A 122,286-nucleotide genomic window follows, 5' to 3' on the forward strand; every position below is an offset into this window, starting at 1 on the left:
TCATCCGAATACAAATAATCAAATAATTAATTTTACATCAAATTAAAAAAAAAAAAAAAAAAAAAAAAAAAAAAAAGAGAGAGAGTAAATCAATGAAAAAAAGGTACAGTAAGATTTTGGGATAAAAAGGTAAAACTGCTAACCCTTAATACCACTACTGATTTTGGTTTTACCTTTATAGACGAAAGACATCAAATTCTGATTTCTTTTTACCCCAAATCTTCAGATTTTGATTTCCTAATTCATCAAAGAGATCAACTAGGGTTCCATCAATAAAAACTCAAATATTTCGAAATTTTTGCACAAAAATTAAAAAAAAAAAAAGTCGAAGCAACTGCATCAAATTCCCAGCTTCAACAAAAGTATGGGAGAAATTGCAGATGTTACGAACACAGTTGAAGAACAACGACACCTTCCTGACGATCTAATTACCCAGCACATTCTTACAAAATTGCCCGTCAAATCTCTTCTTCGATTCAAATCTGTTTCCAAACAATGGTATGAAACTATTTCTTCTTCCCAATTTGCTAATACCCACCTCAAATTTTCCCTCTTTTCCCCTCCCCATTTCATATTTATCCAATATAGGAATAAATTTTACCTCTTTACTTGTAATTCTGATGATTCTTATGATATTGGTGATATTTCCGACAAGAATTTGATCAAATTAGGGTTTGATTTTCGAAGTGGTGAGGACCTTGTTTTGATTGGAACATGTAATGGGTTGGTTTGTTTAGCTTCTTTTTCTGGGTTTTTCTTCATTTTATGGAACCCAATTACTGAGAAATTTAAGAAATATATGGCCCCTGATTTGTCACTTGATTCTCCTTGCCGGGTTTCGTGGGGATTTGGGTATGTTTCGAGTATTGATGATTATAAGATTGTTCGAATTCTTGAATTGAATGATTCTCGAGAGATTTGGGTGCATGTTTTTTCATTGAAATCGAATAAATGGACAAGAATTTCTGATGAGTTGTATAAAGATATTGTATCATTGAGGACTGATGAGTATGAAGAGATTGGATTTAATCGTGGCGAGGAGCCTATTCGAAACCCCTATGCATTCCATTCAAGGCAAGGAGTTTTGGTTGATGAGACTCTGTATTGGATTGTGTCTGAAGTGGATGATTTCGGTCGGAAGATTTTTGCCTTTGATTTAGCCCTTGAGACGTTTAATTCATGCGTCGAGTTGGATTTGGTTTCGAATACTGAGTATCGCGATAAGTTTCTATGTGTCATGGGAGGATGTTTGTCTAAATGTGGGATGAATATACGTGATGATGTAAGTATAAGTATGTTGAAGGGTCCTGGGAAGATAGAATCTATTCGGCTTTCGAGATACTTGAGGTTAAGATCATGCCAAGGCATTGTTGGATTCACAGGGACCAGCAAGTTTTATGTCCTGCTGGAAGATTCAACAATAGGAGTTATCAACCCGAGCTCTAAGCCAATGAAGTACACACCAATTTTAACTTGGAAAAAGTTGGGGAAATCTCGCGTTGCAAGTTTTGTTCCAAGTCTAATTTTTCCATCCACCAATGTGTAGCTGTCAGGTATGTGTATGTACTAACTGCCATTTATATATTATTTGGCTCCATAACTTATGACCTTGTACTATGCATATAGCTAATAAGGATAGTTTTGGGAACTAAGGAGATTTAAACGAAGTATTTTCAGTTGTCATCCTCAACAAATAACCTGAATAAGACCTACCAGGAGATCCTAGCTCAAAATTATGTTATGTCTTAGATCAAAATCAGCTGATTTGAGACGTTTGAGTCACAAGTCTTTCGAATCTCAATCAAAACGACCATACAAATCGTAAAATAGTAAAATAACATAAATGTGTGTCTTGTATGCTATTGTAAAAGATTTAATGCATAATATTTGCTGGATGACATTGTGAAGTAGAAAAAAATTGGAGGAGCATTAATTATTTAATTGTGTAAGTTGGAATAGCTTGAGGATTATTCAAATAATCACCTATGATTTCCACCTAGTAATTAATATGTATATATGAAGTAACTAAGTTTTGACAAATGCAAAGATCTCCTGTGATGCAATGACTAAGCATAAGACTTAAAGTAGTCAACTTTATCCAGGTATTTTCTTATTTGATTTTACACATCCCCGTTTGAGCAAGGGCCTTTCCTCAAACAAACAGATCTCCAATTGAGGTCTGCTTTGCATGGTGCGGCACCAATTGTTGGGCTTTCGGCACTTGGCAATATCAAACTACAACAATGCCAAAGGAGTAACAAAAAGAAGTCAGAATGATTGATTAGAAAAAGTGGAAATATGATTTTCTTTTCAACATTTTCTTATTTGATTCGAACCAATGATAAATGATCATGCTAGATAGTTGAAAATGAAAGATACCTTATAAATATTGAAGGGGCAGACTTGTAAAGTGAAGTGCTACTATATGAAGTAGAACTGCCAAATTATTGTAACTAAAAATAGAAACTAACTTGATGCAAGAATTTAAAGGAGTAGAATGATAGAAATTTTATTGAGGATATGTTCAATATTTGGTTGATTGCATGTATATGCTTAGCCTAGTTGATATGTTAATAATTGTCTAGTTCTTGCCCATCCCTCCATTTTATTTACTTGACTAACATTCCTGAACAATCAAGTTTTATGGAATTTAGCTTTAACATTCCTGAAAAATGTCATATAAATAGGGCAGGATAGAGGATTTAGAAGGGAGGGGGTGGGGGGAGAAAAAAAAAAGGCAAGGCAAATGGTGGAAATGTGGCATTTCTTCCTTAAAGAAGGAAACATCTTATTCCCTTTTAGAAAAATAATCTATATCCTGGAAAAAGTATTTCGGTGATTCACTTTACTGTATAGCTATTATGTTTCCAAAAGCTTTGACAAGGACTTCCAAAAAGATTCTTATTGGCATTTAGCAACTATTAACTGTTTTTACCCGCCTGCTAATGGGAGTGTATACATCCAATAGCTTCATGAGGCTGCAGGTTACAATAGTTCATTCATGATTTAAGTTCATTTCAAAATGTGTCTTGATAATATATGTATATTTAGAGAGTTAGGGACTACTCTGTTACTCTTAAGAGAAGTGAAATGTGCCTGGTCTGATCTAAAATCATTTGCATATAGTATATTTGAGGCAGCTGCAAATCATATAGCACTCAAAAGTTGTTTACATAGAATTGGTAGAAATGAAGAATGGTGAATTATTATGTTTAAACTTTAAAGAGAATGCGCGGGGAGATAGAGTTTAAAGAGAGTGAGGAGAAAATAGAGAATGAGTGTAGAAATGGAGTGAGGGATTTAATTTCCCTTATTTACTTTATAATTGAGTGATTTATCTTCATTCATCAAGAAGTTTTGGATTTGTAATGCACTCCTTTTATTCCCTCAACTTTTGTGTGATTCAAATTGGAAGTTCTTCCAAACACTGCTCTACCTGTAACTACAATTTTCCAAACTTTCAACTTTTATTTAACAAATTTTCTTTTTGTTGTATTAAATGAGTGTTTTTATTTTCCATTATTTCAAATATAAGAGCCATTTATTACATAATTTAAAGAAGTATCCCATTTGCTATGCTAACAACCCAATTGCTAACTTTATTTTACAGGAATTGTCTCCCTTGTCGAGCTGAAGCTACTCTTGACTCTTAACATAGAATGGATTCTCCTTCTTGTCCTTCCAAAGCATTTGGCAGAATCAGTGATGATACCAACTCCACAGTTATCGGTCTGCCTCATCTGTAGGAGCATATGGACAAAATTTTGATGCAGAAATATCATATTTGATAGTTTTAATGTATATTGTTAATTTGCTTAGATTAGATTTTATTTGGTAGTGAATTTTCTTTATTAATAGTAATAATTTTTACTTAATAAAAAAGGTAAGTAGAATTGTTAAACTCCATACAATCACATTGATTTCTTTCTATTTGCACCAATAAATCCAATAATGACATCTACTTTGTACCAAAAACTCCTTAACCTAATATATTGATGATGACTAGCAGAAACTTGACACGATTGTAAAAATGTTATGGCACAATTTCTCTCTAAAGAGATTTCCATAATCTTACTTCACTTTTTAAACTTAATTTCCTTTACATATTCACTTTTTCCTTACAATTGCGCATATATATGAAAATTTTCATAATTCACATAAAAGTTAAATTTAAGTAATTAAGCCATTAGTTAGTAATGAAGCCATTATCTTGTTATTTTTTGGGTTTCTTTAAAAGACATTATTTAATTCAGTTAATTATGTACATCAATCTAAAACTTTTTTCATCATGTAAGTTTTTTTTCTAATGCTTTTTAATATTAAGGCTGAAGTACGTTATATTTATCCTTTTTACGTGTGAAGAATAATTTATACACTTATATTTTCGCAGTAATCAATTTTATCACTCCTTATTTTTTTCATGTAAGAGATAAGGCACGCCCAAAGAACCAATGTAAATTTCAAACATATGTTTGATCCTCAATTAAAATAGTGAACCTAAACATAAGATTCTAGGAATTTCCCATATTAAAACACTTGAAAGTCCCTTTATAAAAGTATCATAATGCAAAATGTGCCTTGTATTACAAACTACAAGAACTTTTAAAAATGGTTTGCAACAAAGGAATTAGGCAATTAAGCCCACTTGGCATGTCTAAAAGAGATACTAGTACATAAAATGAAAGGTAACTATTAAAAGCAATATAAAACATGGGATGACGAGGAAATCGAACAAGATATTGTTAATGCATCTTATATCTTTGACTACCCCATTTATGTACAAACAGCTGGCCTTAAATAGTTAAATCTAATACTAGTTGCTTCTTTTTTCCTTTTAACCTAAGTACCTAACAAAAGCCACAGATGCTGGTTATTACCAACGGTGTACACGCACGTAGCACACCATCTTCAACGTGTATGCTCTTACATCCTCATAACCATCATCAACACCTCATTTTACAAGGGCCATTCCGGTCATGGTCGGATTGGATCTTCATTATGAACTACAGCCCACGAGTTGTATAGGTGATGAGAATCAATCCTAAGATCTCTTGAAATCGGAAAGGAAATTCTAACCACTTGAACTATCCCTCACCCTCCGTGAGTGAACAATGAATAACGACCCTAGTTGGTCCCTCACTCTCTCCGTGAGTGAACAATGAATAACGACCCTAGTTGGTCAAATTGCTCCACTATAAAACTTTTTAGAAGAAAAAAATACAAAGAACTTAGGAAAATTTTTCTTCTCAAAATTGCATCCATTTCAATGTAGAAGTCATACTAATACAATTATGGTTGCTACATCCTTTTTAGGATACCATTAAGCATCAAGTATTGCAGTACACTCGAGATATAGGCTAGAGCAGTTGGCTAGTTCTTTTATATCCAAGCTTGAGACCAAGGACTAAATCTCGCCATCGAAAAAAAAAAAAAATGGTGCATTTGCAACGATGTTTCAACACCTTCAAGGCTTCAAGTACCAGAAGGCACTTCCAACATTTTCATATAGAACTTTGCAAAAGATTTCATTCTTCTTTCTATCACTGTCATACCTAGTTGGACCTCATCCTTAGATTAAGGAATTTAAAAGAACAAAAAAGGCACAACAAAATTGTTCCCAGCCTATATTAAGGCAAAAGTATGTTTTGCCTCTTACCATTTCTCATCACATTTAAGTGAGCTCCAGGTAACAAAAAGATCCTCAAGAAGAAAAAAAAAATAAAAAATAAATAGAAAGAGGGCTAAGAAGCTTACATATCCATTAGCAAATAACTCTACATTGAAATCAAACCAATATTATATGTTTCACGGTTTCACCGGGTTGCATTAGAGGGGATAATTCCATCCATCAGAGGTCACTGGAAGGGAGATGTAGACGGGCTAACAACAATATGTCTAAGAGGGTGCTCTACGTCCCTGCCACCGGCATGCTTGACAAACTCCTTAGGAGAATGGAAGGTCCCGTGACAAACGCACATTATGCGCACTTCTTCTCCTTTCCCATACTTGTATAAGATCCCTTCCACCTTTCTACCATTTGGACCGTCCCCTATTGTGAACACACATGGCATATCTTCTATCCCACCCGATGCTGTCTCTTTCTTCTTATGGTCTGTGCTCTCAGGCTGCTTAGATGAGCTCTCCAGCTCAGGCCCGCTAGCTCGGTGGAAAGGATTGTCTTTGGTTACCGAGGGCCCCATGGTTTCTTGGCTACCTCGGTCTTGTAGGGAATGAGTACTACTAGGTGGGCTTCTTGTATCACCACAGCTGCTTGATCCTATGAACATTAGAAATAACACAAGAAGATTTGAGAAGCAATATAAACAGAACCCATTTTTATTATCAACGCTTTAGATACAATTAATGAAACCTTAATTTCAGTATTTCGAAAGTTTCAAGTCAGACAAAGTCAATAGCTTCCCATGTAGGAAAGTCGGCTCAGTGTAACCAAATGACAGAGAAAAAAGAACAGTAAGAAGAGGTATAGGTAAGAATCAAATGTATACAGATTTACTTATAACACAAAGAAGTTCCTTCCACCAATTCAAGGTCTAACCAACCCTGTTAATTCTGAAGTACCAGCTAGCTATTGGACACAACTTAAATTAGACCTGAAATTATTGAAATTAGCTACCCAGATCCTCATCTAATTAACCAAGATTTGAAATGCGTGAAAACCCTGGCAACAACACTACTAACTACGGAATAATACACAATATTAGATTCCCAACATACACATTTGCACATCCAAACAAGTGATCCTTTTTGGTTCAACAACTACTTACTCACTAGGGAGCTCAATTTGTTCATGAAAAAAAAAATAATAAAATAAAAAAAAAAAAAAAATTCAATACACAACAGAAATAAATCGGCTCACAGGCTGCCTTAGATTGGCCTTTATAGAACCTGACTCTTTCTGCATGTACTACAGGGTACAGGAAACAATATACCTACCAAATTGCCACTGTGTTATACAAATTTGAAAAATTCTGACACATAGATCAGAGGATGCTTGTAGGACATCAGGTTTATAAAGTTCTAGAAACCGCAAAATCATATTAAACCCACTTATCTTTAACTTCAATTTCTCTGAAGGTTTTCCCATCAGAACCTTATACACCTCAGCTTCAATATATGAGACACATTCCAAAAGTAGATCCTAGGGGATAAAGTCTAGAATTGAACACGAGAAAATAATATTCCTGAAGTCACACTTCCAAATCCTTGGCTTTTATAGAGGAAAAAAAAAATAGAAAGAAAAAAATCTTCTCGTCAAGTTTCTCAATTGGTATGTAATAAAATGATGTGTATTAGCCTTTTTAAGAAAAATTACAGTAGGATATAATTAATAAGATACAAATAAAAGTAGAAATGAAATGTCAGGGTTTGAGGGGAAGAAGATTCACACTTAGTGAATTATGGCCTTTAAAAAAATAAAAAAAAGGAAGGATGCAAAATCTCTCGGTCTGGTTAATAAGGATTGATGGCTTGCTGAAAAGGAGATTGAAGATCTAAAATTGAAAGATATGGTTTGCCCTAGAAAATATTAGAAAAACCTAATTCAGAGCCATAGAGAGTGATCAGAAACAAGAGGCAACTGTAATAAATGACACACGCTCAGATGATTTACTGTCGGAAAAAGAAATGGCATGTTTAGTCAATCTATACAGATTACCTGTTGTCCCTACTTCCTATCCACGAAATTACTCTTGCAATGAGCTCTTCATTCCCACTCATTAAAAAGACACCTAATATGTCCATTCTAGAAAAAGAGGCCTACTTCTGCTCACTCAGTTTGGAACCAAATGGTTTAAGATTGCAGAGAATTCCCACAGAATCTTGGCAAATAACCCAATTAGTCACGTAACCCATGTGATATTATAGTTTCATTGAAATAAAAATATATGGAATAGTCATTATATGATGACAAAAGGAGAATCAATCAAAGCCTTAATCCCATAAGTGGGTCGGCTACATAAACCAAAAGTGATTATTCGCAAATCCACAAAAATCTTCCTCCTCCATCCCTTACGATCAAATACTTCATTCTCATGCATATCCATATGCTTCATATCCTTCTTAACTCCTTCCAACCAAGTCATTTTCAGTCTCCCTCTTACCTTGTTCAATCTCTCCATGATCCCACTCTTCCACTCTCCATACGGGTACCCCTGGGTTCTCCATCTTATTTGCCCGAACCAAGGCAGCCGATTTTCCCTTAGTTTGTCATCAACGCCTACGACACCTACTTTCTTGCGAATAACTTCATGAGAAAAAGAGAATGTCGCTCACTCGCACATAAATAAAAAGAAAACCATAAGTCCATATATACCTCTTTGCCAGCGTAGTAAATCAAGCAATAATCATCGTATCATTCCCAATCCCTGACAAACCAATAAAGATCAGAAATTCATGTTGCTATGGATCCAATTTACTTCTACATCATCACCATCTATATGCTCCCAAGTGTCTTTCTTAATGGAAACAAACTATTATTAATAAGAAAAACAAAATACAATTTCTTTCTCCAAGTGCAAATGACATACCAGAGAAGACAATCTTCTCCAGTGGTAATTGAAAACGAAGACAGATAATTATGGCCTTGCAGTTAGTGATTACAGCATCACTCTCCACTGTCAAGAAATGGAAAGCTACCTACATAGCTAAGCCAATGACCAGACTAATTTGGGAGACGTGTCATCAGGAAAGTTATGGTAATCAAAATTGACTATAAATGGCGACAAATTAAGGATCACTTCATTTAAAGGAAACTACAAACAACAAAACATGAATTGGTATCACGAAAATATCTTGGAGAATTAAACTATAACGAGATGCCACAAATAGCAAGCAATAGAAGAACCAAAAACTATCGCAGTTGGCTGGAACCGCGACAAACTAAGCATCCCACTCCAACCATTGAAACAATGACGAATCATCAAGGCATGTTACCCGTGCAAACAACTATAAGAATCCAAAAATTGAAGTTTAAACAAAAAGCAACTCAATACACTCGAACAAAATTACAGCATAAAGAGAAGGTACAATAACAGAAAATCCAAAAGCAATTTTTTAACTACCAACCTAACTTTCACATACACAATACCAAATCCAACCCAATTCAATTCAATTCAAATTGCAGTACAGAAACTATAAAATCAACAAGAACACCACCATCGATCGAGGATCCAAACATAAACAATATAAAGCATTCAAGATGCACAAAATGAACATAACTAGCAGATATAACAATCAATCAATCAATCAAAGCCTTAATCCCATAAGTGGGGTCGCAACAAGAGATATAACAATACTAACCTGAAAACATACATAATCAATTAAAACAACTAGGCCTAGTTTAGTTTTTTTGAATCAATAACAGAAAATGATACCTTGATGGGTTTTACTCTCAAGCTCAGAGGCATCAGAGGAAGTACCCCCTTGTGACTCCCCTGAGCCCTGAGACGAACCCTGCTGCGGTTGAGCCTGCGCCTGTGCCTGAGCCTGAGCCTGAGCCTGAGCCTGAGCTTGATCCTGAGCAATCAAGAACCCTTGCAAACTACCAAAAGTAGTTCTTCTCCCTTTAACCTCCAAATTATTACTAGGTGGAGGTGGTTTAGATGACCCAAACAAATTCCCCATTGATGAACCAATCAACTTACTAGTTAATCCCAAACATTGTTGCTCCCTTTCTAACCTAGCCCTCAACTTCAACCCCTCAACCCCTTTTTCCTCCCCACCACTACCACTACCACCACCTCCACTACCCCCAACACCCCCAGTTTCCTTCAAAACCCTCTGCTTCTCGGACCGGCGCCGCTTCGCCTCCATCCTCCTCAATGTCTGCATCTCCTTCCTCTTCCTCCACTCCTCCTCCGTCTCAACCGGCAAGGAGGAGGTTCTAACCAGATTATTATTACTATTACTATTACTATTACTGTTATTTCCCGGGGTTGGCAGAACAGCCACCCCGGAATCATCCTCCCTAAACAAAGGCATAGTACCAGCAATTGATGATGACCTTATTAAACCCCCCAAATTTTTAGACTTATCTACCCCAAATTTACCCCCTAATGATAAACCAAGTCCTAGATTCAAACCCTCATCATCTTCTTCCTCTTCCCCTAATTTTGAATCATCTGATCTATTTCTTGCACCAGAATTTTTATTGGTATTATTTCCCAGAAATGTTTGCAAGAGATCTCTTGGATATTTGCTTATTTCTAATGATAAACTCTCCATTTCTTTGCTCCTATGTCTGCTACTATTACTACTGCTACTCATACTAAATCCTCTGCTAATATTCACTGTTTCACCCATTCCTTTTGAAGTACTACTTGAATATAGCTGAGATGAACTATCCATTCGCTAATTTCAACTAAATACCACCAAAATTCAGCAAAAACCCAGAAATAATTTCATATTTTTTTGCTGTTTTCTCATCTTTTTCTGAGTAAAGTTCTAATCTTTGGTTCAATTTTGGGTTGAAACTGAAATTTGAGAGAAACCCAGATTCAGAACAACCCAGAATTTTGATAAAAAAAATAAATTTATAAAAAAAAGTAGAAAATAAAAAAAGAATTATATTGGGTGAAATAATGAGTAGTAATACAAAGGAAAGAAGAAAGACAGGAAAAGAGACGGTTTTTGGTATTGAACTGTTAATCTTCAACACGTGGAGAACTCAACCCAGAAAACAACATAAAACGTTTTCTTGGGTTTTGTATGAAAGAAAGAAATTATCAATGGTTTTTTTTAAAAAAAAAAAAAAAAAAAAAAAAAAAAAAAAAAAAAAAAATCTCTCAAATGTTCAAAAATCAGAGAGGGAAGAGAACTGTGAAAGCATTCCTTTCTCCCTCTCTCTAGTTTTCTCTCTCTTTTCTGCTTGAGAATGATTGGGGAGAAAGGGGTGAAAAATTAAAATTCAAAAACTAAAAAATAATACTCGTAATGTTTAGTAAAATTAATAACTCTAAAATCTTGTTTTTTAAACTTAAAATTGAAATTCAAGCATGCTTAAAAAAATTTAACAATAAATAGATTATTGTATACAACGGTTTTATAGTATTTATGGACACGAAGTACTATCAATCAGTTAAAGTCAACTTTTTATAAAGAATGTACGGCTTGTTTACACTTGTTTTTATTTTTCTAACAAGTTGTCTAATTAATTTTACTTTGTTCCTTTTTTGTCGAAAGAAAAGTACTTCTCATTTACGTGTGTTTTTTTTAGTGAGTTTATAATCAATTTTACTTTATCCATTTGATGTCAATTTTTTTAATTATATTTTATTATTTCCTTTAACACATCATTGTCTAGTGTATATAAAAATGTACTCCGTAGTTGATTTTATTTAAAGAACCAAAAGGAAATGTAGGAATCATCCTTAAACATTGTTCAATGTCTCCACCAAAAAAAAATAAAAAACATTGTTCAATGTACATGAATATAATTTAATTAAAAATAATAGTACTTATTGAATTTGATTTTTGCTAATCAAAGGAAGCAATCAATAAGTGTGTTCTTCTATTCCTAATATAAAACGATGCATTATTCTAAATTGAACAAACATATATAATAAGGAAAAATAATTTAATTCTATTCCTTATATCTCAAAATAAAGAGCTAGTTTTTATGAGAAAATCATAGTCAAACATTAAATTTTTGACAAAGTATTCTCATTAATATATAAAATATACGGAGTATATATATATAATCTTGTGAGTTAATGTTATATTAATCTCAAAGTGTTGTTTTTTTATATCAATAATTTTACAATTATTATTAATGTGTTATTAAATGCATTGATGGTCATAGTATTTTTAGAATAGAGGGTGTATATAAAATTGAATTTTCAGTTAATAAACATTTTAGATGGTACTCAACTCATGAGAATCCTCCATGAAATCGAATTAGTCTACATTTGCTGAATCCCGTTTACATCATTATACTTTAGGTTTCTTGCGCCTTGATAAAAGAATTGGGAAAAAGAATGACAAAAGTAACCTTCAATTAGGTGAGGAAATTGCCAAGAAATGCCATGTGGCTACATTGATGCCATGACACGTTGAGCATCCCTGTACATCTATTACCTAATTAAATTAAATTACATCAGATAATATAATTAATTAATCCAGAACCCCATTTCCAACAATAACTAAATCGAGTAGAAATTCTCTAATTTTTTATTTCTTGCAGTAATAAATAAATAGAGTTTCAAGAAATTATTTATATTTTTTTTCTTTTTTTAATGTAAGAGAAGCAAGTAGTAGTGTGGGGCTGTCCCAGGGAAGTCGCAGATAGTATGACACGCGTCCAGAAAACATGAGAATTGGCAATAATAAACACGTGTCAAGTGGGAATGCAAAGTACCAGCATCAACCACGTGTCCTTAACCCGTCTCCTAGCCGCAGCGTTTTCTCTCTCATCATCATTGTATAATTCACTCTACTACTTTATTCTTTTGCAATGTCATCAACATATATCAGCCATTGATTTTTGATCGAGCGGTCTAGATTTCTCCTTTTGTAATCTACGTATATCTTGATAGGTTGGGTTGGTCAGCTTTATATTGGTTTTATAACATGATGTTATTATTTTATTAATGGAGTTAGGAAACATGTAATGTATCGGAAACAATAATGGTATACGAATTACTTGTATAATCTTAAGTTATGGACTGGATAGCAAATATTAGTCATTTAGTTAGTGATAGTATGGATATAATTGCTTGTAATAATTCTTCTTTATTTCCCATCCTTTCTTCCGACGCATTAGGAACTCCCCTTGTGATGAGGGTTTCCTAATGTTTTCTTTTTCATTACCATTTAAAAAAAAAAGTGATCAAGTTATATTATCCAAGGATGAAAATAAAGAAACATTGAAAAACATATACATATATAATGTATGTTTTTTTTTTGTTAGTGTTTAGAGAATCATAAGGATGAGTCATGAAAATTAATCCCTGGATGAGAGGAAAACCATAACCAATAGAGTTATAGGTAAATAGGTAATATATGCTTTGTCACACTAGTGATTTAATTTAGTTTTAGTTCAATTAATTCATTGTCTTAATAGACTAAGGGGCTGTTCAGATTTACAGAATTGAGCTGAACTGATAGAGCTGAAATGAATTGTTAATAAGAGAAGGGAATTAGAAACTGAACTAATAAGCTGAAGATAACAGACCCTAACAGAGTAATAAGTAAAAAATGTTAATTATCCAATATGTTACTTGATTCATTAAAGAAAGGATCTAATATACTACTATATGATTATCTTATGTGATTTATCTTTAAAAGAATAATAATAACTAGCATTTCTTATATTATTAACATTCTTTAACCATTACAAATAATCTAGCTAGTTTTGTAGAAATCATCGGTGTATTTATATACTATCGCATTAGGGCCTGTTCTCTTCCGTTGAAATTTAGTTCAGTTCAGTTCAGTTCAGCTCTTATGTCTAATGATATTGCTAATGATATAAAGCCAAATTTCATTCTTTTAAGCTCTTATTACAACGACGCAACAAATAATAATAATAATCATGAATAAATAATAATAATAACAATAATACTACTAATAATAATAATCAATAATTAATTATAATAATAATAATAATAATAATAATAATAACAATAATTACTATTAATATTAATAATAATAATAATAATATCGATACAATTCATTGTTCAAATGGTTCTATTTTTTTGATACACATTTCTATTGTTAATCTTATTGAGAAAATTAGAGTACTACACAACTTAAACTAATTTTCATAGTCAGTTAGTTCTTCGTCTTCTTCTTGTCCACCAAGCTCCTCCATTACCTCGGCATTCCTCTGAACTGACTCCCATATCTGATCAGTTATTTCTTGTCGGACAATAACCATAGTTGCTTTTCTGCTACATGTAAGTGTTTTGTGTTCTTTTGTCATAATACTATTTTACTTTAAAATTAAATAGTATATGTGTTTAAAATATTTAGAGGTTTCAAGTTTTTAATATATTTTCCATAAATTTATAATTATATTATAAATTTTATAATTATGTCATATGAAATAGTACATTTGTATATACACATAGGTATAGTAATATATAATCAAAGACCACTAATCCGTAGTTAAAAATCACTAATTAATAAGTTCAGTTCAGTTTAGTTCAGTTCAGTTCAGTTGATTTCAGTCAATCAGAACAGGCCCTTAATCTAAAATTTGTATGTGTATTATCTATTCAAAAGCATTAACTTTTGTACTCCATCTATCTATAAACCTATACTAAAAGCAAATAAGTAATGACACTTGTCACTACTTTATGAAAATTTTTCCCGCCGGCCTTTTTGTTTTTTTTTCCTTTTTTCTTCTCCTATCTTTTATTTAAGGAAATTAAAGGAGACAATTGGAAGGTGGAACATATTAAGTTAATAACATATTATATAAGTAATATAAATAAGTCAACCATACGATTCACAAATCTGTACAAAATATAAATATTTTAAAGTTAAATTAAAGCTTGACAACAATTGTGTTATACTAAACATTTTGCATACTACATCAATACTAGCTAAATATAACTTCGTCTTTACATATAAAATAATTAATAGTTTCAAAGATCAAATAAGAAGAAAAAAAAAAAAAAAAAAAAGGCTTTGGATATAGCTTGATATAGGGCTAATAATTTAAGATGATAAAAAAAAAAACCAAAGGGAACGAAAGAGATACAATGTGAATGCTCCAATAAAGTCCAAAATGTCGCATGTTTGAGCTTATTTATTTAAATATGTCTTAAACTGAGTAAGTTTATATATTGAACTATTGCTTTACTTTTTTTTTTTTTGAATTTTATTTGTTATATATACTACCTCCGCTTCTTATTACTCGCAACAAATTCCTTTTTTGAAGGTTCACATTACTCGCAACAACTTACTTTCTTTCCTTTTATGGTAGGTTTTTTCTTATAAATTGACAATTTTACCCTTACTCATTTTATAACTCACAACATTACTACTCCTAATCCCCACTAAAAAAGATTCCCTCCCTCACTTTCTCTCTCCTTCACATGGACCACTTTTCTTTCCCTCCCTTTTAACTCCCCTAATACTTTACCCCTCCCCTTAATTAATCCCCCTTCAATCTTTTACCTCGGCCTCCGCAATCTTGTATTTTGTTGCGAGTAATAAGAAGCGAAGGTAGTAATTAATTTTAAATGATTTTTTTAAAAATTTATAACCGTGCATGGCACGGGACTTAAAACTAGTAATAGTATATCAGCGAATTCTTTATCTTGATAATGACATAGTGTCCTAATAAAATGAAGGAAAATGAAACTTAACTTAAGACTCTCCTCAATCTTAAGCCAAATGGTGAAATAGTTGGGTGGCTTGAACACTATGAGAGAGCAAAGACGATAATCTAGAAGATATTATTGTACATATTTTCTTGTACTACGAGCTTGTTTATATTTATTGAACTAAGCTGAACTGAATTGAGCTTAATTAAATGAATATTTTATGAGAGAAGGAAATAAAATTAGAAACTAAAGTGAACTGATTAGAGCTGAACTTAACTGAAATTAAGCTGAAGTGAACAGACCACGTATATCAAAGAAAATAAAAATATATAAATAAAATCACGTCCCACTCTCTCCATATCATTTTCCTTATCTTTTTCATATTTATCTCCCTTTTTCCCTAAAGAATTTAGTTTTTCTAAAAGACCTTTATATAGTACTAGTAGCATATATAAATTGCATCATTATTAAAGCATACATTTATGAAGCATACGTACGAAACAAGGAAATTACAACAAGTTGTAGATTAAGCTGAGGTGGCTTAGCAGGAAACTTTAATTTGGTATGGGTGTATGTAGGAAGTTTAGATTGCAAGGATAGTGACTAGTGAAAGATTGAGTACGATACATACATGATATCTTTTCCGATTTACTTGTATTATTTGACTGTAATATACGCAATATTAGGTTGATCAAATCATGGAAAACTATTGTAATACACCAAACATGCTCCTATAATTATTCGAATTAGCTTATAATTTTTACCACTTTTAAATTAGTGAGGATATATAGGGTCATTAGCTACTTTTGATTAGGTAATCTATCTATTTGTTGAACTATGATAAATTGTTCACATCTATTTTTGTACTTCCATCAAAACATCCTTGTCTCATGATAATTAACGATTAGATTTAATTTTACTTTACTAGACACTCTCATTGTCTCAAATTGTTGCAATATGATTTAATCAACACATGGCTTTAATATAGATTATTACTCAGTAGTTTTTATTGATTGATTATAAAGTTATTAAATTTAAAAGTATTTCCCAGGTCACTTTTTAATCTTTATATTTGAAATCTTATTGTGAGAGAAAAATGTTTAAAACGTAAAAGTTAAATGTGACGGAGGAGTAGTAGTGAAACAGTCAAAATATATGCACATTGAAAATTGTAGGTACCAAAGTCAAGTGATTCGTTGAATTTTCATAAGCAAGAGTATCTCCGATTGTTTCTATTCTGTTTGTTTTAGTGAAAAACAACTTCTTGGTAAAAAAATGATTTTCCTTCAACTCTCCAGTTTTCTGTGTTTGTTTTGCTATAGAGTGGAAAATAATTTTACGTAGGTGAAAAGTTAATATTTTTTGAATAAAGAAAACCATTTTCCTTCTGTAGAGAAGGTATGTGTATGTCACACTTTACTCTTCTCTAATTTCTCTCCTCTTTTCTTCCCTGAGTTCCCTCCCTATTTACTTTCCTTCATTCTTTTTTTTATAAAAAGTTTTTTTTTTTTTCATTCCTTCCATGAGTCTTTGTATTGTAGGTAATATATTTGTTGAGTCCATGAAAAAACCCACATGTGAGTGGTGTGTTGTCCCACATTGATGAGTGTAGAAAGTGTATCCTACATAGAAAATTGCGTCCACTTTATAAGGCTAAGGGACTACTTCCCTTATTGTCATATGCTTTTGAGGAATTACCTCCTTGCTCGTATAAAGTGGACAGTTGTGTTGGGTGTATCCCATGCCTGTTTATCACGGTATCAAAGCCAGGTTTGGGTTGTGTTGTGATCTGAGCCGATATTATGGACAACTTACATGTGAGTGGTGTGTTGTCCCACACTGACAAGTGTAGAAAGTGTGGGGAAGTGTATCCTACATTGAAGAAATAAGAAAGTTGTGTCCACTTTATAAGGCTAAGAGACTACTCCTCTTATTGCCATATGGTTTTGAGGTGGAACTTCCTTGGTCGTATAAAGTGGACAATTGTGTCAGATGTGACCATGCCCGTTTATCAGAGGAACGATTTTTTTTGTTTTTTTGACAAAATAATAACAATATAAGTACAGAAAATGTACTAAATGTATTTAAATTTGTTAAGAACGTTGAGTGGACGAAGTACTCGATAGCTATAGTAGGTCCGTCCTGGAATCCTCGGATAATCGACAGCAAGGCAAATAAGCAAAAACTCCGATTGTCGTGTGAAAATTAAGATTCCCGACAATTACAAAAGCCACGTGTTATAACACATCTCTATTTTGATTTGCAACTTGTGTAATGCGACAATTGTCAGTGACTTAGGTGGCACACTCCACCTTCCCACACTTATTCCACCCATTTTACCATTTTTGTAACTTCTTCCAACTTGTCCTCTTAACACTCTTAGGGGTATTATACGGCCCTGTTCTTTTGAGCTGCGCTGCTCTGCTGAAATCTGTTTTGATGACTCAATTTGTTCTGTTGAAATCTGCTTGCTGACACCTGCTCTGCTCTGGCTACTCAGAAGCTCAATAGATCAAGTCGTATATTAAAGGCATTATAAGTGAGTAAAATGGACGTGAGCTTGGTTGGCACAAGGGTCATTTGACGTTATCCCAACACACAATTAGTCCAATTTGAGATAATATGACAAGTCCAGTGTGAAATGAAAAACTTGACAATGGACCATGAATCGTGCATGAAAATCATTTTAAATTATTTTCAAGAACCATCTTTTTAAGTAACACTTTTGTTTTGAAGAAATTAAAGAAATCTTTTGAGAATTATGATAGATTTTGACAATTATGGTCAATTTTGATAGATCATCTAATAGGGGCTAATCCAACCACACTATCTTTTGAAGCCCATATAATCTTATGTAATAAGCCCAAGCCCTTATTGGAGATGATCTAAATAAATTACACATTTACTGAATGTACTGGAAGTTGGAACAATATTTATTTATTTATTTATTTATTTATTTATTATTTTTTTTAACAAAGATAAGTAACAAATAAAACAACCCCCTAAAAGGACCATGTAATTAAAGTACGATGGCGAGCTTGACTTGCAAGCCAGTGAGCCGGCGAAACCCAAAGACGAGGAACCTTCCTAATCTTGCAGGGTGAAAGATCCTGAATATCTTCACGGATAGACTTCAATAACCAGATACAGGAAATATCATCTGCGGTAGCTTGAGTAAGGAGAGAGACCACTTGAGCGCAATCTGTAAATAAATGTAAACGAACTAACCCTCGATGCTTGGCAGAACGAATTGCCCACAAACAAGCATGAAGTTCTGCTTGAAGAGCTAAAGCTGTTCTAAGTGCCCGGAGACCACCCCCTAAAAACTGATCCGAGTGAAGATCCCGAAAAACCCAACCTATACCAGCAGTATTATCCCGGGCATCCCAGGCTCCTTCCGAAAGAAGGCAACAATCCAGATTATCAGAGGCGGAACCCCGGCCCGAAAACAACCTAATCGCAAAGGAGTAGAGTTAAGCACATGAACTTGGTTGGTTGAATGCAAATGCTGAAAACAATCCAAAGCCTCCATTCCTCTAAAAACCCAGTCTGCAGCTAAAGTAAAAACTGAGGTCGGAGAAAAAACTGCATGGCGAAAGACCTTATGATTTCGGGATAACCAGACATCCCACATATATGAAATAAAATATGACAAGTCACCCCATTGCCTAGCATCTTTGTAGGCTGCAACTGTGTCCGTAAACCAAACGTTAAAAGGTTTATCCTGCAAATTAGCACGAGTAAAAACCAACGGACTCTTCGCCAACAATTCCGAAATAAAGTCGCAATCCCGAAATAAGTGAGAAGTCGTTTCACAATTCTGATGACAAAAACCAAAGACAGAAATTACGGGAATGCCACGCTGATAGAGGTGATCAGTTAAAGGAAGAGCGTCATGCAACAGCTTCCAAACAAAGACTTTCAATTTTAAGGTTATGAAATGTAGGTCTTACCAATGCACTATGCCAAGCATGACTGGCTTTAACTCTTCTTTCCACTATCAAATTTCTCCTTTTTAGTTTTGAAGTATCTATTTACTAAAGAGTTACAAATGCCATGAGAGAATTGAATAGGGCCTCAATGTCATGACTCTCACCTCCTAATTATGAAATTGGAGGCATGGTTCCTGTACTCCCATCTTATTAGCTATTGATCTATTGTGGTAATTGTTTCATTTAGATTGAAGTTACATATAAGTGTAAATAACTAAGATTTCATCACGCCCAGCCATGTACACATTAGACTATATATATTTTAAGTTACGCCTATATACATTAAAAATTAAAATAGATAAATTGATATTTTATTCTTTGTTACGAGTGAAATAAGTTCATTTTGTCATACATTATTGAGTTTATAGGAATCTAAATTGTTGGCAGATGTAGCTCCATTATGATGGATTATCATAGCCATATCCGACTTCTAAAACTCCAAATCTGGACCTCAATTGTCAAATTTGACCATGCAGACCAAAATTCATACCAGTATTAGACTACTAGTAATTGATAGTTTGGTCACTCGATGGTAATTGTAGTTGTTAGGTTAAAAACTTACAAATTTAGGGCTTGATGCTCAAGTGTTGTTTTGGCAGTGGTGGTTGTGGACTTGTGGCCCACTTGTTAAGAATTTGACATAGTTGTCAATGGCTGACTGGCTCGAGTTGCCACGGATGGTGGTGGAAGCCTGGGTTGCTACGACAAATAAGTGGTGAGGTTATTATATGGGTCATAAGCTAATAACCCTATGAAATTGCAACTCCTCTTCACTCTGCGGCTATTCTCTTCAGCTTAAAGTTCAGTATTCAATTTCCTTCTCTCATAAACAATCCAGTTCAGCTCAATTCAATAAATCAGAACAAACCCTTATTGTCTCAAAACTGTGTTGCAGCATTGAGTAACAAACAAAATCTAAACTTAAGAATTGTACAAAGTAGCACAATAAATCAAATACGAGTAACAAACTAAAGAGAAAAATAATACAGATTACATAAAGACGAACAAGAATGCTGACAATATAGAATTTCACATAAGATCAAACTCAGACAATTGCCCATCAACGTTTTCTACGAGCAGAAAGATCCCTACCTATCCTCTGAAAAAATAGTGTTATAATAATAGTAATAAAGATATTAGTAATAACAATTGATTTTTCTAGCTTTCCCTCTAAAACTCCAGAGAAACTTTTGCCTATTTGAAAACGTAGTAGATCTAATGAAGGAAAGAGAACCAAGAGGAGACTCGTCCTACTCACTACAAAAATCTCTCTATGTATCACCAACTCCGAAAGGGGATATGGTACAAAAAACACTCCTACTTGGGTGCTGGTGCGGCCCCTTGGCGTCCGCCTCTTCCACCACCATTCTGGTAAACAAATCCATCCCCATTACGGTTGCCTCGAGAAGGAACTTCCCCGTTGCGCCTGCCATTGTCACTTCTTACATATCCACGACCACCATTTGAAAAGTTGCCACGGCCCCTGAAACCATCATTCCTGTAGCCGTTTCGCCCAGAGGGATACGTGCTCACACCATTGACAACTACAGAAAACAATAGAACATCACATCAACAAAACTTTGGTAAGTTCCCCAACAGCAAAAATTGTACAATATCAAAATGTAGCATGACGTGCTTACCTTTAGTACTAGTTTTTTTCTCTTCAATAAAAGCTTCTTTCCCACCAATATTAATGTAGCCTGCCTGAAAAATTATATCAATACACCAGAATTAGACAATACCCAACTAAGTTCAATTGCTCATTTAATTGTACAAGGAAAGTTATCCGTAGAGAAGATAATTAGATGCCAAGGAGAACATAACTAAAATAATCAAAAACAGAAAATTTCTGGCATTCAATCGAGCAGTAGGGGTTGCATGGGTATACAAGCTTGTAAGTATTCATGCAGGTATCCAATCTGTATGAGTATTTCATTAAGGAAATTTTGAAAATCCAAAGGAGTCCAATAGCTAGTTCATGAATACCCCAAAAGATATTTATTTATTTATAAGCAAAGAGGGGGGAAAGCAATGGGAAAAAAACCAAGTATTAGGTTTAATAAAAGACTTAACATGGGAAGCTATTAGAGAAGCAGGGGTAAACAAGCTGGTAAGTAATGCTGGAAATTTCAATATTCCAAAGAAATCCAACAGCTAGTCATGAATACCCCAACAGTTATTTTTTTTATAAGCAAAGAGGGGCAGTGCAAAAAGAAACAAGGAAAAACATAGTCAAGAGCTGAGAACATACTTCTATTGCCTTCTGTTTTGCAGAGGCATCTTCGTACTCAACAAATCCAAAACAATAACCCTGTAGCAACCAGACACACGAAGGAAAGAGATTTCATCAATAACGTGCTTAAAATAGCTAGATAAAAAAAGAATAAAAAAAATAAAAAGTACATATTGATTACGATAAGGTGCTTATAGGCAACAAGATACGCCTTCATGATTACATACCTTACTTGATCGTACTTGAATGCCATTACGTTTGATGCGTCCAAATATTTTGAATTCCTGCTCAATTAGAGCCGGAGTTGCATCGAAGGGCAAATCTCCAATATATACAGAATGTCCCTTTTCTGCACAATATTCAAGGAAGATTATAATTACAGATTGTTAAAAGGATTAATGATATCATAATTACTATTTTATATTATACTATTAGACAATGAAGGAAAAATATAGTAACGTTTAAATAATTAACACTTTGACGGTAGTACCTTCGGCTTGGACAGTGGCACTACCATTGCTGCCATTAGGAGCAGACGATTCAGATACAGCTGCAGACACTGGAGCAGAAGGACGAGTTGGTTGTACCGCAGGAGAGGGGGCTGCATTCTTCTGTGGTGCCTTTGAAGTTGGAGCCTTAGCAGCAATAGTAGGTCTGTGCACAGGTGTCTTAGCTGCACCCTCGTTCCCATTCTTAAGCTGGATTTAATTGAAAAAATAACAAGCGATCAGCATCATTAATAAAGTTCCAACATAATCACATAGAAACAAAAACTTACAAGTGATGCATATGACTTCTTAGGAGCATCCACATGACCATTAGACAAAGTCTCGGCCACTGGTTGGACTTTGTGACCAGATTCAACAGAGACCAGAGGAACAGCCTTCTCAGTGACAGTCAATTTAGGTTCATCTGTGGATATGCTGATTGCTTTTGACACATCCTCTGCAACTGGAGCATGATTTACAGTAACGTTTGAGGTTTCGGTAGTGTCTGTAATGAAGCACAACATTTAGCATTGCAGAAACCAGAAAGAACCGCTCCACAGGGGCAAAAAGACAATAATATCATGACAGCGATGAAATAAAAGCTTACCTTCAACGGGAACAGGAGATGCTGGTGCACTTTTATCAACATCCTTCTCTTCCACTGAATTAACCTCTGGCGTGCTGTCTTCCTCAATAAACCTAAAAGTGTCATTGAGTACGAAAAAACCACCTTTGTTTTGAGGAGCTAGAAAGAATGATTCGGTGAAGTTCCTCCTCACATTGTCCTTTCCCGTCAAACATCCAGTCACTAATACGATCACCCCATTCATGTAAGAGGCTTGTGCGTCAGCTGTTAATATCTCTACTTTGTAATCGGTGCAATCTAAGGAGAGGATAAGACCCTTAATTCCCTGTAACATAAAGTGAATTAAATCACACTACCCAATAAAAATATAAACAAAATTATAACCCCAAACACCCCCAAGTTTTATTGGAACAATAATCAAAACCCAAAGATAGTACATGGAAAAAAGTGCAAAAACAACAGAACACAAAATTTCTACACCACCATTAGATGATTCTACATCATAAGTATTAGTTCAATGAATTTTCTCCATTAATATACAATATAAGCCATTACAAGACCAATAATTTATGCATTATGATAAGTGGTTGATCCTATCTAATAGTCCAATGTACCACTCCAGGCAAGGAGATATAATAAGAGAGGCTTACTTCCATCGCAGTCACAGTCGCCAATGTTCCATCGGGGCCTGGTCGACTCATTGTGCTTGAATCTTGATAAAACCGGTAGACAAGCTCCGGTGACTGATGCAAAATTTTGTAAAACTGACCAACAAAAGCATTCCCCACCGTTTCAGCACTGAAATCCGAGGAAGGAGCATCCGTTTGTGCAGCCATCTCTGAAAAATCCAATTCAAATATACAAAATCAATCACAAAACTACATTACATACAGAAAACCCAATATCGGAATCGTCAATCAAAACCCGATATCATATTCATGAATCAAAATCATACAACTTGATGAATTAGGGTTTTAGCACTCAAGTATGGTAGTATAACATCAATTGCATATGTATTTCAAACAGAAAACACGAGATCTATAAACAAGACAATAAGCAACACCTACACGAAGTATTTAACTTTCATCTACTTACATTGTAAACTAAAGAACACAAACTATAACTAAACCCTAGATTCAATCAAGCAGAACTCTAAACCAGGATCACTATCAAAGTTCCGTTCTAAAATAAATAAATTAGGGTTCTAAATCACATTAACAACCAAATTCGACTCAATTACCAAATTAAAATCTTCTCGCTTAAAGATTTGAATTTGAACATCAAAAATCAAAATTACAAACAATCAATCAATCCAACTAAGAAGAACCCTAAAATTAAAGATAAACCCTAGATAGAGAAATTGATATTCGAAAAGATAAATCTAACCTGAAGAAGCTGCTGAGGATTTCAGAGAAGAAGGGTAGATTCAAGAACACAATGAAGCGACGAGAAAACGTTGTTTCCGTATTTTGGGAGTGTATTGCCTAGCGACTTGTCACGAGACGAGGCTGCTTGATATATATATACAAGAGCTACTAGGTTAAAGCCGAACTTAACTTAGGAAACTAAGCTTAACAAGGTAACTTAATACCAAGTAGGAAGTACAAAAGATATAACTCGTACCAAAGATCCTAATAGTACGAGAGTGAGGGTTAGCTCAAGTGGTTAGAGCTTCCCTCCCGGTTTCAGGAGATTTTATCTTTTAAGTTTAAATATTAAATATTATCTTTTAATATTAGGAATTTTATCTAAATATATAACAAATTTTAAATTGATGACAAACAGATCGGGTTGGGTTGGGTTGGGTTGGGTTGAGTCATAAAATTGTTTGCCAAAAACATGTTAAATAGTGTCGGGTTCGTTGGGCCAAAGTGAACTTTTCGAACTGGACTTGAATTTTGAACTAAGATTGTGGTTTACCCTTTTAGCTTTGTTCAAATATGCACTTTTATAGATCAAGGTGAGCTGAAATATTGTTGATCACCTCTAGATTCTAGATTGAGTGTTAAGAATTTTGATTTAAAAAGAATCTTGGTAATGTGTTCATTAATTGATCAACCATTTTATGATAGGATGTACGAGTATCAATGTTGTCGAATTTGATCGTATCTTGAACTAAGTAGCAATTAACCATTGTTGGTTTTGTATGTTCGTGAAACATTGCATTACACCTCATAAGATGGTCATGTCTTACATTAAGATATACACAAATATATTTGGCCCTTAACTATTGTAATTCACAATTAGTATTCATTGATTCAACAATGAAGGGAGAAAATTATGGTTTTTTTCCCTTTTCTTCCAATATACTAGAGAGAATTCTAAAACGATATATTAAAGATGATTTAGCTCAATAAATCAAGGCGTATTTTTAAAATATTTAGCCACTGAGAAAAGTGATTTATAACTTATTTAGCCAACGATGAAAGAAATTTACAGTTTATTTTTAGAGTAAGTTCTGTGTATATATCATCCTCCAAGTCTCAATGAAGAAATGTGGCGTGCACCATTTGATGATGTTTTTAATTACGAGGTTCTTTGTTTATAGAAGAAAATGCTTCATTAGTAAATGTCAATAACAAGAATTGTCAATTGCCAAAGCCGACGAGTCTCCCCTTCAACTAAGGGTTGTTTGGTTTTGACTAGCGATTTGATATTTTGGGATATCCGGATTCTCAAATCTTTACGGAAATATTTTAATCCATATTCAAAAAACCGATTTTTTTTTTTTCCAAAATATTCAAAAAATCTTAAACTCAAATCGAATTATCGGATTTGCAAATTGAATATATTTGAACACCCGTACCTTCAAGGTTTCGGTTTAACCATTATATAGATTCATCTTGCCTAAGTACTCCCAAGAGCAACAGTACTTTATCTTGAGGCAACTCCTCCAAAATCCAGGTACCTTGTCGTTCAAGAGCATCAAGTTCTTTTCAAAACATGAAAAAAAAAATTTAAACAAATTATATACTCCAAAAACAGAGCCCCCAGCGAGGATCGAACTCGCGACCTCTCGCTTACGAAGCGAACGCACTACCACTATGCTATGGAGGCATTTGTTGACACCTTTTCTTCAATTATTTAATATATCAATATCATTATTATTATTATTATTATTATTTTTTTTTTTAAAAAAGCGTGTTTTCTGCTCACTGCGCCTAGCGAAGCAAGTAGAAAGGAGAAGGCGGAAGAGGACTAGAGGAGAGAGAGAAGAAAGGAAGAGAAATGTGTGGAATTTCATTGATAATTGATGGCATTTGCTTCGATCTATCCTCCATTAATACCATTCAACAATCATCTTCAGATGTTACTTTTGAACCAGTTAAGCTATTTATACTCCTTTTTTTTCTTTATGTTTTATTGGTGGGTAATTTTGAACTGTATTATTTCTACTTAAATTTGCACTATTTATTCTGGAAATCATAGAAAAACCCCATTTAGTTAAGAAAATTTGATGGGGTTGTTGTAACTTTTCAAAATATAATTATTTCTGGTTGTTCTTGACAAATTTGCTGAATTGGGGTTTTAAATTTGTAATTGTGAATTTAATTTAGTACGGAGTATGGTTTTTGGTGGAATATGTATTTTGTTGATTGAGTAGAGGTGATCATGGGCCGGGTTGGGTCGGGGCACAATTTGTTTATGGTAATGCTATATGAATGAACAGTATGGTAGATTGCTGCCCTTGTTATGTGGAAAAGTATTGTACTAATGGGAGGACTACTTGCTGAACTGGATGCAGTATACATTTGCAATTGATGACTTGAAAGCCGGTTTACGAAGACGAGGTCCTGATAGTTTGGGGACCAAAAAGGTTATCCTTGAAGTGAAGGATGCAGAAGTACATTCTTATGTTGCTAGGGACGAGGAAACTGAAAGGGAAGTCTCTTGTTTGCGCGTTATGCGTGATTGTAAACCTTTTTCTGATGGAGAGAGTGGGAGTGGAATGCAGCAGTCTGTTGCAGAGATGTACTTTGTTGGTGCTGTATTACAGTTGAGGGGAACAAAGCCAGTTGTGCAGCCGTTAGTCAGTGCGGCAGGGAATGTCCTCATTTATAATGGTAATCTCAATTTTATGTATCGTTGATGTAGATTGAAAGGGCTCGAGCAATGATAGACTAAGTCTTTATTAGTGTAGACAAGTGAACATCCATGATTAAGCAATGCAATCATGGATGTTCACTTGTCTAAACTAATATTGAGTAGATATTGGATGTTTGGTGTGTAGCTTATTGGAAAATTTCAAGTCTTGCCATATGTCTTGTAGGTCTTAAGTCATTTTGATGATAAGATTGAGTTGTGAAGACCTTACTGAGGATGAACTATTTAATTTTGGATGAGAAAGTGAAGACCTTTTCCTTTTATCTTCTTTTTCAAACTTGCTTGTACCCTTCTCTTGTTCACTGACCTATGTGTGCTTCTATTTGTTGTTCTTGATAGCAAAATAAGTGGTCTTGCAGCAGTGTTCTGAGTTTTCTATATTGATTTTGAAAAAAAAATCAATTACATAATTAAATTGTTATAATTTTGGTAAATTCATCTTTTGGTGAGAGAGGATAGCCATAAGATGCTTGCATTGTGTGAACTTAAAGTTGTTCATAGGGCAAAACATTCTATTTCAATTGAACGATATATTGCTTTGTTTTCCTATTATATGCAGTGAATATGTGTGTTCTGACTTATGCGTGTATCCATTTTGAAGGTGAAATATTTGATGGGCTTTATGTGAGCTGTGACAGCAATGATACTAATGTCCTGCTGCAGTCTTTGGAAAACTGTTGCTGTTGCCAATCCCATGAAAATGTGAGCAGCTGTAGCGGACAACCAATCCCCGAACTTCTTTCATCTATTAAGGGGCCATGGGCCGCAATATATTGGCAGGTATCCTCTTGGACTGGTAAGTTCCTTTTGGCAGTTTCCTAGAGTCGTGCGGCTTTTTTTCCTTTTTGAATGTTACATTTTTTAATCATGCCCATCGGTCTTAGGATGCCTCCAGGACTTTGTGGTTTGGCAGGGATGCATTAGGGAGGAGGAGTCTTCTTGTTCATTGGCCCACTTCAGAGGATTCTCGGCTTGTTTTGTCTTCTGTATCACCAGCATCCACTTCCCAGGAGCCTGGTAATGTTGCTTCTTAATTCTCTTTTCTGTTACCTCCTTGGAAGAAATTACGACATTGCCACTTGATTAGGATTGTTTTAAGCACAAACTGTAATAGCTGTGCCATTTAAGCATTTTTTTTCCTCCTTGGAGTAGATTATCAATTTTGAGTGGTGTCTGCATAACTACTGTTGTGTGGATTGAGGGTGCAATTTATGTCCAAGACACGGATTATAAATGATACCATTAATTCTTATATCCTATGTGACCTTGCTTAAATCTAATTAAAAACCTATTTATATCTTTACATGTTGAGCACAAATGTGTAATTACTTTTTTAATCCTCTTTTGTTTCTTGAATGTCATTAGAATTCACGTGTTTCTGAATTCAAATCCACAGTAATCTATTTAATTGTGGTCCTCTGAATTCATCTACTATTCTATTAATGAATTGTTTGATGATCCATCTGATGTTATGTCAAAAAATAATCTGATGTAAAGGATAGAGCCATTTTATGCCTTAGTTACAGGGTTTTCTTGGGACAACCAATGTTCCAATGGTGTAATAATTCATTTAATACTTAAAGGAAGAAAAGGGGCGTAAATGCTCTAGGATCATGGGATTTTTAAATTAGAAGGAAAATGATGTTTTTACAAATAAGACTGTTAAGATATTATCACCAGATAATCAAAAGAGATGGTGGGAGACTATGCTATGAGTGATTGTCTATTGTAAATGGGGCTTTAAATCTAAGGGCTTGTTTGGTATTGTTTTTTGTGACAAAAAACAGGAAACAAAAAAAAAGGTGTTTCCACTTTTCTGTTGTCAGTTTTCAAAATTATCATGATTTTAATAAGTTTGTCTAATTTTTGTTTCATTGTATGACATATATCATATGACTTTGAAAAAAAAAAACCAAAAAACTGAAAACCACATTGATGCCAAACGAACCCTAAGTTTTCCAACTTTGTCTGTCATTTGGATTGTCGCTTATTGGTCAATTGTAATGGGCGGACATACTATGGATGGTTCCAAAAAGATGAAAATGATGATTTTGATTTATTAAGCTTTGAATTGGAAATTTAAGAAGAATTTCAAAGAAAGAAGAAGATGAAATTTGCATTAATATCTGTACATAAGAAAGATAGTAGAAGCTTTTGAGAGGCTTGTTCTCTCCCTAACCAACATTCGAGAGTTTGGAGCTCTCCACTTTTTATCAATATTCAGTATGCCTTTTCCCTATCGCTACTTGCCTTTATACTAAATCTGATGACTATTAACAGAATACTATTAGACTACCCTAAATGCCCCTCCTTTAGGTCTGTTCATTACATCAATCTACATAATTTCTACTCCTTAATAATGTATTCCGTACTAGTTGTTTTTCACACGTGGCATTTGGTTGATTCTGCTGAGTAGCTCTTCCATCCTCTACATCTCCACTTGTGCAGCACTATGCTGATATAATCTGTTTTCTAGATCCTGAAGTTGAAGGTAGAGCTAGTAACATTACATACTGGGAAGAGCTCCCCTGTGGGGTGTACAGTATTGCTATTGATGCAACAGGAGCTGGTGCTTGTCTGGCTGGAAAAATCAGAAAACATGAATGGATGAACTATATGCTAAAAGATCTGATCAAGTGGGAGAGAAAGCTGATTGAACCTAAGCTTATGGAGTTTAATTTTTCTAATTGCTCACTGCTTTCAGGGAACTCAGACATCCTTTCAGTATCTTGCAATGGTATGTAATTACTATGGTTTTCAGGACAAAGTGTTCAAGCTTGCCTGTGAAAACTGATAAATGACATCAAAACTAAAACTTAATGAATTTTGTTCTTTTTATGCTTGATTTTTCGTGTTGTTGTTTAGATACTGACTCTTAACGGTGTTGGTTTTTTATACTGTTTGTGGATCACTATAGGAACATTACACTCTTCAACTATTTCACCAGCTGACAGGGTCTTGGCTGCCCTGAGAAAATCCATCACACGTCGTACTACCCAAAATACAATTTATAAGGTGCTAAACTGTTAGATTTCTAGTCCTTTGCCTTTAAGATATTTCTCTTTGACATTGTCTATTTACTTATCTGTGAAATCTTTCGCTCTCGATGTGCTATGGATGTATATGTGGCTTGGTGACTGTTAATCAGAACATTAAATTCAGTTACTAGAAGACAAGAATCATTTGAGAAGTGGCATCTTTTGCTGATGGAATATAGATGTCTTACTTTGAAGTGTGGTGGATTTTTGCTCATTCATTCTTAGTGGCCATTCTGGTGACAATTCCTGTTCACTCAACCTGTGCCAAACAATAAATAAACTGTGGCACTGTTGGTGTAATTTGTGGCAGATAGGAAGACTTGGATTATACTATAGTCGCTATTGGCGCTATATGCTCCAGAGTATCAAGTGAAGCATTGGCAGCTAGTTTATTTTAAATCATTAATGCCTTAAGTGGGCTGTTATCAGTCATGGCTCTGCAGACAGGCCAGCTAATAAGAATAGTTGAATATATACGCTGTTTCACACTTGTTGTCCTAGTTGGTCTTTTACAATGAATAAGAAAAGGGGAATCAAACTAATATCAGTAATTTATAATGAATATCAGAGGAATAAGTTCTTGGATTGAGAGTTGATTGATAATTAGAATTGTTGAAAGTTGTCAAACAAAGAGGAGGGAAATCACAGTCAAATGAAGGGAGTATGTAGATAGCTACGATGAAGGAAGTTGGTAGCAACTGACCTTAAATACTTTTGTACGCAGTGCGTACTTGCAGAGATGAATAGATGATGGCCTTTACTTTTCTGGTGCAGCATTATTTTTCCTTTTTTTGCTTTTGGGGACAGCAGTGTTTAACTCACTTGAATTAACTCTAGCTGTTTTTTGATTGAATTTTAATTAGCAGGAAGCTTTGCATGACGGACGAGAGAACCCTGTTCCTGTGGCTATCCTCTTTTCAGGAGGGTTAGATTCCATGATACTGGCTGCTATACTGCATGAATGCCTAGATGCCGGATGTAAGTGGCTAGTCTATCTTAGAAGGCGTCATTAAACTACAATGCCTTTATTGTAATTATGATCTGTGGATTTTAGTTTGGACGTCTGATTGATTATCTAGAGCTTTGATGGCAGATGACATTGATTTGCTAAATGTCAGCTTCAATGGTGAAGCAGCTCCTGATCGAATTACTTCTAGAGCAGGACTGAAAGAACTGAAAAGAATTGCACCTTCGAGAAGGTATAATGATAGCCTGATAGAAAATGAAGATACCATCGTTTCTGTTTTTTCTTTTCGTCCTATTAGCTTCTCTAGAATGCATCTTTTTATCTTTTAGCTAATTTGTAGTATTAAAAAAAAAGGAAATCTGTTCAAAAGGACCACTTAAGTGGTCTCTTTTGTTCAGAAGGACCTACTAAGGAAAAAGTTGTTTAAAAGGACCCCAAAAGACAGTTTGGGTTGTTGAGGGAGACCAAGGCCAATTTTTAGGCAAGTCAACGCCGGTATTGATGTAGGATTTATTCTTGAATATTGCTTAAGCACAATAAACTATTAAGCATGTCCGGCATTGATGTAGGATTTATTCTTTCTCACCTGTGTTGACAGATTAGGATCTGCTAATTCTCTTCTTATACCTTTTTCAAGAAGTAATAATCATAGAGTTGAATGCACATTTATAAGTAGATTAAGAGAAACAAAGAAAAGTAAGATGAAGGCCCATGGCTAGAAAACCTTCATTGTAGAAAAGCTGACATGGTAAATTTATTTTGTTTGACAAAATTCAATAATTACATCGTGTTTTTTTTTTTTTTAATTTTTTTTATTAACTTTATTTTTTATTTTTTATTGTATAAAATAAGGTTTAGAGCATGATGATCTTAATACATGGCTTTTCTATTTCCCCACCTTGAGATATGATCTTTATTGAATAACATTATGGTGTTCGTGTATGTTTATTCCTTAGAAATTATGTAAAAGCTACAACAGCCATTCTCAAGGTAGATTCTTCTTCTAGGATCCTCTGTAAATTTTATTATTCCGTACGAATCATTAAAGGGGGGGGGGGGGGGGGGTATTCCTGTTAATTCTGATGGGTTGGGTCATCTTATAAGATTAGCAAAATAATTGATTTATTTGCATGATCATTCATTAAAGTTGTACGTTCCTGACATCAAATAAAGCCACATTGCGCACATAGTTGACTTTTGGAGTTCACTAGTTACTTGATTCTTCTTTCTCTTTACTGGTTTAACTTTCCTAATTTTACTCTGAGAGAAATGTTCGTAATATTCAATTGTTTGGAGAATACAGGTGGAGACTTGTGGAGATTGATGCTGATCTCTCAAATCTAACCATGGAGATGAAGCAAGTTATGGCTCTAATCAACCCTGCAAAAACTTACATGGTACTCCATTTTTATCAGTTTTATCTTTATATAGAGCTTTTAAAGCCTATTTTTGTTCTGAATCTGCATTTTATATATTTATGGCCTATTCTGTTCACCTAAGTTCAATTTACATCTATAATAAGTTATGATAAGATTTGATAAGTTCAATTAGATGATATAATTTTAGATAAGTCCAGCTCCAGCATGCAAACAGTCAAACAATTAAGGCTGGGTCTCAGTGTCTTTTTATTTTTTATTATTTTTTTTTAATCCCCCTGTCTGGCTAAATGATCAGGACCTGAATATTGGTATAGCACTATGGTTGGCTTCTGGTGGTGATGGTTGGGTGCATGAAGTAGATAATTCTGCTCCGCATGAAAGCTATCAGCGCTTCAGATACAAGTCTGAAGCAAGAATACTACTAGTTGGTTCTGGTGCTGATGAGCAATGTGCTGGATATGGTAGGCATAGAACAAAATACAGAAATAGCAGGTAGTCTTATTTTCCTGTCTTTTTCATACATCAACATGTATATGGCTCTTACTCTTCTTAGCAACTCCCCCCCCCCCCCCCCCCCCCTTCTACCAAGAAAATACCCTCGTATTAGGAGTGGTGCAAATATTTTCGTGGTATTTTCTTTCGGTGATATTTGATTAATTGGAGTAATAAGTAAGAAACCCAAGAGGAGTGCAGGAAGAAATGATGCTCTATTGGCTTCTACTTTTGAACATCTGCATAAATCTCCCCAATTGCTTAAAAGCGAGTAAAGTGCAATGGCTCCTCTACTTAAAGGTTTATTGTCCCCAAGTATTTTTAGTTTGATTGAAAATAAAACAAGATAAAAGCTAGAATCTAGATCTCTTCATCTCCAATCTCCTTCCTCTTCCTTAAGTACGTGAATTATAGAAGCAGACTCTATGCTTTTCCTTTTTTTTCCAATTGTCTTATTGTTTCATTACTTAATTTTATGCTATGATCAGTTGGCTTGGCCTACATGAAGAAATGAAGTTGGACATGCATAGAATCTGGAAAAGAAATCTTGGGAGAGATGATAGGTGTATTGCTGACAATGGAAAAGAGGTAATGCTAGTCTGCTTCCGACTTCTCAGTTTTCATGTGAAATATTTGTCGTGTGATAATTATCCACCAGCATTTTCTTTTCTATTCTCCTCAGGCAAGATTTCCGTTCTTGGATGAGGAAGTCATAAGGATATTACTTGACTTTCCGCTATGGGAGATCGCTGACCTCAATCAGCCAAGTGGCAAGGGTGATAAAAAAATTCTGAGAGAGGTGCATGCCTTTTTTTTGTGCTGAACTTATCCCTAGTGCCGTCTTTTAATATGCTTTTTTGTATCAATTTGTATTCCAATTGCTTGGACTTTTCACGTATTGTTAACATGATGTAGCCTTTCACAATCTTGGTGAATCTAAGTATTATCCTACTGAACCATCTTTTTTTCCGTGTTAAGGTTGCTAGGTTGCTTGGGTTACATGAAGCAGCAATTCAGCCAAAACGAGCTATTCAGGTAATGCAAGTATACTACTGACTGCATAAATCTTCCTAGTTTCAAAGGTGGAACTATGTATTTTCAGCACTGGTAGATTAACTAATATCTTTCTGTGCTGCTTCAGTTTGGCTCCAGAATAGCACAAGAATCAAATCGTAAGAATTTTGGCAGCAACCGTGCAGCAAATCAAGCATCTGCTGGCAGTGTAGTCTTTCACAAGTCATCAAGTTAAAATCTCGTGTTACCTGGTGAGCGTGCTGATGGCATTGGTAAATGATTGGCAGCAGATGTTTTCAGTTTGGTTCCAATGAGGATTTGCGTATGGAGTGTAGATTCATAGTGATTTTCCAACAGTCGAAGTCTGTTGTGCATGACAAAATTTTGCTTCAAAGGTTTTAATAGCACTTGAATTTTGTATTTTCAAAGGTTCCAACCTCCAAGTATTTAGTTGAACAATGTAACCTTATTCAAGTAATATCAAAATCATTTTGGGAAATTCTGCATGCTGGCCTTATATTATTGCAGTTCCACTTGGTGGAATATTTTTTTTGCCATATTCTCAAGTGATCGTTAAGTGACAAGCATATGCTTATGCTTGTGCATAAACATGGGCACGGGCCGTGCCTGGGTGGGGGCCGTGCCGTGCCGTGCCGTGCCGTGCCTGAAATTGGCGCACCTCAGCCCACGGCACGGCACGGCCCACGTGCCTAGCGGGCCGGGCCGTGCCGGGCCGCGGGCCAAACCGTGCCACCCTTTTTTTTTTTTAAAAAAAAAAAAATAAATAAATGATAAAAAAAACGAATTAAAAACAACGAACAATGCATATAATAAAAAAAAATACGAGTGCGATAATCCGAAAACACAAAAAATTGAAGAATAACTTATTTTATTATATGACGGTAGCCGGTACGAATGTACGATAATTCAATAATACAAAATTACAAAATAAGTAATGATAATTAAAAATCGTACAATAGTGTATGAATATTGAATAACTTCATTTATTATACGGAATACGAAGTTCGATAATACAAAAAGAATACAATAGTGTATAATGTAAATATGTAATCATGTAATTATTATTGGTCGTCTTCGTCTTCGTCTTCGCCTTCGTCTTCGTCTTCGCCTTCGTCTTCGTCTTCGTCTTCGTCTCCTAGAGGTTCAAGTTCATCCGCCAATTGAGTGGATTGAGAAGTATGAGAACTAAAAGAAGTCGACGTTCCTTCATCGTCGTCGTTTTGTGCATAAGTACGATCTTGAGAACGAGTTTCGGCATCCAACCAATCCTTGAAGCAAACACACATTTCAAGTGTTTCGGGTTTTAGTCTTGTTCTTCTATCGTCTAAAACTCTTCCCGACGCACTAAAAGCTCTTTCGGAGGCAACGGAGGAGACTTGGATAGCAAAAATATCACGAGCCATTGCCGACAAAATTGGATGTTTCACGGCTTGTGATTTCCACCAATCGAGGATGTCGAGGCCAAACTTCTCTTCATCGTCCATGCCTTTCATGAAGTCGTAACTTAAGTACATTTGCAACTCCGAAACATCGCTTTGTGTTCTCTTACTTGATGATGATTCCGTACCTGAAAACTTGGACATCATGTTAGCAGCTTGTGCAAATAAACCTTTGTCCCGTTTACTTACATTTTTGGATGTATGAGAAGGGGCAAATCGAGACACGGTTCCATATTTACTTTCATAAACTCTATATAAAGAAAAAAACTCATCCATCACCTTATTTTTAAAAGTTTCAACAGCATCTTCAAAATTCATGTTACTATAATAAATATCAATTAATAAAAAGGTGCCATCATATTTTTGTCTAGGATCTAAAATAGAAGCAAAAATATAAATCATAGGAATATCGGTGTTGGAAAACGGGGGGGAAAACTAGCCGTTTTAGAGCTGTTGGAAAACGGCTAGTTTTCCAACGGTCAAGGCACGTGCCTGGCCGTGCCACGTGCCGTGCCGGCGGGTCGTGCCAGCGTGCCGGCCCACGTGCCGGCCACCGTGCCACCCGCCGTGCCACGGGCCGTGCCCGTGCCAAAATCCAAAAAATTGTTCACGGCACAGCCCACGGCCCACAGGTGGGCCGCCGTGCCGCCACCCGTGCCGTGCCGGAGTCATGCCGCCCGCGTGCCGGCACGGCCCGTGCCCATGTTTACTTGTGCATATACACAGATAAACAAATTACTTAAATTAAATATAGTAAAAGATTAAGATACAAAGCTTAGGTATAAAGATATCAAATCCCCTTGATCTATGGTTGAATTCAAGGTGAGGGCTTGAAGATTTATAAAAATTTCCTGTCCAACTCATGGCTACCCAAACAAGAATTGAATCTTTTTATTAAAAACAGAACCAGAATTGTATATTTACTCCCTTCGTCTCGTAATAATTGCAACAGTTTGACTTTTGCACTATTCATATGCTTAATTTGGTTATACCCTTTTACCAATATTCTCATATTAAAAAAACATATGTTGTCACGAAAAATAATATTGGATTAGTTTATATATAGTGTTGGTTAAAATTTTACGATTATTATGAAACGGGTTTAAGAACCAATTAGCCAAAGTAACAAAGACCATTGTCATTTATCAGTGTGGCTCTTAAACCCTTAAACCCCTGCGCCAAAACTTCAAACGTTTCTCTCACTCTCTCCTCTGAAGAAAATCAATGGAGGAGAGTACCAAATCCAGCAATGAATCAATCAAAAATGAAGCTTGGAAAGCAGAACAATCAATCGCTGGAAATTCTGAAGCACTTCAAGCTCTTCGTGAACTCATCGCTTTTCCTCTTCTCTACTCTTCTCATGCTCAACTCCTTGGTCTCAAAGTATTTCTCTTTCTTTCTTTCTCAATTATATTTCAGATGATTTTGTATATTTTTGCAATTTTTTAATTTTAATTTTTGATTTTTGTAGTGGCGTCGCGGCTTGTTGCTCTACGGTCCTCCCGGTACTGGTAAAGTGAGTTAATTTAACCCCCTTTTCCCCCATTTGATTGAATTCTTTTTCAGGGTTTCGCTCGAATTTTGATTTTGGTGTGTGATTTTTATGAATTAGGAAAGTTTGATTATTGTGAAAGTTGTGTGTATCATTTTCTTGGTAATGGGAGTTGTAAATTAAGATTGATATGGAAAGAGGGCATAGAATTATTTGTATGTATTGATGGAATTACGTAGAAAGTTTGTTTTGAGAGGATTTTTAAATGAATTGTGGGTAGTTGATGTATTCATTGGTATTGTCACCTAAGCAAATGGCGTTGTTCTAATTTTGGAATTGAGGAACCCAAGTGCATGATTCTAGCAGAAATGAAGAAATGTTGCTTAGGCTCCATTTGTTAGGATGGATAACATTTTTTGGGGGAAATGATTTTCCATAGAAAAAAAAATTCAAGGAAAAACATGATTGTAAAAATAGTTTTCCTTCCTTAAATGAAAATTAATAGAGGAAGAGGAAGATGGGAGTGTAAGGGTGAGAGATGGATGAGAGGAAAGGAAACGGATGTTAGGAGTAGGGAGGAAAATGTAGCATTACTTCCTTTCATAAGAAAAATGTTTTCCGTTTGTGGAAAAATTATTTTCTACCTTTGGATAAAGTGTTTTCCATTTGTAAGAAAATTGTTTTCTACCTTTGGAAAAATTGTTTTCCAACCTTTATAAACAAACTATAAAAAATGAGAAAATTATTTTCTAGATTGCTATCCGTTGAAAAAAGCAGAGCCTTAGCCTTAGTGAAAGATAAATGAAAAAGATTTGAAATAATTGAGTTTGACCAACTGGTAGGGAAAGGTTTATGCTAAGAGATTTTGATGTAGCTGCATCCATAGATGTTCTTGCTTAAGTGATCTAGCAAGTATTTTTCAAAAACTTCTGAAGCTCTAAACAAGCAATCTACTTCATTGATATATTTGGCTACTGATGTGTTTCGTTTGTATTGCCAGACAAGCTTGGTACGTGCAGTGGTCAAGGAATGTGATGCCAAGCTAATCGTTATAAGGTTTTGTTTCTTTGGATCTTTACTCAGTGTTGACTGTTGAGGATATAAATATTTTTATTTCCCATATCCTTGGTAGTGAAAGTGTGTTCTTTTGTGTATATTTTATTGTTTATTCAATGGGTTCTAATTTGCTCTTGTTTTTGTTGCAGTCCACATACTGTTCATAGAGCTCATGTTGGAGAAAGTGAGAAAGTCCTTCGTGAGGCTTTCTCAGAAGCGTCATCTCATGCAAAGTCAGGCAAGCCTTCTGTCATTTTTATTGATGAGATTGATGCGCTCTGTCCTCGTCGTGCTTCCAGGTATGTGAAACAAAAGAATACAATAACAATAAACTTAAATCTAGCTTGTAGCATTTCAGCTAGTATAAATACTTATTACATCTATTTTCCCTAAATCAGTTCTCTTTTGATAAATATAATAGAGGAACAAAATGAGAGACATGTGAGCCTCTAAGTCCTCTATCTATAAGCTACTTATTTTCAATGTGAGTAATTATTTTAATTCTGGAAAGCTGGATAACAATATGCAAATGAAAATCCTACTTTGGTTTATGTCACCAAAAAAGTAGTCTTTCTTCATCCACAATCGAGAACGTCATGTAGCTGTGTAGCAGGAATATCTGTTTGTATTATGCTATTCTGGGATAATTGAAAGGTTTATTGATATGACATGCAGTGGTATAATAGAATGCTGATGTGATGTGATTAATAGACTGAGTTTAAAGATAGCATTTAGCATTTAAACTTTAAAGTCATGTCTGTCCTGTGGTTGCTCAGAGTGATATTTTTATTTTGCTGCACACTTTTGATTATTATTATCCAATAAATAACTTAATGCAGAAGAGAGCAAGATACTCGATTGGCCTCCCAACTATTTACGCTTATGGATTCAAATGGACCTACATCAACTGCTCCTCAGTTTGTCGTTGTAGCATCAACTAACAGGTTGTTCCTTACTCTGATATCTATACTATCATGCTGTGTATTTACATCTTCCTATATGCTAATTTTTATTTCCTTGCTCCACCATTTCAGTCTCCTTCCTGGCATGTAGCTAAAAACTGTCCAAAATATTGATTGTAAAGGTGTTGGGATCATAGCTTAAGATTATATTGGTGGGTGGAGATTATATACTGAATAATATCACAATAATTACAATTTCTTTTTTCAAGGGATACTATATGTTCAGAGCATTGGTTCATCTTACAAACTGGAGTGCAGTAAAAACAAGTATATTTGTCCAATCTCTTGCACATATTCTAAATTCTCTTCTTACTAGCTAAATCTCTCTTGGCTTGGGTCATAGTCGTTGTACCGTCATATGGTCTAGCAAATTTTGGGATATTTTCTCCTATCATATATTAGCTCAAGTGCTCAACCAATATGGTGCATTTGTTTTAACTCTAGTTTGTTTGAACTCTATGAAACATAATATTATGCTGTATGTTGCAACATATATAGCTCAGTATGGACTATGGATGTTGTTCATCTATCTTATAGCTGGCTACATATTGTTATCCCCTCCATGTGGAGTTGAATTGTAGTTTGCACCTTCTATTTGTCAGGCAACTATTTTTGGAAACACAAAATAAGCTGATAAGAACCTTACGATGGATATGTTGGCTTGGATTTTTTTTTCTTTTTCTTGTGTCTGTATAGATTACATGCTCTATTGATATTGGAAATTGGTATTTACTGATGTGGTTTATAACTTGATACATATTGCTATTTCATGATGGAGCTGTAGTAAGATGAACACCATTATCACCAGGGTCTTTTTTACTTTAGCAGTTCAGTTAATTCACATATACTTACTAATACTAAGTTGCTAATATCTAAAGGATTGATGCTATTGATCCAGCACTGAGAAGATCGGGACGATTTGATGCTGAAATTGAGGTGACAACCCCTAATGAGTATGAGCGCCTTCAAATTTTGATGGTAAGCACTGATAAGAACTTCAATCCTTCCTATCTACATTTGCTAGATCAATAGACAGTTCACTTTCTATAGCGACCACTTCTTTGGATGCTTTGGCCACAGCTATTGTTTACGTAGTTTTATGTTTTTTTCTTTTTTTTTTTGGTAGTTGTATACCAGGAAGCTTCCACTTGATCCCAGTACTGACTTACAAGCAATAGCTGCGTCATGTAATGGATATGTTGGGGCTGATTTGGAAGCTTTATGTCGTGAGGCAGCCATGTCTGCTGTGCAGAGATCAAAAGCTATCGTGGAAAATCATGATATGTGGTGCATCACAATGGATGATTGGAAGCTTGCAAGATCCATAGTTGGTCCAAGCATAACAAGAGGTGTCACGGTAGAAATCCCTAAGGTATCCTGGGATGATATCGGGGGACTAAATGAGCTGAAGGTTGGTATACTTGATGAACTTCTACTTTCTGCTTGGCAGGAAAATTTCATTATGTTTAGAGGTGGATTGGATATAACACAGCACGGGGAAGCAAGGGATGTAGAAGAAGCACAAATTCAGTTTAAGCTAATTTAATTGCGAAGTTGGAACAGATTTTGCTGAGGGAATAAAACATGGAACAAATTAACTTAAGCTAAAGGCAATCTAATAGATCTTAATATTTCTTGTAGCTAATGCTCTTAATGACCCTCAGCGTATTTGTTTAGGCAATTTGGATCATAATTGAGGATGCTACTCTTAGGAAAATACCTTACGATTATACAAAATCCATTGATCAAACAAATAGCAAGTTACGAAGGTCTTTTGCTTAAATCTGGTGTTTATATCTTGAATCAACATTTTGTGATAGAATACTAATCTAAGATGAGAATTGTAAATTAAAGCTATATGCGTCATAAAGGGCCTTAGAATGGTGGATAGACAAGATAAAGTTCCCCTTTTAAACTAAATGATGGTTTAAGACTTCAAGTTACTTTGCATGATAATATCTGGATTCTGGATAGTTTATTAGGCTTGATGACTTTTCAGAATATGCTGGCATCAAAAGAGATTTTCATAGTGCTAGGATCAGTAACTGCTAGCTTGACTTTAATATTGGGATGGATGCTATCAGGATATTATTAAGTTAGATTTTGTTGGATTTTCTTGTATCTCTTACTCTCTTTTGGTGATGCTGTATTGCAGAAAAAGCTTCGGCAGGCAGTGGAGTGGCCTATTAAACATGCTGATGCTTTTTCAAGGATGGGTGTATCTCCCATTCGAGGGATTCTTTTGCATGGACCTCCTGGATGCTCGAAAACCACCCTTGCTAAAGCTGCAGCTCATGCAGCACAAGCTTCTTTTTTCTCCTTGAGGTATGGTTATCTTCAATATGCCAATCTCACATTTGTAAATTGTTATGCGATACCGTTTATCAGACAGCAACCTACAGCATTTCTCCTTTGTATAATTTCACATTTCTTGAGTACTAATTGCAAACTTCTAAATTGATGTTGAATCTTTATACCAAAACAGGTTCTCATTTATATAATTGTTTCACATAGTGGTGCAGAGTTATATTCAATGTATGTTGGTGAAGGTGAGGCTTTGTTGCGGAACACATTTCGGAGAGCACGGCTAGCAGCACCTAGCATTTTATTCTTTGATGAAGCTGATGTCATTGCTGCAAGGAGGTTGTTATACTGTCTCAATTTGTCTGAGGGTTTGCTTGAAATTTTTGTCTACTTATTGCATTGTCAGCATCCACTATATACCATTATTTCTGCCTACCATACGTGCCATAGGTTCCTTTCTGTTTTAGGGTCAATCTTTTTAATGAACTACAAGTGTAAAACAATGCAGGTCCGTAGATGATAGGATTTTATGGTTAACTTCTGGGGCCATCTTCTATCTCTCTCTCTCTCTCTTTTTTTTTTTTTTTTGGAGGAAATTGACTGTGTTGCCTAATGCAAACTAGAGAAAAATTATTATATACTGTAATTCTTAAAGAAGGAACAGCTAAGTTCTGGACTCTTTCTGCTTTGATGGATAGCTTTTATTCTCCCCTGACAATAATCGCCTTTTAAAATGTGATTTGGCCCTTAAAAAATCTGTTTGGTACATGTGTTTGTGGCATTATATCGGCTTATTAAGAACTTCAGTGTGGTTTAATATTAACCTTTAGAAATTTTTGATGATGATTCATTTCCAGAGGCGGGGGTTCAAGTGGCAACATATCCGTTGGAGAGAGGCTTCTGTCAACATTGCTGACTGAAATGGATGGTTTGGAGCTGGCAAAAGTATGATAGTCTTGAATTATTTCAATATGTGCATTAACTGCTTACAATTCCGCAAAGCTCATTCCAGCCTTCATTTCCTTCAAGCATTTTCACTTGATGTTTTCTTGTATATTGTTTCATATTTTCTGAGCTTTTGACTTGATGAACTTTCCATTTTATCTTTTTCAGGGAATACTTGTATTAGCTGCCACAAATCGACCTCATGCGATTGATCCTGCACTTATGCGTCCAGGGCGATTTGATTTGGTAAATATATTTTGTCAGACAGTTCCATAAAAAGCTAAACTCTTGACAGTTGATACCACTTGAGTGATTCATTTATAATATAATAAGTCCTACAAAATTAAAAGGGTTAGTATGGATCAGACTTTTTACTGAGATGAAGAGATTCGCATGGGAAGGAGGAGGAGGAGGGGGGGGGGGGGACTTATGTAAAAACGAATAAACCGGAGTTGCAAGAAATCATATCTTCTACTGGTTCAGGTTGTGCAATATGTTCCTTTCAAGCTTTTGGTCGAATTTTTTATTTCCATCTCCCCTTCTCAACTGAACCAAGTCTTGGCTATATCCATGAATTTGTGCGGAGGGTTTTACTTGTATGGGAAAACATTGCCTGCTTTAAGTATATATATCAATTTTGGGTGTGTCACTGTGTCAGAGCTTGTCTTACGATGGGAATACACTAGTCACTACTAGGTAAGTGACTGGAAAATGATGTAGTCAAGTGGCATATTACAGGTGTCGGCAAAGTGGCTTTGAATAAGCTGTATAATGTTGTTGAGTACCTCATGGGAGTGTACAAAACTACAAACTGTGGGGCATGGGTGGTGTATAAGCAATTGCAGAATTTGTGAGCTAATATTTTTTCCAGAAGCCTGAAACAAATTGGTAGATATGTGTATTAAAATCAGCTTTACATTGCATCAATTCTTTCTTCAGCTTTACTCCAAAAAAAAAAAAAAGTTCTTTCTTCAGCCCATTACTCAATTAGCCAAACTTTCAGATGACCTAATTGATAGACTTGAGAAGGCCCGAATTAGGCCCTCTGAACAAAGTTAAATGTCCCGTTCAATTTGATATACATTTGCAGTTGTCTCCAAATTGGATATGTAATTGTAGACAGGACATCTTTCACTTAGCAATTGGATTATAAATTTATTTCTCTACTGTAGAATTTTATGTTCGTTTTTGCTGAATTTTTCTGCTCTGCAGGTACTCTATGTACCACCTCCAGATTTGGAAGGTCGATATGAGATACTACGTGTGCATACAAGAAATATGAAACTAGGAGCTGATGTCAATCTTCAACAAATAGCAGATGGCACTGATCTATTTACAGGTGCTGAGCTGGAGGGCCTTTGTAGAGAAGCTGGAATTGTAGCTTTGAGGGAGGATATATCTGCAACCATTGTGAGTGATCGACATTTTCAGACAGTGAAGAATTCCCTAAAACCTGCATTAACAAGGAAAGAAATTGATTCATACTCCAGATTCACGAAAAGTTCAGCTTTGCAATTGCATCAAGTTCAGTCCAGGACTGAAAAAACCAGTCAAAGCTCAGGAAAAAGCTATGTTCCTGTGTCTATTAGTACAATCACAATTAGTGTTGTAAGCTTGTTGGTAGTTGCTGCTGCAAAGTATTTTCCCTGGAGTACAGACCAAAATCTGCCTAAAACAGTAGCTTCTTGAAAACTATAGCATCATACCTGGTATCTTACACCATTACCCTGTTAACTTTGTTCGAGTGAAAACCTGAAGGCTGATATAATCTTCAAATCTATTTGCAGCCTTTTTTGCCCTGTTATCTTCCTAACTCATAAAAATTTCATTAGTAATACATGTGTTTTATTGTTTATAAAAGGATCAAAATACATTGGAAGATGTCGATTTTATCAGTTGTTAGCTTGTTACCCGATCTAGCACACTCACGAGCTTATAGATAAGCTTATTAGTAATTACCTACCTATACTCCTATAGCAATCTTCTTTCCTCTATACTACTCTCTAAACTCCAATGTTAAAAACTCATTTAATGAACGCATTCTAAAATCTACAATGTGCTTTTGTCTACAACATTCAGTTGTAAACCTGAACTACATGCCTTTCTTTTTAAAACAAAACGATGTCTTGTAATAGCAATAGCGACAGTAGTTTCAAAAAGCTTCAATGTTTTCTCTTTCTCTTCATTTGTGACTTGTGAGGTTTTGTTACAGGTAAAATCTAAACTATAACTTTTTTTTCTTATAACATTTTTTTGTTCATTATTATTTTGTTCTTATACCTCAATAGCTGATGATGATGAGAGGAAACAACTCGTTTTTCTCTAATTAGATCATTAGTAGAGACAAGAAGCTTTTATAGCTAAGTTGTCTAGTATACAATTGACATAAAAATGTCGGTTAATTTAATCATAAAATATAAATTACGGAACCCCTTAATCCTCCAAAAAATATTTCATTTGGTTTCTTAAAGTTTTTAAGACAAACCAAAATCTGATGTCTTTCGATTACATTTGGGTTCAATTGATGCCTTACGTTTTTCCATTGACAATAGTTGAGATCACTTTTATTAATAATTTTTTTTTTTAAATTTTCAACACAAAATAAGGAGATATTGGTATTTACATTAGGCACTAAATTTTGCTTATATCATTATGTGAATGTCAACTAGTTTAGTCGGTTAAAATCTTGTGAATAGTATTCAAGTACTATAATCTTAGCAACGTGTTTATTAAGTTTTCTTTATATCATGTGGTTTCCAGTGTAGTTTATTTATGAGTGTAAGTATAACGTAGACACAAACTCGAATCTCAATCACGTCTTTCATACTTTGTACTCCGTAATAAGTTGTACTCCGTATAACTCTAACACGGAGTACTAAGTTCTATCTAGGCCCAAACCTCCCTAAAACCTCATTTATCAGTCCACTGTCTAAATTAATTCAATTCTTATTTCCTCTACAAAATTAAAAGAGGCGCTACTCCTGCTGTTCTCGCTGCCTGTAACACACCGTAACACTCGCACATCAACGCCCGTCTTAAGCGGCAATTGCGGCGGCGGTGGTCGGAAATGCCGTCAATGGCTAATTCAAACTACAAACAAGCCAACGCCACTATTTATAACAATGATTCCAGGTTCTTCTTCTTCATCTTCCCCTTTTTTCACTCTTTTTCTAATTTTGATTTCTGGAAAATTTGAGTTCTAATTGAATAGTATGCAGGAGGCAAAAGATTTTGGAGCAGAGAAAATCCCTTCCCATTGCTGCTGGTACCCTTTTAATGTTTAATTTGTTTTGATTTTTTTTTGAATTTGTTGGGTAAAGATTGAAAATTTACTGAGAAATTGATTAATTTGTGATTGTAGTTGAGAAACAGCTAGTGGAGGAAGTTCGTAATAATCATACTTTGATTATTGTTGGTGAAACTGGAAGCGGCAAAACTACCCGTATGTTTTTTGTTTACCCCCTATTCCTGTCTTTAATTGCGAAGAATGACAGTTTCCATTCTACACTCGGGTGTAAAATTACCGTGTTAAAAGCTCACATGCTCGTGTAACACGAGCATGTGAGCTTGAGGATGTGAGAGGGTGTAATTTTACATGCGGTTTAAGATGGAAACAATGACTAAACAAGGAATTTAAAATGTATGTTAGGTTTTCATGATTTAGGCCATTATTATCTATTAAGATGAATTTGTGAAAAATTACGTACTTTTTGCTGAAATAGTTGTATAGTGTAAGTGGCAATATCGAAAGTTATAATTGTGTTTGGAGAATGGAGTGTATAGAGTTATACATTGTGATTGTTTGTAGATGAATTTGTGTTGTTTTTGTAGAATTGCCACAATATTTGTTCAAAGCTGGATTCTGCCGTGATGGAAAGTTGGTTGGGGTTACTCAACCTAGGCGTGTTGCTTCTGTTACTGTGGCGAAAAGAGTGGCTGAGGAGTCTGGTGTGCAATTAGGACAAAGAGTTGGATATTCAGTTAGATTTGATGACATGACTTGTGGATCAACGAGGATCAAGTACATGACGGATGGGTTATTATTAAGGTAGTTTTATTTTTCTACCTAATTAACTTACTTGTTTGTCATTTGTGTGTGCTATTTAGATCCTATTGTGTTCGACTTATCTTAACTTACTTTAGACTGAATAAGTTGAGTTAGGTAATTATAGACAAAACAGTCAATTTGAACATAGCCTTAATGTGCCGACTATTGAGAAGGACTTTAGGGAGCATTTGGTTCATGAAAGGGAAAGAGAAAGAGAAAATTTTTGAGAAAGAGATACAAGGAGTATGGAAAGGAACTCCCTATAGTTTGCCTTTCCCTATCAGAATATCAAGAGCAAGCTATACCTCACTTTTACCAATTGCCCCCATTGAAGCTCATGCCTTGGCTACAAAGTTGCCTCTAGATTATGTTTCAATTCCATGCAACTTCACAAAGAAGTGATATGCACATGTAGGGAGATGCCTAATATAGTCTGTTGTAATCCAACATTGTATAAATTTGCCAATAGTGACTCTCGGAGTAGTCTCAATTATGTTCAAATTGGAGGAGCCTTCATAGTGAATGTTAATGTAAAAAGCCACTTTCTAGCCTCTGGGTTAAGGTTGCAGATGTTAAATGTTGATCTCTCTTATCCTTAAAGTTGTCTCCCTTGAAAAATTGGATAATAATTGCTCTAATTTAATTTCTCTCTTAAGGATAATAAGATATTCACACATTTTATGAAGTTATTCGTTATTGTTTCAAAAAAATAAATCATTATTGCGTTAATATTCAAATCTAATTAGTTACAATACAATAAGGACTAATAATATGGAATGAGAAAGTTAAACTGATGATATAATTGGAGGGAATAGTTTGATATGATATGAGTGTAGTTGCACATGTATTAAAGTAATAAAGCTAAGATTTTTTTTTAAAAAAAGGAGGGAAAAAAAAATCAATTGAAAATCAGGGGCTGAATATGGGTTCAATACTTCAATGTCTATATTTAACAAGTCAGACTGAGATTTGAATTTAAGGTGCTGTACGTTTAAAGTCCTATTGATGGCAACACCTCTGCCAAAAAGTTTAAAAAATCTCCTGCTAATCAAAGATTAAAGAAAAAGAAATAGATGGTCTAGTAAATGTGTAAATTTCTTTGTGCAGTCTAGCATTGAGATGTCATGTAATCACTTTTTTGAGATAGCTTCGAATGGTCCATCTGCTTATAGATTCTGCAAAATTGTTGCCCAGATTTGTCTTCCTATTAGATGATGTGATCCTTGCTTACGTTCAGGGAAGCATTATTGGATCCTCGTCTATCTAGGTATTCAGTCATTGTTGTTGATGAAGCTCATGAGAGAACAGTTCACACTGATGTGTTACTGGGCTTGCTAAAAAATGTTCAGAAAGCTAGATCTCAATCTGCAAATGAGTCAGTTGGTAGAGCAAACTCAAATAATGACACCAATTTGGAAAAAGACAATGGGGTTCAAATGGCTAGCCCACTCAAGCAAGGCCAAGTTGCAAAACTTCCTCCTCTAAGGCTGATAATTATGTCTGCCAGTTTAGACGCACGTATATTCTCTGAGTACTTTGGTGGTGCAAAGGCTGTTCATGTTCAGGGAAGACAGTTCCCTGTTGATGTATTTTATACACTACATGCTGAGACGGATTATGTTGAGGCCGCAATGGTGACAATATTTCAGGTAGCGTATATACTGATAATTTGTTTAGCAGTTTTTTTTTTCTCACTATTTTATTAGTGTGCCTCAATTCAATGAGGCGCACTGAGGCGTGCCTAAGGTGCAGGGAAATCCTTTTTGCCTTGGTGCGCCTTGAACCTTTTTATACATTTTGGCCAACTTTGAGCTTGCCACACTCTACTTATTTCTGCTCATTGAAGTATTTTAACCCCATATGTTTCTTTGTTGCTATGTATTTCATGGGATCATGTCTTTTACATATTTAGATTCATTTAGAAGAGGCTCCTGGTGATATACTTGTATTTTTGACTGGTCAAGAAGAGATTGAATCTGTAGAAGGACTTGTGAGGGACAAATTGCCACAATTACCTGAAGGCAATCGAAATATGGTAACTGTTCCTATATATGCGTCTCTTCCCTCAGAACAGCAAATGAAAGCTTTTATGCCTGCGCCAGATGGGTTTCGCAAGGTACATTAAGCTGACTTCTAGATTTCCCTCTACAATTTCATTCATCGAACCATTTATAACTTTAATGTAGAGAATTCAAAGGAATTTGTGCTGGATTTAATTAAAGCATGTCTATTGAAATGTGTGTTAGTAAACTGATAAAGCTTTTCAAAGCTCTTATAGTTGCAGTGTGGTTTTAATCTTGTGCTGCACAGTTTTTGTTGTAGGCTGTGTTACTTGGCTCTGTTAGGACTGTCAGATACAGCCACTTACGATTGGTTTGAGTAATATATGTGGCCCGAAATGAAGTGTCTAGGTGCTATACCCATGTCTGAGTGTCTTGTATTGGCACAGGTATGCAGATAAAAGAAGAGTCCAAGTAACATTGGTTGTAACTTGTAAGGCATTCAATTTAATTTAATTTAATTTAATTGTTATGCAGCATTCTGCTGTTTAAGGCTTAGGTGATGAAGTATTCCTGAGAAAACTATAACAAAAGAGATTTTGCTGCTTACTTACGTAGTTACGTAACTTAAGGAATACACTTTGCTGTAATTCTCATGGATCTGCTGCAGAATGTATCACAATTCTTTGATGTTTTGGACTTAAAAGCCACTATGATTCAGTCCAACATCAGTTTCTGTTACTGTTTAAATCACTATTATTGCATATATTGCTGTAGGATGATCTGGTCAGGCTGCAAAGTTAGCCCATATATTTAGTCCTTAGAGGTGTAGACTCTAGCTTCAATACTTTATATATAATGAATAGTGAAGTGGTCATGTTTGTATCTTAATTATGCATAGTTTGTGCTGATTGTGCAACTCCTGTTTAAACCAACATGACACCTGGTGTTCAAAATCCTAATTTACTTTCTCTTATCAAGGTGATACTAGCAACAAACATTGCTGAGACGTCAGTCACAATACCGGGAATTAAGTATGTTGTAGACCCTGGAGTGGTCAAAGCCCGGAACTATAATCCACGTACAGGGATAGAATCATTAAGCATTATTCCTACTTCAAAAGCACAAGCTCTTCAAAGGAGGTAAGGCCACCAAGATGATTGTTGCCTTGGTCAAGCAGTTACTGTGATTTTGACAGTGAAATTGTGTTTTTAGTTCCATCGTCAGAGATGATTGCTTCTCAGAACCCTAATGTTGTTACTCTCTTATCTATTGCAGTAAGACTAATTGTAATTATCATCATTTTTGTCATTCTGGCTTCTGAATAAATTCCACTTGCTAATATCCTCCCTCCCTTAAATAAAGTTCTCATTTCTCACAAAATGTTTGTCTCCAAATCTTGGGTCCACAATCTTTCCTAAATACTTGTGCCCGGAATCTAATCTATTCCAAGCATCATATTCTAGTATGCATATAGTATTTTTGGGCACTTGGATACATGCTGGATAGCAGTGCTGCATGGCAGTGGACTCTGTCAGGCCTTTGTGTCTGGAGGTTGGTCAGACGTGGGCCACAACGCACAGCCTACACCATGCTGTGCTCAGGTGGGCTGTGCGTTGTCCAAATCAGTTTACCTGTTCTTGCTAAGTTTGGGGCTTTGGGTTATGTCATGCCTCCTACAGTCCTACCCGAAACCCTGGCCTAGGCACAGCCTACACTGGTGGGCCTCATATCAGGGTATCCCCAAATGCCCACACCTTACCAAGACCAAACCATGCCATCACAGCTAAGCCTGATCAGGACCAACCTATATTAGTTTCCTTTTCTATTAAAAAAAAAAATAAAAAAAATTTGATTTCTTTCATTACTAAGCAGCTAAGCTCTTAGTTTCCATGGGCTGTAATGCGTTTATTGGTGACTAAATGTCAGTATCTAGCCATCTGGCCTTTTTCCGGGGGTGGGGTTGTAACAAACTAGCAAATATTAACTTGTAATAAAATCGAATTATGCAATAAAGATTCAATCTTGGGGAAGATGGGCAGCTTTTTGATTAATTTGAAATGGAAATTGCAACAAGAGTAGCTTGAGGCTACTAGTCTCTAATTAGCACCTTTAGGGCACCACTCTCTAGCCTAGAAATTACTATGATCTTGCCTAACTAGCAATTCCTACCCTCCCTTTCTTATATATACAAGTGCTGACAAAAGAAGGACAAAACAAAGGTGCAGCAGCTGTCATGATCTCAGGGGCTGCTTCACTGATTTGGTGGTGACTGCCCTGCTGTCACATTCTTTGACAGACCTCCCCTCATTGGCTCCTCATTACTTGGCTGACCCCTCCTCCTTCGCACATAAGTAATCAAGCCACGGTCCTTAGGAATTAGTGCACTCGTCACATTCCCTCCCCCTAGAAGACTCACCTTGTCCTCAAGGTGAAAGGAAGGAAAACGCTCATTAATCAGAGAAGCTTCCTCCCAAGTGGCCTCCAAAGTAGGCAGCCCTGCCCACTTAATTAGCACCTCCCTGACTCGCTGCGAGTCCTGTGACACCTTGACATCCAAGGCTTGCTCGGGTTCCACCACCAATTCCAATTCCTCTGTAATCTGAGTGGGTATTGTGGGGTTGGCTGCTTGATTGCCAAGCGCACGCTTCAACTGAGACACGTGGAAAATTGGGTGCACCTTGCAAGAGCTTGGTAAGTTCAGCTTATAGGCTACCAGTCCTACACGTTCCACCACCAAGAAGGGACCATAGAAGCGCGGGGATAATTTCTCATTGGGGCGTTTTGCTAGAGATTTCTGTCGGTAGGGTTGCAGCTTCAAATACACATAATCTCCCACACGAAATTCCTCCTCTCTCCTCTTTGAATCGGCATAAGCCTTCATTCGCTGCTGGGCTCTGAGCAAGTTCATGTAGAGATCATCGAGCACCCAATCTCGCTCTTGCAGCCACTCATCCAAACTATCCACGGGTGTTTGTCCCTTGCCCACCTTAATTAATTTTGGAGGATCTCTTCCATAGACCACTCGAAAAGGAGTGAACCCAATTGACTCGTGATGAGCCGTATTATAAGCATATTCCGCCCAATGTAGCCACCTCCCCCACGATTTAGGTTGCCCATTCACAAAACATCGCAAGTATGTCTCCAATGTCTTATTGACTATTTCGGTTTGGCCATCGGTTTGGGGATGGTAAGCCGTGCTCCTCTTGAGGTCCGTTCCTTGCAATTTGAACAACTCACGCCAAAATTTACTCATGAATACACGATCTCTATCCGAAACAATGGAGGAAGGAAATCCGTGCAACTTGACAATGTCCCTCACAAAAATGGCAGCCACTGTTGCTGCACTATACGGGTGTTTTAACCCCACAAAATGTGCATACTTGGAGAGGCGGTCTACTACCACCAAGATGGAGTCCATTCCCTTCGATGTTGGAAGTCCTTCTACAAAGTCCATCGAAATGTCCTCCCAAATAGCCTTAGGTATCGGAAGAGGTTGTAGTAGACCCGAGGGATGCAATTGAGAGTACTTAGCTTGTTGACAAATAGAGCATTGCCGCACATGATCCCCTATGTCCTTTCTCATCCCAATCCAATACCACTCCGCCGCCACTCTTAGATAGGTCTTGGTTTCACCTTGATGTCCTCCAATGGGGCTATCATGATACTCCTTCAACAATTTGGGAATTAAGGTAGAGGTCTTGGGAATTGCCACTCTACCTTTGAACATGAGCCTCTCTCCCTCCCAGGTATAACCCGCATATGTGCCTTGTCCTTGCCTCACTGCTGCTGCAATTTTGCCCAACAAAGGGTCGGTGCTCACCTCCTTCTCAATCTCCCCCCACTCGATCCCTTGCACCGAGACCATGGTGGCTAACTCCCCCATCTTGCCGCCCCTCCTAGAAAGGGCATCGGCCACCCTATTGCTTGCCCCGGGTTTAAATTGTATCTCAAAGTCAAATCCCAAGAGCTTGCGCAACCACTTTTGGTAATCACCACCAACCTCCCGTTGCTCCATTATATACTTCAAGCTTTGTTGGTCCGTCCTTACTACAAAGTGGCGGCCTAGCAAGTAGTGGCGCCACTTCTCTACGGCTAAGCAAATGGCCATCAACTCCTTCTCATAAGTTGCCTTAGCTTGGGATTTTGGTCCCAAAAGCTTGCTATAATAAGCTATTGGCCTTGAATCTTGCATGAGAACCGCCCCTAATCCATAGCCCGAGGCGTCGGCTTCTACTACAAAGAGCTAGTCAAAGTTTGGCATTGTGAGGACCGGAGCTTCGATCATGGCTGCCTTGAGTGTCTCAAAGGCCCTTGTGGCTTCAATGGACCACCCAAAATTATCCCTCTTCAATTGCTCGGTCAATGGCTTGGCCACTTGAGCATAACCTTTGATAAACTTGCGGTAGTAACCGGTTAGCCCCAAGAAACCACGCAATTCCTTCAAGGTCTTGGGAGTTGGCCACTCCATCATGGCCTTGACCTTCTCCAAGTCCACGGCCACCCCTTCCTTGGACACCACATGCCCCAAATACGCCACTTGTGGCTGCCCAAACTCGCACTTTTTGAAGTTAACCACTAGGCTATTCTCCTTGAGGACGGTTAGTACTATCCTCATGTGTTCAAGGTGTGCATCCATGTTGGGGCTATAAATTAGTATGTCATCAAAGAACACTAACACGAATCTCCTCAAATAGGGCCGAAACACATCATTCATTAATGCTTGAAAGGTAGCGGGTGCATTAGTGAGCCCAAAGGGCATCACTAAAAACTCGTAATGGCCCTCGTGGGTACGAAAAGCCGTCTTGTGAGTGTCCTCATCTCTCACCAATATTTGATGATACCCCGATTTGAGGTCTAACTTTGAAAAAATGGCCGCTCCATGTAGTTCATCCAAGAGTTCATCGATGATAGGAATGGGATATTTATCCGGGATGGTCTCACGGTTCAAGGCACGGTAATCCACACAAACCTCCACGAGCCATCTTTTTTTCTAACCAACAAGACCGGGCTAGAAAAAGGACTCACCGATGGCTTAATAATTCCGGCCACCAACATTTCCTTAATCATTTTTTCGATCTCATCTTTTTGAAATTGAGGATACCGGTAGGGTCTAACGCTCACCGGATTACTCCCCTCTTTCATCACAATGGCGTGCTCATGCCCTCTCCGCGGTGGCAGCCATTGGGGGCCGTGAACACACTACCAAACTGCCCCAAAATGCCCTCCATCCACGGTGGGACAGCAGCCCCGTGGCCTCCTTCATCACCCTCCCTCGTGGCAGCAACTTCCACTTGGTTTATTTCCACCCAAAGACTGCCACCCTCATGTTGCAACGCCCTAATCATTGCCCTTAAAGACACCTTCGAACGCTCCAACGCCGGGTTACCCACCAAGGTTACCAACTCTCCTCCCACCATGAAGCTCATCACATGTGTCTTCCAATTGTGAGTAACGGAGCCAAGTTTTTCCAGCCACTCGATGCCCAAGATTAAGTCGGCACTCCCTAGCTTAAGTGGCAAAAAATTGTCCACCACCACAAAGCCTCCCTTGAGCACCACCCGAACTCCGGTACACCTCCCTTTTCCCAAAATAACGTCGCCATTCCCAAGTGAAACCCCAAATTCGCGTTCTCCGATCACCGGAACTCCCACCTCCGCCACCAGCAGCTCGGAGATGAAGTTGTGGGTGGCGCCGGGGTCCACCAGGATCACCACCGCCTTAGGGCCAACCCTCCCCTCTAGCTTCATTGTTCTCGGACTCGAGATTCCCACCAAGGAGCAGAGAGATGCCCCGACCGCCGCCTCTTCATCGCTGGACTCTGCCTCCGGTGGTTTAGACGGTCCGGCGGCCGCGTCTTCCTCTTCTTCGAGCAAAAGAACACTCAGCTCTTTGTTTTTGCATCGATGTCCGACGCTCCAACGTTCGTCGCACCGGAAGCAGAGGCCTCGAGCCTTGCGCTCCTGGTGCTCAAAGTCGGAGAGGCGCCGCGGCTCTCCAGATCTGGCCGTCGACGCCACCGCGGTGGTTCTGGGTGCGTTCACCGACGCCTGCGACTCAGTGGGTGCTCTTGGCCACCCCTTGAAGGTGGAGGCTTGTTGGATCGGGGTCCCATAGGTCTGAACAAGTCCGGATCCGGTCACGGATCTGGATCCTGAAGACCCGGATCCACTGGTTGCGGGTTTACCCGTACCAAAGAAATTGGGCACGACCCGTTTCGACCTACTAACCAAATTGCGCTCCTCGACCCGACCCGCAATCTCCATTGCTTGCTCCAGATTAAATGGGTTCATTAACCTAACATCAGCCTTAATTTCGTCTTTTAGTCCATTAATAAAGTGACCCATCATTATCGTCTCTGGTATGTCTTCAAGAGGAGCTGAAAGCTCGATGAAGCGTTTGCGATACTCACTCACGGTGGTCTCCTGACTCGCCGCCAGCCATTGTTCGTGGAGGCTGCCGGCGTGAGTTGGCCGGAACTGGCGCAAGATCCTTGCTTTAAGGCTTTCCCAGCTCCGAATTGGTCGCCGCCTATTTTCCCATTGAAACCACCTCAGCGCATCACCTTCGATAGCCGACACCGCCGCTTGAAGCTTTTGCTCCTCCGTGAGATGGTAGTGCGTGAAGTACTTTTCACCTTTCAATATCCACCCGTCTGGATCCGCCCCCTCAAATAGAGGCATATCCAATTTTCTTGGTCTCCAATATTGGTCGCCTCCTCCGTTTTGGTTGTGGTTCCCCAGAGTATAGCCTTGCTCTTGGTTTCTCTGATTGACCAAACCCCGCAACTCCTCGAAGAATTGGGCCTGGGTCGTGGCATTCGCCTCCGTCTGAGCTTCCTGCTGCTGCCGAAGCAACTCAAACTGATTGTCGAGTTTCTGACTGGTCTCGTTCAATGACTTCTTGAGACTTTCTTCCTGAGTTTTCATCGCCGCCTCTAAGGCCTCCAGCCGCGCTTGTACTCCGGCCATCTGCTCATCCAGATTATCACACCGTTGGTTTGTCGAGGTCACCATATTTCTCTCTCTCTCTTTTTTTTTTTTTTTTTTTTGAAAACAGAGTACGGAGGGTGGTTTCCCGGTGCCGGCAGGCGCAGGACCGCCGCTCTGATACCACTTGTAACAAACTAGCAAATATTAACTTGTAATAAAATCGAATTATGCAATAAAGATTCAATCTTGGGGAAGATGGGCAGCTTTTTGATTAATTTGAAATGGAAATTGCAACAAGAGTAGCTTGAGGCTACTAGTCTCTAATTAGCACCTTTAGGGCACCACTCTCTAGCCTAGAAATTACTATGATCTTGCCTAACTAGCAATTCCCTCCCTCCCTTTCTTATATATACAAGTGCTGACAAAAGAAGGACAAAACAAAGGTGCAGCAGCTGTCATGATCTCAGGGGCTGCTTCACTGATTTGGTGGTGACTGCCCTGCTGTCACATTCTTTGACAGACCTCCCCTCATTGGCTCCTCATTACTTGGCTGACCCCTCCTCCTTCGCACATAAGTAATCAAGCCACGATCCTTAGGAATTAGTGCACTCGTCACAGGGGTTCTTTTTCTTTTATCTTGTGAAATCTTCTTCTTCTTCTTAGGAAGGTAGAGATAGAGTGTTTAAAGCTAGGCCATGTCAGTAATGGAATTTTTTGAACAGTTATCTGAAAACTGGTAATTTTACTTTCCCAGTGGACGTGCAGGGCGGGAAGGACCAGGTAAATGTTTCCGCCTTTATACAGAGAGAGAATTCGAGAAACTTGCTGACTCCACGGTGCCAGAAATCAAGCGGTGCAACCTCTCAAATGTCATTTTACAGCTCAAAGCTCTAGGCATTGACGATATCATTGGCTTTGACTTCATGGAAAAACCTTCACGGTAAGGACCGGTATATATATGTGTATTATACTACCTTTTTTTTGTTCTACTCACTTTCTGTTTAGGTCCTTTTTTTTATTATTATTTTTAAATATTCTACTTGCTTCTACTTTGTCCTATTTTGGCTCACCCCCTTTACTATCTTATAATGCTTACCCCTCAATATTTACTCTTATCTGCATTGTTTCTCTTACTTTTCCATATGCCCAGCCACCTTTCAACTCTTTCTTACTTTTATGCTTTGGTATCATCAGTTAAAAGGGTTACTTTTATGAGTATCCTTGTTCTTGAGATTGTAAGTATTTTGCTATTATGTACTTCACAGAAATTTGCTGATGATTTGTTATGATTCTGTTATTGATTAACTGAATAAATGTTATTAGTTTCTTGTGGATATTGATTTGGTTGTGCATGGTTGTTAAAACTGTCACTTGGCTTTCTTGGTATTGCTTTATATTCTTCTATAACAGAACAAAAGTGATCTCTTCGAGTTTATACTCATTAGTTATCTTAGCTGGATTATTTAATTTGATATGTTTACATACATGAGGATCTTCAACTCCTAACTTTTTTTTTTCTAGCCAAAGGGGGGTAACTTGCCCGCCCCGTTAGCCTTCCTGCAGTAATTTGTAATCACCAGTTCAACACTAACTTTGGCTGGTCCTTGTAAACATATCTTATACAAAATATACTCTTAACAAAATAGTTTGGTATTAATCTTACAATGCTTATTTTTGTCTACATTATGGTTCTTTATGTATGTTAAGATGTTAGCAACCAGAATCTCTAAATTCCCCCCCCCCCCCCCCCCCCCCTCTTTTCTCCCTGGGGAAAGTCATATTGGAATGTATGACTTGTGTTCTTTGAGGAATCATGGATCCTTATGATTTTGTATGGTCCTTGTACATCTGGGCAGGATGGCGATTGTGAAGTCTTTGGAAGAATTATTCTTGCTTGGAGCTCTAACAGAGGAGTATAAGCTTTCAGATCCCATTGGGAACCAGATGGCTAAACTTCCATTGGATCCAATTTATTCTAAGGCTCTCATTTTGTCTAGCCAATTCAACTGCTTGGAAGAAATGTTGATAGCTGTCTCAATGCTCTCTGTTGAATCAATTTTTTTTACACCACGTGAAAAGCAAGAAGAGGTATGGATGTTAAACCAGTTTGGAACATTATTGTATATATTGTATTTTAATAAAGAGTATAATAATTCAAGTGTGGCATAGTGAATGGCTCTACTGTGGTGGTTGTAGAGGCTTTATGCTGATATAGTGAATTGCTGGCTTGTTCATTATTCCTTGGCAGTATATACACCAAGTTATTGTAACGTATAGCTCATATTATTATTATTGTTAGGAGTCTGGCCATCAACTACTGGAGCTTGTAACTTATAGCTTAGATAATTATTATCGTTAGGAGCCTGGCCATGAACTAATGAAGCTTAGCTCTAAGCTCAGTCAAGGCTAAGCTCAGATCTTTATTAGCCAAGCCCTACCTATCCTTGGCTCAGCTCTAAAGCTCGTGAATGGGCTCGGGTGTTTTTTTTTCTTAAATCTTTATGTCCCGCATTGGTTTAGTAAAGTGAAACGCTAGCTTATGTACTTCATAAAGAGAGAATATAGATATCAAGTTGAATCGAGCCTGCTCTGACTCGTTCTCAGTTCAGCTCATCATCACCCCTAGTTATGGTACTAAATCTTAGAAATCGTTGACAGACCGACAGCTATATTGGACATCAAATTTTTATTTTTATTTTTTTAAAAAAAGGTGTTCGCAGTGTGGCTTATTTCTGAGGTGGGGTCTGGAGTACATTATCTCTTTAGCGCTTTAAAAGATTGTATCTGAAACAAAGCATGCATGAAACTTAACAAAAATAATTGCCAAATATGTAGTTTCTTAAAAATGCTGCTTAGTAATGGAGTTTTAAAGTCAACACAAGTTCTACACATCTTCATGTTATTTTATTGGTATTAAATGTTTCCTTTTGACACATCTCTTTACGTACATAAATTTATATTAACTTTTATATCCTGATGATCTCATGGCCAGGCTAGGACTGCTATCAAACGTTTTTCAAGTCCTGAAGGAGACCACATAACCTTGATTAATGTGTATAAATCATGTGATGAGTTCTTGGAGAGTGGCAATGCTAACAGCAGCAAGGAGAAAACTTTCAAGAATATGAAGAAATGGTGCAAAGAGAACTTTGTAAATGGTCGCTCGCTTAGACATGCTCGTGATGTACACAGGTATGGCTCTTCTCTCTAAGCATTTGTGAGAGGACAGATGCATTATCTGGGTCCACTAATCTGAAAATAATCTGCTTGAGGTATTATTAGATCAGTTTATTGATGTTACTTTTCCAAACTGCCTCTCTCTGTATTTGGTCAACTGTAGAAGCTCATGCGAGCATGCTGTGAATTCGATAACGTGCATAAACCATTTACTATATACTCTTTTGCAATAAGGAGAAATCTCAACTTTACTTTTACCAAATCTTTACTAGTTAACTAATTGTGTCTATTGTCTTCAAATAACTAATTGCAGTCAATCTTTTTGTCTTAATTAATGTATAACCAATTGGTGGTCTCAGTGTCTGATATATATGGAAATCATTTCACAACCTTGTGCTCTAGATTTTATGGTTCGGCTTCTTACACTGTGTTATTGATTGCAGCCAAATTCGAGACCATGTCAAGCAAATGGGTCTTCGTATTGCTTCATGTGGAGAGGATATGCTTCTGTTTCGCAGATGCCTTGCAGCTTCCTTTTTTCTTAATGCTGCTTTGAAACAGCCTGATGGTACATATAGGTATATCTCTCGACAAGTATTTTGCCCTATTGCTTTGTCTTACTCTCTTGGAAAATTGGAAGTATATTTTACTCCCTTAGTCCCATAATATAGTGCTCATTTCTCATTTTTCACGAGAATTAAGAAAAGTGGAGTATAAAATTATAATCTATTAAATTAACCGATAATAGTGCAACAGTTGTAGTTACTTAACTCTTTAATCTGTTTCCAATCTAATTAAAGCTTTTTGAGATTAATGTACCCCGGTAAATTCTTATGCGCGAGAATTAGGAAAAGTGGAGTATAAAATTATACGGAGTAATTTATAAAATTAACTGATAATAGTGCAACAGTTTTATTTAGTTAATTCTTTAATTTGTTTCCAAGGAATATAATTAAAGCTTGTTGAGATTGATGTACCCCGGTAATGCACGTTGAACAATTAACCATGCATAAATATTGAGATTAATCAATCAATCAAAGCCTTAATCCCATAAGTGGGGTCAGCTACATGAACCAAATTTGATTATTCCGTGTAGTCATCAACAAAAATCTTCCTCCTCCATCCCTTACGATCCAATGCTTCATTCTCTTGCAAATCCATATACTTCATATTCTTTCTAACATTAGTTTAATAAAGAAAAAAAATTGTTTTCAATATATTAATAATTTGTACTTTCAAAGTAAAATGAAGACATTGTTAGGATAACATTAGTTTATGAGGGCAATTTGGTAATAAAAAAAAAGATTAAATTGAGGACATTGTTAGGATTATAGAATAACACCCAAAAAGGCACTAATTATGGGACGGAGAGGGTAGCTTTTTCAAAAAAGTTTTATAGATTGTCTTTTAAATCGTGGACTTTGTCTTCCATCATCTCGCTTTACTTATTTATACCATATAGCAATCCTGAGCATTGATAGCTTACTTCTTATATTATTTGGGTACAGGGCTTTGGCAAGCAGTCAGATGGTGCAAATCCACCCAACTTCTGTGTTGTTTCGGGCAAAACCAGACTGCATAATATTCAATGAATTGGTCAGGACGAATCAGAACTATATCCGCGATGTTACTAGAATTGACCCCATGTGGTTAACAGAGCTGGCTCCTCATTTCTATGCCAGACAAGATTAACATTTGTACAAAATTACGAAAAGGTCAGAACTATGAATATTATCGCACATTGAATACCTTTTCACCCTGCTGTCATGTTCTTATCGATTGTTTGAGCTTTGCCTGGTCTGAAATATGTTGATTTAAACTCTGGGTCTTGATCTTCGCGGTAATGGACTTACCTTTCCGGGCTTTCTCCCTATACTCAACCAAAGCTTGATGTACAACTGTCCTCTATGCTGATTAACAACTCAGTTTGATTATTGCAATAACAGGCCCATCAGCCAGGGGCCTGTTACTTCCCTTAATCAGCGCAGATGATTTATGATTGTTTATTGAATTGCTTTAAGCTTTCTTCAGATGATCTGTGATCGTTGCTTTAGTATATCCCTAGTATAAAGCTAAACTTTGCAAATATAGGTTTCTATTAATGATGATTATAACGTTGTGTCCACCTTTCTGATGTTTTCACTAGCAATAACTCAGTCCTGAAAGAGTGGCTATTCTAAAATTTTTTTAAAATTTATGGTCTATGTTAGCTCTCCCCATGCCGAAAGTGTTGGGAGTAGGGAGAGAGTAAGAGATTTATTCATTGCTGATATTTCTATATCGGTTAGTCTGCATTTTAATCTTCATCCATAGTGTATATTCAAGCTATATTTTCCATTACTCACGTACACTTGTTTCCCATTTTCCTCTCACAGAGCAGCAGTGGATTATACTGCATCAGACAACTTGAGTGACAGCAGGCGTCTTCTGCCCAAGAACTTGCCAGCTTTTGTATTTGTCGGACACTGCATGACCCATTCACTTAAAGCTCGTGAAAATCAATTTGTTAAGCGTCAATGCCCCAATGGGAGTGTGAATTCGCATGTCTCAAGCCATTTTCTGTTGCAACTTGCAAGGGGCTGAGGGCATATGGTATGTTCAATGGTGCAATTACATGAAAAAGCAGCGCAAAAGGACATTATATTGACGGTGGTTGATTTATTCACTTGGATCACTCTACGAAAGACTTCAAAATTCAAACTGCAGGGAGGATTGCACGTTCCCTTGACGAGACCATCAACGAATCGCTAACTTAGTAAGATTATCCTTGTATTGTAACTATGATGCAGTAACAATATGCAATATGGTCTAAATACATACAATTATAAGGGCGTTGTCTTTTTCCTCAGTTTTTTTTGGCGGTGTGCTAGTTGAAAGGTGCATGATTAAAGGAAAATGGGCATCTGAATATTTAAGCATTAATTTAAGTTAAAATGCATGCAATGCAAATGCAAATTGTTGAGTTGAATGGAATGGATTGTCACCATCCGGTCGTTGAGTTGAAAGGAATTGTTGCCGACACATCCAAGGTTACTTGACATGACACTATGTTGGCCAGAATGGCCACTATTATGTGGCTCAATACTTTAGATAAACTGATTTTTGAATCTTTAAATTTTAAATTTGTAAAATTTTTAATTGTCACAACTGAAGAACTTTATGTTGGAAGGGATCTTTTAAGAATGATAGTCACTTTAAAACCTTTTGATTTTACATAATATAAATTTTAAAATATGGAGGGGTTTTTTTTTTTATTTTTTATTTTTTTTTTATTTTTTATTTAAGAAGAAGAAGAATAAAATATGGAGTATCATATTCATATGAGATATTAAGATTCATATTAATCTAATATTTTCAAAATAAATTTGTTGTTATGATATTTAGTTGTTGACGATTTAAGATATTAGTGGTTGAAGTCACATTTTAGCAATTTTGGAATTTAAAATGTTTCATTTATAAAACTAAGTAAATTATCCGGTATAATATATATATATATATATATTTTTACCATGATTGTGTGACCGGAATGGTTATTGAAGATACAGAGATTGTTATTTTATGTTTTTTATTTTTTTTTTTTTGGTGAGAAAGTGGGCAGAGCCCAAACAGAACAAAAAACAAAGAACAGAACAAAAACAGAAATAAAAGGAAAACAAAAAGCAAATTAAAACAAAACAAAGGCAGCAGCTAGGCTACCCTTGACGAACACCAGCAGGCACCATCCTAGGCCTTGTAGCACCTCCCAAGTCCTCCAATAAAACCGCCTCAAGATCCTTCGGGACCGCCGAGAAAAGAGTCATTGGTTGAGACGCCTCTACCCCAAAATTGGCTAGCCAATCAGCGGCTCGATTTGTCTCGCGATAACAATGTTCGAGGGTGACATCCCAACCTTGACGGAGAATGAGAGCACGACACTTACGAACGATATGAATATATGGAGAGTTGGGGGAATTATCATCCTCCAACATTTTAAGCACCACCTCAGAGTCAACACACACCTGAACCTTCCTATGACCTCCATTCCACGCAATAGCCAAACCCCTCAACACCGCAAGCAACTCCGCTTTTGTACACGAACATAAGCCACAGTTAATAGCATACACTTCAAAGAGTTCCCCCATATGCCCTCTAATAAGTCCCCCTCCTCCAGCCTTTCCAGGATTACCCTTCGAAGCCCCATCTGAATTCAACATTACCCAACCAACTCTTGGTGCAATCCACTTCACATAGATCTCCTCCCTTTTCCTTTTACCAGGCATATGCACGCGCAAATGTCTATCTAAAGCAGCTCGAACCAATCCAACTCGAGCATAAATAAATGCAGCTTGATTAATTGGAATATTAGCATTATCCCCTTGAAAACACCTTGCATTTCGCCACTTCCACAACCACCACGCTGACAGAGCAAAAATCAGGGGCCATCCTTCCTGACCCTTATTTTGCTTAACATCCGCATTCTTTAAAAGCCAAGAATCGAAGTCCAACTCTAATCGATCCCCATCAGACACTCCTAACTTTCTCTATACTATAACCGCAGCTGGGCACACCCTTATAATATGCTCAGTTGTTTCTTCAATCGCACCACACACTTGACATCTAGGATCATCTATCAAATTTCGAATAAATCTATTCTTATTTGACATGAGACGATCTTGACTTGCTAACCACAAGAACATACGGACTCGTTGAGGCGCCTGGTTCTTCCACACCACTGCTCTATTGCAATCATTCGATCCGTCTTCTTCTCCTCTAATTATATCCAAAGCCGAACGAATAGTGAACCCTCCAGACGGATTCCCATTCCAGCTAACAACATCAACATCCTCATCATTATTGCTCAGCTCAAATGAAGCAATAGATTGTAGAGTCTCAGCAGATAAGAAAGCCGCAAATAACTCCCATTTCCACCCCACATTGGGGTCCCAAAATTCACTCACCGTAGCATCTTGTAAATCCAAAGGAGGACACGGGCTAGCCAAGTCAATAAGAGGGGTATCAGTCGCCCATCGATGATGCCAGAAAAAAGTTCTTTCGCCATTTCCAACCGCCATGTTTATACCTTTCCGAACTACATCTACACTACTCATGATCCCTCTCCAAACATTGGAGGCATTTTGCTTCGCCTTGAACATATCAATGTCACATCGATTGTTGCAGTATTTGCTGCGTAAAACTCTTGCCCAGAGAGCATTGGGTTCAGCCAACAAACGCCATCCTAGCTTGGCTAAAAAAGCCGAGTTTACTTGCCTCATCGATTTAATGCCCAAACCTCCCCTATCTCGAGGTTTATTGATCGTATCCCAAGCCACCATATGCACCTTCCTCTGGCCATCAACTTCACCCCAAAGGAACTTCCTTGACTTCCTATCCAGATCATCACAAGTTGAACGAGGCAAGAGGGTAGTTTGCATCACATGAGAAGGAACCGCACTTAAGCATGACTGAACTAAAGTCGCATGGCCTGCCATCGAGAGCATCTTTGTTTTCCATCCAGCAATTTTGCCATTCACTCGATCCACTAAATATTGATACTCTTTTTTAGAGGTCCTACCATTAATGGCCGGAACCCCTAAATATTTTCCAAAATCCTCGGTTGCTTCCATACTTAACACATTGCATATAGCATCTCTCGTATCAAAATTAGTGTTGCTAGAAAAATACACTCGAGACTTGTCTATGCTAACCTTACTCCCTGAAGCTTCACAAAACTTTCTTAGACATTCTTGCATAAGTGTCGCTTGAGCCACTGAAGCCTCACAAAAAAGGATGAGATCATCCGCAAAAGCTAAATTAGAGATGAAAGGACCATCTCTACTTGCTCTAACCGGAAGCCGAAATTTTAGTCGCACCTCCCTATCAATAATATGGGCAAGTCTCTCCATACAAATTACATAAATATACGGAGATAAAGGATTGCCTTGCCTAATGCCGCAGCTTGGGGAAAAATAAGACATAGGCTCACCATTCCAAAGTATACTAAGGCGTGCCGAAGTAATACACTGCATAATCACATCAACCATGGCTTGTGGTAACCGAAGCTCAAGAAGAGATTCTCTAATAAAACTCCATCTCAACCTATCATATGCCTTCTCAAAATCAATCTTCACCGCCATATACCCAACTCTTCCTTGTTTATGACGCATAGTGTGAAGCATTTCTTGAACAATAATGACATTGTCCGTTATTTGCCTCTTTGGAATGAAGCTACACTGAGTTGGAGAAATCAATGAAGGCAAAAGACTCTTCAACCGATTCACAATTACTTTAGTAACCAATTTGTAGACAATATTACAAAGTCCAATTGGTCGGAATTGCTTAGCATGTTGAGGCACATCAACCTTAGGAATTAAAACAAGAAAAGCATCATTCAATCCTTCTGGGAATTCTCTGCCTTCTAACACATTAATCACCAAATTGCAAACACTTGGTTTTACAACATCCCAATATTTTTGAAAAAATATGGGCTGAAAACCATCGGGTCCTGGAGCTTTAAACGGTTTCATACTCTTCAAGGCTTTAAACACTTCACACTCAGCAATCGACCTGCTAATTTTTTCCCACTGCTCAGCTTCGATCATAGGAAAATAATCAGGGAGTATGTTATCGAAACGTTCTCCCACCCTTTCTTCTTCGAAAATTTTTTGCCAGAAATCCAACACTAGAGCTTGCACCTGTTCAGACTCAGTCACCCAAACATCCTCAGCATTCTTTAAGGTCTCGATTCGATTCCTTTTTCTCCTAATAACCGTGGCTAAGTGAAAATAGCGGGTGTTTTGATCTCCGTAGACTATCGAATCCTCACGAGATTTTTGAAACCACAACATCTCTTCTTGATCTAAAATTTCCTCCATCTCTTTTTTCAACTCGACTTCCAGTTTAATGAGATGCGGCTGCCTTCCTTGAGCTAAAAGCTTTTGAATCCCTTCCAATCTAGCCCATAACTCAGCCTTCTTACGAAAAATGTTATGAAATTCCTCCTTATTCCAACACTCAAGTTTAATCGCAAATTCCTTCAAGAAAGGAACAATTGGGGCTGCTCTATTCCAAGTCGAATGCACAAAATCGTCAAATTTGCTATGATGCATCTAAGCCGCTTGAAACCTACATGGTCTATTTATCATCGAGATAGGAGCGAAACCATTCGTACTTATCAAAATTGGGCAGTGATCCGACTTAATGCGAGGCAAATTTCTCACAGCCCCTTCTTCGAACAAGATCCTCCACTCCTCATTAGCTAGCCCTCGATCCAACCTAGCTGACTTGAAAGTCTCAGACAATAGCCCACGAAACCAGGTATGTTCAGGCCCCGAACATCCTAAATCAATCAAGCCATTATTTTGCACCCAATTAGAGAACTCGGTACACCTCCTTTGCATCTCAGAATTGTTATTTCCATTCCTTTCTTCAAGGGATAAAGTCTCATTAAAATCACCACCCAAGAGCCAAGGTCCCGAGTAGTTATTACGAATATTTTCTAATTCTCTCCATAAATCCCTTCTCAAGGTACTATCGGGGCTAGCATACACTGCTGAAAAAAGCCACGGATCCTCTACCACTTTTTTAATCAAAACTGTCATATGCTGGGAGCTTTCCCCATACACCGTAATATCTACAACTTCCCTTCTCCAAAAAAGCCAAATCCCCCCACTAAACCCTTGCGCTTCAATTCGTCTTTGGCCAGAAAAGCCAATACGAGCACAAACATTATCAGCTTGCTCACCACTAAGATGAGTCTCAACAAGAGCCAACACCGTCGGATCATTAATACGAAATAACTCCCTAATCGAGTTAAGTTTATTGCCCGCACCCTGAACATTCCATATCAAGATTTTTAAAGACATATTAAAACTTGGAAAATTTGGGTACCTATCATAAATATCCAAAGGGACATTAGGCATCAAGCTTAGGTACATCTCGCTCAACGCCTTCATTGGACCATCCGTCTCGAACGGAAGTCGAAACCTTGCCAACATCTCTGCTGGGTTGAATTGCGGTGGCACGAATGTGTTCACCTCCATCTCCATCTTGTTCACTAGAGGATGAGCGCATATTAACGTCGGTCCCTCCGTCTGGTAATCAATGAAGGTCTCGTACTCCCTGGGGATCCTTGTGACCAAAGATATAGGCACTTGATACGGATTCATCATTACCCTCACTCAAAAAATCTTTGTCTCCTTTGAGAGCAGAAGGAGTCGAGGATGCAACTTCAAACCAATTCTCCTTCCCAGTACTAGTTCTCGAGTCTGCTGAAGAACTCAAGCCCCCTTGCACTATAGGAGAATCTAAATTATTTAAGGAAGTATTATTTCTTAAGGGAACTTTCTGATTTTTAATGATAAAATTATGGTCTAAAGATTTAGAAATTATATCTTTAAAACCAAAACTATCTTTATTTACCCATGAGAAATTCTCCTCAATCTTTTTATTTCCTTCAACCAATGATTTTCCCAAGTCAACTACTGACTCTTCCTCCAAATCAATTGTTCCCATATTTTCTCCTAGCTCACCTCGAATAAAAGAATCCTCTCCATTATTAGCTAATGCCATCTCATCATCACCAAGATTCACCACATTTTTTTCCAAATCAGGGGCACTAGTGTCTATACCAACTTCGACAACTTCCCTAGTATTATTTCTCTCCATACTTTGATCATCCACCTCCATGTCACCCTCTTGTTGCAACACTCCAAATCTAGACCCTTGATTATTGACCCTGGCATCCGAGTTCTTCTTCACCATTGCACTAACATTATGCACTACCTTCGTAGCAGACTTCCCATTACCCTGATTACCTGCTCCCTGCTTCGGAATTTTATTTTCCACACTCACTTTTCGAACTTGTTCAACTTTTTTAGCAGCAGTTTTTCGTTGAGGTTTCTGAACAAGCATCCATGTGCCATATTTGTCATGTTCCTCTGGGCGCACCTTATGCTTCACCCCTTCCCCAACGTTCTGGACATGTCTTCCAGGTACTTCAGCCCCCTCAATACTAGCTTCCCCTGACTTGAATAAGTTACACCCATCATCCTTATGGCCAAGGTGACCACATTTGAAACAAATCTGCCTAAGTCCTTCGTATTGAACCTTCCAAACCCTACCATTCAACCGAAATCTCGATAGTAATGGCTTAGATAAATCCACTTCAATACAGAATCTGACATATTGACCTCGATCTCTAGACTCTGTATTCCGATTAATTTTGATCACCTTTCCAATTCTCAAGCCAATCTGATGCAAGAATTGATTATCAAAATACTCAACTGACAACTGAGGGATACGCACCCAAGCATTCAATTTCTTAATAGGAGCCTCATCTGCCACAAAATTCGGTTCCCATTTTCGAATTGTCAAATAACTATCACCAATCAGCCATGGTCCTTGGGTTAAGACCCAATCATAATCATCCATATTGTTGAAACGAACCACATAATAGTCATGTCCAACATCGGTCAAAGCAATGTCTCCCTTCAATTGCCATTTCATCCTTAGCCTTTTTATCAAAACGGCATACCCCATTCTTTTATCAAAGAGTTTGATAATTAGGGTATTTCTCCAGGGAGCACGCAGCCGCCTTTTCTCCTCTTTAGTCAAGAGAATAGTTGGACAACTTTCATCATCAGAATCGCAATCTAGAGGCATATCATCATCCGAAACATCATCCTCCTCAAAAATTCTATCCTCCATATTCTGATTTTGATTACGCCCTCCACCAGACGCTGCTTGCATATAGGAAACAGGGGATCCCTGAACCGGCCTATGGTTCTCAGCAAAAGAATCCTCAACGAAAGTACCCATAACAGTATCCTGAGCGTGCTCAGGAGACGAGAAATCCCTAACATTTCTCTTGATTTTCTTATTTGACCTGCGAAGCAAATCATTTTCTTCGGACGAAAGTTCTCTCGCTTTTCTCTCGCTCTCGCTCTCCATACTAATGTTACACTATTATTATCTAAGATTATGAGTTTGTCAAATCATTTTATGTTTTTTATATGTAGCTATGAGATTGATAAACATAAGGTCATGTGTTTAGAGTTGCATCACTAATTTTCAAGAGTGGGGAGTTAAATTGGAAAGGGATGATATGTGCCAGACTGCCAGCCAAATCCAAGACGAGTTTGCCTTTTTACACTAAATTGTGAAAGGGATATTTAATTACTAAGAATAAAATTTATCTTACCTACACTTCAATGGAGGAGATAAAAGTCACAAAAAAAATAATATGGTTCAATTTGACTTTTTACACTATTTTCGCGCATTATTGTGCAAAAAAAATTATTACAGTATTCCACACCAAACAGTCTCCATTTTAATATGATTGTCCTAGTTGAAACATTGAAATTTTTTTTTTGATAGGTATGGAAAAGGTACTCTATCGGAACGGGGCTTTTCACAAGTCAACCAAGACCGAGTACAGTTTGTACAAATATCGATAATGTTACTCATGATGAAATTATTAAAGAAATGTAATACGATTAGTTGGTACGAGATAGAAAATTAACTTGATTTGACTCGACTCGACTCGCTTATTGCTTAATCCCAAATTCTTGACTAAGGTGGACTTTCATTAATTTATTTTAAGACAGCTTAAAGTTACCCTAAAAGTATCCAATAAATTTCACCTTTAAAAACACAAATCCGTATTAAATTAATCATATCAGTCTTTTTTTATTTTTATTTTTTGAAGGAAATCATATTAGCCTTCATAACATGTATCCAATAGAAATTACACGTAAAATACAATCAAATGCATTACAAATTAAACGTACTTAAAGAGATTAAAGTTATCATTAAAATTGTTCATATCGACTATTTAAGTATAAAATTAACGTAAATCTACCTTATACAAGATTTATTGTTGCCTAATTTTAAACCATCTCGTGTAATACACACTTTTATAGAAGCTAGTAGATCAAGCCTTCGATGTCTCGATGATAATGTCGATCAAACATCAAACCAACCAACTAACAACTCTTAGATTAAAAAAGAATCTGGTCAAATTTTAATAAAATTCTATTTTTAAAATAAATTAAAATATCTTTGGTGTCTTTTTTACTTTATACACCACTTTAAAATTTAGATCGACTCCAAATCCAATATCTTTCCAAATTCAGCATCTTTAATTTCTCGTTGACAACATCCGACGTGACAACAAGTTGCTATTTACCACAAAAATACATTCACAGTTACTACCATCACGTTCTTGTTGCTCATTCCACCTCAATTTTCCTCTTTTAATTATTCAAATTATTTATTTTCCCACCCACTTTTATCATTTTAAATTTAATGGACCCACCCCACCAAGATGTATACGGTGTACATTATACGTGGGTGTACCATATATTAGTATTTTATACATACTTTCTAATAAGACTAATTTTTTATCCTATTTTATTTTGGATATTGCTAGCGAATGTTCCTGGCATGTTAGTTAACCCTTTAAAATAATACTTAAAATTGTACTGTATTAATTTGGGAATGCATGTCAAAAACACAAGTCAATTGGTATAATTTATGTTTATTTAAAGTTAATATTTTTACTTTTAGTTATCTTATCCAACGCCCCGAGACGTTTGTTAGCTTTTGCTTATTTTAAATGGGACATCCAAAATATCTTTGACCGTAATTTCATTGTGACACTATACGAATATATATTCACAAACAACCTCAATCATTTTTATTTTGGTTCTTTTTAAAGGGGTACTTTAAATATCAACCGTGCAAAATAATAATAGTTTTTGTTGTTAATTATATCACTTGTATCATTGTATGTGTATTATAGTTGTTGTTTGTTTTTTTTAATTATTATTACATCATTTGAGGTACATGTTTGTTGATGGAAGGTTTATACCATTAATGTTTTCAATTATCTTACGATAAAAGTTAATCTACATGAAAAAGTTAATACTATGAAAGTACACTCACATATCAGGATAAATATAATAAAATTGGCAAATTGCACTTATTGATTATGAGAAGGAATATAAATATAATATGTTTGATAAATATAATAAATATAATATGTTTGATAAATTAAACCACGTGTAGGAATATAAAAAGTATAAATAATACAAACTCACATAAGGGCCTGTTCTCATTGACTGAACTTAGTTGAACTGAACTGAACTGAACTCAGCTGAACTAAACTGAACTGAACTGAAATGAACTGAAATGAATATTTTATAAGAGAAGGAAATTAGGAGCTGAACTGAACTGAACTGAATTGAGCTGAACTGAACTCAATTGAACTGAACTGAATTTCAACGTAAGAGAACAGGCCCTAAGTATGTTTATATAATATATTTGTGAAGGTAGAAGTAATAATCCCAACCTAATACTAATGAGTAATAACATTCCCTTTGTGTCGTATTAATAGCAATAACGACATTTATATTGTTGTTAAATTTCCACTCCGTACCTAATTACATGGGTAGTTTATTCTCGTATAGAATATTAATAAATCAAGTGATACATTCAAATAGTGCAAAAACCAAACCCGAGGCATTAATCTCAAAACGTAAATATGAATATACTAGTCAAATTGTTACAAATAATTTGAAACAGATTTTCTTTAAAATGTCATCTTTTAATTATGGATATTGCTAGCAGACGCTCTTGGGACGTTGGATAAGCATTTAAAATATCACCTAATATAGTACTGTATTAACAGACGCTCTTGGGACGTTGGATAAGCATTTAAAATATCACCTAATATAGTACTGTATTAATTTGAAAAATCATGACAAAATTACGCGTTGATCGGTGTAATTAATGTTAATTTTAATTTAATTTTTCTACTTTTAGCTAGCTTATGGGACGTTCATTAGCTTTTTCCTTTAATTATTCCGTAAATCTTTAATAAAGACAAATTCGATTCGGTGAGTTACAAAAGTTATATAAAACCCCAATTGAATATCTTTGGACTCAGGTAACCTTCTCTTTTTTTCAAAGTGCTCTCTTTCTCTTACTTCCTTCCATTTCAGATCTGCCTCAGGTATTCCATTCCTAACCCTAATTCTTCAATTTTTCCCCCTTTTTTTCCTCAGATTTGTAATACCCATTGTTGAATTTTGTTTGAAATGTTGTTAGCGTTCTTCATTTTGGATTTCCCGAGGATATATTTATCGTTTAGTATAATTGGTCGTCAGTTTGTATAATTGAATTTGTATGATTTTTTCGTTGGTTTTAACCTATAAAATTTTTCCTTGTGATCTCATATGTTGAAGTGAATTTCATGTATAATGGAATTAAAATGACATGAAATTCCCATTATTCTGTAGAATTTTAAAGAAAATGGGCAGATCTCGAATTTCATTTTAATATTTTTTTACTGATTGTTGGAGAAAATTGATTTGGTGTTAAAAAAAATCAATTTGCAATTTTAGTCAGTTGGTAAAATTTGATTGTAATTAAGTACGGAGTATAAGACTGTTCAATGAATAGTTGATTTGTTTTTGGGGTATTTTAGCTCTTGTTTGATTCATTTGGAATACATTTGTGATTTTGTGTGATCTAGAATGTAGATCCGTCATGGATGTTTGGTAAGGCATACTTTACTGCGTGCTCGAGTCGATAGCCTTAGTTAGCTAAGTGAACTAGTGATTAGTGATTACTATAGAAGTTACCGGAGAAGGTGGATGGTGCGTGCAGTGAGGTATTCGGATTGGATGAAATTTTTTATATTGAGGGTGTTTTGGACGCGATTAGGGTGTTCATGGGGAGCTGTGATGAGGAATAATGTAAACTGGATTTGCTTTTGCTTAGTCTCTTGGTATCATCCCAACAACTTCGATTTCAAACTATTAGTGTTACTTTATTACCTATGCCTCTCCTTCTAATCAAGTAGAGCCTTCACTCTTGGACAAGGGGGGATATCAACTATGATTTATTTTCCCAAATACGTGGAGTGAGTCGTTTACTGATACGATGGAATGATTCTTGAACACGCGATCTTCACAGCTTACTTTGTGCTGGATTTCTGACTTGGACTAATCTGGGCACCCACTATCACATTGCCAATATGTTCTCATAGATTGCTTATTTGAGTTGATGGGCATTGGGTTTAATTGAGGTGGAAATTTTAACAGTCATAAATTGGCAGTAATATTGAATTATTGATAGTCTTCTACTTATATGTGTTCAAGTGCTCTATAGTATTTTGGTATCGAGTCTAGTGACACCCTTTACACTCTTTGGAGAATTTGAGCATACTCGACAACCATTCAGTACAAAATTTTGATATAACAAGCTTTGGCACAATAAGTAGAGTCATCTTATTTTCAACTTTCAGGCACAATGTTAAAGGCTGATGCTTAGTGTTGAAACAAAGAATACATAGGTCTTTTGTTGCTTATGAATTTGGACTATTTCAGCCACTGCTCTTTCTATTGCTGTACTTATGCTTGTTTTGTTGTTTTCTTCTCCTATTTGTTCATGTAATATCTTGTGATATCATATTGCAGCAACTTTATTTCACGCTGATTCCTAACTCGTTAACTATTGTTCACTGTAGGAGTTAATTTCTAATGGGACGTGGTGTCAGCAGTGGAGGCGGACAGAGTTCATTGGGTTATCTGTTTGGAAATGGAGAGGCTCCTAAGGCTGCTGCTGCTAAAGCTCCAGCCAATGTTAGCGCAGAACCAGTTGTGAAAGAAGCACCAAAGCCTGTTGCTGCTGCTTCTAATCCCCAGCCTACCAATGTCAAGAAGGTTCCTGCTGGAGTTAATAGTAACATAAATAACTACCACCGTGCTGATGGACAGAATACTGGCAATTTCATCACGGTATGACTGTTACAATAGATAGCTTTTTTCTTTTTCCCTTCTTATATTCTATGCACATATAATAACCACTTGCCTTGGGATTTTACCATCAATTTACTTGTTTAACTCTTTGAATGTGATTGGTGATCCGAAAAGTTAAGGGAATACCTTATTTGTTCTTTATTGTTGAATTGTTCACATTCTGCAGAAAGTTGATGATAAGCATATATACTAGGGATATATAAATCAGGAATTATGTATAAAAAAAAACAATTTAGAAGGTGTCGGTTGTAAAAGCAATGATTGTTATATAAATAAATAATATGGCATATACTGGAGAGCTTCTCTATTGTTAAAAACGAACTTCTTAAGACTTTGAATAGTTCGAAGATTAGCTGGAAAAGACTGGAAGATACTTGTTTGTCACTAACATTGGCAATGTCCGCCTTGTGTTTTTGTGACATTTTAAAATATTATTAGCCTGAATTCTCAGTAACTTGGAAATGAACTTGTTTGGTTGTTTGTATTAAGATTGATGAATGCCAAGTACCTTCGCATTGAGTAAAACAGTCAAATTGAAATTTGCCTTTCTTGTGGTGTGTTTCTTGTTAGTTTACCATAATACTTTGCATTAGCTGTGATTAAGAAATCTTGGTTTATTGGATGCAGGACCGACCTTCAACCAAGGTTCATAACGCTCCAGGTGGTGGATCTTCTTTAGGTTATCTATTTGGTGGACCTGGTGATAGTAAACAGTAACTAAAATGACCGCCAATTCAAATATAGATATCCAAGTGTTGAGTTCGTTCCTTAAAGGATGTTGCTATTCTCTTCTGCTGTGTTGATGCTAAAAATTAAATGTGGATTATATGTAATGTAAGCTGGAGATTGCTGGTTTTCTGAGAATTTCAATTGAGAACTAAATCTGTTAATGCTTTAAAAGTAGGAATTACTGTTCCTACTCTTCATTGTAGCCAAGAATCAAAGGTTTTTACATTGCTAACTCTTGTGACTGTTGTTACTCTTGTGAGCTTATCAATTGTAGATCTTCCAAATGTTCGCACCTTAGAATTTAACTGTCAAAATGAACAATTAAAAGCCTACTTTGAAAATTCAAGATTATTAACCAAAAAATCGAACAAATTCTAACATATCTACGTTTGAAGTTACTATAATTCTCCGAAATGAGGATCTTGGTTGCACTGAGTTGGTTCTAATGGCAGAGTGCCTAACCCCTTCCCATAACTTGATGACTAGCACTAGTAAAGTGGTAAGTATTATTACAAAGATTTAAAATGGAAAAAAAAAAACACTCCCTCCGTGTTTTTTTAAGTGTTACAGTTTGACCGGCACATGGTTTTGGACAATTTAATGGACTTAAATAAAATAAAAGATAAGTGGCGTAGTTAGAGTATTAAACAATTGTAAAAAAAAGATAGTGGGGTTAATAGTTTATTGAAAAGTAATGAATGTGAGGAAAAACATAATAAAAAAAGAAATAGTGGGTTTAGGTGGGGATCATGAGAGGAAAGTGATACAATATTTCTATATATCTTTTTGCCAAAAAAGGAAGTTTAACACTTAAAAAAACATGGCCGAAAATGGGAAGTGTAACACTTAAAAAAACACGAAGTACAAAAGATAGAGCAATACGTAGTTCCTACACTTCAATAGTTCAATTTAGGGAAGTATTGGAGTACATAACAAGTAAACTTCCCTTGGTAAGTTCCACCCTTATTATGGCAGTTGGTACTTACCATCCTTCTAAGAAAAGTGGTAGTAAACCATTTTAAATTGATCCCGAAGATCTTAATTCCTCATGCTAAAGAAACTACACATGATGTTGGCCCTCCTACAAACTAAAACAGATTACCAACACATCCAGAAGCAGATATTGGGCAAAATCTACCAAGTAGGCTACTACCGTTGTACCTTTTTCCTGGCATACCTTGTTACCTTGCGTAGTTGCATCATATCGATCCTTATTGACCAGGTAACCACATGTTGAAGAATGAATAACAAATATCCTGGGCATGTCTTGCCGCTTATCATTTAGATCAAGGAACAGAAAGTTTAACCTGGCGAAGTAACATTTTTATCACTCTGAATTTAGTAGAGAACAATTGGACAAACACAATACTCAAAAATTCAATTTGATGTTTACAGCAGCACTTGTTGAAAACTTGAAATCCTAATAAAGCGCCAGCTAACCCATAATGCTGATGATATTACTGCACGTCTCCTGGACTCATAACCAAGGGCAGTAGCTGATAATACCCTGTAAAGTCGGGGAAAAAGGCCACTCCTGGACTCTCAAGTTGGGCTGTCTGCAGTATACTAAAACAAAGATTTCTAGTTGTCTTACTGTTACTACAATTCCAAAGATGAACTTTGAGCTTCAGATTCATACTCCAGGTAACACTACACTACACCTGCTTTCCGTTTCTATGTTTGCCCGGACGCAATTCATTCAGACATGGGTACACCCAAGTGTCAGAATCTGCTATTTTACAAGTTTATTCCATGATTTGGTCCTAAATTAAGTGTCAACTGTCAAGTGTCCATGTCGGCGCGAAGGATATAACATAGGTATATGAGGGGAAATCCAGAGTTGGAAACAAAAGTTACTCTTGGCCATATATTATTTCAAACCTTAGCAGCAGGAGGAGCAGGAATGATCCCCCATTTTTTCCGAACAACATCCAGATCCTCGTCAAAGTGGCGCTCATAATATATACACATCAAATCTGTGCAGTTCATTCCAGCACGCAAGGCCCAGGGTAAGTAATGCTCAAAGAAAAGTGATCTCTGTTTAGAGTTGAATCTTGCTGAACCTCCTATGACTGACATGAAGCACATTGGAAGATGCATTTGTTGGAACTCTATTACTTTCAGAGCTGACTCACCCAATAAGTTTGTGGGAAGATCAAAAAGAGTGTGCCAGAAGTCATGCACCTCTCGAGCCCGCATAGCCACATATGCTAACTCTTCGGTGTCCAAAAACCGTACAGGTGGTCTATCATCTGGTGAAAAATTCCTTGATCCCATAAACTTGGCATATGCAGCCCCAAATGTGTTTTCAGGGAGGTCCCATGCATGCCCAACATTTGCAGATATAACTCGTGGCCTTTCCAAGAGAACTGCCTGTAAATAAAAGCATATCAACAAAATTACAAAATTAAGTTCAAGTCATATACAATGCCAATAGTAATAAATAGAAACTTTCTTATTTAGCCTCCAATGAAAGCCAAGGCGTCGAAGTTTGGGAGATGAGGGATTGATTACTACAGTAATGATTTTATCATGAGCTGAAGCCTGAAGGGCCAGATATATGCAGAGTGCTCTACAGTAAAAAAATTGTCAGGTTTAATGTTCTAACACCGCCAGTACTTCAATTGCATAGTATGCACCAAACTTCAGCACACAGGAAAACAGAAACCTCCCAGACTCCTAGTAGGTTAGACACTCACAAAACACAAAGTTAGGGACTTGCCAAGTCGTCAAATATGTGTGATAACTAAATTAATACCTTCTACAATCATATTGCACAAACAACAATAAATATACGAGAAAAAGTATATAACATTCAGCAAATTGTTAGTAGATTATTGCTATAGTGGTAATTTGTCAAATTCAAACAGGGTGCTACATGGTAATTCAAAGTAGCAATAAGATAAAGAAATGCTCAAACCAGTAAAAAACATTTTGCTGTGTGTTTCATGCAGAAAATTCAGTATATTCTTACCATGATAAAGCTTGGCAATTTGTCAATTTCAAAGGAGGGTACTATTACTTGCCAATACCGCTCTAAAATAAAACCTAGAGAATATGATGCAAACCAATATACGTGAGGAGTTGTCCAAGATGGAACTGCAATAAATTCTTATTATACACTTCAACAAAGAAGAGCACATGTTTGTCATGTCCACACAAAGGCACACATGATACAGCTATAATGCAAAACTATGATCATAAATTCAAGTATTAATATTACTACTAAGGTACATACATAAATATAATTCAACAAAACTCGATAAACATAGCTAATGGTTTTTCCCATTTATAAGAAATTAAGATTTAAACAAGAGTTACTTATTTGATAGAAATAAAGAAGTTCAAAAAATGAACACAAGACTTACTTTACCCTCTTGACTTCTTTTCATTCTTTCAAGAACTCTTTCGAAAGCAGGCTTTCCAGTAGTCTCTCCCAAGGCTGCTATGAGATCAGCTCTTCGTGGATCAACTAGTGCACCAACAGCTGAACCAAGAGCAACTGCAGCCTGCTGCCAACCACTAAGCCGAACACGGGCACTTCCTATCATGGCAGCAACTCACTTAAAGCAAAGTCCAAAATGTGATCCTAGCATAAAAATGAATCCGCTGTTAGGCGACAAAAAAGGATCTGAAACACCAAAATTCATTGCTCGTCCAAATTCACAAGGGGCAAAAAAATTACATGAATAAACATAAACTCGAAATAACAATTAACTGATGCTCATTCCCAATATGCACATAGAATGCAGCAAAAAGAAATAACTGAATACAGCTACTATCCCCTACGCTAGCCACAATCAATATGAATTTGGTTTAATATGGTATCGATAGCGATAGCTGATAATCCCTTCTACGGTCCATGATCATAAGTTCTCATTGACTACATGTCATTCACAGTAATATAGTTCCACCCCAGTGGCGTATCCAGAAATTCCGAAGTGTGGGTTCGGAATCATTGAAAAAAAGCTCCCGCATGTTTCCGACTTCTATTGGAGACAACACTAGGAGACACAACATCTCGTTTGTAATTTCATAGTTGAATCCTAACATTAAAGGGTTGTGCAATACATAAGCAACCAAATTTGATTCAATTATCTTGGAAAATCACATAATTTTGGGATATTTGATTCAATAATCAAATTAGGGCTCATAATTTTGTTTTCTGGTAAAATAATCGCTGGTTATCTTAGAATTTAGGATCAATAGTTGAGATTTTCGAACCCTACACTTAATGCACTAAAAATTAAATTAGATTAAACCCTAGATTGTGAAATTGATTTGATGATAACAAAAACAAACAACTTACCTCAGAAGATGCTTCAATGGGGGATACAAGTATTAGATTCAACGGAGAACGTCAACTGCGCTTCAATGGAGAACGTTGAGTGAGGGAGTATGACCCGCCACACTTATAAATGGGTTAGATCCGTCTAATAATAAATGGGGCAGGGCGATTAGTTTTCCTTTATCCTTTGATCCTTTCCATTCTCAAATACTATACGAACTATTTTTGCGCATCAAAGCTTGCAGGGTTTGTTATCTTCAACTTAAGTTCAGTTTAGTTTAGTTTAGTTTACTTCAATTCTTAATTTCCTCCTCTAATAAATTAGATCAGATCTGGCCCGTAATATTACATTGTTTGTACGTTTTTTTGCTTTTTTTTTTTTAGAATGATTAAAATTACCTTAATTAAACTAAGTTTACAACAAACAAAAGGAAAGTAACATGAATTACTATAGGCATAAGAAGCCCTTACACAACACTAGAATTCATTGATTGTTCAGATTCACAAGGGGCAAAAAAATTACTTTAGTAACGTTATGTGCGACAAGGAAATACAAAGGCTCAAAAGGGCAATTCACGAATGCTCATTCCTGATATGCACTTATTTGATTTCTAAAAAAGTTGAATCTGAAGCTAAAAATATTTTTCTAATCATTATGACTAATCAATATTAACTCACAATTATTATCTCACAATTATTAGGGCTAGTAGGTATTACAGTACGAAATAATTTATTACAATTATTTTGTTTTGAGTACTTATTAATTACTTTGATTTGTTGCCCACTCTATTACAATAATTTGATTTGATACCTATTAGGCTATTATAGTTCCTATGGTATAAAACTATAAATTCACATTTTCTATTATAATCAGATCTTTTGATAATAAATTACATCTATTCTTTATTACGAGTACTCTATTATAGTAATTTGATTTGATACCTATTATAGTACGTAATAAATTGAATTTTATTTTAGTTACTCTATAATTTTAATATAGTAAGTCATTAATCTTTGTCGTAACTTAGGCCCTGTTCTCTTCACCTTAATTTTGCTGAACTGAAATTATTTTTACTGAACTGAAATTATTTTTGCTGAACTTAAATTATTTTTAATGAACTTAAATTAATTTTACTGAACTGAGATTATTTTTACTGATTTTCTACTATAATTCTTCTTTAAGAAAACTGAATTTTACTGAACCGAAATTATTTTTACTGAACTGAAATTAATTTTACTGAACTGAACTTATTTTTACTGAACTGAAATTATTTTTGCTTAATATTATTTTTTTAAGGTGAAGAGAACATGGCCTTATTTTTAACGAACTTATATTAAAAAGGTAATACATAAATCGCTTTTTTAAAAAAAAAGGTAGTACATAAATCAATCAATCTACTCAAAGAAAGTGTATAACTGCGTAAAGACTTATGGCCTGTTCTCATTGACTGAAATGAGCCGAACGAACTTATTAGAGCTGAACTGAATATATATTTAATAAGAGAAGAAAATAAAAAGCTGAAGTAGCGGTTTTGCTCCGTGAAAAACGAAAATTGATGATCACAAAGAGTAGCTGGTGGGGCCCTTTCAAATAAAAAAAAATAACCGATACACTCAGCTGATCTGCTCTCCCCCCCTTGTGTTACCTGTAAATCCATGGAATTTTCCCCTGGACGTGGTCGGAAACCTCCAACACCATCAATTCCGGCGAAATCCTCCGACACCACTTTCTCCACCTTCGTCGTCCACAACACCACCGACGACGAAATGGACGACGACTCTCTCCCTCCTCTTCTCAAGCGTCTTCCCAAGGACTTCGGCGGCGCCGGCTCCTTCGATTTCGACGCCGAAACTTCCGACGACATTTCCGGCACTTTCATCGTCAAGCCCGATCAACATCACTCCGAAGCTCCGCATTCTGTCAGAAAATCACGCAATCCGACATTTATGTCTCCTTCCAAACCTAAATTTGTTCCTAGAACAGTCGAATTGGATGATGATGATGAAGAAGATGATGAGGATGAAGGTGATTTTGGTACTTTTGTGGTGAAGAAAGGGAGAAATGATGATTATGATGATGATGAGGAGGAGGATGATGATGAGGAGGAGGATGGTGAGGAGGAGGATGAGGAGGAGGAAGAGTTCGGGACATTCGTGGTGCGAAAGACGGGGAAAAAGAAGAAGGAGAAGGAGAGTGAGGATGTTTCCGGGACTGTAGTGAGGAAGAGTGGTGGTGGAGGTGGTTCGGCGATGAGTAGGGCGGTTGCGAGTATGCAGGCAGCAGGGGAGTTAGGGTTTGGTGGGAGGAGTAAGCGAGGCGGTGGCGGTTCGAGTCAATCGGATGATGTTGCTGGACAAATGAGACAGTTGCAGAGTAAAATGTCATCGAGTTCGATTCCGGATTGTATTGCTAGGGAAGATCCTAGCACAAAGTATGAGTTGCTTCATGAATTAGGTGAATTCTTTAACTTTAGGTATTCAGTATTTGTTATTGATGATTATGTTTTAGTTTTGAGAACTTAGGAGATGTTGATCATATGTTAGAAAGGGAGAGTAAACTATTTGGATTGAACTTGGTTCGATTTGTTCAAACATGTGAGTGAACTTTGTAAATGATGAATGCAGTAATACATGAATATTGATTTTTGATTTGATGATTGATTAGTTTGAGTATGTTTATCAGAAGCTTTGGTGAATTGATGATAGATATAGTTGACATTATGATATGTAGATATATCTATGAAAATTATGTTAAAAAGCTATAGAATGCATTTGTAATAGAAGTTAAGAAAGATGGAATTAAGATGGAACCATCGCTGGGTACTTTGCGACAGTAGCTGAGCTTTTGTGTATTTGGAATGATTACGAATTAATAGTATGTTGGATTTATTGGTGTTTATTATGTCTTTGTGAAATCAGGGAAAGGTTCCTATGGTGCAGTTTATAAAGCTAGAGATTTAAAGACTTCAGAGTTAGTTGCAATTAAAGTTATATCATTGAGTGAAGGGGTATGTTTCCTTGTTTTTTTTTTATAATTCATTTTATTTGTTTATATTGAGATTCAGTTTATTTTGTGCTTTTGTTTTTCATTGTCCTTGTCTTTGGTGTGTAGGAGGAAGGTTATGAGGAGATTCGTGGTGAGATTGAAATGTTACAGCAGTGTAGTCATCCTAATGTTGTCCGTTACCTTGGTAGCTACCAAGGAGAAGAGTATCTTTGGGTAGGTTTTGATTTCGATTTCGATTGGTAATAACCAATAACTTTTGAATTGTATCTAATTATCTATGAACTCCCTTTTTTCGAGTTGCATATGTAGATATATATATCTGTGATTGTTGATATCGTCATCTTGTGGCAGATAGTGATGGAGTACTGCGGGGGTGGAAGTGTTGCTGACTTGATGAATGTTACTGAAGAGCCTCTAGATGAAAATCAAATTGCTTACACTTGTAGGGAGGCATTGAAGGTATTATGACATCAAAATTGGCGTGACTTTCTATTTGAAGGCTCTGTGCAAGATTTGGACTAGTGGGCATATAATTTATAGCTGAAGGCTTTGGAAAGAAGCTTAGTGGATTTTAAGAACTGTGTTATCTATTAGTGTCGTATGATCATTTCCAAGGAACTAAATGACATAACGAAAGATAATTTCAGCATTTCTAGACTTTCATATATTCTTTTGTGAACTCTATTGTTTGCGTATTGACTAAGGTTATTGCCTCATTGGTTGTAGGGTTTAGCTTATTTGCATTCAATCTTCAAGGTTCACCGAGATATTAAGGGTGGTAATATACTATTGACAGAACAAGGAGAAGTGAAGTTGGGTATAAACCTTTCCTTTCACTTAATTGTCTATTTCTTTTGTACCACCACGTTAAATGACTGCCTAGCATCCTCTGTAGCTTGCTGGCTTGATCTCTTTCCTTTTGCTCTGTTTCTTCCCTTTCTTTTCATTATTCTGTCACAAACTAGCTACTAAGCTGATACAACTATAGCAATATCTCAATGCCTCTATATGAACTCCCGGTCTTGGTCAGGGTGGGTTGGGGTTATAATTATATGCAACCTTACCTAGAAAAATAAGAGATTGTTTCCAGCTTTTCTTTAGGTTTCAGGCTGACATATTTCTGTATAATTTGGCAATTGGTCTGAAACACATACTGGAGCTATATTAGTTGGCTATAATTCATTTACTTATTGTTTGGCTCACCTATTTTTACCTTTAAGCTGCATTATTTGGATGATTCACGATTCTTTATTTTTCATATATGTTTGTTTTAACTACCTGCTGATTTGGCAGTTCTGCCAGTTTAGTTATTGTGGAGCCTTCCTCTTTTGGATGGAAAAAAAAATTGGGTGCTCATCTAGAATTAATTGATACAACTAGTGAGTAGCCCGGGCGTTTCCCCGAGTTGCTACTATTGTAGACGTGCAATCGATAAATTTTTTTAAAAGACTTTTAAAACTTGTATAATAATTATTATTGTCAAACTAAAATTGAGTTTTTTTTTTTTTAGTATATTTTATTTTAATTGAATCTTGTGGTTTGCACTTATATTTTTTTTTACATATTAAATGGCTTAGATGGTGAAATGGTTATTTTTGTTGTAAGAGATTGAGGGTTCGATCCCCCTTATCTTTATGTTTTTATATTCAATAATGTTGATTGCTTGGGTGATGTGGCACTGTTTGAGGGATGATGTGGCATCATGAGACATTGGAAAGATGACGTGGCGCAACAAAAAAGGGACTGCGTGGCACACCGACGTTCTTAGGAACGCCTTTTAATATATAGTATAGATAGATGTGGAAGCTTTGTTTCTTTTTACTCTGCTGCTTGCCCCTTCCTAAATCTTGCTTTAAGACCACACCTCTCAGCATTCTTTTTTTTTTTTGAACTTAAGGCTTAAGGTTTTATATTGCTATTTATATTTGATCTTTTGGTGATTCATTTCGAATTACCCGAACTATGCACAAGTTTTACCTGCAGTGTTTCTGCTGAGAAGAAGTCTTATTTCTTGTCCGCATAGCCTTGATAAGTGATGAATGCATCTTATGGTTATACAATGTTAGTAAATATTGAAGTTAGTTGAAATGCCTCACAAACATTTTACGAAGGAACATAATCTAGAATGTTTTAATGTAATATCTTGATATAACCTTGCTTCACTGTCCATTTCATCTTGTTGCCTCAATGAAGAGTAACTACTACATTTACCGATCCACCTCACCCCCTCCCCCCCCCCACCCCCCCCCCCCCCACCCCCCCACCCCCCCACCCCCGTTTTTTTTTTCCAACCCCTTCTAAGTAAAGGAATTGAACAGAAACAAATTGCTAGCTAGCTTACTTTTATTCTTCATATGGCATGTCGCATACCATGTTTCCGTCAGGCACTTAACTTGTATATAACTTTGTACGTGGTTTAGAATTTTGTATTTTGTGCCCCTTGAAGGGGCATGGCTGCAAAGTGGCAAGATAGGTACTTGTGATCTTGAGGGTGGGAGGGTGGGGGGTAGTCTGGTAGGAAACATGAGATGCTTGGCCCCAATTTGCTACTGAACCTTGTTAGGATTCACCCGAAAGCCTTGTTTTTGCTAAAGATATGCAGGAACCATTTGTTTCCATCACTTTTCCTAGTAGAATATGTTTTGACTAAAGCTCCCTGTGATCTTATCATAAAGGTCACCATCCTTCTCCCCTGACTCTTTAATCAATTTCTATCAACTGAATTGTTACCGGAAATGCCGGGGAATAAGATTTTCTGTCAAACACAAGCCTATGCAATTAAAGTCCTGCCACCAGCTTGTTAGGTTAAAAATAAGGCAACCACGAAAGATTTCTGGATTTATTAACGTGCTTAGAGAGTATATGCTGGAAATAAGGCATGCCCCAAATTCCCTGCTATTTAGCTATAGGAATTTATACCTGTATGTACTTAGCAGATTTTTGATGTGAATGATTTTGAAATCCTTGAAATCTTATCAGTCTGATTTAATATGTAATGAAGCAAAGTGGCCAAGGTTTAGGCTTGAAGTCCTCTCTTTTACTTTTAGGCAAGAGCTTCTTATTCAAACTTGGAATTAATTGTTCTCAGATTTACTCTCTGCTCCTTGTTCTGCTGTGACTCAAGGTTGGGACCATTGTGGACCAAGAAGAAAGTAGACTTTATTGATCCCTAAACCATATATGTGGTTCTCTGTTCCCATGATCCCATCACTTGTACATAGTATACATTTTCATGGCTTATGCATGACCTAAGAATATAGGCTGGTGTTTTCTACTATTGAATGAAATTACTTTTATGTTGATAAAGATACCTGACCTTTATGAATTTATTAGCTAATGTGTTCTCTTTATCTTGTGTAGGTGATTTTGGTGTTGCAGCACAGCTGACAAGAACCATGTCCAAGCGCAATACGGTATATCTTACATTTTTTTTCATGTCTTTAATTTCTTCCTTTTTTTATTCAACATTAATGTTTCAACTGGAGATATACGAGGAATCAAATCAAATGTAATAAAATGAGGATCTTTTCAAATTTCAAGAGGATAGGGGGTTCCAGGTTCCACATAAGCATTGCATGTCACGGCAAATGAATTAGATTAAGAAAATAATAACTTTTTTTTAATAAAAAGCTTTATGAAAAATGAAAAACAGATTTGATTTTTGTTAATCGGCCTGAGATAATTAAGTTAAATAAATTGATCACCCGTATAGTTATGGATAGACAATTCAAAATTCACTATTTTGTAATTGCTTGAAAATTAGAGTACTTAAGATCCATAGAAGTTTATAAGAATATACTTAGTAGATTCTTTCATCCCCTTAAAATGAGGACTTATAAATTATTACACGATATGTTTTGATCAGTTTATGGGTGGGGATTTCATTGTTTCTGAATACAATTATCATAATTTCTCTTTACAACATTATAAAATTTAAGTTTTATGAAATGACCCCCTTCTATAATCTCTTTATTTTTTTCACCCTGTTCATTGCATGGTTTTGAAAACTAGTGTGATTTTATAAAATAACTCCTCTATGATGATCTCTTTGTACGTATTGATTTTTTGGATGATTAGTTCTAATTTAAATTGTATGGTACAGAACAATCACCTAGGTATATGAAAAAGTCACTCTGGTTTTCGTTTTTACATTTTTGACGTGGGTGGCTGAGTTATGTATGAACAATCTCTTTATTTTGGCTGTTTATCTTATTTGTAATGTCATGATTCTTTTTAGTGCGATCCATTCAGGCCACCTATCTGAGCTTTATGCATTTATTGGTATCTCTTTTGTCTATTGTGGAATTGGAGGATTTTTCTTCCAATTAATATATCTTGGGTTAAAAATGAGGTCTGTCATTTTCATTTGTCCTTGAATTGATGAACCAAGATGCTTAACAATGTGGTAGGGACGAATTTTCCATGCTATTAATATTTGTCATCTGAGATTAGATACCTTTATTGTTGCGATTTCTGGGCCTTTGCTCAAGTTAAGCAAATGATACTTGAAAAGTCTGATTTAATGATGGAATATGTTAGCTTTTATCCTAACAAAAGCAAATTGATTTAATTTTAGTGATTTATACTACAATGCCATCATCAGTGTGATTAACGCCATGCCCTCATGTTTGATACAGTCTTTGATTCTAATTATTTCTTTGTTATGGATCTCATATGCTGATGTGTGTCTGTTCTCCTTTTTTTTTTTTTTTCCTCTCTCTCTCTCTCTCTCTCTCTCTCTCTCTCTCCAGTTCATTGGTACTCCACATTGGATGGCTCCAGAAGTTATTCAAGAAAGTCGATATGATGGAAAGGTACTTAAGATGTGTTCTTCAGATTTAGTTCCTTTATCGCTTTACGTTTATACTGCTACTTCTGTCTTATTAATTCACTATTGTTATGGCCATTCATTCCGTTTAACTCAAAATCACATATAGTTTGTTGAATTTCTCCTCTCCATTTCTAAACTTTTCAGAAAATGTTTTTTATTTGCTTAAAGTCTATATACTATGTATTGCAGCTGTCTTCAATAATATCAAGTTCATACCTCATCCTGGATCTGCTCTCTATTATCCTATAATTATCCATTCATGTTTTGTTTTGTCATTTCCCTAGGATGTTTTTTGTTTAGTTTTAATTTTGATTTAGAAAGCTTTTGTGTTGAATTATAAGTATAATTCCTTATATGCAATTCATGCTGTCATTGAGATACAAGAGGTTTTTTTTTCGTTGAGAATTGTTAGTTCTCACTTTCATATTACCTGAGTTTGTTATCCTTACTAATGGGCTGTATACTTTTATTGCAGCAACCTTGGTACAGTTTTTTATGTAGTCTCTTAGAAAGTGTGACATGTATTGTGTTGTTATAGTTCTTAAGATACATGAGTTATGAATTACCAAAGTTTGTGAAAAATTTGATGGCTTCTACTTTGTCAAATGCTATGTACACATTATTTTCACCTTTTTTTTTCGATTGAATGATTTACAAGCACCCCCTCCCCCCCTCATTCTCCCTCTTCCGATCTCCCCCCCCCCCCCCCCCCCCTCTTCCAATTTTAAGTAATAACCTGAATCGGATTGCTCAGGCACTTATGAAAAACTACCGAAAGAAAAGTTTTGCTCAATTTAACTCTTAGATATCATGTTCTAGACAAAAAGGCTCCTCGCAAACCAAGAAATTTCTTAAGCCCCCTCGATTCATGATCTTATGATCTTGATTTTAAATAGAAATTCCTGCTAAGGATTTCGTTATCTAGAAACTAACTCACTATGAGAGTATCATAAGAATAGAAGATGAAAAGGATGTTGGAATATGATAGAATGCTTTATACTGAAAGCACAAAGGGACTTAGAATTTAGAAATATATTCATCCCTTAGAATTCATGGAACCAGTTGAGACAGGCTAGAACCTTAGGCTTTTATGTATTTATTTATTTATTTTTTGTTAAAAACAATCTTACCTACAAATGTAGAAAAGACTAGTGCTCAAAATGAAGCACATGGCTGCACTCAAATGGAAAATCTTGGAAGTACAATATCAGTCTGATGTTCAGCTTTGTAGCTTTTTTTTTGTGGAGGATAGCCTTGAAAAAATTATCTGTGGGTCTTTGTGGAATTTTAATTAATTAATCTCATTGCTTGTGTCTTAGAGCTTAATGGGTCATATGTTTGTTTTATGGATCGAATGAAAAGTTTATGTCTGATTTGTTTGGTTTTTTTTTTGTTATCCAAAAAAAAAAAAAAAAAAAATTCTCTGCTGTCGCTGATTTTTTTTGTTCTACCATCTTTATTATTGCTTTAGTTTTCAAATTTAGTTAATTTACTATAATCTTATTGTCACTTTTCTGTTAAATTGGGATAACTGTTATTGCAATTTATTTGTGAGCAAAGGGCCAAGCAGTATGTTGATATTGATAAACTGAAATAGATAAGCTTTAAGGCAATTAGTATAGATCTACAATTTTGCAAGGTGTAATTTTTCTAAGTTCTGTATTGTATCCTTTGCAGTCAATATATATGCAAAAGGGGTTGAAATTAACATATTTATTTTACTCTCTGGCTTCTTAGGTGGATGTCTGGGCTCTTGGAGTGTCTGCTATCGAGATGGCAGAGGTAACATCCTTTGTCTCTGACAATTGTATCTCCTAAGGAGAAAATTAACACTCTGGTCCAAAATATGTTGTTTTAGCCATTTTCGTACATTATAAGAAAGATTCAATTTGATTAAATTGCATTGGCTTACACAGTCGCATTCAAAATTATATTGAAATTGTTATGTAAATGATATTGTGTGATGCATAGATATTGATTGTCATGTTGTAGTAGATTTGAATACCAGATCTTGAAAAATGAAAATGTTGCTGGTTTTTTTTTTTTTTTTTTTTTAAAAAAAAATTAAGCCAGAGGCAGTAATTTCCGCGTGGGCCGTGGGTGGGTGGGGGGGGGGGAAATAGGGAGAAGTGGCAGCTTCGTATAATTAGAATAAAGAGAATAAACAGTTGCTACATCACTATCTTATATTCACACGTGTGATTCTGCCATCACTATCTAATATTTTTTGAAATGCATAGCAGATTGGCGGACAAAAGTTGAACAGTACTTGTATTAAGCTTGAGAAACACCCTGTGTTCTATTATGATAACCTGCACTATATGGAATTATCAATTTACACACACTCAATTATTTGTTTTTGTTTCAGGGGCTTCCTCCTAGGTCATCGGTGCATCCAATGCGGGTTAGTGCAATCACTAGTTCCTCTGTGTTTTTTTTTTTTTTTGTGTGTGTGTGTGTGTGTGTGTGTGTGTGTGTGTGTGTTTCTGCATTTGCTTCATTTATGTGTTTTTTTTTTGTGTTTTTTTTTTTTTTTTTTTTTTGGTAAAACCTTTTTAGTTATAGCATTATATGGGGCTGTTGCATATTACGCTTTCAAGATCTGACCTATAATGTTGCTTAGTAACCCCCAATTATATGTTTTTGCTGTCATGTGTATATAGAGTATTATGTTATAATTTAGTTTTAAAATTTGATACTAATGTGGAATTGGAAATTAAAACAATGGAACACCAGTTAATAGACGTTTTGTTTCTATCAAAAGCTTTATAGCAATAGCACATGGTGGAATGGCTAGATAAGGAAATTTTCTGTCTCCCTTTGGTCCAAGCAAAGGATATATCTGAATCCAGCATTTTGGTTGATGGAAATATCATTTCTGTCGCATTGAAATTAGATTAGGTACTACTCATCTTTTCAAGTTAGCTGTGGAGTGTGGACTATGGAATCGCATTATTCTATACATAGCTTTTTATGTAGTAGTTTGATGAATGTACTTATATATTGCCCTGTTGAGCAGTTTCACATCTATATTGTAATAAATATGTTTTTACACCACAGCACTCCAAAATATCAATACTTACTTACTTTGCATTGTTTTTATTTTTATTATTTATTTATTTATTTATTTTTAATTTTTAAAAAAGCCAATAACATCCTCACCTAACTTTCTTCTTTTTTTTAAAAATAAAAAACCCTACCTTTTATATCCCGTGCATTAGTACGGGTACATTCTAGTGTATATATAATGTAGTTGTTTGAAGAGTTTACATATCTTTTGCAAGAAACTTTAAGTGCTACCCTTCTAAGAAGGGAGAGAAGATTATGGATACATTGGTCAACAACTGTCAAAAGCTTCCAACTTGTCTAGTTCCTAAGTTTATTATTTGTGTACAGCAGTTATCATCAGAACTTCCCACCCTTGGGTGCCTAAATTTGCTATATATGTATTGTAACTTTCTATTATTCTCTAATTTTTCCTCTTTGCTCTTGTAGGTTCTGTTCATGATATCTATTGAACCAGCTCCAATGCTCGAGGACAAAGAAAAATGGTATCATATTATTTTTCTGTAGCCTTCTGTTTACCCTTTTTTGTTTTTGGACTTGTCATATATATAGCAGATGCATGACGAATTAACATCATCTCTATGACTATATTTTTTCTTAATTATAAATATGTAAAGGTAGTCAAAATAGTATATGTGAACAGTGCTAAAGTCAAAGTGTTGCTAAAAAAACAAAAAAAATACGGAGAAGTATTTTCCAAACTACCCAAAGACTATCTTCTTTATTACAAAAGTAAGTTTCTTTGAAGGGGCAACCATTTTAGAGTCAGGTAGGGCTTTACAATCAACAATTCCTATACTCGATGTCTGGGAAACTGGGTATGGGATTATCATACCCCTGAGGAGGGTTTCAGCCATATATATATATATATCCACGATTTCACAGTACCTCCCATGTTATTATCAGTCAATTCTGTCCCCTGTCATCAATTGTGACTGACAGACAATTTAGTTACAGGCTACTGTTTTGAAGGTGGAGGCCACACACTTTAGCATCCATATAAATGTTTCTGCATGATATGAGGATGATGTTGAATTTTGTCGATTCATACAGCTCTTCAGCTTGGGGATGACTATTCTATGGCTTCTTCTTCCGGCTAGTGAAGATTATCAGTTTAGTATTCAAATTGATAATCTGTTTTATGCTAATTGTTTAAGCAGAGAGAGTGGCAGAAATAGCATCATGGCAGAAGAGGGCGCCTATGAGGAACAAATTAGATCAGGAAATAGAATTGGAATCCGTGGAATGTACGAGGAAAAGGGATACTAGACAAAAGTGGAAGATCTAATTTTTTTAATGCAAAGTATGGGTTTGACTTTTATTACATTAAACATATAATATTAGGTACTACCTCTGTTAACTATTATGTGCAATAAAGGGGTATTATTTGTGAGACATAAAATATTCCTTTGTTGCACATAATAATTAACGGAGGTAGTATAAGTTTTTGGGTCTGAAATATCTTAAGCATATAAGAGATTTTGAAGTATTTGAACCATGTTCTTTTATAGTATTTTAGTTGCTACTCCCTTCGTTCTTTTAAAGTGTTACACTTATCAAATACGGTCGTTTTTTTTTTTAAGTGTTACACTTCCTTTTATGGTAAAAAAAAACTACATTTTAATACTATATTTCTTTCCTCTCATGTCCCCACCCAAACCCACAAATATTTTTTTTTTCTTTCCTCTCTCGTCAATTACTTTTCAATAAACTATTAACTCCACTATTCTTTCTTTTACAATTCTTTTAATACTCCTACTACCCCACTTAACTCTTATTATATTTAAGTTAATTAAATTGCCTAAAACTATGTGCCGGTCAAAGTGTAACAGCTAAAAAAAGGGGGGGGGGGGGTGGATCACTTAGATGCAGGCCCCTTGGCAGTTTTTGGAAACCTTTTTCCCACTGAAACTATTTTCTAGTGATTCGAATTTTCGTTACAATTTTTACTTCACTTTTTTCCTTTTACATTGCGGTAATAATGTAAAAGGAAGAGAATGTAACATACGAAGTATGAAGATATAAACCAACACTTTGCATTAATAAGAGAATGTAAAACACATTCTTTTGAAGATCTTTAATATTTTGTTACTCTTTTTGTTTGAGAGGTCTGGTTCTTTAGCATATTGTTGTGACAAATATTCAAAATTTATAATTTTCGACTCTTGAACGCGGGATATTAGGGTGCATGTATCTAGCTATATACTTTGGAATATGAGATACTAGTCATATATGCAACCATCGCTTGTGTATTTACAAGATTGATCTTGTATACCCTTTGACAAGAACAAAGATAGTATAGTATTACCTCTGTCCCTTTTTGTTTGTCCCATTTGACTTTTTGCATCAACTTTAAATGCACACATGTGCGCAATATTGTCTTCAACCACACTATCTAATTTTTTTCATACTTAATAAATTTTGTATTTACTCATCGAGATGAATTTAACAAGATTTTACATGAATATGTTTTTCCTATGTATATCAATGAATACTCATAGTGAAAGTTTCTCTTTTCCAATGAAATATTCTAGATGGGAAAAAAGAAAAAGGAACAAAGGTAGTATAAAGTAGCAAAATCTTTTTGGAAGGAAATAATCATATTCATTTCCTGTATGAAGTTGTGAGTTTGTTGAGATTTGATAATGATTACATTAATAAGATCGATTTTGTGAGTTGGCATACTGATAATCGTTTCCATAGCCTATTAATTTAATTGTTGTTCAATTGTAAGATAGCAACTTCAAAATTTGGATATTGAGTCCCTAACGGCTGGCTTTTATAACAGGGATGATATAAGAATAGTTTAGTGTGTAGACAACAATAATTGGACTGTTACATATTGTTAACTTTATAATATCTGACATAAATTTTTAACTTTTCATAGGTCTCTTATATTTCATGACTTCGTAGCTAAATGTCTAACCAAGGATCCACGTCTGCGTCCGACTGCACCTGAAATGTTGAAGGTATTTAACTATTTAAGTATGTGCTGGCTGAAAGCAGCCAGAAATGTGGATGGTGTCTTATTTTCTCGTTTAACTTCTTTCCCTTTCTTCCGCCTGGTGCCTGCATATGATTTTGTTATTTTTTTTCCCATCATTAAAACAACTAGTGTAAGCCTCTCATTTCAATTTCAGTATTTATTCACGTCTGGCTTTTGATCAGGTGTACACTTTTTTTTTTTTTTTTTTTTTTTTTTATTATTATTTTTTTTTAATTTGAAATTATTTGTAGCACAAACACCATAGCCTATTATGAACACAAAGTGTCAATTTGGGTCCTTAAATCTTCATGAATGACGCTCAAGATCTTACCTGTGTCATTATTGACATTTTCGTAATGTTTAAATGATTTTTTTTTTTTTTTTGAGAGACTTCATATATTTTTCCTTACTTTTTAAAATTTTATGTAAAATGATTATTTAATGAAAGAGACTAAAATGATTGTTGTCAATGTATTTTTTTTTAATTTAAATTTTAAAAATTTTGTTTTATGCTTTACTTTTTATTCACATATAAGATATAACCCGTGATGGGTAATCCGTAATCAATATTCATAAAATTCGTTGATAGATGCAAAAGAGGATAGATGTTTGGCTAGAAAAGTTGTTAGGTTATTGCAGGGCTAGCCTACAAGTCTTTTGGGTGACTTATATCTTTGTTGCCTCCCTTTACCAAACGCAGCATAAATTCATTGATAAGTGCAAAGGAGGAGCATTTGCAATGTTACCAAAGATTGAGAAGGCTAGAAAAGTCAGGGAATCTATGGTACTTCAAGCTCAAAGTCTTACCGACGGAACCTTGTTGGCAGGGGTATGTGCATAGAACTCATTTGTTTCGTGTAGTTTTGTCTGTCTTTGATCTGATGAAGATCCTTTGTATCATTCCATATTTGTTTTGCCACGTATCTTTTCTGTGTATAAGATTCATCCATTAATAAATTAAATGGTCCTATTTTGTATTGACGATGTTTCAAAATCAAGAGAAATAGGCACACATTTTTTTGGAAGATAAAGTTGCACATACTCATCCCTAATTTTTTATTTTGCAAAATTGCAGCAGGTGGAGGTGCCAAAAGTAAATCAGGATTTTGGTGACACTGTTCCATCAAAACCTATCAATGTTGCGCTGACAAATAAAAATGAGATACCCAAGGTTCCAGGCTCAGCAAAGCAGCAGGCTTTACAGGATGCGGAGCTGATTGGAGAAGGTACTCTGTTACGTCATGGCTTGATCTCTGGTTTATTTTTCCTTCTGAGTATAACATTAATATTTCACTCTTATGATCCTCTATATACTTCATTCTTTTATTATTGCAACAATTGGAATTTAACACTATTCACATAAATATCTTATTATTATTTTTATGCAAGTATAAAATTATAATTTGGGGTCTTTTTAGATTGGCCTCAATGTAAACTTTCAAATTATGGATATTTTACTCCCTTTGTCCCCAAATTAAATTCCCATTTGGCTTTTGCACAACTTTTTAGGAAGGTGAATTAAATAAGATATTAATGGGGTTTGGTTGATTAAAGATATATATTAAACACAAGATAGTGGGCTTTGGTTGATTGAAAGTGAGTATAAATTGACAAAGGTGAAATGAGGCTTTTTTTACGACAAGAGTTTTTGGTGAAATGAGACTTTTTATTTGAGTACAGAGGGAGTATAATTTTTACACACACATAACTGAAGATATTATTGGCTAAAGTAATGGTTTAAGATGCATGAAACACCAGTTGTTAACATTAAAAGAACAGAGGAGGTAATGAAAGTTTCGAACTGTTTTTCACTAATTGGTAAGCTTCCATCATATCTTGCTATGTGGTACAGGTTTCCTGTCACTAATAAAGTGATTTGGTTGGTTTCCCTGTATCATAGATTATACTGGATATAAGGGAACAGGGATGTTGTGAAGCCGATTAGTCCCCATGCAGGAAGCTGTACTTGTTGTCTACTCGTCTAGTATCAACTTAACATTTTGACTTTTGAGCACTGAGGTAGCTCTACTTGTTGAAAATAAGACTTCCTACGTATTATAACTCTCCAAAAAAGGATTTTTTTTTTTTAAATTTTATTTATTTATTTATTTTTATTTTTTTTGTGTGTGTGTGTGTTGGGGGGGGGGGGGGGGGACCCTCATTGGTAACCCTATGTAATTGCACTTTTTTTTAGTAAACGAAAAAAATAGGTATTATCTCGGGTAACCCTTTGCTATCGACTAATAGCATTGGTGATGGTGGCATAAATGAAGGTTAAAACGTGAAAATATTATTTCGTATAAGTTACAATGGTTAACATTGTACGGTTAATCCTCTTTATCCCTTTTCTCTTTCCTCTATTTCCAACTCACCATCACTCACTCTCCCTCTGCTGCTGCACCAAATCCCAGCATCTTCACGGCCCATAAAACCTCCTGTTTTTCTCGCCTACTGTGAACACGACCATTGGTCCACCGCTTCAAACCCCCCTGTCTAGAACACTCGTCTTCCACCACCACGCTTACCACATCCCCTTCCCTCACCTAATCTTTCGTATTCCCTCTCACAACTCTTTCTCCCCCTTAAGTGAAATGCTGCAATCACCTCCCTCCCTATTATCCAGACTCACCTATCACGATGCTTCCTTTCCTGCTGACCATTGACAACCCCTTGCTGTCTCCTAACCAAACACAGCTCTACTTTCTCTCTCCTGTTCGTGCCTCTATTTGTCCTCCCTGCACCACCAATACTAATGTTTGGTCTTTGTTGCTGTTGAAACCCACACAAATGATATCATAAGGGCACTGAAGCCCCTTTGGTGCAAGCCTTGTGTTCTGAAATAACACTTGATGTAATTACCTGTGATTGCTGTCTTTCAGTTTAACTGGTCCTTTAGAAGTTTCAGCTGTGGATTGTGATGGTTTGGCAAACAACATATGTGGTCTTTTCTCTGTGCAGGTGATTTTGGGACTTTTGTAGTCCATGGTGGGGATGAAGAGAAGACATCATCATTTTATGGCAGTCCTGAAGTTTCCTCACTGAGTGTTAAATCAGATATCATAATTGATCAAAGGTATTTGTTTTTTGTCAAGCAAATTGATACTTTTCTTGTGCCATGGTATCTGTTGGAAAGAAAATTTTTCAAAATCATGTTTATGGGTTGAGCCATGTCTTAAAAAGAGAACCGATTATGTTAAATCATCTTGGTAATTAGCAACGTTAAGTGCCTGATCTGCACTTTATTCTCTTTTAACCCTTTTGAAAAATTAAAATGTCTCGTGAGAAACTGGTGTTTTTCGCTTAGTATTAAAACATGGTTCAAATTTTGGAATCAGTCTAAATTTTTCGTCAGGATTAATTATTACCATCATCTGTACGAGAAAATGAGAAATAAACTCGAACTCCATTTTTTACTTGCTTTTGCTTAAATTTCGTGCACTAATAATCTCCTGAGCATTAGAAGTATGGCTTTGTTCAGTTATTCACCTTTTGTGAAAGTTAACTTTAGTTGTTTTTATGCTTCATGTAGTTTTGGAGGTTATTTGTTGTAATATTTTTTTCAGGGGGGATAAAGCATTTGCCAGTGCTGCCACAAATATACATGAGAAAGAATTGCTTGTTGCTAGTGGAGTCAATCGAGAATCCATTGCATCAACCGTTCCTTCACAGAACCGTATGGCAAGCAAAACATGTCAGACAAAGGTTGGTGGCAGTGGTGGTTTGGGTGATCAATCTAGTAGTGAAACCGTCAGTCGAAAAACATTTTCAGCGCAAGACAAGGTTATTTTTTTATTTTGGCTTTCGTCTTGATGTGATGCATTACGATGATACTTTTTCAGGTGTACAATTTCTTGTTCTTTGATCTAGTGTAGGTTCTTAACAAGTTAACATGAATGATGTGCTCAAAGCTTTTCTATTTGCTCTGCAAATTCTCATTTGAGCTGATTTTGTGATTATCTTGTTGTGTAATAAGTACTTTGACCCTGGATTATTTTGTGTCCAAGTAAATTAGCTACAGGTTGTCATCTTCTAGCTCCCACGGCTTATGCTTAAAGTGAAGTTGTTGCAAATTGTTCATTTTACTTGTTTGAACTATCTATGCACATTAGTAAGCTCACAGTAGAGGCAAGTTATTCTGTTAACTTTTTTTTTTTTTTTTTTTTTTTTTTGAAGACAGTTATTCTGTTAACTTGAACTAAAGTTCACAGAAATTTCGGAGGGGAATGGTTATGTTTCGTAGTATCTTAGGGATGAAAAAGTAAAAGTTGCTTGAGATTGATCATTACAAATCTTATGCCAAAATTGTCTATTGCTTTTGTCTTACAGTTTACACCCTTTTTTTTTTTCATTTGCTTTTGTACCTGTTAACATTGCTGAAGTGCCTCAAACAAAGATATTACAGATTTTGAAGGGTTATTTAACATAAGTTGGTCCATGAGAACGGATACTTGGCCCCTTATTGACAATCTTTCATTTTGTTACCAAATATATATGTATATGTAGTTCACTATAAGAATATACCTTGAATCTGTTTGCCCCAACAAACTGATGGTATCTGTTATTTTGGATTATGATTTTTCTGTTTGGGCCTATTTATAAAACATGTTCCGTATTTGTATCGGAGTAGTATATAAGATCCCTAGGTGATCTAGCCTAAATCTATGATCTAGTTCCTCAATATCAATTAAAATTACCTGCTTGCTTTGGAAGTACTTACACATTTTTTAAGTTAACTTACACATTGTTAGTGAACCACAGCAATGTTGTTTAAATTAATCTTTTTTTGGAATGTTTTTTTAAAATTAATCTTTGTTATGGATATGTTATAGCATTCACTTATCTGGATTGCATTGTCGTTGTAGCTTTGGTCAATATATGCAGCTGGAAATACGGTGCCTATTCCTTTCCTGAGGGCAACTGATATATCACCTATTGCACTCTTATCTGATAATGTATTTGGGGGGAAGCAAAAAGAAAATAGTGGGATGGTGGCTGCGGAAGCATTGCAAGAACTTTTTGCTGGGGATGCTCAATCTAAAAAGAGGCGGGGACAAAATGAGGTTTCATTGCTTAGTCTGTTTTTATGATTAGGGTTATGTGGTTTATTTTCCTTTAGGTAAAGTTTGTTTTTAACTCTTCTTTTCCCTTCCTTTTGCCCCTCTCTTTCCATAAGCAGCCGATGGCCCTTCCGCCAAGCGTTTATCAAAGACTTACCTCAAGTCCCACACTTATGAATCTGGCTCAAGCTCTGGCTTATCACAAAATGTAAGTTACTATTTGTTTGTTAGTCACTTCTTTGATATGCCATATACAAAGCCTTTTGCTTTCTGTGATATGTTGATTGTCATACTAGAATGGTCTCTAAAAACAGTCTTTGTTTCAGTGAATGAAATCGTGAAATGTTTCGTTTGGATTGTCTAATTTGAAACAGGTGCTATGAAGAGATGCCACTTCAAGATCTGCAAGTAGCACAAGAACAACAGACTATTCAAAATCTAAGTGATACCCTGAGAACCATTCTGCGCTTGTAGGCTAGTAGCTCAAAATGATTCCTTCGTTGTTGTCTCTCTTTCTTTTGCCTCAACTCTCTCTGCTTCTATTCTGTGCATCATTTTGTATTTATGATGCCTTTTTCAAATAAGAAACTGTAATGCCAGTAAGTCCCGGAGGTGGTTCTGTTCTCGAACTGCTGATGAACAGGCTCTGGCTTGTATTTTTAGTGCAGAAATAATCAAATTTATTTCTGAACACAAACATGTAGATATAAAACTTTTGTTTACAGAAGAAGCAGATGCAGCTGATGAAAGCCTGGATTTATGTTCTTTGTTGCGTCTTTGTTTTTTGGTTATTGCTGGTTTTGTGTATGGCACTATGGCAGCATGAAATTTTTGCGAATCCTGGTTGAGAACATCAAAATGTACATTTGTCTTTATTGCTTGAGTTTGATTTTTCACAAAAAAAATTACTTTTGTCATGGAAGTGTTTAGTGATACTGGAGAGTATTTTGGCTGGAGAAATTCCGAGTTTCTCAACCAATCTGTTTCTAAAGGGGGTATATTAGTTTGTTTGCACACTCTGCTGGGGATACAAACTGTCTTTACTTGTCTTGGAAGACGTTAACCGGGCGTTATCTCTCTCCACAACAATGGAGCTTGAATTTTTCAGTGGAGGTCGAGGAAATCAATGGTAGAAGCAAAAACCTATCATTTAGGATTCACTATGCCCTTAATTTTATATTTTTCTTAATGTTTTTATTTAACTTCGGAAATGGTGGTGTTGGGGTTGGGGTTTGTTGTGGTGTTGGAAGTGTTGGGCATGGTGATTGTTGTGGTGGTTTAGGTTTGTCTGCAAATAGTGGTGAGAAAGGAAGAAGGGAGGTTAAAGAAGGTTGAAGAAGGTGGAAGGAAGCATGAGGAAACAAAAGTAGATGATGAGTCAAGCTTGTAAAACTTTGAAGTATTTTTTTTTTAAAAAAAAAACTCAAAATTACAACATGACCAGTTGAGATGTGAAATTTGTTACTGGCAAGCCTTTTTTTGTTGCACAAAAAATGAAATTTTGATCCGTGCTTACTGGTTAGAGGTTGCAAATGAAAATTGACTTATCAATTAATTTTGTACATGATACAACCTCGGTAATAGTAACTTGACTATTCTAAATCTAATACTGTACACAAAGCTTAATAAAAAAATTCACATAATCTTACCTAACACATTACATTTGATTCATATATATCAACACATAGCGTATCTTAATTACTACGCTTATTGTTAGTACTAATACTTAATCAAAATTTTAATCAGGTTTAAATGTTTAATTAGTCTTTAAATTTACTTTTAAAAAGTAAGGTTGTTACAGTATTGATAAAACACTCATAAAGGCCAAATAGGATGATAAAACACTTCAAATATGAAAATTGTAATGCTACTCTAAGTCTCTTAGGATCAACTAGGAGTTAAAAAAAAAGGATCAATTAGGAACCAAGTTCAAGTTCTAAATAGGATGATAAAACACTTCAAAAATGAATTGTAATGCTACTCTAAGTCTCTTAGAGCATCAGCAATGGAGAGGATTACTCTCCTTTTAGCCATCCTTTTTTGTACTTTTTAGATTCCTCTTGAATGCTGAATTAGCTAAAAGGATCCTCTCTTGGGCAGTAAACTAGTATTCCTTTATGTGGAAAGAAAACAATGCCTCGACCCGTGTGCCACAGCAAACAAAAGAAAAAGAAAAAAAAGGGGAAAAGTATCCGTTGGAAGCAAAATGTCAAACCAACGTCAAAGAACAACGGTCAAATGGCAAACATGCACAAGGTAAGTTGTGACACTTGTCACAACGAGAGTGGTCTCGTATTTTTTGTGACTTAAATCTTTATAACGGTTATAACTTGTTAACGGTAACTTATACAAAAGAGTACGGAGCATTCCTATAATGAAGGGGCGACTTTAAGGAAATCTCTCCTAGAATGAGCTTGGTGAGATTCGACCTCTGACTTCACGTTTGAAAATTGAAGAACTAGCTAACTACTCTAACCTTCAATCTCAAACAGATTAAGTAATTTGAGATATATTTTTTTTTTTTTTTAAGATATAATTACCCGAGGACTTTGCATAAAATTAAACTTTAATATCTCATTTATTAATTTAAATTTAAAAAAAAAAAACCTGTAATCAACTAATATTTTCATTTTTGTAATATTGACCATTGGCATTTGGCAACACCACAACACAATTTACATCAAGTCTTCAATGGTGTTATACTGTTATATACTTATATGTAGCAAAGTAGGGAGTATAAAGTCATCTCTGAGAAAAAAAAATGAGGAATCTTCAAACTCTGCTAAAATTATCAAGAAAATCTCATCTTCCTTCTTCTCAAAAACCATTGTTTTTCCCTTCAACTTTTCTCTCTCCCAAACCCCTGAATCTCTTAAACCCTTCCCTTAAACCCTCCACCATTTTTACTCCACATTTGCCTTTTCTGTCATCACAACACAAAGTTTCCGCATTTTCTTCTCAAATTCTTCGTTTTTTCAGCATTTCTGGAGCTTCTGATCACAATGGAGAAGAACCATGTAAGCAAAATTTCTCCTTTTTTAGTGATTATTCTGGGTTTCGTTTATCTTCAATTTTTTTGAAGTACCCATTTGAATGATTAGTTTGATGATTACATTTGTTGAATCTTTCTATGTTTTGTTGGAATGTCTGGGTTTTTTTTGTTATAATTTTTCATGCCTATTGTGTTGTGAGTTATGAGTTACCTCTTCCAGGTGTTTGATGAAAGGTCTAAGAGAGATGTGACATGACATGTGAAATTGTGAATATATTAAGCTTTACTAGAAGATCATTCGCTTTGTTTACTGAATGTATATGGCCATTTAGATCCTTTGTTGCATATTTTCAACTAATATACTCCTAAGTTCATGATTTGCATCTGTTCATATTAGCTTTGATGTATTAAATATAATTTGAAAATTGATACTCCATTGTTGTTTGCAGCATTAGTGTGTCTTTCTGTGTTTTCTTATATTCCAAAACTCACCTGAATTCCCAAGTGTTTATATTTCTTGTATTACACCTAAAAGCTTAATCTATACCTCTAATATCAAGCTTTAAAAAAAATGCCATTTCTATTAAATGCTTTCACAATAGATTACTTTTTAAGATAAAATTTGACAAAGTTTAGTATATGCTGTTTCTTTATACAGTTTTGCAGCAAAATTTTGTTTTAAGTATGCAGTTTGTAAATGACAGTAAAAAAAACCGCATAAACTTTTAGGAAGGCTGTAATAACAAACATGGCCACAAAAACCCATGGAAGTTTGTCTCAGAGGTGTCTGCCCTATTTCTACCTCCCCCTCCCCTTCAGCCCTTCCCCCTTGGAAATCCTACATATAGAATGCTCCTACCTCTACAATAGAGGACGAGACACTTTATGCTGCTGTGAGCAGGCAGATTTTGGTATAAAGAGCTTATACCAGGTAGCTCCAACTAAAAAAGGGTAATTAACCCAAAAGAAATAACGTGACTAGGGGATTTCAGTAGAGAAACTACAGGAGTCATATGTAGCTATCAAAAATAGGAAAGACAAGTTAAGGAAGAAGCTTACAGGGTTTATCCCAATTAAAGTTAGGGAAAGCAAAGATAGCTACACACAACTCTTTTATAATACGAGACACTTCTAGCTCAGCTTTCTAAAACTTCGATTTAGTGACTCGCTATGCCTCGCTTTAGCATGTAAACAACCTAAAGCGACTACATGCCTCTTTCTACGTTTCAATTTTTTTATATTGAACCATCATTTCACTAAATAAGGACCAATAAACAAGATTAAATCTTTGACTTTTCATTTATACATCAATAAGATTTTTAGGTACATCACAAAAGGCGAATTTCACTTTTCCATTACACTTATGTGAAATCAAAATGTTTTCCATTAACAAGAAAATGACTTAAAAATACTCTCAAGTGGAAGAAAATCTAAAAGATTTAAATAAAGAAGAAGAAGGCTATACATTAAAACACTATTGTGTGTCTACATACACTTATTTAAATCTTCTAGAAAGAGTCAACGGACTCTTCTATTCTAGTTTTCCCAATTATCGGGGAGCGACGCGGGTGGTGGCATGCCAATCAGAGGAGGTTTTGTTTGCTGTCTTCCATAGCGCTAATGCGGCACTGAATATGTTGCATGACTGCAGCCACAAACGCTGGATCAATGGGAGGCAGGTGCTCACGTAAGTCTTTGCTCATATTGGAGCTTCTCAGCTTCTACCAAATGGATTTGGTTTAGAATTGTTGCTAACCATTCTGAGGTAGGGATATCCATTTTTTTTACTTAAAATTTTTCTTCTACCTTTCTCTTTGAAAATATAGATCAAAAGAAGCTTCTATATGTACTTAGAGGCGCTTAACTCTTTCTTATCATTAGTAATAAGTAATTGTTGTATTAGTTCATAACATGTTTCTACCCCGGCTTTTCATGGATATGGAACCCGATGCACTAAATTTTAGTGTGCTTAATAATTATCTCCGTACGGATTGGAGTACGAAAGGCCTTGCCAAAAAATCGAATAAAATAGTCCTTTTTTATTTGCGGGTACTGCCATGCGAATTAATTCCGATCACTCAAGAAGAGAAGGTAACGATAGAGCGCACATCAGGGAGTACTCCCCTTTATCGTGTAATAAGGCAGATTTCCAAAGCCTCGTTCTTAAGAGATAAAGCACTCGACACCTAAAAGCTACATGTACAAAAAGCATGTGATATGTCCTTAGCATTATAATAAGCGACTACATACCTTGTTTATGTAACCTACTTGCACTATTTAGCCATGTCTACTATCTTCTAATTGTCTGGGTACATCTTGAACTTTCCTCGTCCATATATATCAATAGTGAGTTATAAGGCTAGACACCAAATAAGATAGCTCCGTTCCATCACTTACCCTTCCTTAATCAATACAGTTAGATTAGCATTAAAAGAAGGATTCTTTCAAGTGAAATTCATACTTGTTCAAGCAAGCAAGTAAACTGATAAAAATCTATGTTTATAGCCCATGTGGCAATCTTTCTAGTCCTATCTCTACGGGATGGACAAACGGTTCATCCTTTAGAAACCCTTCAATCTTATCCTCTCTGATTTGGAAAAAGATGATCTTGCTTGGGTTGTTGGAAAAAGAAGAATTTTTTAATATTGAGGAATTAGACTTAGTATGCTTGCTATCTCTTTAATGCTTTGATCCATAAAAGCCTATTGACAAGCATGAAGAAGAGAAATTGGGGGACTCATGGAATAATTATGCTTTTGAAAATACTTAATTGTAAAGCCCACTTGATGATATGAAAAGCCCACATCCGCAACTTAAATGGAATGGAAGTACTTAGGGAAGAGTTGATAGGGGACACGAAAATTTCCCAGGTATGTAGTTGGTTATTAGAAGCATGAGGAAAGCCCAAATGAAAACAAATTAGAGTGGTCATGAAGAAGTGGACTCATTGTACTGAAAAAAGCTATTGACTTACTCTATACCGAATGGACTACAAAGTGAGCTGGAAAGAGTCTATCTTGGCAAGAAATGAAAGAGAGCTAGTTTCGATCTCACACTCTCACGTAGCTCACCTAAGGAAGAGGATTTTGCTAGGGGAGTTCAAGATGTACCCGAGTATAAAACTACAAATTAGCCAATAAAAAAAGACAAGTAGAAGTGAGTTTAATTGGAGTAGCCAGGGCTAAGTAGTGCAAGTAGGTTACAAAACAAGGTATGTAGCCACTTATTATAAGGTTAATGATAGATCACATGCTTTTTGTATTGCTTAAGGTGTCGAGTAAGGAGTGTTGTATCTCTTAACTTTAAGAAAGAGGTTCTGAAACCTGCCTTATTAGACGAGAAAGTGGAGTACTCTCTGATGTGCATTCTATTATTACCTCCTCTTCTCGAGGGAGTGTTTAGAATTAAGCTGCGTGGCAGTATCTGTACAAAAAGGACTATTTTATTCATTTTTTGGCAGGGCCTTTCGTATTCCAATTCGTACGAAGAGAACTATTAAGCACACTAAAATCTTATGAATCTGTTCCATATTCATGTAAAATCGGTGTCAAAACATGTTATGAAACTAAGACATCAATTATTTAATAATAATAATAAGAAGAAAGAGTTAAGCGCCCTAAATCCTATATAAAGAAGCTTCTTTCAGTCTATATATTCAAAGAAAGAGGTAGAAGAAAAACCTTAAGTAAAAAAAAGATGGATATTCCTACCTCTAAAAGGCTAGTAACAATTCAGAACCAAATCCGTTTGGTAAAGGCTGAAATGCTCCAATGTAAGCAAAGGTTTACGTGAGCACGTGCCACCCATCGATCCAGTGCTTGTGGCTACAGTCATGCGGATCTAGCGCCGCATTAGCTACCACCCACCTCGCCCCCTTGTCACCGGGAAGACTAAAGTAAAAAATCCGTCGACTCTTTCTAGAAGATTTAAATAAGTGTCTGTAGACACAAAGTTGTGTGTTTTAATGTATGATCTTCTTCTTTATCTAAATCTCTTAGATTTTCGTTCATTGAGAGTATTATGAGTCATTTTCTTATTAATGGTAAACATTTCGTTTTCACAAGAAATGTAATGGAAAAAACAAACCGCTTTTTGTGATATGCCTAAGAATCTTTTTGATATATCAGTGAAAAGTCAAAAGATTTAGATTTAATCTTGTCTATCGGTTATCGTTTTATGCCTGGTATTGAGAATCGTATGGTTATTGTTCAGTCACATTGAATCGTATGACTGTTTTGTTAGAGAACCTAATATTCATGTACAGCTTGGTTTTGATAAAATTACACTGGTTGATGATGTTGATAATATGCTACCTAAAATAGAATCTGCTTATACAAAGGATCAACCATTCATTGTCTCATTGATATTAAAATTCCTTCCAAAAAACAAGCGGTAGAGCTCTTATGGGGGTTAGTCTAGGTTTGACCGTGATAACACTCCTTTTTATTGGGTATATCTCCTAAAAAATCTAGTTATGTGAATAATGATAAACAACCCCTAGGATCTGAGGATACCCGAAAACCTAGACCTGTAAATTATTAATGAGATGTTTCTGCTTTTGAGTCCTTAATTAATGATCGATTTAAAAATAACGTAGAAAGAGGTATGTAGTCGCTTTTGGTTGTTTACATGCTAAAGTGAACCTTTTGTGGCGTAGCGAGTCGCTAAATTGAAGTTTTTGGATAGCTGTGCTAGAAGTGCCTCGTACTAAAGGGATCTCTAGTGAATGTATAATTCGCAATGTGGGATAGGGGATAAATTATTGAAATGCTCTTTTTCCCGGCGAAATCTAACTTTGGCTGATAAATCTGTATTGGCTGTATACCGAAGAATCTTGTCGCAGATCCTCTTATGATCAGAGTGAAAAAACCATGTAGGCTTGTGTTCTTACTGAATTTCTACCTAAGGGTAGTTAGCTTGTATCTATGAATCAATTATCAGATACCACAAAGCTGTTCTTACTGAATTTCTACCTAACGGTTGCTAGATTGTATCTATGAATCAAATATCAGTACCTTAAGCTGCGCGTCATCAAAATCGCTTCAAAGCACATGACCCCTAACGCCTTGAGCCTCTGAGCCTAGGCGCGCTTTTTCAAACACTGGGTATATATTGGTGTTTTGTTGCATTCTAGGAGATATCTTGGACAGGGGAGCAGCCTGTTTCGATTCTTGTCTCATGTCTGTAGTTCTTTACTACCTTTTTTAATCTGTTCATGACGATTTTATCTCTATTTTTAGTGTGGGAAGTGTTGGATCTCTTTCATGAAACTTCACTTTAAGATTTGGTTGGGGGGGGGGGGGGGGGGGGGGGGGGGATCACCTGAATTGGGAACTGGGATAGCTTAGCAACCTTTGGAGTTTTGACTGATATTGAGCCAGTTTCTATCATGAATTCTGGTTATAAACGAGACCTATTGGATGATTAGAGAAGCTTTTTCTCGTAAAGTTTCTATGGTCACCCAAGAAGACGTTCAAATCCACAGCCTTTAACTATCTTCACATTTTCATATTAGGTAACTATAAGATCTGTACAGATATCAAAGATAATCTTATACAAAATATATCCTAAACCTAAGATGAAAATATTCTATGGATATTCTCTATCACAAAGTTAGTCAAAGAAGATTTTGTGTGTGCAAGTCCATTGAAAAAACTCAATAATTGTGTTTCGTCAAAAAAATAAATAAATAAAAAATAAAAAATAAAAAATAAAAACCTCAATAATTGTGATTAGCTGATGATACGGAACACATATTGGCTAGAGTATGTTGGGTGGCCAGTGCGCCTCACTTCTAATTTGGGATGTTTGTAACTTTCTTGTGTGGCTTCCTGGACAAATCAGGGGCAAAATATTGTAGTGTCAAGCTGTTTATACAGTTATGTAGGTGATCTGGTTGGAAAGAAATGATTGAATCTTCCCTGATTGGGTGTCTTCTAGCAATTTTCCGTGGAGTTTTTAGCTTCTTTGTACTTGTTCTCATGCGGCTCTCATGGTGTCTTGTTGTGAGTTTTACTAGAGACTTGAGTGCTGTGCTTGGATCTGCGTATTTGGTATAATGGGGCTCCTTATCGCGAGTTGCATAAAAGTTCTCTTTTAGTTCTTTGTAATTTATATTTCTGCTTCTTTTCAGATGAAACTGATCAAGATTTGGTTATTGAGGAATGGGAGGAAGAGGATGACACTGATCCTGAGGTGCTCTAACATTATTAAGATTTTTTATGCCACATTTTTACTCAGCTGATTCCTTTTGTATGTGTGCCATTAATTTCAGATCGGTGATGGAGGGGCTGGTGGTGGAATTGTGCTCCAAAATGTCCCTTGGGGCGAAAAAGTACTATCTATAGCACGTGAAGTTTTGTTACAATTTGATGATGACATAAAGTTGTACTCTTTCAAGACTACTCCTCGTGGCTATATTTATGTCAGACTCGACAAACTCTCCAATGAGTATGTTTTCTCTGTTGTGGGATTTTGTCTAATCTATTTTTGAATCCTGTACGGGCTATACCATATCAATTTTTCACCAACGTAAGAATTCTATACACAAAGTAATTTGTCATGAATATGGCTTAACCTGATACTGGTAAAATAAAATAGTAATTATGATGGAAAAATGGATTAACATATCCGCGGGAGATCTGTAAGGCTGTGACTGACTACTAACTGTAGGCTTGGGTCAGTTTAGTGTCTTAGGCAAATGAGAACTGAGAACAAGCTCATTAGTTTGAGCTCTTGTATCATTGCATGCATGAACTGCATGCATGAAGCTTAGATTCTTTGAATTTCGATTTGTAATTTTAAAATAAAAAACCCTACACACATTCATTATGACCATATGCATCTTTGGATGTTGGTTGTCTGAGTTTGCTGCATGTATTAATCTGTGGTGTGATTCATTTAGGTATGGCTGCCCCAGCATAGAGCTAATTGAAAGTTATAGCCGAGAATACAAGAAACGTTTGGAGGAAGACGGATTTAAGGGAGAGATACCAAACGATCTTGCTCTTGAGGTAAATCAATACTGTCCAATTGATGACGCAACATTCTTTATAGGAAAATTTGTCCAAGAATTACCCCTTTAAAAGGAAGAAAAAAAAATAGCAAACATGAACAATCCCAAGTTTGATCTATATGGTATTAACCTAATTCCACCTTTTGATAGTTTAAAAGTAACCCCAACAATTTGGGTTATCTACTTATCTTCTCAATATAGTCCGATATTGTAGATGTACTCAATAAAAAAGACAAGAAAAACAAAAAAATAACACTTAAGAATATTTTGAAAAAATTAGCCTCAAAACTTGTGTTGGATTTAGTAGTATTTGAGATTGGTGAAACTTAGATTATTCATGTCCATATTGTTTTTAAACAAAATAAGGTGCTGTATGAGAACGACAACTTGGATCTCATGGTACATTTTGTTGTATGTTGTAGGTTTCTTCTCCGGGTGCAGAGCGTCTACTAAGAATACCGGAGGACTTACTTAGGTTCAAAGATTTTCCTATGGTGGTATCTTATGTTGTAGAAGGCAGTGAAGCAAAATCTCAGGAGAAGAGTGGGGTTTTCTTGCTTGATTCTATTGAGGCAGAAACAGAGCATTGTGTCTGGAAACTGGCTGACGTTAGAGCAAATAGGGATCCGGCAAGCAAAGGAAGGCCAATGAGTCGTAAAAGGAAGGATTGGAGACTGAAGCTTCCATATTCAACGCTGAATCGAGTGTCATTATACCTTGAGTATTAATTGCTGAAACATAATATTGTTTTTGCAGTGTGGCCAAGTTTTTTCTCACCCTAAAAATTATGTATGGCACACTTAGTTTAGTAATGTTGTAGATGAAAAAAATTCAGAATATGCTGCTATAGTTAATTTTGAGGCTAAAAAAAATGAGATATCATTAGTTTTCTGGTAGTCAATGTCGATGATTAACTTCATTTGCTTCATATAAACATCTGTTTGGTAGAATTATTCATAGAATCATAGGTGTATTGTGTAAAATTGTAGATGATATACAACTTTTCACCGTTCTAGGTTTTTTTTTTTTTTTTTTTTTTTTTTTTTTTTTTTTTTTTTTTTTTTTTCTCAACTGCGATCGTATTAGACAGTTTCAGTGTTAAAGCATTGCCATTTCCTAGTGTATTTGATAACCTATGGCTATGGCTATGGCCTAGGCTTTGATAAGATAATAATTAAAGTTTAACAACACGTTTGGTACATGAGGACAATGTTAATGAGTTTGTACGTAATATTTTATGGAATGATAGAAAGTCATATGACATGTTTACGTTTTCCTTTCTTTATGTACTCCCTCTATCTCTAAAAGATTGTCTCATATACTAAAAATGAAAGCCCTAAAAGATTGCTCTACACCTTAATTGATAACTTTTTGCACTTGCAACTTGACTTGCTTTATCTCTTTTCTCGTCAATAATTGTGTCTACCCATATGCAATATTTATTTAGAAAGAAAAGAAAAAAGTTAAATCAAAGATTCAATGCAATCTCTGGGATGAAGGGAGTTTGTGGTATTTTTACGAGTTTTTGGATGTAAAAAAATGTTATTGCTTTCTAAATAAGTTACAAATATTGATTTCATTCTTACCAACCGCTAGTGGTGGTAAAGGGGATGTTAGTTTGAAAAAATATACTCGTATATACTTGGGGGATACTTGAGGACATTGCAAATTTGCAATACCAAAGAGATTGACTCGAATTCTTTCTTGTAAAACTATACGCAACTACTCATTGTAATCGTTCATTTGAGTCGTAAATTGGTTCTTGTTTTTTCAAGATATTGTTTTAAAAGTCGTTTGCTTATTAAGTAATGAACAAAGGGAATTCTCATGCCATTTTACACTTTGGCAATTAATAAATCAGCTCTTAGTACGTATACACTTTATCGTTATCCTATATTACTTTATCATCAATAAATACTTAGACTATGTTACTTGTCTAAGCAAGTTACTAATATAGTAGGTTCTTTAGCACTATCCTATTATTCATTTGTATAAGAAACCAAACATGTTGATTTGTTTTTGCCTACTTTTGTTGCCTTTTTTTTTTAATATTGATTATCCAAATTTTCTCCATACCTAAATTGAGCTTTGTTGCAATTGAAAGAAAAAATTGGAAAAAATTGGAAAAAATAATCACCTTGATGCTCAGATAAACAAAAAGTATTTTCAAATGATAAAAATGTAACGAAATCAACAATTTTTTAAAAATAAAATGAACCCTATAATCTATGTTACTTGGACTCTTCATTTCGCCTCACATACCCGTGTCAGACCCTCGACACTCAGATATGGGTGGGACATTTGGGCACTTTATTTTAGTTAAAAATCATGGAAATATTTCAAAAAATAGCCGGGTCGGACACTTGGACACGTATTCGTGTCGGACATGAGTACCCAAATCCAAGTAACATAGCCTACAATTATTATATAATTACAAAAATATCACATTGATTGAAAATTTTTATTGATTTATATGCTATTTTACTACTTGATAAACAAAGATGATAAACGGAGACTTCCTCGGAAAAAGGGGCAAAAACAAAGGGCTATTCAAATTGTACTTGGGTTTCTGGTTCTAAGAAAAGCCAAAAAAAAATAGTGCCCACAAAGCTATGGGCACAATCACAACTCACAACCTCCCCTCTTTATGCTTCTAATTATTGGTTAACATGTGCTATGTAGGAAAGGTCCTACCATTTTATGATACTATTGAATACTATTTCCTACTAATTTTGGTCCACCTAAAGTTTAGTTTTATGTAGGATTGGATGTATTCTTCATTTAGATAAATGAATTGAACAATTTTAGGAGCATATGAATAGTAATTTATGATAAAATTGGCTCAATAAATCATTAGGTTCTATCTTTACAGGACCCAATCCTCCAACCTCCCAAAATAATGAGTAATATTATGTGGAAGTGATGGGATGATATTTTCTAATTTTGGTTAATTGTGAAGCTTAGGGCCTGTCCTTTTCAGCTTAATTTCAGTACAATTCAGCTCCAATCAATTCTGTTCAGCTCTTAATTTCCTTCTCTCATAAACAATTCAATTCGATTCTATTCAGTCCAGTTCAGCTCCAATAAGTTTAGCTTGTTCAGTTTAGCTTAGTCTAGTATATCAGAACAGGCCCTTATACAAGATAAACTTATCTAAATAGTCATGTGATTTGTGATACTTGTAATTGAGCTAAATCAATAAATTTTTCTTACAATTATATCCTAACGATGAGTTTAAAGTGTGTTGACTTGTGTGATCTATAACTAGATATATGTTATTAAATGGAATTGTTGCTTTGGTTTAGCTAGTCACCTTATTTTAATAAGCTAGATCTCTGCATTTTGATTTGTTTTCTAAGCAAAAAACACAGCTAGTTTTTCAAGTTAGAAAATTTTGGTGAGCAAACTTTTCAGCATTCACTTACTTTTTAGCCTCAAATATCATTTAATTTATCATTTTTAACTAGTGACTATAACTTTTCAATTAACTAACCGTTTATGGATTATCTTAGTCAACTTATTAAATTACTAGACTATTGTGAGCTAAAATTGTCAAATAGCTTGATAATATTTCAATTTAAATATTTTCTTCACACTTTTACCATCAAATTAAATAGATAGAACACGGAAAACTAATTTAGAGGTTAGATTAACCCGACATGATCCAATCGAATTTTAACTAGAGAGTAGAGACCTAATTTGAATCAACCTGAAGACAGATACCCGAATTGGCCGCTCTATGGGCACGTTCACTTCAGCTTAATTTCAGTTCAGTTCAGCTCAGTTCAGTTCAGTTCAGCTCCCAATTCCTTCTCTCATAAAATATTCATTTCAGCTCTATTCAGTTTAGCTCCAATCAATTCAATTCAGCTCCAACCAATTCAGTTCAATTTAGCTCAATTTAATAAATGTGAACAGCCCTAAATAAGAGCACGGAATATATATATATATATATATATATATATATATATATATATATATATATATATATATATATATATATATATATATATATATATATATATATATATATATATGCAAGTGAAGTGATGCAAGCTATGATGTGATTGCAAACAAACAAACAAAAAAAAAAATTGTACCAAATATGACGTGTTAGATGTTAAAACATCTCCAATTTTCAACCATGACATAGATTTTTTAAAATATTAGCATTGAAATTCATAATAAATGAAAGTTTTAAATTTTTTTTGGGGGGGCAATATTGCTTGGCTTAGAATCTGAAAATGGGAAAGTTGGGTGAAAGTCGGGGTTGGACTTATTTACATTCCCGGGTGAAAGTTATGTGCCCCGCACGAAATGAATACAGCCTTATTATAGCTTCGTGACATAGATATTTTAATTTGAGACATTTAATTATTCAAATAAATAAGTAGTTGCCCTTTTAAATTCAAGGTTCAAGTTTAATATGTTGCCACAATTTCTAGTACTAGAATATATTGGTTCTTTGCCATGTCATGGAGAATGGATGTTGGATATCAACTTTGGTAAAGTTTTTAAAGTCAATATCTATCTATTGAGCAAATCATATATACATCACATATATTTGTCTATCCTTATAAACCACAAAAATAGAAGTTCACTAATTGAATATTAGAGAATGAAATTTGTATAACATGATGACAATAAATAGGCATTAAAGTATTACTGTAGTTTTTATTGAATATAAAGTACTTGTATATAGAGAATATATATATATATATATATATATATATATATATATATATATATATATATATATATATATATATATATATATATATATATATATATATATATATATATATATATATATATATATATATATATATTAAATTTCAGCTATATGATGATAGTTAAAGTAATTTAATTGACGTGCACGAAAAATTTAGCTTCAATTATATTGAGAGAAGAGAAGACTATCGTAACGTATATATGTATTTCTTTCGTTAAAAAAAGTGTATGGTAAATATGATGCGTAGGAGGCCATTTTACACACTCTACTCTACTAACAGGCCAAGTCCCATCTTTATCCAATCATGAAGAGCAACTCATCCTACTTTAATATTTTCTCCTTTTTTTTTCAGTTGTAACACACAGACACACACTTTGTCACGGTGTTTAAGAAAAGTGGGGGAAATGATTTTGGCACACCCTAAATTGATTTTGGCACACCCTTATGTGAGTAGAGCATAGAAAACTGTGCTCTCACATAGGGGTGTGCCAAAATCAATTTAGGGTGTGCCAAAATCAATTTCCGAAAAGTGGACCTCATATCTTATAATACACATTAAATGGGGTTAAGTTGTTAGGAGTATAATCAAGTGGGTCATGTGCTATAATTAAAGGTAATAGTACAATTTTCTCCATAGATTCCTTCCTTTTATAGTGTGTTGCAACTATTGTGACATTTCCATTTTAGGAAAGTGTAGCAACTATAAAAAAAAATAGAGGAAGTAGGAATTACTAACTCATACGAGTACCAAATAAGGTAAATACTTACTTTATGCTTATCTTTCCTATTATCTTAATTTCCTATTCTTATCAATTTTCAATCGTTTTATTCCTTACTTAGTATATCTTTATCCCTTCGTTATAAATAACCTACAAATATATACATGCTTATCCAATTATTTTTACTTGGTAGTGCCTAAATTTCATTTTTTCATGTGATATAGGGCCTGTTCACATTTACTGAACTAAGCTAAACTGAATTGAACTGATTGGAGCTAAACTGAACTGAACTGAAATGAATATTTTATGAGAGAGGAAAATTAGGAGCTAAATTGAACTAAACTGATTGGAGTTAAACCGAACTGAACTGTAATCCCCCGTATTTTTAAATATATTATTAATGAAATTATATTTTATTCATAATATTTATTTGTATTTTTTCGGATTTAATTTCAAAAGTTTCAAATTATTTTTGGGTTTGATGAACGATTTTATTACAAAGAACTTTTTATGAACCTTTCTTCTATAATTTTAAGTCCAACAAACAAACCAAACCCACTTTACTTTCTTAATTGACCCATTAATTTTATGAGGCCCAACCTTAAAACTAACCCTACACCACTCTCTCTCTTATAAATACCCCATACATCCCCAAAATTTCCCCACACAAAAGGTTAGTCTTATTTCCTTTCTCTTTTGTTTTATTAATTTGTGTAATTATAATTATTGATTATGGGTTTTGATTTTATTGTTTGAAATCAATTTAATTAGTATCAAATTGTATTTTGATGATTAAACTTTATAATTTCAGATTTTATAAATGTTATAATTTTCAGATTTTGTAAATTTAATAACCTAGGGTTTTTAATTATTGAAAATCATGATTTTAGGGTTTTTATGAACAATTGATTTAGGGCTTTTATAGTAATGATGTTTTGAAATTTTGGTGATTATACTACTAATTAGTTTCCAAATTATTTTGAACACGTAAATTCGTGTTTTAATGTTTAGATTTCGGTTCGTTAATATTAATCCCGTTTAACCCCGATCAGGTTCTGAACTCATTCGATTTTGACAAAAAAGTAGTGTTTTTCATGTGGAAACAATGTTTTAAGAAAGACTTTCTACCTTTGGTGGTGAGCACCACCCTCTCGTGGCCAAATTCTGCCTCTAAATATGATTTTCGGGCAGTTTTTCATTTTTAACGAAGTTTTTTATGCTTAAAATTTTATCCTTTAGTTTGATTAATAAAATTAATTATGTTTAAAGTTAATTAAGCATATAAATATTTTTTTTTTATTTTAATAACTTTTTCATCATATTATATTGTTGGAAATTACTTGGGATAATAATATTAATTGTTGGTTGTTTTCTAGGAAGTGATTATTCCCAAGGAGAATTTTAAGTGATTAAAAGTGGCTCAAAGGATTGTTTGTACGAGGTACGTACATGTCTACTCCGTTATAAGTAGTATCATGTTTAGGTACCTATAGGGAATATTTCAAGCATTATGATAACCCCAAACTTGAACCCCACTGTGATCATACACTAAAGTACGGTGGCGTTCCAAAGGGAAAGAAAAAGAGCAAAAAGAGTCGCCAACAAGTTTTAGGAACTTGTAAACCCAAAAGACAACCAAAAGGACCATCAACTACTCCATAAGGTCTTGAACCAAACAGGGTCCGGGGATGAGGGTACGAACCCAATCTACAAAAGAAAGGACCCGCCCTATAAAATAGACCTTTACTTTGTTCTGCTCGTATTCATGCGTGCTTTTCGAATAACATACAAACATCATATTAAACCTACCATGTTTATCTATGTTGGTTGAATATTAATGCATAAATAATACTATTATTGGCGATCACTTGAGTTAAAATCACATTAGCCTAAACCAAAATTAATAATTATCTTATTAAGCGTGATTTCAAGTACAAATTCCCTCTAACAATCATAAAAGGTGTGATCAAGCAATAACAATAAAACAATATAATATCAAGCAACATGATAATAAACAATAAACATAATCATAACAATCATGATAAGGCATAATAAAGCTTGATAATAGTAGCAAGATCCTAGGCATGATACTAACAAGAATAATAACAAATCCTAGCATGTCACTAAGCAATAAAGATCGAAGCTTTAAACCTAACATGACACTAACATGCTATTAGAAAGAGTAAAGCAATAAAAGGCAACCTAAACATGATACTAGAAAGCATAAAATAACATCCTAACATATACTAGGAATTAAATACATCCTACCATGATACTAGGAATATTAAAACAATAATAAGCATGCTTTCTACATTGTTCATAAAATAGGGAGTAAGTTAATCTACTTACTTTGAAGCCTCGTACCTCTTTCTAATAACAAAATACACAAGTTAGTAAACTTCAATGAAAATAATAAAGAATAATTAAAGAATTAAATTAGAATCAAATTAAATAAAGTTTTGACTAGTTTTGGACCAAACCCTCAGAAATTATCAAACCTTGCACGTCTAGGGTGAAGGCAACTTCGAACTTGGCTAAGAGACTCTAAGTCTTGTGAATGCGGAATATTGTGTATTTTGTAAAAAGCTAGTTGGTTTAGAAAGAGAGAGAGAAAGAATAAGCTATATTGCTTAGAGAGAATAGAGAGAATTAAGGAAGAGTTAATGAGAATTGATGATGAAAGTTGATTGTGAAAACAGAGGTTCGGGACCCTATTTATAAGAAAATAGTACGGAAAATCATAGAATTTGATAAGTAATAAAACTCCACTATGTCGCTAACAAACAGACCTTGTCGCCAAGAATTTATCTTGTCGCCAGGCGACAGAGTCTGTCGCGAGGCGACAAACCTGTCGTTTGGCGACAGAAACAGTTTTTGCGGATTTTGTTTTTATCATATCTTTTGATCTAGAATTCCAAATAAGTAATATAATATGTCGTTGGAAAGCTCTTGAAATATACTTTCTAATGAAATTGAAATCAGATTAAAATCTTTTGTAGATAAAAAGATATGGCCGAAATAGTGAAAGGGTGTCAGTTTTGGATAGAGTTTCGTATATCTTTCATATCTTTTTCGTTATAGCTCAGATTTAATTTATAATATATCATTGGAAAGATAATTTCAAGATCTATCCAACCATATAAAATTTGGATAAAAAATATGAGGCACGAAAATAATATCTGACTGTCTTTGGACATCTTTAAATCCGAATAGAATTAGGAAAGTTTTAAAAAAGGAAAGTTTATATTCAAATCAAATTCCATGATCTTATCTTTTCAAAAAAGGATAATTAAGATATTTTAGAAACTTATAGAAGATTCTAATCAATCCTAATTAGTTTAGGAATAGGATTAAACCTTTGGACCCTCCACATGATCATTGGGTCGTAGGTAAAATCCGGTTTGGGCCCAGTTTAGTATTTTGGCCATAACTTCCTCATTATTCATCGGAATTGGGCTTATAATATATCGTTGGAAAGGTCTTTTCAAACCCCATCCAACTACACCATTATTAGACCCTTATCATGGACCAAACTAAACTGAATTGGACGTTTTCATAAAATAGAAATGGTTTTCGAAAACAGAAAGAAGGATTTTAATAAAAACTAACCGCAACACTTGACTTTTCACACTTTCACCTTATTCGATTATGGTTCGACGTGACAGGTATTCATCACTGGGTTTGGTTTTGGGGAGACACAAATGGGTGTCTACAGTACCAAAAGGAAAGAACTTAGTTTCATGATTAGGGAACACTTGGATGGAAATTGTTTGGTTACACATTGATTTAATTCATGTGCTTATGTTTATGAAACATGTTTTGGTGAATTGATTATGTTTGTATGGAATTATGGATGCAAACATGTTGAATTATATTGGATAAAATGTTTGTATGGAATGTTGATACAAGCATAATTTTATTGGATTGGTTTGTTAACCACATTTGGATTATTAAAGGATTGGAATTGAATGATTTAAGTGGAATGAATTTATTAATTATTCCACAAGGTTATTATTATTTATTTATTACTCAATCATAACTTGTTAGTATGTTGAGTAAAGGTGGATTAAGCCGAAATGGCTAGGTGGGTTGACTATATTCAACAATTTTGAATAATTTGGAAGTTTAATAGAATTAAAGGTCAATTTGTGATGTGATCACCATTGTCCTAAATAGGATTAAAAATAAATTGATGTATGATTGTTATGTATGGTCTTCTTGATTGAGTCGGCTATTAATTAAAATTGTAATCACGTAAAGTGAAACATGGATGAGCAATAAAACTCTGGAAAGCGTGCACTTCTAGAGTATTGACAATTATGGGTTGGGGTACACGGTGGTAGCCCGTGGTTTTTCGAGGCTTGTTTGATCAACATATCCTCTTCTCTTTTGGTATTTACATTTTATTTTATAATAAAAGTTAGATGGGATCCTAGACTAATTTTGTGAGAATGGAGTCGCGCCCATTCTTGCATCGCGCTAAACTTTTATTTCAAATGGTCATTTGGGATCAAAATGATTTGGTGGATTGGACAACCTGGTCTATTGCTTACTCCAAACTAAATTAAATTAATTGGATTAAATATAAGAGTCAAGTGTTTGGATTTGTTTAGTGAGTATGTTGAGTCAATTGAATTGTCTAAGTGTGGAGTCTTGATTAATGAATTCGTATTGTATGTTTATTGACTTTAATTAGTTGAGCATGTTAGGTTTTGTGCGTTGTAGCTTGTATGTACTCAGCTTTGCTGATTGCGTGCTTTTGTGTGTGTTTTCTTTTGGTCATGGCCTTCGCCTTTCAATGACCCTGTGATGATCCAATTATTACACTTGTATTATTGGGGAGCAGTATTGCACAGGTTAGCTTGATGATGCGAAGTTCGGGATTTGACATACGCATTGTCAAGGGTTTAGTGTGGTTGAGAGTATTCGATTCTTGTGTTGAACTTATTTATATTTTGCTATTTCATTTATGTTTTGGACTTTGATTATTGGTTTGATTTTAAATAAGGGCCTTTATGGTTCCGATTTGTAAACTTTGACTTATTCGTTTTCTAAAGTACGTTATTTTAAAGACTTAAGTTTGATTTTCCGCTGCGATACTTTGATAAAGCCTTAACGTTTTAACACGTGGCGGTAACACGTCAATGGTTCTCCACTATTTTATTTAAAGTAAGTGATTTGGAAAAGGGAGAATTATTGGGGTGTTACATGAACTGAATATTTTATGAGAGGGAAATTAGGAGCTGAACTAAACTGAACTGATTGGAGCTGAATTGAACTGAAATTAAGTAAATGTGAACAGGCCCATAGTCACATAAGTGCTTAATAGGGGCCGTCAAAAATAAATAAATAAATAAAGAAAGAAAGTGCTCAGTAGGGAGAATGAAGCTATACAACATTATTGGTTTTTTTTTTCTTTTTCTTTTTTTTTTTCTCTTATTAAACTAAACATCATACATTCATACATGGCAACTAGTAGAGCAAATGATCACGAATTTGGGAGGACAATATAAAAGACAAGTTTCAAAATGATTATTTCCCCATAATAATCGTTTGAACAATCAACGTATTCCATTTTCAATAGTTTTGAATACTTTTTGGTATGGTCTCACCATCTATTATTTCATACTTCGTACATATTATGGAATCAGTGAATCACTACTGTAATACTGTTCCACACATTTTTCAAATTACTACAAATTCCTCAACAAATTACGAACTTGCATTTTTCAGTATTGCAATTTGCAATCAGTTTAGCAATGAAAGGAAAATTATTCATTTTATATATTACATTCTCCCCTCCATTTATATAAATTTTTCACAATAATTGTTTTACACAATTTTCAAAGCGTACATCTGAGCAACAAACAATATCTTCAACTAACCACACATATATAATAAAAAAAAAATTAAAAAAAATTTAAACAACAAGTTAAGACGGATTTAAGAAGATGAAATACAAATATTACGTACATTATTTGAAGAATATACTTGGATCAAATATCTTTCTTTTCTGCTAAATTATTCTATTTTGTCAAAAAATAACAATAAAATATTTTAAATTGGACAGGTAAAAATATCCTAGAACTACACAAGTTTTTCCAAGTAAATGTGAGTACTTGAGTAGCAATTATTTAAAGATTTGTGTTAGAACAAGTGTGTTTTAGGAACTTTTTAAAAATTTGTTGACACTAATTCTAATTGTGGATTAAAGAAATAAGGAGTAAGTTTTTTTTTTTTTTATTAAATGCTTATATGTAGCCCTTAGGGCTATGTATAGCATTTTCTTAAAAAGAAAAACAAAACAAGAAAGATATCGATGTCATTGAACTCATTAATGGTTTATAATTTTTCATTGAATTCTATACGCATTTACAACTTTTTTTTCTTTTCTTCTCAATATGGTTAAATGTGGAATATCCAATGATTATCAAATACTAAAAATCAACATCTTATGTACCCTTAAAAAAAGATGCAAGAATCTTATCTTATATTTCGGTATTATATTCAACATTTTTCCTAAACGATTCTATTCACTAATAATAATGTTCACGTCAAATTAAATAGAAGGCAAATATTTAATTAATTTGGCTAAAGCAAATTCCTGCTAAATATAGTTTATTACATTACACGGAATGAATAAATTAATTTCATCACGAAAGGAAATACAAGGAAATATTATGAGTGGTGATAAAGAAATGATGTACCTTTCATAAAGAAAGGTGGTACCATGGAGGCAAATCATGAAACCTAAGAAGAGTAGTTAAATATAGGAAATAGTAGAATACTAGAATGGGGTGATACTAATCACACGTTAATACAACAATATTTCTTGCACTTCGTATAAGATTTGTTCGATGTCAAAAATCGTGAAAAGTTTAATTTTTAGGAAATAGAAGCATAAGTTTTGACGTTGTTTGGTTGACATAATTAAATAAAATAATTATATGTACGTTGAAATGTATGTATTTCTTAAGATTAGTATAGTTATAAAGGTCATCTGGGGTTTTTTGCCCCTTGGGATGTAACCTAATTTCCGACCATTGCTTAGCTAATGAATGTTATTAGAAAACACCCTTCTAATTAAGTGCATTAGAAAATGGGCTTTAAACCTTGGGCTTATTGCCTTTTGGGCTATGGCCTTATAAGACCTAGGGTGTAATTTCTACACATGTGAGTAGAGTTTATCTCTTCTTCAGCTTCAAGTACAAGTGTAACTTAACACTCTTAAAAATAAGCCAAATAGGACATGGCATGATTTTACTACTAATATAGGCATATATTTTGTTGCATCATACATTCACGAATAAAAATAGTTTCACTTTTCACAAAATGAATGAAGTTGCTTATCTAATCCACCCAAGTAAGTTCGACCAACCAATATATTCGCTTCCTAATTTAATATACTTAGCTTATTTATGGAAAGATGTTCTTGTTACCTAGCTTATATGTTTAACCAACCAAATAACACCATAGTCTTTTAGCAAAAGTAAGAAAAAAAAAAGATTTCTAAGCTTCCCGCAAGTTTTACAAAGCAAAATGAGCTACTTAGGGCCTATTATGATTGACTGAATCGAGCTGAATTGAACTGAACTGAGTATTTTATGAGAGAAGAAAATTAAGAATTGAACTGAAAATAATCTGAAGAGAAGTATTTTATAGTAAAAAAAAACTGAAAAAGGAATCTAATCAATTGCGTCAGGTTTTGATTAGTGCAGTTTCAAGATACCATGAAAACTGGGGGAATTAAAGAGTCTTGATTTGTCATGATTGAAAGGGAAGTGCTGATTAGTTTTAGAAATTATATTACTTTTTTTGTGGTTATGTCTACTTTTTATCTTGCCATTTTTTGATGTTGATTTGCAAAGAGGATTCCAAACTAGCCTTTCAAATCTCATGTCTAAAAGTCTATATACTTGTCAATCACGTGATTAACCCGTTAACTAAATTATATATATATAAATATCTTGTTTAAAAACGACAAGAAAAAAGGTTAATCTCGAAGAAAAGGAACAAGTAAATTTAAATTTTATCATATTAAAGAGTGATAGATACATATTAGTTAAGTAATTAACCCAACTCGAGTTTTCTAATTTAAGTCTAATAGCTATATATATACAGACGATGACAATTAAAATTTTAATCCTAAGTAATTAAACTTGCCTTGTGGATCATTTAGTAATAACAATTTTTCTTAAATAATCTAAAAGTGAACAAAGAGCATGCACAATGAAAAACTAGGGACCCCTACCATTTCATCTCCAAATGGAGTTTGTTAATATTTATTTGATTCAATTCTAATTAGTATTAAAAATTTAAAATGGTGTGATTAAGCAACATTAGTGCAGTGACAAGGGAGACGCTAGTGGTTCGGAAGCACCTCTACCATTAGGTCCATTACTATCTCCAAAAGCATTGTTTGCTATCTTAGTGCCTTGATTTGTTGTCTAAGACTTTCATTTATTTATTTAGTGATAATTATTACAATAGTACTTTCTCCGTTTTTTTTTTTTTTTTTTGACACCGTTTGACTTTTACACTATTCATAGACTACATTTTGACTCGCTTTTATGGTTTATAGATACGATAAAATGTAATCATGTGGGATCTTGTTTGAATCGTCTATATGTATATTTTATTAATTTCACTTTTATAATTTTACAATATTGATAATTGAAGTTATTAAGCGTTAAGAGCATTTGTTGGCAAGCGTGATAATAGATTGGTGTCAACTAAAAAAAAACAGAGGAAATATTAATCTATTAGAATTGTTTAAAATTTGGTCCAAATCACAAATACCAAAAGTAAATTCATGTAAGTTTTCTATCTGAACTAGTTAATTTATACCTTTCTAAACAATACTAATTAATCTAAGGGCCTGTTTTCATTGACTGAACTCAGCTGAGCTGAACTGAACTAAACTGAACTGAACCGAAATGAATATTTTATAAGATAAGGAAATTAGGAGCTGAATAGAACTGAACTGAAAATAAACGAATGAGAACAAGCCCTAAACCGACATCTATATATATCAATCAATAACAATATACTAAAAGACACACCAGCAATGACACGTGTCATCTTCTGGTGTGTCCTTAGTATATTTTTTTTAAAAAATAAAACTTTTAAAATTGATAGATAATATACGCAAAATATTTACTTTCAAAATTTAGGGAAAAAATCGTAGAATAATATATTTATAAACTTAAATATCTAACCAAATCTTTGTATAAATAAATTCCTATACTCTGTATTAGTTTTGCTTTCTAATTTAAAATGATTATTTATAGTAAAAAAAAATCATGAATATATATTTTTCAACTTAACATAGTTGGTGAATGAAAAATTATCATATTTGAAAAAAAAAAATGCCATCAAGCTTGAGAATAGAAGAAAGCAATATGTATTAAAAAAAGATAAAAAAAAAAAATAAGTAGCTTGATTTGAGATAAAATAAAATAAAAAAAACAAAATAGATTTTAAATTGACACTTTGTAACAAAGATTGAAAAAACCGTGCATGGTACGGGATCTAACCTAGTATATGTATATTAGTATTTTATATATATATATATATATATATATATATATATATATATATATATATATATATATATATATATATATATATATATATATATATATATATTGTGAAAAGAAAGCATAAAAATTGGAATTTCTTTTAAAGTGGAAGAAAGTAAAATTGGAATTTCGTGTGATGCCTACTTCTCATGAAACGGATATATTGATTTATCTTAAGATACAATTATATCATTCTAACCGGAATGTATTTCATATTATTATATGTTGTTATAGAGTATTGTTTTGATAAACTTTGCTGTTCAAAAATAAATTATTCCCCACAATGCTTACTTAGTAAAATGCATACCTTCTACTTATTTGGAGATAATATGAAATGGGTGCGGACAATCCAAACAAATAGGGGTAGAATTTGGTCCACAAACAAGGCCAAAGTTTCGTAAAAAATCAATTGGGTTTCAATACCGTCCCTCACTTATGAATATCTTTAGAAATCAAAGCTAACCGGAAAGATCAGAGCAATAATTCTCTTAGAGTTGGACATCCGGTCAAAGTAAATCCTTAT

The 122,286-nt window shown here is 35.2% G+C and overlaps 10 protein-coding genes and 1 non-coding gene across 12 annotated transcripts; 7 read left to right on the plus strand and 4 right to left on the minus strand.

Annotated features, from left to right (window-relative positions):
* The first annotated feature begins 208 nt into the window (after positions 1 to 208).
* LOC145602338 (F-box/kelch-repeat protein At3g23880-like) lies at positions 209 to 3,931 on the plus strand. Its single transcript, XM_081658530.1, has 2 exons — positions 209 to 1,553; positions 3,611 to 3,931. Exon 1 carries the CDS (start codon positions 365 to 367, stop codon positions 1,544 to 1,546), a length of 1,182 nt encoding a protein of 393 aa, XP_081514656.1. The 5' UTR covers positions 209 to 364; the 3' UTR covers positions 1,547 to 1,553; positions 3,611 to 3,931.
* Positions 3,932 to 5,556: 1,625 nt separating this feature from the next.
* LOC145602388 (ninja-family protein AFP2-like) lies at positions 5,557 to 10,898 on the minus strand. The gene is made up of 2 exons (XM_081658582.1): positions 9,393 to 10,898; positions 5,557 to 6,277 (listed from the first exon to the last, which is right to left on the minus strand). The coding sequence occupies exons 1-2, from the start codon at positions 10,363 to 10,365 to the stop codon at positions 5,856 to 5,858; spliced, it is 1,395 nt and encodes a 464-aa protein (XP_081514708.1). The 5' UTR covers positions 10,366 to 10,898; the 3' UTR covers positions 5,557 to 5,855.
* Positions 10,899 to 20,251: 9,353 nt separating this feature from the next.
* LOC145601576 (nuclear transport factor 2-like) lies at positions 20,252 to 24,107 on the minus strand. The gene is made up of 9 exons (XM_081657614.1): positions 23,976 to 24,107; positions 23,240 to 23,427; positions 22,611 to 22,914; positions 22,294 to 22,508; positions 22,006 to 22,213; positions 21,743 to 21,864; positions 21,534 to 21,593; positions 20,923 to 20,986; positions 20,252 to 20,826 (listed from the first exon to the last, which is right to left on the minus strand). The coding sequence occupies exons 2-9, from the start codon at positions 23,423 to 23,425 to the stop codon at positions 20,600 to 20,602; spliced, it is 1,386 nt and encodes a 461-aa protein (XP_081513740.1). The 5' UTR covers positions 23,426 to 23,427; positions 23,976 to 24,107; the 3' UTR covers positions 20,252 to 20,599.
* A 1,467-nt stretch (positions 24,108 to 25,574) lies between these two features.
* TRNAT-CGU (transfer RNA threonine (anticodon CGU)) lies at positions 25,575 to 25,646 on the minus strand. The gene has a single exon. It is a non-coding gene; the product is annotated as a tRNA-Thr (tRNA).
* A 92-nt stretch (positions 25,647 to 25,738) lies between these two features.
* On the plus strand, positions 25,739 to 34,089 carry LOC145601508 (uncharacterized). 2 transcript variants are annotated; one of them, XM_081657538.1, is made up of 14 exons: positions 25,739 to 25,913; positions 26,335 to 26,653; positions 27,295 to 27,473; positions 27,578 to 27,710; positions 29,170 to 29,430; positions 29,611 to 29,708; positions 30,595 to 30,709; positions 30,825 to 30,930; positions 32,002 to 32,095; positions 32,373 to 32,569; positions 33,058 to 33,157; positions 33,252 to 33,368; positions 33,548 to 33,604; positions 33,711 to 34,089. In XM_081657538.1, the coding sequence occupies exons 1-14, from the start codon at positions 25,818 to 25,820 to the stop codon at positions 33,816 to 33,818; spliced, it is 1,980 nt and encodes a 659-aa protein (XP_081513664.1). In that variant the 5' UTR covers positions 25,739 to 25,817; the 3' UTR covers positions 33,819 to 34,089. The 2 variants fall into 2 exon arrangements, with proteins under 2 accessions (XP_081513664.1, XP_081513665.1); XM_081657539.1 differs by having other exon boundaries at positions 30,598 to 30,709.
* A 2,071-nt stretch (positions 34,090 to 36,160) lies between these two features.
* Positions 36,161 to 43,689, plus strand: LOC145601510 (cell division control protein 48 homolog B-like). The gene is made up of 12 exons (XM_081657540.1): positions 36,161 to 36,426; positions 36,515 to 36,559; positions 37,536 to 37,591; positions 37,741 to 37,890; positions 38,431 to 38,535; positions 39,432 to 39,531; positions 39,680 to 39,964; positions 40,709 to 40,878; positions 41,068 to 41,196; positions 41,715 to 41,802; positions 41,971 to 42,048; positions 43,015 to 43,689. Exons 1-12 carry the CDS (start codon positions 36,268 to 36,270, stop codon positions 43,489 to 43,491), a joined length of 1,842 nt encoding a protein of 613 aa, XP_081513666.1. The 5' UTR covers positions 36,161 to 36,267; the 3' UTR covers positions 43,492 to 43,689.
* Positions 43,690 to 44,721: 1,032 nt separating this feature from the next.
* On the plus strand, positions 44,722 to 61,330 carry LOC145601345 (pre-mRNA-splicing factor ATP-dependent RNA helicase DEAH10-like). The gene is made up of 13 exons (XM_081657345.1): positions 44,722 to 44,934; positions 45,021 to 45,067; positions 45,164 to 45,244; positions 45,634 to 45,850; positions 47,088 to 47,499; positions 47,763 to 47,966; positions 48,832 to 48,992; positions 55,537 to 55,722; positions 56,639 to 56,870; positions 57,775 to 57,974; positions 58,403 to 58,537; positions 59,468 to 59,674; positions 60,335 to 61,330. Exons 1-12 carry the CDS (start codon positions 44,870 to 44,872, stop codon positions 59,649 to 59,651), a joined length of 2,124 nt encoding a protein of 707 aa, XP_081513471.1. The 5' UTR covers positions 44,722 to 44,869; the 3' UTR covers positions 59,652 to 59,674; positions 60,335 to 61,330.
* A 9,514-nt stretch (positions 61,331 to 70,844) lies between these two features.
* LOC145602204 (protein SPIRAL1-like 2) lies at positions 70,845 to 73,721 on the plus strand. The gene is made up of 3 exons (XM_081658379.1): positions 70,845 to 70,950; positions 72,469 to 72,739; positions 73,388 to 73,721. The coding sequence occupies exons 2-3, from the start codon at positions 72,482 to 72,484 to the stop codon at positions 73,475 to 73,477; spliced, it is 348 nt and encodes a 115-aa protein (XP_081514505.1). The 5' UTR covers positions 70,845 to 70,950; positions 72,469 to 72,481; the 3' UTR covers positions 73,478 to 73,721.
* A 307-nt stretch (positions 73,722 to 74,028) lies between these two features.
* Positions 74,029 to 77,968, minus strand: LOC145601515 (ubiquinone biosynthesis protein COQ4 homolog, mitochondrial-like). The gene is made up of 3 exons (XM_081657547.1): positions 77,799 to 77,968; positions 76,858 to 77,078; positions 74,029 to 75,862 (listed from the first exon to the last, which is right to left on the minus strand). The coding sequence occupies exons 2-3, from the start codon at positions 77,038 to 77,040 to the stop codon at positions 75,365 to 75,367; spliced, it is 681 nt and encodes a 226-aa protein (XP_081513673.1). The 5' UTR covers positions 77,041 to 77,078; positions 77,799 to 77,968; the 3' UTR covers positions 74,029 to 75,364.
* A 1,366-nt stretch (positions 77,969 to 79,334) lies between these two features.
* Positions 79,335 to 97,519, plus strand: LOC145601657 (serine/threonine-protein kinase 1-like). Its single transcript, XM_081657706.1, has 18 exons — positions 79,335 to 80,232; positions 80,697 to 80,785; positions 80,890 to 80,997; positions 81,136 to 81,243; positions 81,511 to 81,601; positions 84,145 to 84,197; positions 85,536 to 85,598; positions 87,353 to 87,397; positions 87,984 to 88,019; positions 89,111 to 89,166; positions 91,569 to 91,650; positions 92,368 to 92,496; positions 92,743 to 92,893; positions 94,626 to 94,740; positions 95,231 to 95,447; positions 96,530 to 96,727; positions 96,844 to 96,932; positions 97,099 to 97,519. Exons 1-18 carry the CDS (start codon positions 79,434 to 79,436, stop codon positions 97,196 to 97,198), a joined length of 2,529 nt encoding a protein of 842 aa, XP_081513832.1. The 5' UTR covers positions 79,335 to 79,433; the 3' UTR covers positions 97,199 to 97,519.
* A 1,937-nt stretch (positions 97,520 to 99,456) lies between these two features.
* Positions 99,457 to 107,771, plus strand: LOC145602941 (uncharacterized). Its single transcript, XM_081659084.1, has 5 exons — positions 99,457 to 99,741; positions 105,850 to 105,911; positions 105,991 to 106,166; positions 106,621 to 106,729; positions 107,154 to 107,771. Exons 1-5 carry the CDS (start codon positions 99,486 to 99,488, stop codon positions 107,457 to 107,459), a joined length of 909 nt encoding a protein of 302 aa, XP_081515210.1. The 5' UTR covers positions 99,457 to 99,485; the 3' UTR covers positions 107,460 to 107,771.
* The last annotated feature ends 14,515 nt before the right edge of the window (positions 107,772 to 122,286 follow it).

The sequence above is a fragment of the Chenopodium album genome, chromosome 21, assembly GCF_948465745.1.
Source record: "Chenopodium album chromosome 21, dcCheAlbu1.1, whole genome shotgun sequence".
NCBI classification, from domain to species: Eukaryota; Viridiplantae; Streptophyta; class Magnoliopsida; order Caryophyllales; family Amaranthaceae; genus Chenopodium; species Chenopodium album.

What these genes read in the sequence shown, in the direction of transcription:
- LOC145601510 (XM_081657540.1), top strand. Translation starts at nt 36,268, where the DNA reads ATGGAGGAGAGTACCAAATCCAGCAATGAATCAATCAAAAATGAAGCT. An exon ending in GCTTCTTTTTTCTCCTTGAG is followed by an intron (nt 40,879 to 41,067) that starts GTATGGTTATCT and finishes TGTTTCACATAG; the next exon opens with TGGTGCAGAGTTATATTCAA. An exon ending in GATGTCATTGCTGCAAGGAG is followed by an intron (nt 41,197 to 41,714) that starts GTTGTTATACTG and finishes ATTCATTTCCAG; the next exon opens with AGGCGGGGGTTCAAGTGGCA.
- LOC145602204 (XM_081658379.1), top strand. Translation starts at nt 72,482, where the DNA reads ATGGGACGTGGTGTCAGCAGTGGAGGCGGACAGAGTTCATTGGGTTAT. An exon ending in ATACTGGCAATTTCATCACG is followed by an intron (nt 72,740 to 73,387) that starts GTATGACTGTTA and finishes TATTGGATGCAG; the next exon opens with GACCGACCTTCAACCAAGGT.
- LOC145602338 (XM_081658530.1), top strand. Translation starts at nt 365, where the DNA reads ATGGGAGAAATTGCAGATGTTACGAACACAGTTGAAGAACAACGACAC.
- LOC145601508 (XM_081657538.1), top strand. Translation starts at nt 25,818, where the DNA reads ATGTGTGGAATTTCATTGATAATTGATGGCATTTGCTTCGATCTATCC. An exon ending in CCTTTCAGTATCTTGCAATG is followed by an intron (nt 29,431 to 29,610) that starts GTATGTAATTAC and finishes GGATCACTATAG; the next exon opens with GAACATTACACTCTTCAACT. An exon ending in ATAAAAAAATTCTGAGAGAG is followed by an intron (nt 33,369 to 33,547) that starts GTGCATGCCTTT and finishes TTCCGTGTTAAG; the next exon opens with GTTGCTAGGTTGCTTGGGTT.
- LOC145601515 (XM_081657547.1), bottom strand. Translation starts at nt 77,040, where the DNA reads ATGATAGGAAGTGCCCGTGTTCGGCTTAGTGGTTGGCAGCAGGCTGCA. An exon ending in AAAGAAGTCAAGAGGGTAAA is followed by an intron (nt 75,863 to 76,857) that starts GTAAGTCTTGTG and finishes TTTTATTTACAG; the next exon opens with GCAGTTCTCTTGGAAAGGCC.
- LOC145601657 (XM_081657706.1), top strand. Translation starts at nt 79,434, where the DNA reads ATGGAATTTTCCCCTGGACGTGGTCGGAAACCTCCAACACCATCAATT. An exon ending in TGAGTTGCTTCATGAATTAG is followed by an intron (nt 80,233 to 80,696) that starts GTGAATTCTTTA and finishes TTGTGAAATCAG; the next exon opens with GGAAAGGTTCCTATGGTGCA. An exon ending in CATTTTCAGCGCAAGACAAG is followed by an intron (nt 95,448 to 96,529) that starts GTTATTTTTTTA and finishes TTGTCGTTGTAG; the next exon opens with CTTTGGTCAATATATGCAGC.
- LOC145601576 (XM_081657614.1), bottom strand. Translation starts at nt 23,425, where the DNA reads ATGGCTGCACAAACGGATGCTCCTTCCTCGGATTTCAGTGCTGAAACG. An exon ending in TGCCACTGTCCAAGCCGAAG is followed by an intron (nt 21,865 to 22,005) that starts GTACTACCGTCA and finishes AATATTGTGCAG; the next exon opens with AAAAGGGACATTCTGTATAT. An exon ending in TTCAAGTACGATCAAGTAAG is followed by an intron (nt 21,594 to 21,742) that starts GTATGTAATCAT and finishes TGGTTGCTACAG; the next exon opens with GGTTATTGTTTTGGATTTGT.
- LOC145602388 (XM_081658582.1), bottom strand. Translation starts at nt 10,365, where the DNA reads ATGGATAGTTCATCTCAGCTATATTCAAGTAGTACTTCAAAAGGAATG. An exon ending in TGAGAGTAAAACCCATCAAG is followed by an intron (nt 6,278 to 9,392) that starts GTATCATTTTCT and finishes TAATGTTCATAG; the next exon opens with GATCAAGCAGCTGTGGTGAT.
- LOC145601345 (XM_081657345.1), top strand. Translation starts at nt 44,870, where the DNA reads ATGCCGTCAATGGCTAATTCAAACTACAAACAAGCCAACGCCACTATT. An exon ending in CAATGGTGACAATATTTCAG is followed by an intron (nt 47,500 to 47,762) that starts GTAGCGTATATA and finishes TTACATATTTAG; the next exon opens with ATTCATTTAGAAGAGGCTCC. An exon ending in CGCCAGATGGGTTTCGCAAG is followed by an intron (nt 47,967 to 48,831) that starts GTACATTAAGCT and finishes TCTCTTATCAAG; the next exon opens with GTGATACTAGCAACAAACAT.
- LOC145602941 (XM_081659084.1), top strand. Translation starts at nt 99,486, where the DNA reads ATGAGGAATCTTCAAACTCTGCTAAAATTATCAAGAAAATCTCATCTT. An exon ending in AGGATGACACTGATCCTGAG is followed by an intron (nt 105,912 to 105,990) that starts GTGCTCTAACAT and finishes CATTAATTTCAG; the next exon opens with ATCGGTGATGGAGGGGCTGG. An exon ending in CTCGACAAACTCTCCAATGA is followed by an intron (nt 106,167 to 106,620) that starts GTATGTTTTCTC and finishes TGATTCATTTAG; the next exon opens with GTATGGCTGCCCCAGCATAG.